This window comes from Marmota monax, unplaced genomic scaffold (genome assembly GCF_021218885.2).
Source record: "Marmota monax isolate L192 unplaced genomic scaffold, Marmota_monax_Labrador192_F-V1.1 WCK01_AAM20220418_F8-fsc00067, whole genome shotgun sequence".
NCBI classification, from domain to species: Eukaryota; Metazoa; Chordata; class Mammalia; order Rodentia; family Sciuridae; genus Marmota; species Marmota monax.
The window spans coordinates 506,988-651,166 of record NW_026695065.1 but is presented as its reverse complement, the minus strand read 5'-3'; the positions used below and the strand labels follow the sequence as shown (position 1 = coordinate 651,166).

General features: G+C 34.9%; 1 pseudogene; it reads right to left on the bottom strand.

Moving 5' to 3' along the window:
• Positions 1 to 37,972: 37,972 nt before the first annotated feature.
• LOC124081592 (RB1-inducible coiled-coil protein 1-like) lies at positions 37,973 to 114,854 on the bottom strand (annotated as a pseudogene).
• Positions 114,855 to 144,179: the final 29,325 nt, after the last annotated feature.

Here is a 144,179-nt window from a genome sequence, read left to right as displayed (position 1 = left end):
TGAGATCAATATTCTATATAGAATGATCAGATAAATCTGGTTTGGCAGCATATTTTTCCATTAAAACTTGCTCACAGAAGTGAAATTGCTTTCCATCTATTTCAGGTAAGAAAGAGGTTTTATTGAGGTTAAAACAAGACTATAAGGTAATTTCAGGTCCTCACAACAAAAGGGCCTAATATTTGAGTGTGCGGCTATCTGTTAGTCAAAGACTACCTTTAGAATTTTGAATTCCTTCTATGTCACAGAAGGTAAGTACAGTTAAGTGCCTTTTCAGAGTAGGTATATTTGCCGTAGGGACCAATGGTCCCACTGCAGCTATAGCTCTAAGACATTCAGGCCATTCCTTGACCACCTTGTCTAACTCATTACTTAGGTATTCCACAGGCTGGGGAGTTGTCCCTAATGATTGAGTAATAATTCCTAGTGCCACTTTATTCCTTTCTGTAACATATGTTAGTTTACTGAATGGGCAAGCACAGAGAAGGGGCCTGTTAAGAGCTCTTTTTAGTGAGCTAAAGGCTTTCCTTACCTTTGAAGTCTGACCAATAATTGCTTATTAATGTCCCTGTGCTTCCTTTAGGCAATCATAGAGATATCTTGCCTTCTCAGCATATCCAGGGATCCAAATTCTGTAATATCCAGTTGTTTTTAGAAAAGCTCTGTTTTTTACTATCTGAGGAAGAGTATATGCAAATATGGGTTGTATTCTTTCTGGGGCAAACTTTCGAGTTCTAACTTCCATTGTCATGCCCAAGTAAATAAGCTGGGATAGACACAACTGAGCCTTTCCCCTAGTAGCCAGGAAATTGAGAAGAGAGCCAGAGTCCTCAGAAATTATTTTTTCTGAAGGTCCATAAAAAAAGAAGGTCATCTACATATTCAAGTACTACTATATCAGAGTATGACAAGTCCATGAAGTCTTAGTGCTTGTCCAAACAGATGGAGACTGTCTCTAAATCTCTGGGCAAGAACTGTCCAAGTAACTTCTTAGCCTTATGAGTAGAATCCTCCCCAAGCAAATAGAAGTTGGCTTTTTGAATGTAAAGGAATGCACAAAAAGTCACCCTTCATATCTAGGACAGTATAATATGTAGTTCCCTTGGTAATCTGGGTAAGGGGAGTATATGGAGTTGGAACCACTGTATGCAAAGCAACTACTGCTTTATTGGTTATACAAAGATCCTGAACTAATCTCCACTTATTAGAGCTGTTTGGGATTCCCAATATAGAAATATTATAAGGCCTATAGCACTCTACCAAAAGTCCCTTTTATTTCAAACTCAATATAATAGGTATCAGTCCAATTCCTTCCTAGCTTCAGGTTTTAAGGGATACTACTTTTGGGTGAGGAAGGTTGAAAGTATCCTTAATATTAATTTCAAGAGGGACTGTGTTCTGTGTCCTTCCCACCCTATTGTTATTTTACTATAATGGGGGGTCCAAATCTGCCTCTATTAAAGTTAGGCAGTTATATTCCCCATTTGGCAACAACAATTTTACTCTTAATTGAGATAATAGGTCTCTCTATAATAGGGGCTGTGGTTTCTGAAATAATTAAAAAAAAATGGGTGACAGAAGTGGAAATCATCCTAGGAACAAACAAGAGGCCCAATAAAATATCACTCAAGGGGCCACCCTGATATGCCCTAAATGGTTATTTTGTCTTAAAACTAAGGTCCAGGAGATAATGATAGGACTGAAAATTGAGCTCCCAAATTGAGAAGGAAGTTCATCTGGTTCCTGTTCCTGAATAATTTTACCCGGGGGTTCTCAAGTTTGATTTTAGTCATGAGAGCCATAAAAGAAGCCTCTGGGGCTTGGATTGTAGCTTTGTGGTATATTGCTTGCCTGCACATGTGAGGCACTGGGTTTGATCTTCAACACCACATATAAACACAGAAATAAAGATACTGTGTCCATCTACAACTAAAAAATATTTTTAAAAAAGAAGAAGAAGAAAAGAAGCCCCTGGGAACTATTATTGGGAACTGATAACTGATGGCCTTGATCCCCTCAGGTTCTGAGGACATCTCGCCTCCAATGGTTCTGCTGAGAAAGAGGACAGTGTCTTAGAGTCAGTCCAAAATGTGGTTGATGTCTCTGGGGACATTTTTTTTAATGGCCTTCTTTCCTGTAAGACTATTGTAGCAGTCTGGACTAATTGGTCCAAGGTTTTGTCCCATTCTGCTGCCAGTTTTTGGAGCTCCCTCTGTATGTCTGGTGGGGGGATATTTGGTCAATAACATATCTTTAAGAATGATTTTCTCTATCTGTGTCCCTGGCTCAATATGAATGTGTTTGGTAATTGCCTCCTGGAGCATCTGTAGAATGATTATTTGTGTCTCCTTTTCCCCTTGAATCAGTGGCCAGCTGAGCATCATTTAAAAGCTTAACATAACTTGGGACCCCCTCAATTCTTCTAACACTGAAATTATATATATATTGATCTGTCCCATTCACCTTTATCTCTGTTAAAATTCCAGTTTTGTTCAGTGATGGGAACTGACTGACTTCCCATGGGGATGTTCACACTCTTGTCATCTATGGGTACTTTCCCTCCCCCTGCTTTATAGTAGTTATCTCCTTCTATAAGACCCTATGTTTTTCCAAGGAAGTTAAAGTTTGACTCAAAAGAAACATAACATCCATCCATGTTAGTCATACAAACTTGATAACTGTAAGAAGATTTTAAAATATTGTTCTGCATACTCTATGTAGTTATCTAGGTCTTTCTTTATGTCCTTTAATTTAGTTAGTGAAAAAGGGACATATACCATCTCAGGTTCAAATCACACACACCCTGACATTGCCCTGAGAAGAAATATGCCCTGACCAGCAAATTTTCTAGCACCTTTGGGATCATAGGTGAAATTTGTCCCTGGATAAACAGGACTGTACTCCAATCCTTTTAAATTGGATATAATTGGGAAGCAGTCTTAGAACCTAATTTTCCTTCAGATAGGGCTGAGGAAATTTTCTGTTTAATTGCATAAGATGACCTTTCTTCGATCAATAAGTTTTTCTTTTCTGAGGATTTACTGCCTGACTTAAAACAGCAGACTGCTGCTAGAGTCTGAGTATCAAGCTTACAATCCTTTGTTAGTTCAGGATGATCTCTCAGACAAAAGATAAATTGTACATAAGGAATTTTACTCCATTTATGATCCTGTTTACAGAAAAAGTCTCATTGCTAAATGGTAATGTAATTCAGAATCTCCATCTCCTAATGGATACTGAGGACAGGCCTGAGAGCAAAAGAGGATCAAAGATTTTTTTTTTCTTTAATTGGAGGTCCAAATTATCCTAGTTTTTGAGCAGACAGGGGAGAAGTGAGCCTCATGACATTTTGGAAGAATCAGATCCCATATGGAGACAGAAAGAAGAAGTCTTGATGGTGGTTGTCCAATCCCCATTCCCCTCTTTTAAAATTCCAGAGAGGCAGCTCCAGCCTGCAAATTGGGTGGACTGACTTGCCCCAGAATCTATATGAGGGGGACCATGTTCATGTAGGGATTAGCCAAGCTTACTCATGCCTTTATAACCCAGATATCTCTGATGCTTTCATTCCCAGAGAGCATGTAAATTCTCACCTTATTATTGTTAAATCAAAAATTCTGGAGGGGAGGCAGCTGCCTGTGAAAAGATTTAGGCTGTGTCTTTGAACTAGTAACATGATCTCTCAGCTCACATTCATGGGTCATTTTCCTTTGCAAGGAGGTTCCCAACAGCTGCTATAAATCACCCCAAGGAGAGGGCCATAATAATATCCCCATTTTCTTTTTCCTTTCCTTTGGGGGGTTCTTAAATTCAGAGGGAGGGAGATAAGTGGTTTATAAAATATCTCAAAATGACAAAGAATTCCTCTATTATAGGGCCTTTTCATCAGGGGTAACTATCCTAACCAAAGGGGCAACACGTCTGCATAAGGGAAAGATGAATTAGGAGTGCCCTATTCTCAACTGACAAACTATGCTCGAATAAGGAAGAGACAAAGAGTTTTTGTCATAGTGTATGAGACCTCTTATTCATGTTGTTGCCCTAGAAGAGAGAAGGAGAAAATCACCAGTTGGTCTGGGAATTCAGCCATGCTAGTCATGACTGGGGGCTTACTCAGCCTCAGAGAGCCACAGAAGTGCTGAACAATCAACGGTCACTTGATTCAGGTCTCAGGAACTATTTAACATGACTGTTTATAACCTTTGAGTCAATGGTTTCTATCCCAGATGAGCCCCCAATTCTGTTACTTTCTAGAAGGCAGGGTCCATTTTCTCCTTTCAGCAAAATATTGAAGAACAGGACATAGAGATTGCAGGCAAGCAGCAGGTTTCTGCAAAAGGAGCAGAGATAGAATTCTCTGAAGAGAAGGGTCCTCAGAGTTGTGAGTCTGATGGGGGAGTTTTGGCTTGTTCTTTATATGGTCTCTGGAATTTCTTCCTTTCCTTATCTCCTTCCCTCTCCATTCTTTATTCATTGTTATTGATTAGTGTCCCCCCACCCCCGTCCACATTTTTGTTATACTTTTTCTATTGTATCTCCCACTTAGGAGCATACGTATACAAGTTTGTGATTTGATTCCTGCTTATGTCCATGAGCACTTTTTTCAAACAGAATTTGACTTCAACAGAAGACCCTCTCCATGCTCCTTTGTTCTGGCTGTACCCCCAATCTCCTCATTCACCATTTTGCCCTGGCTGCCTAAATCTTTCTATATCTCCCTCAGTATGACAAAACCAGTATTTCCAATAGTACTGAAATGAAAAAAAAAGAGAATCATATAAATCATGTAATTAATGAAATTTCAGTGGAATATAACAGTTGTCAACAACACACAGAGTAGCTTCACAATAATAATAGAACTCAAAAACCAATGGCAAATTTAAGAAAAAAAGAAAGTCTAAATAATAAATATAAGAAATAAAAAAGTAAACATGATTTCTAGTGTGGCAGATATCTTTCAAAAGTAAACATAATGTATAGCTTTTAATAAATATGAAAATGTTGACACAATTGGCAAATAACTAGAAAACAACAAATATCTGAATGACAAAAAAAGATGAAATATAAAGCATTAGTAAATCAGCAATTATTATAAAAATGTCTCCCAAATTAAAAAAAAAAAAATATGTGAGAAGTAACACCAGGCGTAATGGTTTTGCCCCAACCATTCTAGGCAGCATTTGTGAGGCAAATAATTTTAAAACATATACAAGTCATTTAGTAATAAGAAAGGAAGAAACATGGTGGATAAAATATCTCTCATTACAACTTTTGAGATTAATACACATGCAATAAAAAAACCTAAACACAGAGGTTGTGCGTACCCTAGAAATAATCTTATGTTTATATCCAAGTGAAAAGAATACATATTTCCAAACAAAAACTTGGACTCAAATATTCATAGCAATTTAATAGCTAACAACTGGAAATAATACAAACGTTTTCTAACTGATGAATAGATAAATGCAATGGTGCATATCTATAAAATGGAATATTTTTACAACAAAGGGAAATGAGGTACTAATACATGCCATCATATATAACAATCTTGAAAATATTAAATGAAAGAATACTGTCACAAAAGGTCACACATTGTATGATTTCATTTTTATGAAATCCAGAGACAGTAGATCAAATCCAGAGACAGTAGATCACTGGGTAACTGGAAAGGAACAGGAAACAGAAATGTCTAATGAGTTTTGATAATGGAAATTTTCTGACACTACTCATTGTAGTGGTCACACAACTCTGCATATACTAAGTATACACTTCAATTGGGTAGTTTTTAGTTATGTGAAATATATTCAAATTAAGGAGTTAAAGTGGCAAAAATTTACAAAGTTAATATAAAATGGCATACAAACTTAATCCTTAGTTATATAATATATTGTTTATATGTAGGAGAAAATAAGAATAAATATAGCAATGTTAATAAATATAGCAATAATAATAATAATAATAATAAATGTAGAAGTATGTTAACAATTATGATAGATAAGCCACACAAATCTATTAAAAGAGTGTCTACCACAGTAAGTTTCATGGTAGTAATATTAATTACATCATCAATATTAATATTGCCATTCCTTTGTTAACTGAAAAAACCCTGTAATCTTGGATGATGGATTATTAATAAAATAGATGAGTGACCAAAGAAAACTGAGAATTTGTAAATATTACATATACATATTTAAATGTTATATATACATACATAAACATATTTAAATGCATGTATCTATCTATCTATCTATCTATCTATCTATGTAAACATTTAAAATATATTTATTTCAAAATTGCCGCAGTCTGGCTGGGCACAATCAGGAGCCACTTGTCAAAAGAAGCTAACTTTATTTTTAGAACCACACACGCCAAACAAAACAGCCTCTCAGGAAAAACCCTCAGAGCCTCAACTGCCACCACCGGCTTTCCACAAGCCTCTCTCTCCCCCACAAGCTTCTCTCCACCTCCCACAATCCTCCTGCTCTTGAGGCTGATTGGCTGGGTCACGTGGGCGGAGCCAAAAAGTCCCCCAATGAGCAGCTCCGTGGTCTAAAAGGGCAGGGAAACAGCCCAATGAGCAACACCGCAGAGGAGCCAATCAGCTAGATGTTGCTGGGGCCGCTGTGAGCCAATCATCAGCTGGCAGCTGGAAGTTTGCTGGCAGCTGGAAGTTTGCTGGGGCCCCTTCGGCTGTGGCTCTCAACATCTCCCCCTCTCTGTTTAAACAACAAGCATGTGGCTTAGGGACCGTGCCTGCCTTAGGTTGTCCAATAGTACATATGGTCCTTAGGTTGGTACCATTGCAATTGGATCTTACCCGTCACTGACTACCGGTCCAGTATACAGCCACACCTGTGGAGAGGTCTTTGTACCAGCGGGGGGGTGAGGTTCTTTGCCTCACCTCTGTTGGCCCCCAAATTTTAGCTGGACGATCATGACAAGCAGAAGGGAGGAAGATACACCAAGCCAATTGACGGCTCCTTTTGGAAAAATTGTACCACCAATGACATCATCAGCAAAAATACCCCAACACTACCACAAGTCGCTGCACCAACAGATAGTTCACAATGCATACAGGTGAGCTCACAATGTGTCCAGGCAAGTTCTGCGAGCAGTTCAGTGATGGCTATTGTAGAAGCTGTAGATTGGTTTTATCTTTGACTTCACCAGCACTGGGATGAAGATAGGAATTCTGGCAATAATGGCTAAAGAAAAAATTATGTAACATTACAGAAGGCACTAAAAGAAAACAATTTTCTTAACAATTTACATTGTCTTCACCGGCACTGGGATGAAGATAGGAATTCTGGCAATAATGGCTAAAGAAAAAATTATGTAACATTACAGAAGGCACTAAAAGAAAACAATTTTCTTAACAATTTACATTATCTTTAAGAGAATTATTAAATATAATGAAAAGGAAAGGTGAAAGTAAACAAACAGATCTGTTAACCTTCTTTTTTGTGTACATATTAAAACAATCCTCAACAGTTGTTTACCCAATTTAAATTAAACCATATAAATCATGTGTAAAAAAATATTTGGATCCATTTTATCATGAGCGCTCATCATATATGATATATGGACATACATACATTCAAACATATAACACAAAACACAAGTGTGCACACATAATATAATACATACAACACATAACATTATAGTAAAGGCCTTATAACTTTTTACAGGTGAAATCTCCATTGCAATGTTTAAAAACTCTATAGTCAAAAAATAGAACTGATCAGCAAAACATTAACCTAGGTCTGTATGAGCTCAAAAAACAAAATAGAACTTCATGATATGGCAAAGGGCAATAATAAAATAGATATTGAAAAAAGCATCCTGGTTCTGTTGCAGATGTAAGAATAGCCAAACTGGAGTTTTGGATATCAGTTGTTATGGATTTGAGCCAAATCATCTTCTTTTTGGTCTGTAGAAATCGCTTTAGTTAATCTTTCTGGAATCCAAATCGGCTGCTGTTCTCCCTGTGGAAACACATAAACAGACCCCCAACTCCAGACAATCACTGGGTCAGGACCTTGGTTAATCTCTCTGGAATCCAAATCGGCTGCTGTTCTCCCTGTGGAAACACACAAACAGACCCCCGACTCCAGACAATTACTGGGTCAGGACCTTTCCATTGTCCTGTTAGAATATCCTTCCAAAGTACCTTGGGCTTATGTACATTTTTGGGACACATATGCCTTTCCGCAGCACTAAGTCCTGATGAATCCAAATTTAAAAAGTTTAGAGTAAAAAGGGTTATTTTAAGTTTATCTTTGGGGAATATATACCCCTTCCCAATTCCTTCTTTTTGCTTTAATAAGTACATTTTAATAGTTTGATGAGCTCTTTCAACTATGCCTTGTCCCTGTGGATTGTATGGGATTCCTGTTATATGAGTAATGCCAAATGTTGAGCAAAATTTTTCAAAAGAGGTAGAAGTATAACCAGGGGCATTATGTGTTTTTAACTTTTTTGGAACACCCACAGTGGCAAAATTTTGTAAGCAATGAGCATCACCGCAGAGGAGCCAATCAGCTAGATGTTGCTGGGGCCGCTGTGAGCCAACCATCAGCCGGCAGCTGGAAGTTTGCTGGCAGCTGGAAGTTTGCTGGGGCCCCTTCGGCTGTGGCTCTCAACAAAAAATAATGTCTTATTGTGTGAAAATATATGGATTTGAAAAAAATATTTATTTTGCCACCTAAGCATGCAAGAGTTTAAAAGAATAAGATAAGTTTACATAAATACACAAATATGTTGTTCAGGATAAAATCATAAGAGAAAAGACTAGAAAAATAAGATCAATATTACAGATTCACATTTATTTGTGTTTTCCAGCATACACACACTTAAGGCATGCCAGAAACAGAAAGTTATTTTCAATGACAACTTACAAACTTGTTTCATGAGCCTTGATTCTGTCAAACACTTTTTAAAAAACATAATTACTAAAATGTACAAAAGAAAACTTAGCCCTTACCCTAACTGCTCTCCAGGAGACCAGGCAATAAAGAATATTGATATTTGGGGGTCTCAGTTTTTCTTTGGTCATTTATCTATTTTTACTAATAATCCATCATCCAAGATCACAGGTTTCTTTCAGTTAACAAAGGAAGGGCAATATTAATATTGATGATATAATTAATATTACTACCATGACACTTAATATGTGCTAGACACTCTTCTAATATATTTGTAATATTACATTACTTAATGACAGCTTCATAACAATTTTCTAGATATTATAAGTTATACCATATGGAATAGTTTGTACAGATGTATGAAATTATTTGCACAAGATCTTATTTAATTACTTATTGGCAATGTGTTTATTTGGATCACTGCCACAGTCTGGCTGGGCACAAATGCCGCAGTCTGGCTGGGCACACAATCACGAGCCACCATACAGCTTGTAGATTCAAACAGCAACTCTTTATTCCCGAACTCACACCAGCCGTCTACAATCACGTTCTGGGGAAATCCACGTTCTCTGCCCAAATTCACTCCACTGGGCTTCTATCTCCCAAAATATATTGTCTGAATCCCGTGAGAACTCAAGGGGAACTCAGGCAGCAGGATACGCCCTATTCCCAGCAGGAATAATCTTAAACCTTAAACCTGGAACCTAAACCGGGAACACCCTAATCCGCCCTGGTCCTTGAGCAAGGTCACCTACATTCAATGTCACTGCAACACGGGGTACGCTGGCAAGGAAATTGCCATACCTACTTGGCTAATGGCTCCCAGGATCTCCCCCCTTCTGATTAATTAAACAACAAGCAATGTGGCTTAAGCACCATGCCTGGTAGGTTGTCCAATTCAACATATGGTTCTTACCCGTCATCGGAAAACTGACCTTTAGGCGTCAGCCTCCTGTCTTAGGTTGATACCACTGCAATTGGATCATACCCGTCACTGACTACCGGTCCAGCATATAGCCATTGGCCCCCAAATTTTAGACCATCACTAGCAGAAGGGAGGAGGATACAGAAATGCCACGACACCAAGCCAATTGATGGCTCCTTGGGAAAAAATTGCATCACTGGTGACACCATCAGCAAAGATATGTCAGCACTACCACAATTAACATGGGGTGCGCTGGCAAGGAAATTGTCATACCTACTTGGCTAATGGGTCCCAGCATCTAATGCCACAGTCTGGCTGGGCACAAATGCCGCAGTCTGGCTGGGCACACAATCACGAGCCACCACACAGCTTGTAGATTCAAACAGCAACTATTTATTCCCGAACTCACACCAGCCATCTACAATCACGTTCTGGGGAAATCCACGTTCTCTGCCCAAATCCACCTCCACTGGGCTTCTATCTCCAAAATATATTGTCTGAATCCCGTGAGAACTCAAGGGGAAGTCAGGCAGCAGTATACGCCCTATTCCCAGCAGGAATAATCTTAAACCTTAAACCTGGAACCTAAACTGGGAACACCCTAATCCGCCTTGGTCCTTGAACAAGGTCACCTACATTCAATGTCACTGCAACATGGGGTACGCTGGCAAGGAAATTGTCATACCTACTTGGCTAATGGCTCCCAGCATCTCCCCCCTTCTGATTAATTAAACAACAAGCAATGTGGCTTAAGGACCATGCCTGGTAGGTTGTCCAATTCAACATATGGTTCTTACCCGTCATCGGAAAACTGACCTTTAGGCGTCAGCCTCCTGTCTTAGGTTGATACCACTGCAATTGAATCATACCCGTCACTGACTACCGGTCCAGCATACAGCCATACTTGTGGATAGATCTATGCACCAGTGGGGGGGTAAGGTTCTTTGCCTCACCTCTGTTGGCCTCCAAATTTGGCCTTGGTGCCAGTGGGGGAGTGAGGTTAATGTGGCTTAAGGACCGTGCCTGGTAGGTGGTCCAATTCAATATATGGTTCTTACCCGTCATAGGAAAACTGACCTTTAGGCATCAGCCTCCTGTCTTAGGTTGATACCACTGCAATTGGATCATACCCGTCACTGACTACCGGTCCAACATATAGCCATTGGCCCCCAAATTTTAGACCATCACTAGCAGAAGGGAGGAGGATACAGAAATGCCACGACACCAAGCCAATTGACGGCTCCTTGGGAAAAAAATTGCATCACTGGTGACACCATAAGCAAAGATATGTCAGCACTACCACAATTAACATGGGGTGCGCTGGCAAGGAAATAAAAATTGCGTCACTGGTGACACCATCAGCAAAGATATGCCAGCATTACCACAATTCGCTGCACCAAACGATAGTTACATAGTCCAGGCAAGTTCTGCAAGCAGTTCAAAGTGGAGGAATCTATCAATATGTCCATTTCCTCCCAAAATCCGTTTCCTCCCAAAGTAAGTTGACTCCTTGATTGAGCATTACTTGTTGAGTTATATTCATTGATGCATCAGTTTATACAGTTTACTGTGATAGCTATCATAGAAGCTGTAGTTTGGTTTTATCTTTGTCTTCACCGGCACTGGGATGAAGATAGGAATTCTGGCAATGATGCTAAAAAGACATTATCCTGAAAAGAATTATTAAATATAATGAAAAGGAAAGGTGAAAGTAAACAAACAGAACTGTTAACCTACTTTAAAAACAATCCTTAACAGCTGTTTACCTAATTTAAATTAAACCATTTAAATCACGTGAATAAAAAATAATAATAATAATTCAGATCCATTTTTTCATTAGCGCTCCTCATATAAGAAATATGGACATACGCACAGACATACAACACAAAACACAAGAGTGTACACAAACGTACAACACATAAGAAAATAGTAAAGGCCTTGTAGCTTTACCTGGGTGAAATCTCCATTGCAATGTTTAAAAACTCCACAGTCAAAAAATAAAACTGATCAGAAAAACATTAACCTAGGTTTGTATGAGCTCAAAAAATAAAAATAGAACCTTATGATGTGGAGAAATGCAATAATAAAATAGCTATTGAAAAAAGCATCCTGGTTAATCACTGTCGCAGATGTAAGAATGGCCAAGCTGGAGTTCTGGATATCAGCTGTTATGGATTTGAGTCAAATCATCTTCTTTTCGATCTGTAGAAATTGTTTTAGTTAATCTCTCTGGAATCCAAATCGGCTGCTGTTCTCCCTGTGGAAAAACACAAACAGACCCCCGACTCCAGACAATCACTGGGTCAGGACCTTTCCATTGTCCTGTTAGAATATCTTTCCAAAGTACTTTAGGCTTATGTACATTTTTTGGATACATATGCCTTTCCACAGCACTAAGTCCTGATGAATCCAAATTTAAAAAGTTTAAAGTAAAAAGCATTATTTTAAGTTTATCTTTGGGGGATATATACCCCCTTCCAATTCCCTCTTTTTGTTTTAATAAGTATGTTTTAATAGTTTGATGAGCTCTTTCAACCATGCCTTGTCCCTGTGGATTGTATGGGATTCCTGTTATATGAGTAATACCAAATGATGAGCAAAATTGTTTAAAAGAGTTAGAGGTATAGCCAGGACCATTATCGGTTTTTAACTGTTTAGGAACACCCACAGTGGCAAAATTTTGTAAGCAATGAGCTATAACATCTTTAATTTTTTTCTCCGGCATGAAGGGAGCCCATCAAAAATCCAGAAGAAGTATCAACTGTAACGTGTAAATATTTTAATTTTCTAAATTCTGGCAAGTGTGTGGCGTCCATCTGCCAAATATGGTTAGGTATCAGTCTTCTAGGATTGACTCCAAGATTAACTTGTGGTAAAAATGTCACACAATTTTGACATTGTTTTATTATATGTCTGGCTTGTTCCTTAGTTATTTTAAAACGCTTTTGTAAAGTATTAGCATTAACATGAAACCTTTTATGAAAATTTGTAGCTTCTTCAAATGTAGAGAAAATATGTATGTCATGTGTAGTTTTATCTGCTAAATCATTGCCTAAACTAAGGGCTCCAGGCAATCCTGTATGTGCCCTAATGTGTCCTATGAAGAATGGATCTTTTCTGTCCCAGATTAGACTTTGTATAGTGGAAAACAAAGAGAAAACAGTAGAAGAAGGGGAAATCCTACCAGCATCTTCAAGAGATACTATAGCATTAACTACATACTGACTATCAGAAAGTAAATTAAATACAGAATCTTTAAACATCACAAAAGCTTGTAAAACTGCATTAAGCTCTACCTTTTGAGCTGATTGTTTGGGTACTAAAAATGTAAAAGTTTGATCAGGGGTAACTACTGCTGCTGTACCATTATTTGACCCATCAGTGAATAATTTGGAGCATTCATGATAGGTGTTTTTCTTGTCATTTTAGGAAAAACTACAGGATGCTTAGACCAAAAAGACAACAAAGGATTAGATGGTAAATGATTATCAAATGAAACATTAGATTTACACATGATTATTGCCCAAGTATTTAACTCATTAGCTAACTCATCAATTTGATCCATAGTATAGGGAGTAATAATTTTATTGGGAGAAATTCCAAATACTCCCTTCACTGCTTTTATTCCTTTGAGTATTAATTGTCCTACAGCCTCAGGATACCTAGTAAGAATAGTGTTAGGAGAATAAGATAAATGTATCCACAATAATGGACCTTCTTGCCAAAATACTCCTGTAGGAATATTTTTTGTTGGTAGTAAAATAAATAATAAAGGCAAACTTATATCAATTCTATCCAAATGTATGTTTTCCATATATGTTTCAATAATTTTTAATGCCTTTCTTGCTTTAGGAGTTAACATGCGGGGTGAATTTGGATCTGATGGACCTTTTAGAATATCAAATAAAGGTCCCAACTCTCCTGTTGGTATACCTAAATAAGGCCTTATCCAATTTATGTCTCCCAATAACTTTTGAAAGTCATTAAGTGATTTGAGTTGATCTACTCGTATTTGAATTTTTGGTGGACGGACCATGGTTGAGGATAATAGAACTCCTAAATAATTAATTGGAAAATTTAATTGTACTTTATCTATTGCTATCTCTAGATTATAATATTTTAATAAGTTTGTAAGTGTGGCATAACATTCCAGCAATATGTTTTTATCTTTATGTGCCAATAATACATCATCCATATAGTGAAATATTTGTAGTTCAGGATTTTGATTTCTAAGTGGCTGGATTGCTTTGTTAACATATATTTGACACATAGTTGGACTGTTAGCCATCCCTTGAGGGAGTACTTTCCATTCATATCTCTGATCAGGACCTTCATGATTTAATGCAGGGATAGTAAATGCAAAACGTGGACTATCCTCGGGATGAATTGTTATTGAAAAAAAAAAAACAATCTCTAATATCTATAGCTAAAACATGCCAAGTTTTTGGCAAAGCAGACAATTGAGGAATCCCTGATTGAGCAGGTCCCATAATAACCATCTCATTATTAATGGCTCTTAAATCTTGCAATAATTTCCATTTACCAGATTTCTTTTTGATGACAAAAATGGGAGTATTATGGGGAGATATGGAAGGTTGTATATGTCCTTCCGCTAATTGTTGTTTGACCAGATCATGGGCTACTTGTGTCTTTTCTTTAGTCAGGGGCCACTGAGGAACCCACACTGGTCTTTCTGATTTCCAAGTAATTTTGATTGTCTCAGTGGCCCTTTCTGAAAATCCAACCCATGTCTGTCTGTTCCTTGATCTATTTGTATTGGTGCTGCTATACCTTGCCCTTGTTTTCCTAATCTTTTTTCTTTCCTAAAGCCTTGTCTAGCCCTAGTAGTGGGCGCATTAGGATTGATGTTATTTGTTAACGTCAAACCTAATTGATTTAGGACATCTCGTCCCCATAAATTTATAGGAAGATGATCCAATACATATGGCTGTATAGTTCCTTCACATCATTCAGGATCCTTCCAATCTAATATCATAGAACTTCTATGGGGATTAGTCGCCACTCCTAGGCCTCGAAGCATTTGAGTGGCTTGTTGTAATGGCCAGTGTTTTGGCCATTCTTGAGGAGAGATGATGCTAAGGTCAGCTCCTGTGTCCAGTAGCCCGTTAAACTCATGACCTTGAATATTTAGTTTTAGCATTGGGTGAGAATCTAAATTTAAAGACAACATAGCCCAATCTACACCTGTGGAACCTAATCCCCTGGAACCTCTTTCTACACTATGACTAGGAAATTTATTATGTAGGCTGGGTATTATTAACAACTGTGCTATTCTATCTCCAGGTGAAATTACTGATATACCTCTTGGAGAACTAGCTATAATTTTTATTTCACCTACATAATCGGGATCAATTACCCCAGGACTTATCATAAGTCCTTTTAATGTAGATGAACTACGTCCCAGTAATAAACCTACTGTTCCTTGGGGAAGAGGTCCATTTACTCCTGTGGGAATGATTTGAACTCCCATCTCTGGAGTTAATACTGCTCTGGCAGAGGCACAGATGTCCAACCCTGCGCTCCCTCGGGTTTGTCTGATGAGGGATTTAATGGACAATGTGTCCTGGGCACTAGCCTGATGGTGTTGCTGGGTTCCTCCACTGCCCCGTATATTTGTGGTTGTGGGCCCCGGGGCATTGGGCCCCCCTGTCCATTTTTTGGCAATGGAGCCTGATGCTTTTCTCCATGATATCTTGGATAAATACCTGGTCTTTGTCCGTTTTTTGATAAGGGAGTACCTTCTATGGTGGTTTGAGAACGGCATTCATTATCCCAATGTCTCCCTCTACAGCATCGTGGGCAAATACCCGGTATTCTATTCCTTTGATACCTACTTTTGTTAAACCCTCCTCCTATGGGGCAATTCCTTTTAAAATGTCCTGTTTGTTCACAATCATAGCATGTTTTTGGCCTGGCATCTAAAGCCTGTTGTACTGCAGCTGCCAAGACTTGCCCTTGTTCATTAATATCTCTACATAATTTAATATATGTGTTTAAATCTTCATGTCTCCATGGTCTAACAACCTCTCTGCAGCAACGATTTGCTTGGTCATAAGCCAGTTGTTTTGTTAATGGCATTGCTTGTTCTGTATCCCCCCAAATTTTGGCAGCCGTTTGAATTAGCCTATCTACAAAGTCAGCGTAAGGTTCATTAGCTCTCTGTATTACGTTAGATAGCTGACCTTGTAAATCTCCATGTCCTTGTAAAGTCTTCCATGCCCTAACTGCGTCTGCAGCAATTTGTGCATATATAGCAGGATCATATTCAATTTGTTGCCGTTGACCCTCATAAGGTCCTTTTCCTAACAACATATCTAGATTTCTTTGAGGGTAACTGGCTGCTGCATTTCGCCTAGCTGTCTCCGTGCAAAATTCCTCATTGGCAACCTTCCATAACAAATATTGTCCTCCATTTAGTACAGATTTACACATGCTGGCCCAATCTGCTGGCGTCATGTCCAAGTTAGTAATGGACTCGACCATGCTTACCGTGAAGGGAGCTTGGGGGCCATAGGTTGTTACAGCCTCCTTTAACTGCTTCACTGTTTTAAAATCTAAAGCACGGTGAATTCGCTGCCCTCCTGCCTGTTCAAGTACAGGGCATGCTAATCTTTGAGGTCCTGTCTCAGGATCCCATTTATCAACTACGGGGTTTGAGGGCCACTCAGCTGTCTCCATCTGTGGGGCTGTTGGTTGAATTACGCCCTCTTGTGATAAAACGGAGTTAGTAACAGCCTCCTGTTGTGGCCTTTTTCCTAACAACCCCTTTTCCTTTAAATTTTCTTCCTCTGTCTGACTAGCTCGAGAGACCTTCTCTTTTGCTTGATCTAAAATGTCTTTCTCCATGGTCTGAACCTCTAACAATTTATTTAGCATCTTTCTGGTTTGTTTTTTACTAATTTCTAATCTACTATAAAGATAACGCAACCCAATAAGATAACACAAAACAAAACCGAAACTGAATGAAACAAAAACGGAATAAAAAATCGTTGTATCAATTTTCTCTTCCTCAGGGCCGACAAACTTCAAACCTTTAGGCAACCATTTTTTCCAGTTTGCCTGAAAAATTTCTAGGGATAGGCAGCTTGAAACAAAAACAAGATAAATCAAAACAATAACACATTGTTTTTTGAATTGGTCACCCATTCTTTGGCTCTTCCTCAGGGGCGAGCAATTTCACTTACCTCCAAGCTTCAGAAGTTCCCCGTACGAGCCGCCAAATGCCACAGTCTGGCTGGGCACACAATCACGAGCCACCACACAGCTTGTAGATTCAAACAGCAACTCTTTATTCCCGAATTCACACCAGCCGTCTACAATCACGTTCTGGGGAAATCCACGTTCTCTGCCCAAATCCACCTCCACTGGGCTTCTATCTCCCAAAATATATTGTCTGAATCCCGTGAGAACTCAAGGGGAACTCAGGCAGCAGTATACGCCCTATTCCCAGCAGGAATAATCTTAAACCTTAAACCTGGAACCTAAACTGGGAACGCCCTAAACCCGAATATCCTAAACCGGGAACACCCTAATCCGCCCTGGTCCTTGAGCAAGGTCACCTACATTCAATGTCACTGCAACACGGGGTACGCTGGCAAGGAAATTGTCATACCTACTTGGCTAATGGCTCCCAGCAGATCACGAGAGTGCACATTGGAAGTATCTCCAAGATTCCATTTTTATTTGAATCCTCCTATGTATTTTCTTAGTTGATAATGTAGGAAATTATCTTTCAGCTTATAAGATTGAGAAGTGAAAGGACAATACACAGAAGGAAAAATACAGTATTTCAAATTACAGTCTGGTAATGATAGGGGACAGATAGATGTGTGTGTTGGAAAGAAACTGAGGCAGATAATTTTAATTCAAATTATTGACAAGCTTTCAGCAATGAATTGACACAGAGCAAGTAATTGACCAAAGTGTCTTAGTATCTTTGGATTCATCTCACCAAAACATCTGTTAAGTTCAAAATTAATATTTTTATTGAATTCTGTGTGATAAAATGTTCACCCTTTTTAGATATCTACACAAAAACACATAATACACATAGTATAAAATAATATATGAAGAATGTTGAAACCATTTTAACAATGTTGAAACCATTTTATTACTATTGGAAAAAATAAAATTTAAGTAGAGAATCTTTAAATTTCAAAAAATTTCATAGATATAAGAAAATGTAACAGCTATATAACTTTGAAATATAAAACTTAAAGATAATATTAATACAGGACATTGAAAAAAATTTATCATGATAGAGAATATTATACTTTAAAATATTCCCAGGTCTGGAAGACTCAAACAAGTTCAAGAACACCCAATGAAGTTAATGAAAATCTGAAGAATATTCAGCAGTAAAGACAATCTGCACAAAATTCTAAATTTGAAATTTATTTAAGCCACATTGTAAATCACACTTAAAAAATTAAATATTTCAAAAGGGACATACCTCAGTGGTGGAATTATGCTTAGCATGTGTAAGGACCTGGGTTTGATCCCTAGTATAAAAAAATACTGAAAACTAGAAGAAGAAAATTAAAGTATCTAAATGAGAAGAGTAAATAATGATAACAAATATCCTTATGCTTGAAATTTCTTCAAAATTCTAACATATGTTTTTCTAATTGTCTTTTAAGTAATGTGTAACATTAGAATACATTTCTACATAGTTATAAAAATTTAATTTGCTCTTATTCAGACCCCAGGGCTTCCCCTTTCCTTCCCTTCCTCTCTCCTTTGGATCCCTTCTCTTTACTGATTTTTCTGCTATTTATTTAGTGTTTTTTTTTTTTTTTATATTAGTGTCTCATGGATATCCATGATAGTGAGATTCACTGTTGTGTATTCATATATGTATAAGGAAATTTAGGTCAGATTCATTCTACTATTCTTCCCTTATCCCATTCCTTCTCCCTCCTCCACATTCCCCTTACTCTACTCCACTGATCCTTATTCTATTTTGATGGAATCTCTCCCTATTTTCCTTCTTTATTTGTTCATTCTTTATTTTGGGCTAGCATATAAGACAAAACATTCAACCTTTAATTTTCTGGGTCTGGCTTATTTCCCTTTACCATGATAGTTTCCAGTCCCATCCATTTACCTAAAGCTTCTTTTAACGTTTCTTTCTCTTTGGTTTAAATGAGTGTAAAACAAGAGTTATAATATATTTAATAATAAACTACACTGAGAGCATTATATATTGTAATAGGGTTATCCTGAAAAATAGAAACAATAGTTGGTGAGTCTCTGTGTACATGTGTGAAGAGACAGGGAGAGAGAGGGGGGGAGAGAAAGAGAGAGAGAGAGAGAGAGAGAGAGAGAGAGAGAGAGAGAGAGAGAGAATAGTTAAATTAATTATAAGGAATTGGCTCCCATGATTATTGAGCCTGACAATTCCCAGATTTGCATGTTTAATCAGCATTGTGAAATCAGCATTGTGATTTAGGTCTCATACATAAGGTTAGGACAAAAGAGATCTGATGTTTCACTTTGTACAGAAAGACAGGAAAATAGGTGATGCCACTCATTTCAAAATATTCAGCCAAGAAGAATTCTCCTTTCTGTCATGTTATATTCTTATTGGTATACTTGCTATATTATTAGGTATTCCATTCAGTCCTTCAAATCATTGGATGAAAGTCATTCACAGTAGGGAGGTCAATCTACTTAACACGTTCTACTTATTTGAATGTTTATTTCATGCAGATTCTCTTAATAGAAACACACAGAATATTTAAACAATTATCTGTGTGGTTTATATCCTAGTCAAGATGACACAGAATGTTAACCATAATATAAATAAGTATATAGAGGGTATGAAAAAAAGCAACCAGAAAGTTGTGCATATCCTGTAATAAATTAAGTAGAGGATGAGGAATATTTAAAATAATTGAGCTAAATTTTAAACCCAGGAATCTATAAAAATAGGTTTGATAATGTTCACATTTTCATGGAGGGGAAGGAGAATTCAGAGAGAGTAAAAACAAAATTTATGAAAGCAAGACCTCTCTGAAAAAATGTGGTGAAAAATAAAGCTAAAAGCAATAAATCAAGGTATGCAATATATATATATACCTATACATACACACGTGCACATTTTATAGCTAACCTTTAATAAGTTTAATTATGATAAAATTAAAGAGGGTACTAATACACAATATTAGAATTTACAACTGAAGCTTAAGTACAAATTGTGAAAAAATTATGGAAATCTTAGGTGTACATTCATAATATTTAATTTTCAAATATGAAAGAAGTGGATCTTTGTTAGGAAATCACTACCAAAACGGGGTCCTAATATAAGTTGGTTCTGTTTTACCTTCTTTAAAAATAAGAATTTTTCTATGCTATTAATATAGGTAGTTAAGCATAAAAAGAGCCTGTAAGTCAGATTATAGACATTATAAAATATCAGATGTATATATTTCTATGCCATCTAATACAGAATAATTGAGGTATTCTAAAATTGAATTTGTACACAGATAAAACTTTCTAGCAGTTAAAAAGTCTGTAGTAAAATAAACAAACTCATTGTATATTGGAAATAGAAATATTCATACATGACAACCCTTAAAATAGATATTATTTGATTAGAAAGGGATCAGGATGCCTCATGACATTATAATTACCTCTTAATTTTAGATCCAATAATAAGGTTTAGAAATGTATACCATAAAAGTTTTTGTATAAAAGATACTCACCTGCTGTTTTCCTGCACATATACCTAGTGACAGATTTATTTAAAATCTCTGTCAATGTGCATAGTGAACAAAAATGAGAAGCAATTTTACAATTGAAGTGCAATTAAAATGTAAATAATATACTTGCTCTTCTGGACATTAGGAAAAATAATTTAAAGTTTGTCATCATAGAAAAGACTGAAATATCTGAATGTTAAATTTTCCTCATTGGCTTTCATAACTCTCTCTCAATATATTCATAATAAAAAAAGAAGGAAAAACAAAAACTAAACAAAATTTCCAGTTCATTCTGAAACAGTGGAATATTCTGTGCAAGATCAATGAAGTGTTAAAAAACATGTTTGCCCTCTAGTCTCACCTTTCCAATCCTTCTAAAGAAAGGAAATAACATTGTGTATGATTTTATTTACAATATTAAATTCTGCTTCAGCAACTTAGTAAAAACACAGACTTCCTGAAATTACAGAAACTGAAATGTATTTAGGAAGCTTAAATAATATATTTGTTGTTTTATGATGTTGCTGTTTTATTTTGAGTCAACCTGTTATTGAAAGTTTACTGGGACAATATAACACTTGGTTTTTAAAGGTATAAGGAGGAGTAACTTGCTGACATATTTGAACATTTAGGTACCACAATTTAATTCACAACAAAATAAATAAATTTTATCAATTCAAGGAAGAACTAAAAAGGTGTAGGGTAAGCAAATAATAAGTTGAATACAGGGAGGGAAAATTTGCATGCCATGATAAATGTTTATTTAAGGTTCAATATGTTTTACTTGACTTATCAGTTTAGAATCTTGGGATTATAATAATAAAAAGATAATGGAAAAGCTTAATAATATATAATATTTGATTTTCATTGTGGTGGTTGTTGTTATGGTGCTGGGGATTGAACCTAGGACTTCACACAAACTAGGAACTTGCTCTACTGCTGAGCTATATCCCCAGCCCTTATTAGTACACAATCTGAAAAAATAGCTGCCACATAATTAAGGGGATTAAGCTTGAAGGCAATAATTGAAAAAAAAATATTCCATGCCTTTGCCAATAGTATTTTATAAACAAACTGAAAGGAGCTAACTGGTTAATATTGAATCTGTAAATGGTAATGGAATATTCTTATCTTCTAAAGTAATGGAAACATTTAGTTCCTTCTCAATAAAAACACCTTTAGGCCTTCTAAAGCAAGTCATTAATGAGAAATCACTTTCTACTTCCATATCCACATCTTCTGCCTGAAATTCCACCATAACTGACTGGTGATCTCTGTGTCCTTTAATTCTGTTAATTCCAGTCACTGTAAAAGGCCACAGTTTCCCAGTCTCTGCACATCTTCCACACCTTAATCAAATGAGATTGTGTGTGACCCCTATTGTGTCATTTTTCATACATGTTCTTACTTCTAAAGTCACTTTCTTTGTGTGTTTTGAGTTCCAAATTACAATATCCCTAAATCCCTTTATTTATAATCTCTTTTTATATCCCTACTTTTCCATACTCTAAAAAATAAAATATAGAAATACAAGTCACATGAATATTCAAAGCATAATAAAAAGGTTCTATTAATTTTTTTTCTCCTCTGAGGACATTTAATCCCATGAAATTTTTCAAATATTTTGATATTTTTACGATTTTTAGGATTTTATTTCTCTAGAAATCATCATGTTATTGAGCTTAAAGACTTGATGTGTGTTCTCTTGCTTCTCATTGTAGTTCTCAATCTAGTTTTTTAACTTTCTTTTCTCATGTCAAAACTTTACATCACCCAATATTTTTTTATTTTATTCCTGTCATATACCTAGCCTCTGGTCAGTCATTTATAATTCTTTGTCATACACTTTAGCTCCAGAATCAATGTCACTTTCTTAAGACTATTTTAATCTTTTTCTACCCTGAATTTTAATCTAAAACCTTTTTTTTCTTGTTTGATAGTGGGGGTTGAACCCAGAGGTAATTAACCACTAAGGAATATCCCCCAGCATTTTTTAAAATATGTAATTTAGAGACAGGGTCTCACTAAGTTGCTAAGGCTGACTTTAAACTTGTGATCCTCCTGCCTCATGCTCTCAAGCCACTGAGATTACAGGTATGAGGGATCACACCCAGCCTAAAACTTTTTTTTTTAAGCAATAAATGAAATCTTCCCATAATCTCAGTTTCATGCTTAAAACATGCTAAAAATCATTTTCTTTTTTGACAACTATAAACAGGTATTTTTTTTAAAAATTATATCTCCAATCATCAGGAAAATGCAAACAGAATGAAATAATACTTCACTCCAGTAGACAAAAGATAACAATTGTTGGCAAATAGGTGAAGAAAAGGAAATTCTTAAAAAAAGGTTTTGGAGAGTGCAATTTACTATAACCATTATTGAAATTAGTATGGAGGATGTTTAAAAACTTAATAATAGGAAAACTATGTAATCCAGCAATCCAAATAAAGTGTTTATTTCTAAAGCAAATAAAATAAGTATGTAGAAGAGACATTTGCATTACCACGTTTATTGTGACACTATTCATAATAAATAATCAATCTATGTTTTAATAAAAGAATGAACATATCTATTAAAGCACTGTGTATAACATGTATTATAAAATAATACAAAACATTAAAGTTGACTACTATAGTTCGGTATGTATGCTTCTACTTTTAACTTTTTTTGTATTATTATTAAAGACAACATTAGTGCCCTAAATATAGATTTTTCAGACTCTGAGAGTTTCCCTCAAGTATGTGTTGAGTAAACTGGCAAGAAAGAAAATATAGAAGTTAATATTTCAATGAAGACTTAACTTTCCATAACATTAATATTAAATAATTTTCAGTCATCCTCTATATTTAATAATGTTCCCCATTTTAAAATAAATTTTTCCAGATTCATATGTTGCTTGAAAGCCACTGGTGTAATAAAACAATCCTACATTTACCATATCACAAAAAGACAAATGTGTACTAAACATTATTAAACACGTAACTGATGTGATTCTGCAATCTGTATACGGGGTAAAAATGGGAGATATAACCCACTTGAATCAAAGTGTGAAATATGATATATCAAGAACTATGTAATGTTTTGAACAAGCAACAATAAAAATTTTTAAAAAATAAATAAATAAATAAAATGAAAAAAATAATAAAAAATAAAAATCCAACTTAAAAAAAAGAATTTTAAACTATCCACGCTTCACAAAAAATTGTCCAATATTTATTTATTGATTTATATATTTATTTATTTTTATTTATTTATATTTATATATGACAGCAGAATGCATTACAATTCTTAGTACACACATAGAGCACAACTTTTCATATTTCTGGTTGTATGAAAGTATATTCACGGGGCCGGGGTTATGGCTCAGTTGTAAAGCGCTCGCCTCACATGTGCAAGGCCCTGGGTTCAATCCTCAGCAACACATAAAAATAAATAAATAAGGAGGTACAGGATGAAGATGGCTGCGAAGGGAGTGCATTACCCCCATGTACCGCGTCACTGTGTGGGAGAATGATGAGTTAGAAAGGCTAAAAGCTATCTTGTTAGGCATTTCCAGCAAAATTGGGCTGCTCCAAAACCTAGAGGAAGGATTTCCATCGCACGAGGATCAGCTAAGGGGGATCAGACGCGAGAGATTTGTCCACACGGTGGGTCACGCTGCTTATTTAGCAAATCGCCCCGTGGCTAGAGTCTGCGGCGCACGCTGGGAAACGACGAGATAGCAACGCAAAGATACAGCGCTGCGGATTCTGTGGGCTTCTGCCAGTTGTGCAATCACCGTGCTCAGTGCTGAATTCTGGGTTTGAGACGGGGGAAGGAAGCGGTCCAATTTGGTTCTCCACACCGGTCAGACCACAGAGGAAGCCAGCGGCCACCATCTTGGAGAACTGACGTCACCATCCCTGTTTTCGACTGATCGCAGCTCATTCAGCCATAGAACAGGTAATTTCAGGCTGCCATTCGCCTGCAGCTCGCAGACAAATTACTCAGGCTCAGTGCTAATTAACCCACGGAAACTGCTTCTTGGAGCCTGCTCCTATCAGAACATACACCGAGCACGGAGCGGCTGAATTCCGGCTCCTGGAACTGCTCTGGCCCAGGGCTAAAGAATCCGCGGAAACTGCTTCTCGGTCCGGGTCCTGCTGAATACTGTGGAGGTAAATACCAACCCAGCCTTCACAGGCAGTGGCAACAGGACTGAGACAGGGCTTGTGAGGGCCGGTCAGGACTCACCCTTTGCTTTGGTCACCCGGCAAAGGGAACGAAATGCTGCCATTCGCATGGGATACCAACATGGCAGATATCTGATGTCATCAGAAAGCGGCGGAGGAGAGAACTTCATCGATACCAGCGGCGACAGAAACAGTTGGTCTCCTGGTAAAGAAAGTGAGTCACAAACACCCGAGTCTCTCTCACTTTGTCATCAAGCCAGAGGGGCAGAGCAGAGCCACCGCCCACGCCCGGAACAGGCTCAGCATGCCCGCCGGCATGACCCCAATTGGAGTAGGGGCAGAGCAGAGCAGCCACCCACGCCCGCAAGGTAGGCAGACCTGCGACTGACCAGCAGAACAGGACCAGTGGTCCTGGGGCATGGTAGGAGGGGCGGGGCAGAGCCGCCGCCCGCACCTGGAAGGTAGGCAGACCTGCGACAGACAGGCGGATCAGGCCCAGCAGCCTGCCGGCGTGGTACACACTTCATCCCAATTGGAGTAGGGGCAGAGCAGAGCCGCCGCCCATGCCCGGAACAGGCCCAGCGACCTGCCGGCGTGGTAGTCATGACACCCCAATTGGAGTAGGGGCAGAGCAGAGCCGCCACCCGCCCCCGAAAGGTAGGCATACCTGCGACCGACCAGTGGAACAGGCCCAGTGGCCTGCCAGCGTGGTACACACTTCACCCCAATTGGAGTAGGGGCAGAGCAGAGCTGCCGCCAGCACCTGCAAGGTAGGCAGACCTGCGACCGACCGGCAGCACAGGCCCAGGGGTCCGTGGGCTTGCTAGACACGTCACACCAATTGGAGAAGGGGCAGAGCAGAACCGCCGCCCGTTCCCACAAGGTAGGCAGACCTGCGACCGACCGGTGGAACAGGCCCAGCGGCAGGCCAGTGTGGTAGGCATGTCACCCCAATTGGAGTAGGAGCAGAGCAGAGTCTTCGCCAGCGCCCGGAACAGGCCCAGCGGTCCGGGGTGTGGTAGACAAGTCAAACCAATTGCAGGAGGGGCAGAGCAGAGCCGCCACCCGCGCCTGCAAGGTAGGCAGACCTGCAACCGACCGGCGGATCAGGCCCGGTGGCCTGCCAACGTGGTACACACTTCACCCCAATTGGAGTAGGGGCAGAGCAGAGCTGCCGCCTGCACCTGCAAGGTAGGCAGACCTGCGACCGACCGGCAGCACAGGCCCAGGGGTCCGTGGGCTTGCTAGACACGTCACACCAATTGGAGGAGGGGCAGAGCAGAGCCGCCGCCCATGCCTGCAAGGTAGGCAGACCGCCGCCCAACCCTGCAAGGGAGACTTTTCAACTATACAAGAGCAATATAAATATATAGGGGGAAAAAATTTTCAAAAACACAACAGTTTCACCAAGCAGTAAGAAACGCAAGCAATATGAAAAGACAAGGAAAGAAAGGACCACAAGCAATGCAGGTCAACTAAACTTTAGAAGAGGTAACAGCTGCAGCAGATGGAATGTCAGATAAAGAATTCAGGATATACATGCTTCAGATGATCTGGAGTCTCAAGGAAGACATTAGACAGCAAAATCAGACAATGAAAGATCACTTCGACAATGAATTACACAAACAAATCCAGGCAGCAAAAGATCAAATATACAGGGAGATAGAGGATATGAAAAACAAACAAACAGAAATCCTAGAAATGCAGGAAGCAATAAACCAACTTAAAAACTCAATTGAGAATACTACCAGCAGAGTAGAACACTTAGAAGATAGAACATAAGACAATGAAGACAAAGTATTTCAACTTCAAAAGAACATAGACAGGTCAGCAAGACTGTTAAGAAACCATGAGCAGAACATCCAAGAAATATGGGATAACATAAAGAGACCAAACTTAAGAGTCATTGGGATACAGGACGGTATAGAGCTCCAAACCAAAGGAATGAGCAATCTATTCAATGAAATAATACGAGAAAACATCCCAGACTTGAAGAATGAGACAGAATCCCAAATCCTAGAAGCCTACAGGACGCCGAATGTGCAAAATCATAAGAGATCCACACCTAGACACATTATAATGAAGATGCCCAACAAACAGAATAAGGAGAGAATTTTAAAAGCTACAAGAGAAAGGAAGCAGATTACATTTAGGGGTAAGCCAATCAGGATAACAGCTGATCTTTCAACACAGACTCTGAAAGCTAGAAGATCCTGGAATAACATATTTCAAACACTGAAAGAAAATGGGTTCCAACCAAGAATTGTGTATCCAGTGAAATTAAGCTTCAGGATGGAAGATGAAATTAAAACCTTCCACGATAAACAAAAGTTTAAAGAATTTGCAGCTAGAAAACCATTTCTTCAAAATATCCTCGGCAAAACACTACAGGAAGAGGAAATGGAAAATAACAATGAAAACCAACAGTGGGAGATAGGACAGTAAAGGGGGGAAAAATAATCAAAGAGGAAAACAAACCATGTTTAGTAACATAAATAAACAAATATGGCTGGAAGAACAACCCATATCTCAATAATAACCCTAAATGTTAATGGCTTAAACTCACCAATTAAGAGACACAGGCTAGTAGAATGGATCACAAAACAAGACCCAACAATATGCTGCCTACAGGAGATGCATTTGATAGGAAAAGACATACATAGGCTGAAGGTGAAAGGTTGGGAAAAATCATATCACTCATATGGACTTCGGAAAAAAGCAGGAATGTCCATACTCATATCAAATAAAGTAGATTTCAAGCCAAAGTTAATCAAAAGGGATAAAGAGGGACACTATATACTGCTCAAGGGAACCATACACCAACAAGACATAACAATCCTAAATATATATGCCCCAAACAATGGTGCAGCTATGTTCATCAAACAAACTCTTCTCAAGTTCAAGAGTCTAATAGACCACCATACAATAATCATGGGAGACTTCAACACAACTCTCTCGCCACTGGACAGATCTTCCAAACAAAAGTTGAATAAGGAAACTATAGAACTCAATAACACAATTAATAACCTAGACTTAATTGACATATATAGAATATACCACCCAACATCAAGCAGTTACACTTTTTTCTCAGCAGCACATGGATCCTTCTCAAAAATAGATCACATATTATGTCACAGGGCAACTCTTAGACGATATAAAGGAGTAGAGATAATACCATGCATCTTATCTGATCATAATGTAATGAAACTGAAAATCAACGAAAAAAGAAGGAAGGAAAAAGCATGCATCACTTGGAGAATGAACAATAGGTTACTGAATGATCAATGGGTTATAGAAGACATCAAGGAGGAAATTAAAAAATTCTTAGAGATAAATGAAAACACAGACACAAAATATTGGAATCTATGGGACACATTGAAAGCAGTTCTAAGAGGAAAATTCATTGCTTGGAGTTCATTCCTTTAAAAAAGAAAAAAAACAACAAATAAATGATCTCATACTTCATCTCAAAATCCTAAAAAAAGAAGAGCAAAACAACAGCAAAAGAGGTAGAAGGCAAGAAATAATTAAAATCAGAGCTGCAATTAATGAAATCGAAACAAAAGAAACAATTGAAAAAATTGACAAAACTAAAAGTTGGTTCTTTGAAAAAATAAATAAAATCGACAGACCCTTAGCCATGCTAACGAAGAGAAGAAGAGAGAGAACTCAAATTACAAGCATACGGGATGAAAAAGGCAATATCACAACAGACACTTCACAAATACAGAAGATAATCAGAAATTATTTTGAATCCTTATACTCCAATAAATTAGAAGATAGTGAAGGCATCGATAAATTTCTTAAGCCATATGATCTGCCCAGATTGAGTCAGGAGGATATAGACAACCTAAACAGACCAATATCAATCGAGGAAATAGAAGAAACCATCAAAAGACTACCAACTAAGAAAAGCCCGGGACCAGACGGGTATACAGCAGAGTTCTACAAAACCTCTAAAGAGGAACTAATACCAATACTTTTTAAGCTACTTCAGGAAATAGAAAAAGAGGGAGAACTTCCAAATTCATTCTACGAGGCCAACATCACCCTGATACCTAAACCAGACAAAGACAATTCAAAGAAAGAAAACTACAGACCAATATCTCTAATGAACCTAGATGCAAAAATCCTCAATAAAATTCTGGCGAATCGGATACAAAAACATATTAAAAAAATTGTGCACCATGGTCAAGTAGGATTCATCCCTGGGATGCAAGGCTGGTTCAATATACGGAAATCAATAAATGTTATTCACCACATCAATAGACTTAAAAATAAGAACCATACGATCATCTCGATAGATGCGGAAAAAGCATTCGACAAAGTACAGCATCCCTTTATGTTCAAAACTCTAGAAAAACTAGGGATAACAGGAACATACCTCAATATTGTAAAAGCAATCTATGCTAAGCCTCAGGCTAGCATCATTCTGAATGGAGAAAAATTGAAGGCATTCCCTCTAAATTCTGGAACAAGACAGGGATGCCCTCTCTCACCACTTCTGTTCAACATAGTTCTCGAAACACTGGCAAGAGCAATTAGACAGACGAAAGAAATTAAAGGCATAAAAATAGGAAAAGAAGAACTTAAATTATCACTATTTGCAGTTGACATGATTCTATACCTAGCAGACCCAAAAAGGGTCTACAAAGAAACTATTAGAGCTAATAAATGAATTCAGCAAAGTGGTAGGATATAAAATCAATACGCATAAATCAAAGGCATTCCTGTATATCAGCGACAAATCCTCTGAAATGGAAATGAGGACAACCACTCCTTTCACAATATCCTCAAAAAAAAATAAAATACTTGGGAATCAACCTAACAAAAGAGGTGAAAGACTTATACAATGAAAACTACAGAACCCTAAAGAGAGAAATAGAAGAAGATCTTAGAAGATGGAAATATATACCCTGTTCATGGATAGGCAGATCTAACATTATCAAAATGGCGATACTACCAAAAGTTCTCTATAGGTTTAATGCAATGCCAATCAAAATCCCAACGGCATTTCTTGTAGAAATAGAGAAAGCAATCATGAAATTCATACGAAAAAATAAAAGACCCAGAATAGCAAAAACAATGCTAAGCAGGAAGTGTGAATCAGGCGGTATAGTGATACCAGACTTCAAACTATACTACAGAGCAATAGTAACAAAAACAGCATGGTACTGGTACCAAAACAGGCGGGTGGACCAATGGTATAGAATAGAGTACACAGAAACCAATCCACAAAACTACAACTATCTTATATTTGATAAAGGGGCTAAAAGCATGCAATGGAGGAAGGAGAGCATCTTCAATAAATGGTGCTGGGAAAACTGGAAATCCATATGCAACAAAATGAAACTGAATCCCTTTCTCTCACCATGCACAAAAGTTAATTCAAAATGGATCAAGGAGCTTGATATCAAATCAGAGACACGGCGTCTGATAGAAGAAAAAGTTGGCTACGATCTACATACTGTGGGGTTTGGCTCCAAATTCCTCAATAGGACACCCATAGCACAAAAGTTAATAACTAGAATCAACAAATGGGACTTACTTAAACTAAAAAGTTTTTTCTCAGCAAAAGAAACAATAAGAGAGGTAAATAGGGAGCCTACATCCTGGGAACAAATCTTACTCCTCACACTTCAGATAGAGCCCTAATATCCAGAGTATACAAAGAACTCAAAAATTAGACAATAAGATAACAAATAACCCAATCAACAAATGGGCCAAGGACCTGAACAGACACTTCTCAGAGGAGGACATACAATCAATCAACAAGTACATGAAAAAATGCTCACCATCTCTAGCAGTCAGAGAAATGCAAATCAAAACCACCCTAATATACCATCTCACTCCAATACGATTGGCAGCCATTATGAAGTCAAACAACAAGTGCTGGCGAGGATGTGGGGAAAAGGGTATACTTGTACATTCCTGGTGGGACTGCAAATTGGTGCAGCCAATTTGGAAAGCAGTATGGAGATTTCTTGGAAAGCTGGGAATGGCACCACCATTTGACCCAGCTATTCCCCTTCTCAGTCTATTCCCTAAAGACCTAAAAAGAGCATGCTACAGGGACACTGCTAGATTGATGTTCATAGCAGCACAATTCACAATAGCAAGACTGTGGAACCAACCTAGATGCCCTTCAATAGACAAATGGATAAAAAAAATGTGGCATTTATACACAATGGAGTATTACTCTGCATTAAAAAATGACAAAATCATAGAATTTGCAGGGAAATGGATGGCATTATAGCAGATTATGCTAAGTGAAGCTAGCCAATCCCTACAAAACAAATGCCAAATGTCTTCTTTGATATAAGGAGAGTAACTAAGAACAGAGTAGGGACGAAGAGCATGAGAAGAAGATTAACATTAAACAGGGATGAGAGGTGGGAGGGAAAGGGAGAGAGAAGGGAAATTGCATGGAAATGGAAGGAGACCCTCAGGGTTATACAAAATTATATACAAGAGGAAGTGAGGGGAAAGGGAAAAATAATACAATGGTGAGAAATGAATGACAGTAGAGGGGGTAGAGAGAGAAGAGGGGAGGGGAGGTGAGGGGAGGGGAGGGGAGGGGCGATAATAGAGGATAGGAAAGGCAGTAGAATACAACAGACACTAGTATGGCAACATGGAAATCAATGGATGTGTAACTGATATGATTCTGCAATCTGTATACGGGGTAAAAATGGGAGTTCATAACCCACTTGAATCAAAGTGTGAAATATGATATATCAAGAACTATGTAATGTTTTGAACAACCAACAATAAAAAATTTAAAAAAAATTGAGGTACAAGAAACCACATCAATATATCTCACTGAAGAATTAATTTTATTTCATTAGTTAACAGATATTTGTGCCAGGTATTGCTTCAGGTGCTGAGAGCACAAATTATGAAAATAGTCATAAATTCTTGCTTCTACTTAGAGTTTATTTTTCAGTCGTATGAGTTATAAAACTAGAAATCAGAAGTTAAATCTGGGCCCAGTGTTGCCTCTATTCCCAGGTATTTGGATGACCAAGGCAGGAGAATACCTTGAGCCAAATAATTGAATCTCCTATGAGAAACAGACAAATAAATAAACTATCACAAATGCCTATCTAAAGAAAAGTAACTGATTTATAGAAGTATTGGTTTGAATATGAAATATTTCTGAAAAGCTCATGTGGCAATTCAGAACTGTTCAGAAGTGAAATGAAGCAGTGGATTTGTCCCTTTGAAGAATAAATAATTTGAATGGAAAAAATAAATAAATAAGCAAATAAAATAAAGTTATTTTAAAAAAAGTATATTCACACTAATTTGTGTTTTCATACATGTACTTTGGATACTAACGACCACCGCATTCCACCATCTTTTCTAACACCATGCCACCTCCCTTCCCCTCTCACCCCTCTGACCTATCTAGAGTTTGTATATTCCTCCCATGCTCCCCATGCCTACCTCACTATGAATCATCCTCCTTATATCAGAGAAAACATCCGGCATTTGGTTTCTTGGGATTGACTAACTTCACTTAGCTTTATCTTCTCTAACTCCATCCATTTACCTGCAAATGCCATGATTTTATTGTCTTTTATTGCTGAGTAATATTTCATTGTGTATATATGCCACATTTTTTTATCCATTCATCTATTGAAGGACATCTAGGTTGGTTCCACAGTTCAGCTATTGTGAATTGTACTGCTATAAACATTGATGTGGCTGTGTCCCTGTAGTTTGCTGTTTTTAAGTCCTTTGGGTATAGGCCAAGGAGAGGAATAGCTCCGTCAAATGTTGGTTCCATTCCCATTTTCCAAGAAATCTCCATACCATTTCCATGTTGGCTGCAGCAATTTGCAGTCCCACCAGCAGTCTATGAGTGTACATTTTCCCCCACATCCTCACCAACACTTATTGTTTGTATTCAAAATAGCTGCTATTCTGAATGTAGTGAGATAAAATCTTAGAGTGGTTTTGATTTGCATTTCTCTAATTGCTAGCAAGGATGAACATTTTTTTTTATATATTTGTTGATTGCTTGTCTATTATCATCTGAGAAGTGTCTGTTCAGGTTCTTGGCCCATTTATTGATTGGGCTATTTTTTTTTGGTGTTTAATTTTTTGAATTCTTTTTGTACCATAGAGATTAGTGCTTTATCTAATGTGTGAGGGGTAAAGATTTATTTCCAAGAAGGAGGCTCTCTATTCACCCCACAGATTGTTTCTTTTGTTGAGAAGAAACTTTTTAGTTTGATTCCTTCCCGTTTATTGATTCTTGATTTGAATTCTTATGCCAAAGGAGTCTCATTAAGGAAGTTGGGGCCTAATTCCACATGATGGAGTTTAGGGCCTAATTTTTTTTCTATTAGACAGAGGATCTCTGGTTGTATTCCTAAGTCCTTGAACCATTTTGAGTTGAGTTTTGAACATAGTGAGAGATGGGGTTTTAATTTCATTTTGTTGCATATGGATTTCCAGTTTTCCCAGCACCATTTGTTGAAGAGGCTATCTTTTCTCCAATGCATGTTTTTGGCACCTTTGTCTAATATAAGATAATTGTAATTTTGTGGTAAGTCCCTGTGTCCTCTATTCTGTACCATTGGTCACCAGTCTGTTTTGGTGCCAATACCATGCTATTTTTGTTACTATTGCTCTGTAGTATAGTTTAAGATCTGGCATAGTGAAGCCTCCTGCTTCACTCTTCTTGCTAAGAATTACTTTAGCTATTCTGGGTCTCTTATTTTCCAGATGAATTTCATGACTACTTTTTTCTGTTTCTATGAGGAATGTCATTGGAATTTTGATTGAAATTGAATTAAATCTGTACATTGCTTTTGGAAGTATGGTCATTTTGACAATATGAATTATACCTACCCAAGAGCAAGGTACATCTTTCCATCTTCTAAGGTCTTCTTTGACTTCTTTCTTTAGGGTTCTGTAATTTACGTTATATAGACCTCTTACCTCTTTCATTAAGTTGATTCCCAAGTATTTTATCTTATTTATTTATTTTTTGAGGCTATTGTAAATGGAGTAGTTTTCCTCATTTCCATTTCTGAGGATTTATCACTGATGTACAGAAATGCCTTTGATTTATGGGTGTTGATTTTAGATTGTGCTAGTTTGCTGAATTCATTTACTAGTTCTAGAAGTTTTCTGGTGGAACTTTTTAGGATCTTCTAGGTGTAGAATCATATCAGCAAATAGTGCCAATTTGAGTTCTTCTTTTCCTATGTGTATCCCTTTATTTTTTTTTTCATCTGTCTGATTGCTCTGGCCAGTTTTTCAAGAACTTTGTTAAATAGAAGTGTTGAAAGAGTGCATCCCTGTCTTATTCCAATTTTTAGAGGAAATGCCTTCAATTTATCTCATTTAGAATGATGCTGGTGTAGGGCTTAGCATAGATGGCCTTTATGATGTTGAGTTATGTTCTTAATATCCCTATTTTTTCTATTGTTTTGATCATAAAGCGGTGCTATATTTTGTCAAATGCTTTTTATGCATGTATTGAGATGATCATATGATTCTTATCTTTAAGTCTATTGATGGGATGAATTACATTTATTGATTTCTGTATGTTGAAGCAAGCTTGCATCTCTGGGATAAATCCCACTTGATCATGGTGCACAATCTTTTTGATACATTTTTGTATTTGATTTCCCAGAATTTTATTGAGAATTTTTGCGTCTACATTCATTAGAGACATTGGTCTGAAGTTTTCTTTTCTTGATGTGTCTTGGACTAGTTTTGGAACCAGGGTGATACTAACTTTATAGAATGATCTTGGGAGTGCTGCCTCTTTTTGTATTTCCTGAAATAACTTGAAGAGTATTGGTATTAGTTCTTCTTTAAAGGTTGTTGTAGAACTCAGCTGTGTGTCCATCTAGTCCTGGGCTTTTCTTGGTTGGTAGACTTTTGATGGTGTCTGCTATTTCATCACTTGAAATTGATCTGTTTAAATTGTTTATATCATCTGATTCAGTTTGGGCAAATCATATGACTCTATAAATTTTCAAGGCCTTTTATATTTTCTATTTTATTGAAGTACAAGATTTCAAAATAATTTCTAATTATCTTCTGTATTTCTTCTGTTTTATATTTCATTTTTCATCCCATATGTTAGTAATTTGAGTTTTCTCTCATAATTTATATCTTCATTAGCATGGCTAAGGTCTTTCAATTTTATTTATTTTTTCAAAAAACCAACTTTTTGTACTGTCAATTTTTTCAATTGTTTCTTTTGTTTCAATTAATTGATTTCAGCTCTGTTTTTAATTATTTCCTGTCTTCTACTGCTTTTGGGTGTTGATTTGTTCTTCTTTTTCTATGGCTTTGATATGCAATGTTAAGTCATTTATTTTTTGACTTTTTCTTCTTTTAAGGAATGAACTCCATGCAATGAACTTTCCTCTTAGAACTGCTTTCATAGAGTCCCAGAGATTTTGATATGTTGTATATGTCTTCTCATTCATCTCTAAAAAAATATCAATTTCCTCCTAGGTGTCTTCTGCAACCCATTGTTCATTCTGTAGCATATTATTTAGTCTCCAAGTTTTGGAGTAGCTTTTATTTCTTATTTCATAATTGATTTCTAATTTCATTTGAGTATGATCTGATAGAATGCAGGGTAGTATCTCTACTTTTTTATATTTGCTAAGAGTTGCTTTGTGGCATAATATATGGTCTATTTACAAGGAGGATCCATGTGCTGCTGAGAAGAAACTATATTTGCTTGTTGAAGGATGGAATATTCCATATATGTCAGTTAAGTCTAAGTTATTGGTTGTATGATTGACTTCTATAGTTTCTTTCTTTAGCTTTTTTTTTTTGGAAAATCTATCTAGTGTTGAAAGAGGTGTGTATCAAAGTCACCCAAAATTATTGGCTGTCATATTGTATTCTTGAACTTGAGAAGAGTGTTTTGGTTTTTTTTATGAATGTAGATGCTCCATTATTTGGGGCATATATATTTATAATTGTTAAGTCTTATTGGTGTATGATTCCCTTGAGCAGTATGTAGTGACCTTATTTATCACTTTTGATTAACTTTATCTTGAAGTCTACTTTATTTGATATAAGGATGGAAACCCCTGCTTGCTTCTGCAGTACATATGAGTGGGATGATTTTTCCCACCCTTTCACCTTCAGTCTGTGGATGTCTTTGCCTATGCTATGAGTCTCTTGGAGGCAGCATACTGTTTGGTGTTTTTTTCTTGTTACTGTTTTTTTTATTTTTCTTTTTTTTTTGTTTGTTTGTTGATCCAATCTGCTAGTCTATTCCTTTTGATTGTTGAGTTTAGGCCATTAACATTCAGGGTTATTATTTATACATGATTTGTATTCCCAGCCATCTTTATTTATTTTTGGTATTTAACCTGTGTTGAGGGTCACAGCCAAGTCTGGATGATGCATGGCATTATGCCAGAAGGGAGTGGTTGAGAGGTGACACCAGCGAGCCATTGAGATGATGATGGTTATGTTAAGCTGTGGATTCAATTGTGTATTAGACATTTACTGTCCGGTAATAGGGCGGCTCTTGCTGCCTCAGACTCCCGCTACTTTGGAGTTCCCATTGAGTTCTCACAGGGTTCCGAGAGTGAGTGCGCGCACAGCCCGGTGGAGTGGGAGAGAGTTCCCGGGGAGTGTGTGTGGAGTGCTGGTGGAGTTCGGGCAATAAAATGTCCTGTTTGAACATACAAGTGCTTTGTGGCGGCTCGGTGATTTGTGCCCAGCCAGAATACGGCAAACCTGACTTGGTTTTTCCTCTGATTTGTTTTACCTTTAGGGTAATACCTCCCTCTGCTGATTTTCATCATTGTTTTTCATTTCCTCTTCACTTAATATTTTGCTGAGTATGTTCTGTAGTGCAGGATTTCTTCTTGTAAATTCTTTTAACTTTTGTTTTTTTGTGCAAGATTCTCATCATAATCCAATCCAAAGCATAATTTTGCTGGATACAAAATTCTTGCTTGGCATCCATTTTGTTTCCAAGCTGGGTATATGTTGTTCCGTGATCTCCTGGCTTTGAGGGTCTGGGTTGAAAAATCTGCTGAGATACAAGATGGTCTCTGCCTATATGTGATTTGATTCCTCTCTCTTGTGTTTTTTAAGATTCTATACTTATTCTGTATGCTAGGCATTTTCATGAAAATGTGCCTTGGTGTAGATACGTTGTAATTCTCCTCATTTAGTGTCCTTCCAGCCTCTTATATTTGGTTTTCCAATTTATTCTTCGTGCTTGGGAAGTTTTCTGTTATTTTCTAATTGAAGAGATTGTGCATTCCTTTGGTTTGAAACTCTGTGCCTTCTTCTACCCTGATAACTCATAGGTTTGGTCTTTTGATACTGTCCTATAATTCTTGGATGTTCAGTTCATGGTTTCTTACAATTTTTAGTGTGTGACCAACTCTATTTTCCAGATTTTATACTTTGTCTTCATTATCTGACATTCTTTCTTCCAAGTGATTTAGAATGTTGGTTGTGTTTCTATTGAGTTTTAATTTATTTTTCATTGTTAATTTTTTTTTCTGAATCTCTCTCTTGAAGGAATTTTGTGGGTGTGTGTGTGCTGGGGATTGAACCCAGGGCCTTGTGCATGTGAGGCAAGCACACTACCAACTGAGCTATATCCCTAGTCCTTGATGTAATCTTTTGCTTCTTTCTCTCTTTGTTGGAGTGATCAATTTTTGCCTGTATTTGCTCATTTAGGTCATTATTTAATTCAATGATCATTTTAATTATGAACCTTCTGAGCTACTTCTCTGACATTTTTTCAACTTTGCTGTCCATGTGTTCTGTTATTATAGTATCCTGGTTTGTTTGTGGCACTTCTATCCCTTGTTTTTTCATATTGTCTATGTGTCTTCCTTTCTTGCAGTGTGGATTTGAGATATTATAGCTTCTTCCCTATATTCTTGTAGTACCCATACAGATTGTCTGTACCTCACCTTGATGTTGGGCTTCTAGGTGCTGGTGTCCCTCAATGTATGTTGCTGCATCTAAATCTGGTGGTGGCAATAGCAGAAGTAACTTGAGATAGCAGTTAAGGTGCCCCAAGATGGAAGCAATGTCTCGCAGAGATGGGTTTGAAAGAGTGGGCCTCACACTCCTTTTGGGATGCCTGCTCTGAGACACAGCTGCTTCTAGGCCCTGTCTGTTTTTCAAAAAGTTAGGTGCTACTCTGTGGGGAAGGCTATGGCAATGACTGCGGTGTCCCAAGATGAAAGTAGGTTAAGCTTAGGTTCCCAAGTGTGTGTGGGCGGGCGCAAACTGGAGCCTAATCTTTACCTGCGTCCTGCGCAAGTCTATGTGGATGGATCTGGGCTGGGCCTGGACTCTGTGGTAGTCTAATGGTTGGAAGAGGTGGTCCTGTGCTGAAGGCTGGACTCCAGCGGGTGCCTGCACTGGTGGAGGGGTGGACCCATGCCTACTGTGAGCCTGGGCCCCCACACAGGCTGGTGTGGGTAGATCTGAGCCCTTAGGTTTCACCTCCCTTCTTAGTCGGCTTGTTGGAAGGGGAGGTCCTGTGCCAGAGGCAAGGCTCTGACTGGTGTCTGCTCCGCCAGTGGAGGGGTGGACGTAGGTCTATTGGGAGTCTGAGTCCCACTCGTGCTGGTGTGGTCCTGTTTTCACATAATTAAAGTTTGTAAACTCCTTAAGTATTTTTGAACTGAACAAACATATATTCAAAAATTATATTGAATAAAACGTATTGTAGTTTAATTATGAACATTGATATTGTTATTGTAAGAAATGTGTTTTGGAGATGGAAATGCCAAATTAAAAGTAGTTACTTTAGGAAATAAAAATTAAAAATTAAAGATGCATCCCGTCAGCTGTCATTAGTAAAAATTTTAAGTTGATTGAGGGTTAACTATATAGTATCATAGATGACACATGTTACAGTTTATTTTGAGAGGGAATAAGCAGGTAAAATTAGGCAACCTTTCTTTCTTTGCCACTATTTTACATTCTTCTATATGTTATGTTCCCAAAATTTTAATGTAATTATGCCTTTCATACCTCTTTTATAAATATTTGCATAATTTTCAACAGACTTGTTTGGACAACAAATTTAGTATCAATATATTCTACTTTATGCTTATCTTCTATCCTCATTTAATTAAATTATAAATTTGTAAATAATATTAATTTATAGGTAAAACAACCACATTTTATGTAAAACATCTCAAGAAAAAAAAATATTGGTTTATTTACATTAAAATCCAAATGACCATCCTCTACCATCATTTTGCTTCCTTGTCCCCAATCTTTAAAAAAAGCATGATAATTGATTACATATTTACTTTGATGACTTCTGCATAATAGTCTATCTCCTCTTTACTTGAGAATTTGTCTTTGATATTTTTGTCTTTATGTAGAAGCGTCTCTAATATTTAACCTCTAATTAAATTCTGTTGAGGTAACAAAATTTTTGTCCTTGCCTATTTACTGATGGATTCATAGATTGATTTATTGATCTTTTATTATTTGTCTTCTCTTGTTTTAATTGAACATTTTATGGGATTCCATTTTCTCTCCTGCAGTAGCATATCAGTTACACTTCTTATTTATTTAAAAGAGCTGCCTTTTTTAGACTTCTATTTCTTTACTGAGAATTTTAGGCATCCAAAAATACTTTTGTTTCACGTAACTGAAAATATTTTAACAGTTTAAAATTATTTGCTGTTAGTTTTAGTATCTGGTTCAACTATAAATTAGGAGTTATTTATTGGCCTTAAGTGTGTGTGACACTGACCCTAATAAATATATAGAGGTATTTCAAGGCCTAACCCAAACTTTTGACTTAACCTGAAAAGATATGATGTTGTTACTAAACCAAATGCTCACTAGCACTGAAAAACAGACTGCTTTACAGGCAACTGAAACCTGTGTGGATGAACTATATGTAGTGCAAGTTCCTTCCAAATTAATTGAAACCAGAGAAGGTCAAAGAAATTGAGAAAAGACAATAGAAATTCAGCTGCCTTTGTGGCAGCTCTGCAGATGCTAATTCCAGAGGAAAAGGTTCCTGACGTTGTAATGTTTCCATCATACTCTACTAGAACTGTGGCCAAGACTGACTTACAAGAAAGACTGCCCACAAAAACAACAGAATCCACCAAGACCCTGTCCTATTTGTGAAGGGTACCATTGGCTATTGGATTGTCCTCAGAGTTGAAGGCTCCAGAGGACAAATTTCTCACTTTAAATTGTCCAACAACAAACTAATGAATTCCCAGTCATCCTTCTTTGGCTCCAACTATTCAAACTGTCATTACAGTGCAGGAGCCACAGGCGATATTGACTGTGGAGAAATTAATTTCTTCCTTGATACTGGAAACTTATTTTCATAAAACTTTTGAACAGAGGCCTACTCTCCCCTCACAGTATGACCATAAAGGTATTTCAGGAAAGACTTTGACTATATTCTTGGGATGATCTCCGCTTCTTGTGTGCTTTTTTCATAATCCCTGAAAGTCCCACTCCCCTTATGGGAATATATATTTTAACCCACTTAGGCACCACAATTCTTACAACACCAGAAGAGGTAATTTGCCCTTAGTAGAAACTGAGATTAACCCAAAAGTCTGGGATACACATAGAAAAGTAGGATGTTCAATAGGAGCTGCTTCCATCCAGATCCATCTTTCACTGTTCTTTCCCCACCAAAACCAGTATTCCCTGAAACCAGAAAAAGATTACAAGCTATAATAGATAAAGTTACACAGTCTCTTAAGATCCTTTAATAGCCCATGTGATACCCCAATTCTGGGAGTACCAAAGCCCAATGAGGAATGGAAACTAGTACAGGACCTCAGATTGATAAATGAGTTTGTAATTCCCATATATCTAGTGGTCCCCAATCCTTATACCTTGTTATCCCAGATTACTAAAAACAGTAATTGGTTTACAGTTTAGGCTTAAAAGATATGTTTTCCTGTATACCCCTGCACCCAGATTCTCAATATTTGCTTTTGAAGAGTCCTCTGACACTCCACTCAATTAAACTGGACTGTTCTGCTCCAGGAGTTCAGCGACAGCCTCCATTTATTTGGCTAGACATTGGCCCAAGACTTATTTCAATTTAGTCTTTCACAAGTTAAGGTCATACAAAATGTAGATGGCATCCTTCTTTGTACCCAAATAGCAGAAACTTCACAGAAGTTGTACCCATACTTAATTTCCTGGAAAAGTAGGACATATATTTTCACAATCCAAAACCCAACTTTGCCAAACTTCTGTAAGATATATGGTCTTAATATTGGTCAAGGAAAACCAGATGTTAGGAGAAGATGAAATTAAACTTAATTCTTCCTATCCAGTAGCCAAAATGTTCAATTAAGGGGGTTCCTTAGAATAACATAATATTGTACAGTTTGGATCTTAGGATATGGGAAGATATCTCATCCCCTATGTCAACTAGAAAAGGAAGCTCAAATGGCAGGAACTTGCCTCCTGGAATGGAAACCTGAGACCCAGTTAGCATTTTACCAACTTAAGGAAGTTGTCTTTTATGCTTCAGCCTTAAGCCTCCCAGTAGAATAGAATTTTAATTTGTATGTATCTGAAAGAAAATAAATGACATTAAGAGTTTTAACCCAGGCTGGAGTTCCTGCTCAACAACCTGTGGGATACTTAAGTAAAGAATTAGACATAGTAGCAAAAGGATGGCCAGCCTATCAGCTGTGGTAGCAGTAGCACTCTTGATTCCTGAGGCTACTACACTAACTTTGGGAAGAGATCTGACAGTATTGACCCCATACAATGTGGCAGGTCTGCTGTCCTTTAAAGGAAGTTTATAGCTCTCAGACAGTCATGTCCTCAAATATCAAGGCAATATTACTAGAAGGAACAGCAGTCCTACTCAAGACTTGCCCATATTTAAATCCTGCAACCTTTCTTCCTAAAGAAGGAAAGATAATAGAACATGATTGTGAAAAGGTAGGGCTTCAGACATATGCTGCTAGGGAATATTTAAAGGACACCCATTTAAACAACCTTGACATGACCCCCTTCACTGATGGAATTTCCCTTATGAACTTGGGATATGCAACACTGGGTATGCTATGGTTACCTGAGAGGAAACCATTGAAAGCTCACCCCTCACACTGGGCACCAGTGCTCATTTTAGAGAACTCATTGCTCTCACTTGGGCATTGGAGCTCAGCAAAGCCAAAAAAGTTAACATACATACAGACTCTAAATATGTTTTCATGGTTCCCCATGCTGCCATATGGAGAGAAAGACATTTTTTAACAGTGAATGTGTCCCCTGTCAGACACTGTAAAGTGAGTAATCAACTTTTGTCTTCAGTCTCTCTTTTTTCTTAAGTAGCCAATACATTGTAAAGGACACCAAAGAGGAACATATGACATTTCTGAAGGTAATAGGTTAGCTGACTTCACTACCAGACTGAAAGCCGAGGAGAGAATAGAAGCACCACTAATCTGAGATGAGTTTCTTAAAAAGACATGACTTCAATATACTCAGGTAGGGTATATTCTTAACCCTCAGGTTTCAAATAGAGGAAGGAAAATTACTCATACCAGCAGCCAGCCAATAGAAGGTTGTCAAGATCCTCCTCATAATGAGAAAATGCAAAACTGTTTTTTTTTCCTAAGCTCTGATACTCATTATCTAAAAAACAAAACACAAGAAAAATCCCTGTAACAGGATAATGACTTAGCTTAAATATAAGAATGTTTTTCTTTACTAAAAAGAATTTTTTATCAAAAAAGCAAATATCCAGAAAACTTGCCATTTGCCAAAAATATTTTTGTTTATATTTTATAGTCATAAAAAGTGGCCAAATGACAAGGAATCTCTCCTTGACTAAAGATTAGTCAAGCTCCTCTGAGTCCATTTTTGGATAAGACCCCATTTTTGAGCCAAATATATGGCTTGCTTAGTCAAATTATCCAGCTATGTTACTTTAGAGAGAATTCTTCCACCTTTGATATATGGTCATGCTAGACTGCCTTCAGCACGAATGATGTTAAGTCAGTTTAGTTAAAATTTCTCTACCTTGGAAGTCTCCTCTTTGTAATTTTCTATCAACTGACCCCACACTCTGCTCATAATTCTAAATCCTAATTTGTTTTTGCTCTATTAAGGATTGAATACAATCTCTCTCTCCTATGGTGATAGACTTGACACATTTCAATTGTCTTAAATAAAGACTTTCTTACTCTTTTAACAAGTGTGAGATTAAATTCTCATTTAATATCAATTAATTTTAGGGTGAGATATTGCTATGATTAATATTAGTAATTTTTGGCCTTTAGAACTAATTTCTATACTATAATTATATATATATGCTATCACAGTGAATCATAAAAACAACTAAAAGTAAACTGACAACATTTTATAATAATATTTGTATTAAAGGTCACATATAGCCAGATGCTATGGGGAACACCTGTAAATATAGCAGCTGGGGAAGATGAAGCAGGAGGACCACAATTTCAAAGCCAGCCTCAGCAAAAGTGAGGTGCTAAGACCATGTCTCTAAGTAAAATACAAAAATAAGGCTGGGGATGAAACTCAGTAGTCGAGTGTCCTTGAGTTCAATCCCAGGCACCAAAAAAAAGTCACATACAAAGTTTAGTATAAATATTTGAGATATATGATGCTTTATGTCTAAGTATATGTCAATGGGGGCATTTGTGCAAAATTGCTAAAGTAGTTCTTTGATTTTAAACAAATAAGCAAGCAAAAAATATCATCCAAATTTATTCATGTCTCTCTCTTTTATAAATATTTTTTTAGTTGTTGATGGACTTTATTGTCTTCATTTTTATGTGGTGCTGAGGATCAAACCCAGTGCCTCACATATGCTAGGTGAGCATGCTACCATTGAGCCACAAGCCCAGCCTGTCATGCCTCTCTTAACTTGACTATATCTTGAATGTTTTTCAGTCTTGAGAAGGAAGACTTATGAATCTTGCTGGGCCAAACCAGCTGAACCCTGGACACAGATAATGAATGAAGCACAGACAAAGTTGTTCCAAAGTAGGTGAAGGGGACTTTACCCAAGATGAAGTAAAGTATCAGGCTGCCTGGCTCCTTCTTTTATTATGAGGAATGGACAATGGTGTGGCATTCTTAGGAAAAGGGAACAAGAGATAAAATGAGCAAGGGTGTGTATTCTCAGGAAGACAAAACCAGAAATATGATTAAAAGTAACCATGAGTAGTGAGCTGCTTGATTTTGACTTTATTATTTCAGCAAGTAGTTCTATGTGCCAGCAAGCAGGAACTTTAGATGAAATTAAAATTTAACAAACACAAAATTTTTGTAAATAACTGAGGGGAGTGATTTGTGATTCTTTGTCTCTTTATGAGGGATTCAGTCCATCTAAGATAGCACATCCTATTTTCAGTAAATTCTGATTCTGAAGGTCAGCTTCTCAGTCCAAGGTGACCCAATTGACTGATGAGAGGACCAAGGACCTCCATAGAATGTACTGATTGATTATTTTAAAATGTTTTATAGAGTTTGACTATAGAAACCACTTTTAATTTACAAAAGTTTAGAAATCCCTCTGTAGGATAGGTTTAAATTTTTGGAGGAAATAAGAGTGAGACATTCAGATGCATCTATATAACTTTGAGCCATTCCACACTCCCTCAATATTTTAGATATCAATAAAAACCACTATGCCAAGAAAGAGTTCAATGGTTATTCCAAAGAGATGTTTGGAATAACCAGCAGTTTATTTACAACACAGGTTTACATAGATTGTTCACTCAGTGAGGAATGAGGAACTAATTATCCCACAATTTTGAAGATTTCTGGCAAATTAGTCTCTTTCTCAATTACCTTAGTTCTTCATAATAACTATACACAGAGTTTTGAAATAATTTGATATAAAAACCTAATTTTAAGGAATCCTTTTTCACAAGATATATTTTGTGATAGTTTCAAGAATTATATCCATTGACTTCTCATTTAGGATAATTACGTACTTTGAAAAAGTAACGTTCAAATGAAAGTGGAAAAGTGCATCTTTTTGTTTATCAGAGTACCTTCTTATGCAAGTGTAAACTAATTCCTCAAAAATAAATTCTCCCACATAAATGGGAATCATAAGCTCTTAGTTTAATTGTCACTATCTATCAGAAATAATATTAAATGTCACTTTTAATCTGCCTTCACAACTCAAAAGGTCAAAAGGTCACTAACAGAGCAAGCCAGAAATGTAGGAGAAAAAGCCAATCATCATTCCTGGAAGAGATCCAGAGCTTCCTATCCTAATCAGATATTTATTAATCTTTCTTCTTAATATGGCTTGGAGAATTTATGGAGAAAGTTGGGCTTTTTAATTGTTATTATTAATTGATTGCTTTTTGCCTTGAGCAAGATAACTGTAATTTGGCTCATAACTTTTAATAGAGAAGAAAATTAAAAGTTTGGAAAAATATAAAAATCAGTGAATATACTTAAAATGTTTTATATAGTGCCTAAGAAATTAAAATTTTTGGTAGTTCATATTTTAAATGTATAATGGTTTTACTATTTTTTGTTGTTGGTTACCAGAAATTGAACTCAGGGTTGCTTAACCACGGAACAATAACCCCAAAATTTTTATGTTTTTATTTTTTGAGACAGGGTCTTCTTAAATTACTTAGGGCCTCACTAAGTTGCTGAGGCTGGCCTCAAACTTGTGATTCTCCTGCTTCAGCCTCTTGATCACTGGGATTAATGTTTCAACATCTTATAAACTGATTAATTTCACATATATTATTGTAAGAATGAAGACAAAGTTTTTCAGATTTTACCACAATTGAGGATTTAATACTATAAAATTTAAGTAAATCTTGTAATCTAAGGAAATCTTGTATTCTCTTATTTTTATAGGGACTGAAAAGGCACATTTACAAAGCGTATGTATACATACACAAACTGTACTTAGAAGGTCAGAATTATTAAAGTTTCCATAAAGATGAAATACAAAACTTTATGTGTGTTTATTATTTAAATGCATGCCTCATATTTAAAAAGTATGTAATGTTAAACCTATTCTACATTTAATTTCAACTAAAAGTCCCTTGGGAAGGCCTTATCCAAAGATATGTAGATTCTTAGCTCCAAAGTTTTCTGTTTCTTACATGTGAAAGGAGAATTAAAAAGTGGGCAGACTTTAATGGTTTATCCAAGAAATAAGACTATATAGCAAAATAGAGTTTATAGATTTTAAGCTGAGACTTTTCTTTCCTATGTATGTTTTCCCTTTTCCACATAGAAAACCAGTGACATTAATTATCCTTGAGGAGAATATGGGTAGAGTCAGAAGGAAAAAAGTCATTGCTTAGTAGTGATTTTATGACAGATTTTTTTTAAGTCAGTAATAGAAGAAATAGTATGAAGGCCAATGCACTTTTGGTTACCAAAGTAAAATTATTGATAAAAAATATCTATACTAGAATTTTAAAACTGTGATTTTCTGATCAGGATCTTCTATTTAATCTTGAATAATACTTGACTTTTCAAATATATTCTGCTTAGTCATAGTACATTTTCTGTTCTTTTTATATTCTGCTGGTCTCTAACTACTGTGTACTTTAGAAACTGTAATTGATATTGACAAGTCAAACTGTTGTACATTTTATTTATGTACTGTATCTATTTTTAGCATTAAAATTACTGTGACCACATAAGCTCAATTACAGAATTATTCAATATATTTTATAATCTCATATAATTCAATTAGCATTTGAAACATCTATTAATAAAATAAATATGCATGCATTATTTTCCAAAGAAAATAATTAATCAACTTTCTAATTTCTGCTCTAGTGATAACTTCATTTAAATTAAATTATTTTGAGTTAAATTTTGCCATTAGTATTTTTTCTAGAAAATATCATCTTTTTCTTGTAGATATTCAAATTTGTTTCCATATAATTGTTTATATCAAAATCTTAAAAGTTCTGAAAAAAATTGTGTTTATTGCCTTTGCTCATTCATATTTCTGATTACTTGCTGTCTTAACTTTCTCTTATAAAATATTTGTTTTAATGGTGTTTCAAAATGAGAAATTTTTCTACATGTTTAATCCACTATTTTAATTTACTCTTTCATTTTCTAAATGTTTGCTGTAATGTTAACCAAATCCTTCTCCCTATCCTTTTTGTTCATTTTTATATATTTTTTCCTAGTTCCTTAAGGAAGGCACTAAACTCCTGTTTTTGCTTTCCTTTCAAATGAAAAGATTTAGAGTCATTGATAGATTTGTTTATGAAATGATTTTATTAATTAATTTTTACATATTTCCATGTTCCATTTTCAATGTTATTTATATTCTTTTTTAAATTATTTTTTTAGTTGTCAGTAAACCTTTATTTTATTTATTTATTTGTATGCAGTGCTGAGGATTGAACCTAGGGCCTCACACATGTCAGGCAAGTGCTCTACCACTGAGCCAAAACCCCAGCCCTTGACTCAAATAGTTTAGGTTCATGTTTCTAATATCCATATTGTAATTGTTGCATATTTTTATTATGGCTTTCAATTATACTAGAATTTTAGAATATACAAGAATGTACTTTTAAAATGTTTTGAAATTTGAAATTTTATATATGGTTTCAAATGTTCCATGGATGGTAGAAAAATCATTGACAGACTTTAATTATATTGTAAGGTTTTAAATTTTGTATCTACATTATTATAAGTATATATGCATACATATGAATAATTTAAATTTTGTATACTGTTTACAAATATAATGCAGTAGTATTCTTTACCCCTATATTTTATTGTTTTACATTTTATTTTTTTTCAGAAGAGATAACATTTATTAAATTTTCATGCACGTATTTAAACATGTACTGAGCGTGGTTCCCCAGGGAGATGACAGAACTCAAAGGGTTACATAATTTAATAGGTGTTCTCCTTCCCTTTATATAAAAATGCAGCACACTGATAAATTCTGCCAGATAAATAAAAACACTTTGCTGCATAGACATCTCCCTTAGTCCTTGAAGAGAGGTTTACTAGTTGGTCTGAATTTTAAAGAAGGGTTAAGGAATTTTAAAAGAAAGTTTATTTTTTTTTTATTTTTTTTAAATTTTTTATTGTTGGTTGTTCAAAACATTACATAGTTCTTGATATATCATATTTCACACTTTGATTCAAGTGGGTTATGAGCTCCCATTTTTACCCCATGTACAGACTGCAGAATCACATCAGTTACACATCCATTGAATTACATATTGCCATACTAGTGTCTGTTGTGTTCTGCTGCCTTTCCTATCCTCTACTATCCCCCCTCCCCTCCCCTCCCCTCCCCTCGTCTCTCTCTGCCCCCTCTACTGACATTCATTTGTCCCCCTTGTATTATTTTTCCCTTTCCCCTCACTTCCTCTTGTATGTACTTTTGTATAACTCTGAGGGTCTCCTTCCATTTCCATGCAATTTCCCTTCTCTCTCCCTTTCCCTCCCACCTCTCATCCCTGTTTAATGTTAATCTTCTTCTCATGCTCTTCGTCCCTACTCTGTTCTTAGTTACTCTCCTTATATCAAAGAAGACATTTGGCATTTGTTTTTTAGGGATTGGCTAGCTTCACTTAGCATAATCTGCTCTAATGCCATCCATTTCCCCATAAATTCTATGATTTCGTCATTTTTTAACGCAGAGTAATACTCCATTGTGTATAAATGCCACATATTTTTTATCCATTCATCTATTGAAGGGCATCTAGGTTGGTTCCACAGTCTTGCTATTGTGAATTGTGCTGCTATGAACATCGATGTAGCAGTGTCCCTGTAGCATGCTCTTTTTAGGTCTTTAGGGAATAGACTGAGAAGGGGAATAGTTGGGTCAAATGGTGGCTCCATTCCCAGCTTTCCAAGAAATCTCCATACTGCTTTCCAAATTGGCTGCACCAATTTGCAGTCCCACCAGCAATGTACAAGTGTACCCTTATCCCCACATCCTCGCCAGCACTTGTTGTTGTTTGACTTCATAATGGCTGCCAATCTAACTGGAGTGAGATGGTATCTTAGGGTGGTTTTGATTTGCATTTCTCTGCCTGCTGGAGATGGTGAGCATTTTTTCATGTACTTGTTGATTGATTGTATGTCCTCCTCTGAGAAGTGTCTGTTCAGGTCCTTGGCCCATTTGTTGATTGGGTTGTTTGTTCTCTTATTGTCTAATTTTTTGAGTTCTTTGTATACTCTGGATATTAGGGCTCTATCTGAAGTGTGAGGAGTAAAGATTTGTTCCCAGGATGTAGGCTCTCTATTTACCTCTCTTATTGTTTCTTTTGCTGAGAAAAAACTTTTTAGTTTAAGTAAGTCCCATTTGTTGATTCTAGTTATTAACTTTTGTGCTATGGGTGTCCTATTGAGGAATTTGGAGCCCGACCCCACAGTATGTAGATCGTAGCCAACTTTTTCTTCTATCAGACGCCGTGTCTCTGATTTGATATCAAGCTCCTTGATCCATTTTGAATTAACTTTTGTGTATGGCGAGAGAAAGGGATTCAGTTTCATTTTGTTGCATATGGATTTCCAGTTTTCCCAGCACCATTTGTTGAAGATGCTCTCCTTCCTCCATTGCATGCTTTTAGCCCCTTTATCAAATATAAGATAGTTGTAGTTTTGTGGATTGGTTTCTGTGTCCTCTATTCTGTACCATTAGTCCACCCGCCTGTTTTGGTACCAGTACCATGCTGTTTTTGTTACTATTGCTCTGTAGTATAGTTTGACGTCTGGTATCGCTATACCGCCTGATTCACACTTCCTGCTTAGCATTGTTTTTGCTATTCTGGGTCGTTTATTTTTCCATATGAATTTCATGATTGCTTTCTCTATTTCTACAAGAAATGCCGTTGGGATTTTGATTGGCATTGCATTAAACCTATAGAGAACTTTTGGTAATATCGCCATTTTGATGATGTTAGTTCTGCCTATCCATGAACAGGGTATATATTTCCATCTTCTAAGATCTTCTTCTATTTCTCTCTTCAGGGTTCTGTAGTTTTAATTGTATAAGTCTTTCACCTCTTTTGTTAGGTTGATTCCCAAGTATTTTATTTTTTTTTTGAAGATATTGTGAATGGAGTGGTTGTCCTTATTTCCATTTCAAAGGATTTGTCACTGATATACAGGAATGCCTTTGATTTATGCCTGTTGATTTTATATCCTACCACTTTGCTGAATTCATTTATTAGCTCTAATAGTTTCTTGGTAGACCCTTTTGGGTCTGCTAGGTATAGAATCATGTCATCTGCAAATAGTGATAATTTAAGTTCTTCTTTTCCTATTTTTATGCCTTTAATTTCTTTCGTCTGTCTAATTGCTCTGGCCAGTGTTTCGAGAACTATGTTGAACAGAAGTGGTGAGAGAGGGCATCCCTGTCTTGTTCCAGATTTTAGAGGGAATGCCTTCATTTTTTCTCCATTCAGAATGATGCTAGCCTGAGGCTTAGCATAGATTGCTTTTACAATATTGAGGTATGTTCCTGTTATCCCTAGTTTTTCTAGAGTTTTGAACATAAAGGGATGCTGTACTTTGTCGAATGCTTTTTCCGCATCTATCGAGATGATTGTATGGTTCTTATTTTTAAGTCTATTGATGTGGTGAATAACATTTCTTGATTTCCGTATATTGAACCAGCCTTGCATCCCAGGGATGAATCCTACTTGATCATGGTGCACAATTTTTTTGATATGTTTTTGTATCCGATTCGCCAGAATTTTATTGAGTATTTTTGCATCTAGGTTCATTAGAGATATTGGTCTGTAGTTTTCTTTCTTTGAAGTGTCTTTGTTTGGTTTAGGTATCAGGGTGATGTTGGCCTCGTAGAATGAATTTGGAAGTTCTCCCTTTTTTTCTATTTCCTGAAGTAGCTTGAAAAGTATTGGTATTAGTTCCTCTTTAAAGGTTTTGTAAAACTCTGCTGTATACCCATATGGTCCTGGGCTTTTCTTAGTTGGTAGTCTTTTGATGGTTTCTTCTATTTCCTCAATTGAAATTGGTCTGTTTACTTTGTCTATATCCTCCTGACTCAATCTGAGCAGATCATATGACTTAAGAAATTTATCTATGCCTTCACTATCTTCTAATGTATTGGAGTATAAGGATTCAAAATAATTTTTGATTAACTTCTGTATTTCTGAAGTGTCTGTTGTGATATTGCCTTTTTCATCCCGTATGTTAGTAATTTGAGTTCTCTCTCTTCTTCTCTTTGCTAGCATGGCTAAGGGTCTGTCAATTTTGTTTATTTTTTCAAAGAACCAACTTTAGTTTTGTCAATTTTTTCAATTGTTTCTTTTGTTTCGATTTCATTAATTTCAGCTCTGGTTTTCATTATTTCTTGCCTTCTACTTCTTTTGCTGTTGTTTTGCTCTTCTTTTTCAAGGATTTTGAGATGAAGTATGAGATCATTTATTTGTTGGTTTTTTCTTTTTTTAAGGAATGAACTCCAAGCAATGAATTTTCCTCTTAGAACCGCTTTCAATGTGTCCCATAGATTCCGATATTTTGTGTCTGTGTTTTCATTTATCTCTAAGAATTTTTTAATTTCCTCCTTGATGTCTTTCATAACCCATTGATCATTCAGTAACCTATTGTTCATTCTCCAATTGATGTATGCTTTTTCATTCCTTCTTTTATTGTTGATTTTCAGTTTCATTCCATTATGATCAGATAAGATGCATGCTATTATCTCTACTCCTTTATATTGTCTAAGAGTTGTCCTGTGACATAATATGTGATCTATTTTTGAGAAGGATCCATGTGCTGCTGAGAAAAAAGTGTAACTGCTTGATGTTGGGTAGTATATTCTATATATGTCAATTAAGTCTAGGTTATTAATTGTGTTATTGAGTTCTATAGTTTCCTTATTCAACTTTTGTTTGGAAGATCTGACCATTGGTGAGAGAGGTGTGTTGAAGTCTCCCATGATTATTGTATGGTGGTCTATTAGACTCTTGAACTTGAGAAGAGTTTGTTTGATGAACATAGCTGCAACATTGTTAGGGGCATATATATTTATGATTGTTATGTCTTGTTGGTGTATGGTTCCCTTGAGCAGTATGTAGTGTCCCTCTTTATCCCTTTTGATTAACTTGGGCTTGAAATCTATTTTATTTGATATGAGTATGGACACACCTGCTTGTTTCCGAAGTCCATATGAGTGATATGATTTTTCCCAACCTTTCACCTTCAGCCTATGTATGCCTTTTCCTATCAAATGCATCTCCTGTAGGCAGCATATTGTTGGGTCTTGTTTTGTGATCCATTCTACTAGCCTGTGTCTCTTAATTGGTGAGTTTAAGCCATTAACATTTAGGGTTATTATTGAGATATGGGTTGTTCTTCCAGCCATATTTGTTTATTTATGTTACTAAACATGGTTTGTTTTCCTCTTTGATTATTTTTCCCTCCTTTACTGTCCTACCTCCCACTGTTGGTTTTCATTGTTATTTTCCATTTCCTCTTCCTGTAATGTTTTGCCAAGGATGTTTTGAAAAGATGGTTTTCTAGCTGCAAATTCTTTTAACTTTTGTTTATCGTGGAAGGTTTTAATTTCATCTTCTATCCTGAAGCTTAATTTCGCTGGAAACACAATTCTTGGTTGGAACCCATTTTCTTTCAGTGTTTGAAATATGTTATTCCAGGATCTTCTAGCTCTCAGAGTCTGTGTTGAAAGATCAGCTGTTATCCTGATTGGCTTACCCCTAAATGTAATCTGCTTCCTTTCTCTTGTAGCTTTTAAAATTCTCTCCTTATTCTGTATGTTGGGCATCTTCATTATAATGTGTCTAGGTGTGGGTCTCTTATGATTTTGCACATTCGGCGTCCTGTAGGCTTCGAGGATTTGGGATTCTGTCTCATTCTTCAAGTCTGGGAAGTTTTCTCGTATTATTTCATTGAATAGATTGCTCATTCCTTTGGTTTGAAACTCTGTCCTTTCCTGTATCCCAGTGACTCTTAAATTTGGTCTCTTGATGTTATCCCATATTTCTTGGATGTTCTGCTCATGGTTTCTTAACAGTCTTGCTGAGCTGTCTATGTTCTTTTCAAGTTGAAATACTTTATCTTCATTGTCTGATGTTCTATCTTCTAAGTGTTCTACTCTGCTGGTAGTATTCTCCATTGAGTTTTTAAGTTGGTTTATTGCTTCCTGCATTTCTAGGATTTCTGTTTGTTTGTTTTTTATAACCTCTATCTCCCTGTATAGTTGATCTTTTGCTTCTTGGATTTGTTTATGTAATTCATTGTTGAAGTGATCTTTCATTGTCTGATTTTGCTGTGTGATGTCTTCCTTGAGACTCCAGATCATCTGAAGCATGTATATCCTGAATTCTTTATCTGACATTCCATCTGCTGCATCTATTACCTCTTCTAACGTTGAGTTGAGCTGCATTGCTTGTGGTCCTTTCTTTCCTTGTCTCTTCATACTGTTCGCGTTCCTTTCTACTTGGTGAAACTGTTTTCCCCCTATATATTTATATTGGTCTTGTATAGTTGCAAAGTCTCCCTCGCAGGCGCGGGTGGCGGCTCTGCCCCTCCTCCAATTGGGGCAATGTGACTACCAAGCCGGAAGGCCGCTGGGCCTGCTCTGCCGGTCGGTAGCAGGTCCGCCTACCTTGCAGGCGCGGGCGGCGGCTGTGTCCCTCTGCGGGCCGCGAGGCTTGTTCTGTCAGTGGTCGCAGTTCTGCCTACTTTGCAGGCGCAGGCAGCGGCACTGCCCCTCTGCAGGCCTCTGGGGCTGTTCTGACGGTGGGTCGCAGGTCCGCCTACCTTGCAGGCGCGGGGGGGGGGCGGCTCTACCCTTCCTCAGGCCACTGGGCCTGTTCTGTCTGTCGGTTGCAGGTCTGGCCTGTTCTGTTGGTGGTCACAGTTCAGTCTACCTTGCAGGTGCGGGGGGAGGGGCGGCTCTGCCTCTCAGCAGGCCACTGCGCCTGTTCTGCCTGTGGGTCACAGGCCCGCCTACCTTGCAGGCGTGGTTGGCAGCTCTGCCCCTCCGAGGGCCACTGGGCCTTTTTTGTCGGTGGTCACAGTTCCACCTACCTGGCAGGCGCGGGGGGTGGGGGGCGGTTCTGCCCCTCAGCAGGCCGCTGGTCCTGTTCTGTGGGTGGTCACAGTTCCGTCTACCTTGCCGTCGCAGGGGAAGGGGGCGGCTCTGCCTCTCAGCAGGCTGCTGCTCCTGTTTTACATTTTAATAGGTTAGAATTTCTTTTAATTCTAAAATGATTAATTTTTCCTTATATATGTTTTGATAATAATATTTTTATTTGTTGTAGTGTTGTTTTATATATTCATTGTCTATGATGTTTGCAGTAATCAAAACCTGTTAAGGAATTAGAAAAACATATCCTCAATGGTTTATGTGACCCTGAAGGCATAGTTCTTGATGGCTGGATGGAGATGCATGGGAAAAAAAAAAGAAAGAAAACACCTCTTTCTCTAGTATTGGCTGAATTTCAATCCCAGTATGTGTTTACAGTCCAAAACTTACGCAGTGTACCATCTGTACCACTTCAAATGGCAGCCCCCATGATTTTATCATTTTTTATTGTTTGATAAAGTATTATTCCTCTTGCCACCCTATAATATCCCTTTTTCTTTTTTTTTTTAATTTTTTATTGTTGGCTGTTCAAAACATTACATAGTTCTTGAAGTATCCCTTTTTCAATGTAAATATTTTCTTCCTATATTCTTTCCCTCTGCATGATTGAGTAATACTTTCTGATCCTAATTTTTAACATTTGTTCATTACTTTGCTTTCAATATTTTTCTTGAGTTTTTGCCACTTAACTCAGTTCCTAAGGGTTTATATATAATTTAAAAAGGCAAATATTTCATGATTAGAAGTGTAACCATTAACCTTAATACTAATTAGTCTCATTCTCTATATATATATTGTTCATTTTACTAAATTCATACATGAGTTTGTTTTTTTTAATTTTCCCTTTTGTTCTTAAGTTTCTGTTTTCATCAATATACCTTTAATGCCATGATTTTTCTTCATGTATTTGGTCATACAATGTCTTTTTTTGCCCTGTATTTTGTTTATTTATTTATTTATTTTTATGTGGAGCTAGGATCATACCCAGTGCCTCATGTCTGCTAGGCAAATGCTCCACCACTGAGCCACAAAACCAGCCCACAAGTGTCTTTTTTCCATGTACTTAATGGTCATCTTACCTTTTACATCAATCACAAACACACATATATTTTTCTATCATTGTAAAATTTGGATATACATTGTTCCAACTGAGAAACTTATTCTAGTCATTTTATTAACAATTAAAATGGAATACTTAAAAATATTTAATTTTAATTCTGTTCTTTTAATTCTCTACTTCAATAGAAAATAATGTTTTTAACTTCCTAAAAGTGCTTTCCTACACTTTGTTTCATTATATTAAGGCATACTTCTAAAATATCATTACCATGTTCCCTGCAGGATTTCCTTTTATTTAAAATATTTTAGTATTTCTATTAAATAAGTTGTCTGCCATTAACTATATAGAATTAATTTTATATGTACCAATGTTCATTACTCATGATTTGTTTACTTTCAGCTTTATTTTTCTTGCACTGTGATATCAGTGCTGATTAATTTGTTGTTCTGTTACACTGCTTTTTATTTTACTATTGGCAGTAATATGGAGAAAAGGGATTGTGTTTTAAAGTTTTCATGGAAATATAAATTGTTATTGCCTTTTACAAAAAAAAAATCTGACAATATGGGAACCTTTATTTTAGTTTGAATGTTTATAACCCTTCACTTTAGTTATATAATTGGTGGGAATCTACTAATAAAACAAGAACATCAGTGTGTCAGAATATACACACAGTGATATTTACTATATCTTGGCTGATTTAGAATAAATTTTATATATATTATATGTATTTATATATGTATAATTATGATGTATATGATTTATATATGTAATATATGTATTAAAATATATATCATTTGGGTTTACATATGTATATCAATCAGTATATATTTGTGTACATACATCTATGTATGTTTATACATATATGTGTAAATATAATATATATGAATGTATATACATCCCACACATAAAATTAAAATATACATTATATATGTGTGTATATATTATATATATATATATATATATATATATATCCTACACATATGTATCTTATATATATATATATATATACACACATTCATATACTATATTAACCCATAACTTATATGTACAAAAATATATGTATATATTATATATAGGAAGTATATATAGGATGTATATGATATATAGATATAGGATACATATAGGAATATTTATATGTATATGAATTAATATATGTATGTGTATACATATATATCTTCTATATATCATAATTAAATTATATATATGATCATAAAGTCAAAATTAAAAAAAAACTACTTCAATTATTTGCTTCAGTTTTTTGTGTGGAGTAAAGGAATTATGTTGTTTAAGGAGCCTGGGTAATTATTTAAGTGGGGTAGCAAAAGCAGAAAAATGACTATTACAAAATAAAATATATATGTCCACTACAGAAAGAATTGCCAGCAAATTATGATCCATCTGGCACAAATTTTAAACAAAGGACCAAATATTACATAAAATATCACAGTGTCTTGGCCTTAAAAAGAAAGAGAGAAAAAGGTAGCAGTATGGAAAGGAAATTTAGTGGACCTGGATTTAGAACAGTAAGGTAGTGTATTACTAAGACGGCATAGAGCTTTTTGTGTGCAGTGGTGCATGCATATAATCCAGTGGCACAGGAGGCTGAGTCAGGAAGATAGGGAGTTCAAAGCCAGCTTCAGCAAATTACCAAAGTGCTAAGCAACTTAATGTGTCTCTGTCAAAAGAAAAGAAAAGAAAAGGACTGGGGATATGGCTCAGTACTTAAGTGTCCTAGGGTTCAATCCCTGGTACCATTAAAAAAAAAAAAAGCATAGTGTTAAACTTTAAAATGGGACATAGGAAAGTTAATATGAACATAAAATGGTTAATATGAACATAAAATGGTTGTAGTATATTTGTTATTACTAAAGGTTTCTCTCATAGTTTCCCTCGAAATTTTTTGTTTCAGCCATGTTCAACAGCAAAATTAAAGAATTTGCAACTAAACTCTTACCTTAATTTCTAAGTAGACCCCCAATCTCATGATAGTGAATATTTTATAATATTATTCATTTGGTTGTATGAACTTTTTGTTTGTATTGTTACAAAATGTAACCTGAGTCAAGGTAGTTTATTTAGAAGGTACTACAAACACACACTTGTGAGGAAATGAGGAAATAAAACACACAAAGAGAAATACCATTAGAGAATGGTATGTTTATATTCTATGTTTCATAATTGTGCCAGAAAACATACAGAAGACTATATGGATGTGTGTATATATATATATATATATATATATATATATATATATATATATAAAATGTGTATATATTGATGATTGATGATAGCCAACAGGGAAATGAATCGTTTCACACTTCTGGATTGCTCTGCTTTTATATAGTTTTAGTGTACCAAGGAAAGATCTAAGGTATAAAAAGATATGGCTGTTTTTTGGTACCTGCAATTAAACACAGACTCACTTAACTACTGAGTCATATCCCTAGTCATTTTCATTTTTTATTTTGAGACAAGGTCTCACTAGGTTGCTTAGGGCCTTGTTATATTGTTGTTTGAACTCGTGATCCTGTTTCTCAGTCTCCCCAGCTGCTAGAATTGCAGACATGTACCACAATACTTAGCTCAGGGTATGGTTTCTTGAGATACATCTCAAAATGCTCAACTCATTTAAGAACCGTTTTATTTACATGTTCCAGTGACGCATGAGGAAAATAAACTATTCAATTCTGTAGGGGAAAGGGTTGTGGCTCAGCTATAGACCACTCATCTAGCATGTGCAAGGTGGTGGGTTCAATCCTCAGCACCACATAAAAATAAATAAATAAATAAAATAAAGGTATTCTGTCTAACTACAACTAAAAGCAAAATACTTAAAAATTTAAAAAGATGATTCAAGTCTGTAATTTATTGGCAGTTGTCAGAGATTTTACAGACCATCCTTTACTATCAAAGTTTGCTCTAGGACCTTTGATTATTCTAAGTGTTATGACCAAGGAGCAAAGCATCTTTCATTACATATTAGACTTGCTACAGAATCTTCATATTCTCTAGCCTCATTTAAATTTTCAACTTTGCTTAATAAGTGTGATGGAGTTGTATCCAACAGTACACATAAATCAAACGAAGTAGGTGAAAAAACTGTACAATAAAAACCATAGAATACTGAAGAAATAAAAGAAGAACTTCGAAGATAGAAAGAACATCTGTGGTTTTGGAAAGGAACAATTAATATTGTAAAAGTGGCCCATCAAAATACCAATGACATTCTTAAAAAACTCAAAATACTAATTTATTGTAAAAGTGGCCCATCAAAATACCAATGACATTCTTAAAAAACTCAAAATACTAAGTCCTAAAATTCAAGTTTAATAATGAAAAAGCTAGAATAGTCAAAGCAATTCTGAGCCGTAAGAGCAATGCCGGGAAATCTCAATACCTTGATCTCAAAATATACTACAGTTATAATTTAAAAAATCAGCATAATATTGTCTTAAAAACAGACATGAAGACCATTGGGATATAATAGATGGGTGAGAAACAAACTCTCTCTCATATATATATATATATATATATATATATATATATATATATATAATCATCTGTTCTTTGAAAAAATGTGTTCGAGAAAAGACAAGCTTTTTAATAAATTATGCTGGGATTATTGGCTACCCTTATGTGCAAAACTAAAACTCAATAACTATCACTCACACTGCACAAAAATCAATGATTTGAATGAAAGACACTGTAACTGCTAGAAGAAAATTAAAGATCAACACTCCAAAAATAGGAGCTCATACATTGCCTTCTTTAATATGACTTTCAAAGATCAAGTAATAATACCAAAAATCAATAGATAGAATGACATGAAACGAAAAAGCTTCTTCTGCACATGAAAGAAAATAATTAAAAGTGAGAAAAGAATGTTCAATGCATGTTTTTGGCACCTTTGTCTAATATAAGATACTTGTAATTTTGTGGGTTAGTCTCTGTGTCCTCTATTCTGTACCATTGGTCTACCAGATGGTTTTGGTTCCAATACCATGATGTTTTTTTTACTATTGCTCTGTAGTATAACTTACAGTTTGGAATAGTGACGCCACCTGCTTCACTCTTCCTACTAAGGATTGCTTTAGCTATTCTAGGTCTCTTATATTTCCAGATAAATTTCATGATTCATTTTTTTATTTCTATGAGGAAGGCCATTGGGATTTTGATCAGAATTGCATTAAATCTGTATAGTGCTTCTGGTAGTGTGGTCATTTTGATAATATTAGTTGTAGCAATCCAAAATCAAGGTAGATCTTTCCATCTTTAAGGACTTCTTTGGTTTCTGTCTTTAGGGTACTGTAGTTTTCATTGTATAGATCTTTCACCTCTTTCATTAAGTTGATTCTCAAGTATTTTATTTTATTTTTATTTTTGAGGCTATTGTAAATAGGTTAGTTTTCCTCATTTCCCTCTCAGAGAATTTGTCACTAATATAGAGAAATGCCTTTGATTTATGGGTGTTGATGTTATAACCTGCTACTTTGCTGAATTCATTTACTAGGTCTACAAGTTTTCTGGTGGAACTTTTTGGTTCTTCTAGGTATAGAATCATATCGTAAGCAAATAGTGCTAATTTAAATACATATGCAACACAATGAAATTAAACCCCTATCTCTCACCATGCCCCAAACTCAACTCAAAGTGAAACAAGGACCTAGGAATTAAACCAGAGACTCTCCATCTAACAGAAATAAAAATAGACCCTAATCTTCTTCATGTGGGGATTAGGCCCCAACTTCCTTAATAATACTCCTATAGCACAAGAATTGAAACCAAGAATCAACAAATGAGATGGACTTAAACTAAAAAGTTTCTTCTCAGGAAAAGAAACAATCTATGAGGTGAATAGAGAGTCTATATCTTGGAAGCAAATTTTTACCCTCACACATCAGATAGAGCACTAATCTCTAGGGTTTATAAAGAACTCAAAAAGATAAGCACCTAAAAAACAAATAAGCCAATCAATTATTGGGCCAAGGACATGAACAGACACTTCTCAGAAGAGGATATTCAATCCATCAACAAATATATGAAAAAATTTTCATCATCTCTAGCAATTAGAGAAATGCAAATCAAAACTACTCTAACATACAATCTCACTCCTGTCAGAATGGCAGCTATTATGAAGACAAACAACAATAAGTGTTGTCGAGGATGTGAGGGAAAAGGTACACTAATACTTTGCTGGTGGGATTGCAAATTGGTGCAGCCAATATGGAAAACAATATGGAGATTCCTTGGGAAACTGAAACCACCATTTGACACAGCTATCCCTCTCCTTGGTCTATACCCAAAGGGTTTAAAAACAGCATACTACAGGGACAACTACATCAATGTTTATAGCAGCACAATTCACAATAGATGAACTGTGGAACCAACCTAGATGCCCTTCAGTAGATGAACGGATTAAAAATAATGCATATATACACAGTGGAATATTACTCAGCAATAAAAGAGAATAAAATCATGGCATTTGTAGTTGGAGAAGGTTATGCTAAATGAAGATAGCCAATCCCCTTAAAAACAAATGGTGAATATTTTCTCTGATATAAGGTTATTGACTCATAGTGGGGTAAGGAGAGGGAGCATGGAAGGAATAGAAAAACTCTAGAAAGGGCATAGGGGTGGGAGGGGAAGGGAGGCGGCAAGGGTTAGCAATGGACATGTAGGAAGACATGAATTGGTGTGAACATACTTTATATACAACCAGATATATGAAAATTTGTGTTCTATATTGTGTAATAAGAATTCTGAAGCATTCCACTGTCATATATTTACAAAATAAAAGCAATTTTAAGAAAATAATTTTATCAAATTCTCTTCCTCCTTTTAAAGAGAGAGAGAGAGAGAGAGAGAGAGAGAGAGAGAGAGAGAGAGATTGATTTAACAAAGGAATTGCAAAAATATAAAGAAGAAAAACAGAGTAGAAGAAGGGAATTAAGAGGTGGGGAAAAGGAGAAGTCATGGGGAGGAACTGGGGAATAAAATCTATTGAATTATTCTGTGCCCATGTGTGAATATACTATAATGAAGCTCAATTTTATATTGCATTCTATTCAAATATTTTAATTATATAAATTTTTATATAAAATTAAAATTAATCAATGAGAAGGAAAAAATCAATAGGATAATACAATATTAATGATCAGAGGAAAAAATAGAAAAAATAGAAGAATGAACACTTTTACTGTGGTAAAAGTAATGATACTAAAATCATTACTAGGCAATCTAAATGGAGATGCTTAAAATTATCACAATAAATAGTTGAATGTGTTTATACCAGATGAAATATATCACCCCAGACATTAAAGAAATTCCATTGAATCTCAAGAACATAAACACAAATAAAACCACACCTATGCATGTCATAGTAAAACTACTGGAAAAAAAGAAAATTTGGGGCTGAAGATGTAGCTCAGTGATAGAGCACTTGCCTACTACATGTGAGACACTGGGTTTGATCCTCAGCACCACATAAAATAAATAAAGGCATTGTGTCCATGTATAACTACAATTATTTTAAATTATAAGAATAAAATAAACAAGAAAATCTTTAAAACACTATAAAAAGTATATTTTAAAAATGAGCAATCATATCATCTGCACCAGACTACAAGACCCATTATTTCACAGAAATATTAGATGCCAGGATATATTAAAAAGAATCATAAAACATAGGGGGAAATCATCTATCTATTATTATATCTTTCAATAATATTTTTCAAAATTGAACTAAATGCTTTATTTGAGGCAAGGATTGGCCCCATTACCAGATTATGTATTAATGCTACAGTGCCATGTTTTTTATTTGTTTGCACTTTTTATTTGCAGACAAATTATCCTGAATAGAGCACTGAAAATGAATCCAAGTTAAAATTATCTACATCGCAAGCAAAACCTACCCTCATAGAAAAACCTGCTTCTCTGCAAAGAAATCCCCTAAATCATTGGTCTGCTAGTTTAACAAAGAACTAGTAAAAAACACAAATTAAAGAGTCCTCTTTGGGTAAGAACAAATATCAAAGATCATCCTAAAAAACTACCTCTGCAGGGCTGGGGATGTGGCTCAAGAGGTAGCGCGCTCGCCTGGCATGCGTGCGGCTCGGGTTCGATCCTCAGCACCACATACAAACAAAGATGTTGTGTCTGCCGAGAACTAAAAAATAAATAAATATTAAAAAATTCTCTCTCTCTCTCTCTCTCTCTCTCTCTCTCTCTCTTAAAAAAAAAAAAACTACCTCTGCAAATGACTACAAATATAATCAAGTCACACTATGGAGCCAATTATATTTCAACATACTGTCAAAAAGTACAGAGCAATCAGAGCTATAGGTGTATATCAATGGTAGAGCTTAGCATGCTTGAGGTCCTGGGTTAAATCAACAATACAACAAAAAATAAATTTAAAAATTCAGAATAATCAGCCATAAATTGCTGAACTCTAAGTATTATTTATGCTAGCAAAAATGGTAGACAGATTAACAGACAGATATAGGAAAGGGGTAGCAAAAAAAGGTGTTTTCAAAACCACTATGATTCCAGGGTAATTGTGCATACACCTATTTATGCACCTGTTGAATGGCAACAGTGAAGGCTTTACACTGAGGAGGAAATAGACTTTACTAAAATATTACAATCCAAATTCTAAACAAATAACAAACACACACACACATAAGACAGCAAGAAGAAGGTGGGACCATGATCTAAAGTTGTTACAATATACTACATAAAAATATATCCTCTTTAAAAAATGTAGATGATAGGCAAAGAAAAAGGAATTTGAACAATAAACAAGTTTAAAGTGACTTCCTATAAGAAGAGCTTGTGAGCATATTTGGCAAACTTCAAATAATACATTATAAATATTTTTAGAAAGTAAAGGAAGCCATGTTGATCAAAGAGAATATCAATTAAAAACATACTGAAAAAATGTAAATTTTGAGATTGAAAAGTAAAAGAGAAAAGAAAATATTAGAGAGCTTAATATTAAATATGAATTAGAACAAGAAAAGGTCTGTGAATGTGAAGATACAGCGATATTGATTATGTAATACAAAGAATATAGAGAAAAACAATGAATAGCAATACATAGAACCTCTGATAAATATGAATGAACTTATTAAACACTCCAAAATGTGCCTTATGGAGTATCAAAAGAATAGGAGAGATAGAAAAGAGCAAAAAAAGTTTGAAAAATTAATAACTTAAAACTCTACAAAACTGATGAAAAAATATTAATTTACACATCCAAGAAATTCAACATACATTAAGTAGGATAAAAGAAAAGAAATCCACACAGAAACACATCAAAGAAGATATGATCAAAGCCTCAGCCAAAGCCAAAATTTAAAAAGAATCATGTACTAGTTAATATTGATAAAATTAAAATTTGACATCTCGTCAGAAAAAATATTATATATACATATGTGTACACAGAGGAAAGAGGGAGGGGGAAAAGGCTATAATGCATTAGAATGGCAGAGTTGAAGTGCTGAAAGCAAAAATAATCAAATGGCAATGAAAAATTTTAAATACCAAAAAAATATTGTTCAAAAAAGAAAGTAAAAGAGACACTCTCAATTTAAAAACAAAATAAAATAAAGTAGATACACACATACACCCACATAATTTTTTGCTAGCAGACTTCCTCCAGAATTAATAAAAGTTTTCAGGTTGCAAGTAAGTCCTCTGAAGGAAGAATGTGGAAGAGAGAATGTATACAGCAAGCTGTCACTCCTTCACAGCCTGGAATTGAAGCAGTGAGAGAACAGCTCACCAGAGAGATGTGTGACAGAGATAATACTATAAAACACATGTCAGAAAGTCTGAGACTCAGAGGGATTCAGAAACTGAGTGTGGGAGATGAAAGCAGGAAAGAGTTACTTAACGCTGGATCCTAAACAGGTTGTGTCATGAGCAAAGTGTAACAAAGGGAGAAAGAGGGAGAGGTGAAGTTCCTAAGCTTACTTCCTTAATGTCAGTAAAAATTAAAATCAGACTGAGTTAAATTTGTACAGGAGTGGCAAAAATGTTTAGTGAAGGAGAAATACAGAGTTTATCTCAAATTGGTTGCAGAAAAATATTCTGGGAAGCCATCTTATAGAATTCACACATAAGCTAGTCTGTCTGTAAGACATTAAATCTATGCAGCTTCTTCACATCTGGTCAGTAAAAAATAATATCTTAGGAAATGCCTTTGGAATGTTCTCTCCCAGTAATTCTTGTAGAGGGTTCATTGGTAGCAGAAGGCTGACAAAACCCCTGCTTGAATGGGGTGAGATTGTTTTGAGATAAATTCATTCTCAGGGAGTACAGCGAAAGGAAAGCAGCAAGTTCCTCAGCAGTGAATAATAGTAGCAGGTTCACCAATTGCCACCAGATCCCCCTCTCAAATACAGGTTTGCTGATAATGATCTCAGATGCTAAGCGAAACCCACAAGTTCAATAGCCAGCAGAGGCCCCATGATTCAAAACCTACATCAAACAAAAACACCCTACATCTACTGGCTGCTACCCATCCCTCCAGGAAACAAACTGAGCCAGGACTAGTGCTAAAAGAACCTATGGGGAACAACAGCAATGTTGCGGAGTGATCACTGCAACAGCACCATCAAATCCATGTCCACTATTTGATGAGCACTGATGGAGTTAAGTCAGCTGACACCCAGCGCCAACTGTGAACAAAATCAAAATCATAGTGATCTGCAACAGCAGTGGCCAGATCTCACAGAAGGCCTGTACACACAGGTCTTACAGTCACTGGCAGCCACTAAGATTTCAGACATGAGACACTAACAAAAAGATGCAGTGGTGAGCAGACACTCAAAAATCCATGCCAGTGACAAACCTATGTCCGGTATTCCTGCATCCAAAAGAAGTGGCCTGCAGATGCCCTGGTCACCAAGCATAGGCAGACATGAGTCTGTAGGCCCATTGACAAGGAACACCAGCAACTGGAAGAAACCACTGGAATTATACCAATCAAGAAAGAGGCTCTTGTGCTACAACAGTGCCCCACACCTCTCAGAGAACATTCTGATACATGTCATACATTCGATAACTGCCAAAAGCTACAGAGCATGTTCAGCTCTGGACTCATCTAAAACATTATCTGGACACAGCCCCAAACCATTGCAATCCCCAGAATCCAGCAGAGACCCTCATACATTGGTGGGTAGTTACCCACATACACACAGAGGTAGCCTACTGAGGAGTATCCCACAGACGCAAGGAAGGCACTGCCCAGGTTGTCCAGATGCAAGTAGAACAACTTTGTGCCACAGCATGGAACAGCAGCACTGCACCACTTGTGAGCTATTCAGTGTCAATTCATCTGGATCACCATACCTCTATCTGAAGCCCACACACTCTGAAATCTACATAGGTGAATACACTACATATTTGATAGCTCCTGGTATGTGAAGCACTGCTGCACGTCTGCATCCCCAGACAGGGAGATACATGGCTTTTAAGTCACACACAACAGGCTGACATCTCTCACCTACCAAAAAGCTATTACCAAAGATTGTAGAGGGCCCCATAGAACTGTAACAAAAGTGTGCTCTTTAGATCAGTGCTTCACATCCAGATACACTTAGAGGTAAAGCTAAATAGCTTTTAGAATTTGTTCAACCTTCCAGATCCCAATGAAATCCACATTAGGAAGGCATAATAAGAAATCTTCTGGACTGAGGTTGTAGCTCAGTGGTGGAGCACTTGCCTCACATGTGTGAGGCACTGAATTTGATCCCCAGCACCACATAAAAACAAATAAGTATAATAAAGTTTAAATTATTTTTTAAAAAGAAATCTTCCACCCCAAATAGCACAGAATGAGATAACATAAATCTAATGTCATTTTTTATCTTGTAGATATTATATTCTATATGGAATTAAATATTTCACCTCATTATTAGATATTTTGCTTTTCAGCTGAGCCAGATATATTCATTTTGAAATGATTTAAATCATTAAAATATTTTTTTTCTTTTTTCTTCTTCCTCATGTTTATATTCATTTCTCTTCTTTACTTTTCCCCTTGAATCACCTGCTCCTATCTTCATCCCCAACATTTTTATATTTCTCTTTTCTTCCTTTTTTTCTATTTTGTTTCTCTTTTCCCATTTTAAACTCTATGTAGTTTAATAGAAAAATTACTCTTTTTAATAATTAATTTCTCAACCTCTTCAACAATATCACTCCTCTTTTTTACCTGGATTAGAATCTTGCAGATAACATACTCAATAAGATTTCTTAAGGAGTGTTAGTATATATTTTGTTCTAAAGTGATTTCCATTATCTGGGATTAGTCTCTCCACTTAAATTGATGTTGGGTACTGGACGTAGGAGAGGGTTCCAGTTGAGTGATATTAATGACTCTTAGATATTTGCTCAGATTAGGGAATTTAGTAAGAGAAAGCATTTAATTAAATGTCCCTTGTATAACAATAGACAAGATAATCCACAACAATAAATGTGCAGCGATACAAACAATATGAAAGACCAAGGGAATCAAACATTTATAATAGTCAATAACATTTAAAAAACTGATGACATAGACTCCATCTTGGAGTAAATACCAGGTTACAAAATCTTAGAAAATTGATGTTAAAAGGATAAAGAAAAACAAATACATTATAAATGTCAGGGATAACTTGACTTTGGCAATGCTATTTTAAAACACATCCTCTACTTTAAAACAACTATTACCCCATGATCAGTCTGACCCAGAACAATGTTCAGCCTGACCTAAAACCCAGATAACACCCTGTAATGAGAATTGCTATCTGGGACTGAAATCTTGAGAAGCACCCTGTTTGATATGGAATAGTGACCATCACAAATAATGATGCTAAACATAATAACCTTTTTTGAAAATCCCCTAGCAATGAATAACCAAACTGCAAAATCCCCCCACCCCTCCATTACCCTATAACTTCCCTAGGCTTTAAGTGGGAAATAGGCTCCAGTTTCTGCTGGGACCCTTGACTGAAGGTTTATCCTCCATGAACTTATTTCTATCCCCTCCCTCCAGTGGCTCCAATAAGGACCATTCACATTGCTGGACGTTTTATCCTCCACCAGCCATCACATATTGGGTGACTGACACCCTACCACCAACTCCTCTAGCTTACTGGAATCCCTGTCCTGGTTTCTGTCTCCTTGGTTACTGTTCATCTAACAAATATCAGTGCTGAGTGAGAGGAAACCCCCACCACTCTGGGTGGCAATGACACACATTCTTTGGGGACACTCATCCATCAATTTTCATTCTATTGATTGTTCCTAGAATGATCTTAGAGAAATAAAAATCATTTTTGGATGAACCTTGATTTTGGCTTTTCTCTCTGTTGAAGTTCTTGGTGGCCTTCTTCAAACTTTTTGTTCAGCACAGGCCAGGCCCCTTCAAAACCAACATGAGACACACATTCAGACCTTGGGTCTCCAAGACCTAGTTAAATCTAAAAGACTTGTTTTCTTCTGTCACACTGCCTAAACAAATACAAGCTGGATAATTACAGTCATTGGTCCTAATGTGGCACATTTGATTATCAGATTCTCCAAGATCTTGAAAAGTTTCTCTAACATAATGGCAAATGACCCAAAGTTCCATATGTCCAGGCCTTCTAGTAATTGTGCCTCAGGCCTTCTCTTTGCCAAAATTTCTCAACATTTTACATTGTTTTTCCCAATGAAAAATCCAGTCAAGATATTGGCAAATCCCCATATTCTGCCCATTCAGCCTCTAATTTTGACTCCGTGGATGAACCTCCTCTCTCTCAGCTTTATAATCAACCTCTTCCTTATGCTCATCTTCAACCATCTTTACCCCTTCCTTCCTCACCCCACACTCTCACACCCTTTCTCCTACACAATCCTCTGCTTCCTGCAAGGTCCTTCTCCTGCACAAAGTGGCATGTGCTGAAGGCACTGTATGTGTCCATATCCCATTTTCCCTATGCTGCCTCTAACAGGAAAAAAAAATGTTTAGGCTCTTTTCCTCAGACTCACTACATTTCAAAAATAATTCCTATACATTCTGCAGTCCTATGACCTTACCTGGAATGACATTTATGTCATCCTTTCCTCCTATCTATTTCCTGAGGGTAGGAATTATATCTGATTGGCAGTTAAGGCTCATGTAGACACTCTCTACAGCCAAAGTCCTGCCTACAAGCTGATTGGTCTCATCAGTTCCTGTTACTAACCCAATCTGGAACTAACAGACCACTTCCACTAACAGGACCAAGGTAGGCCATATAATTACCTGCCTCCTGGAAGAAATGGAAAAGATTGCCTTAAAGACAGTCAATTATGAAAGATTAAAGAAATCACCCAAGGAAGTGATGAAAACCCTGCCATCTTTCTCAGAAGCTATCACTAAATATACCAAAGTTAACCCTGAGTCAGATGAGAGCAGACTTTATCTTCATTTACATTTCATCTCCAAATCTGTCTCAGATATCAGAATTAAAAAGACCTCCAAACTTTGGACCCTCCCTCTAAACTGAACTTGAAAGGTCTACAGCATAGAGAGGAAGAACTCAAGAGGAAGAACCACAAGAACTCAAACAAGATCAGGCTAAATTCAGGATGCTGGCAACTTTCCTTGGGCAAGGGTTCCATGCACCCCACAAACAGGAATTCTCTGTGTCATGGTCCACACCTCCAGGTGCCTGCTTCAAATGTGGCCAATAGGGACATTGGACAAATGCCTTCCCTAACCCTAACCCTCCACCCGGGTCATGTCCTCTCTGAAACCAAAGGGGAAACTGGAAATTAGATTGTGCTTACTGAGAATTTCCCTACAGTTTAATCTCTTCCAATTTACACAGGTCCATTGACACAAACATCAGCCTGGCAGACATTCTTGGCCTTACAATGGATAGCCTGTCTACAGAAGACTGATGGTCCCCTGGACTCTTCTCCCCCACTGCCATCACTCCATCCAAGCCCAGGGTAACATTGTCAGTATCTGGTATGCTTAACTTTTTCTTATGGGAAAGTTTTCTTGCTAACAAAATTTTCTGAACCCCTTCAAGCCTTTTCAATCCCTATTGTTGTTGTTGTTGACAGAAAACCTAATACCCCTACAAACAGGTCCTTTGCTCTGCAACCTATTTTTATACTCCATTCTCATACTCCTTCCTAGTCTTACTATAATGCTCAACTGGTATCCTTGGGGGATATTCTAACCAAATTCGGTGTTTTAATTCATTTTAATTCCCACCATAGCTCCCCACAGTCCTCTGCCTCCTTTATCCTCTTATGTGATCAGATGCCTTTCCTCCCCCTCTAACATCTCTGTCAATTCTCCTCCCTGAGGTCTCACCAACAGTGTGGGATACTCTCAAATCCACCATGGTCACCAACCACATTACCATTAAAATTTTCCTGAAAGACCCTGCCTCCTCCCTCTACAATCCCAATACCCCATCAGTTCCCAAGTCCTCAGAGACCTTAAACCCATCATTTCCCACCTTTTCAAGGCTAACATTCTTTGACCCACTGACTCCCCTTATAATACCACAATTCTGGCGCTCAGAAAACATGATGGTAATTTTTGCCTTGTACAGGACCTCTGCCTGACTAATCAGGCTGTTGTTTCAATTTACACTATATTCCTTAACTTTTATACCCTGCTCTCTCATATTGCCCCAATACAACTCACTTCTCAGTCTTTGACTTCAAAGATACTTTCTTCAGCATCCAATTTGACCACTTCTTATCAAAATCTATTTGCCTTCACATGGACAGACCCTTTCTTTCATCCAGCTAACCTAAATGTTTCTTCCTCTGGGCTTGAACAAAAGTCATCATTTGCTCAGTCAGGTCCTATCTCATAATTTAGCTAATCTCAATCTCTCCCTTAGCCTTCTTCTACAATTTATGGATAACCTGCTCCACTGCAGTCCCTCCTATGAGCTTTTTATCAAACATGCAACCCTTCTTTTAAATTTTCTGAATAAGTTAGTACATTGTGCCTCCCCTCAAAAAGCCCAAGTGGCTCAAACCCAAGCTATATATTCAGGACTCACTCATACTCTGCAATTCCAGGCCTTCTCACTATCCATAAACAATTCATTCAGAACCTCCCAGTCCCCACTATCAAAGATGATCTTCTCTCTTTTCTGAGAGTAGTGTGTAATTTCCTCATCTGGGTCGCTAACTTTGGTCCTCTTGCGAAGCCCCTTTACTCTGCTTCTCATGGTAACCATTCTAAACCCCTCTATTATTTTCTTCCTATTAATACTCTTAAAGATGCCTGCTTTAGGGATCCAAGATGCACAATGATCATTTTTTCTGTATGTTTCTGCTATTCAAAATACAACCTTCGGTGTCCTATGTCATATCTTTGGAGATTTCCCCTGTGTGGTTCCTTACTACCAAAACAATTAAACACTGTACTTCAGTGTTGGCCCCATGTCTGAAGGTACTTTGAGCTGTATCCTTTTTGTGGCTTTAGCCATAAATTGATTATATATCAACATATTACCATTTTTTCCTTCCACAACCAAATGCATGGAGCTAAATAGCTATCACTCTTTCCTGTCCTTTCTCCTCTCTAGATTCAGAAAAAAAATACATGCTGCTTTTAGAAACTCATCAGATATCTTTCTAACATTGCAAACCCTTTAATCCAGAGAACCTCTTACATTTTCTCCTAAACTCTACAGATTCTCTTTCCTCTCACTCATGCTTTGAACTTTTGGATAATATGTCCTTTCCTTTTTCCCATAACTTAGATACTCCTTTACCTGATGCCCCACATGGCCTCACCATAGGAGAGAAATGTCATAGTATGCAATGATCAGATTATACAATTGGAGGCCCTACATCCCCAAACTACCTCTCAACAACTTGAATTAACATTTCTTACCAATTCACTCACTCAAGTTCAAGTACAGAAAGTAAACATCTATACTGACTCCAAACATACCTTCATATTCTTTACTCTCATTCCCTGATCTGGAAAGAACAGGGATTTTTAACTACCTAAGGGACACCCATCATTAATGGATGCCTCCAATTAAAGCTAACTGTTTCTTCTATCACTTTTCTAGTTGCCTCGACAATAATCAGGATATCTTCTTTTTAACGCAGAAATAATATTTATATCTGTTTACCCACTAACTGGACAGGAATTTGCACTCTGGCCTTTCTTACACCACCCATTCTATATTCCACTGAGGATGGACCCATCCTTATTCTAGTATACATCCCACTCAGAACAAAATGGGCTATCTCTCTTATCCCTCTCCTGGTGGAGCAGGAATTTAGGAATTTCCACCCACCATTACATAGTACCTTCCAAAGAAAAGGTATAAAGCCTTAGAGAAATATTGACCAAATATTGACCAAACTCCTTATACTTCAGGACCAAAAAAGATTCACTGGTAGAAGTTGTTCTCCATAACAGAGGAGTACTAGATCTTCTGAGTGTAGAAAAGGAGGCATCTGTTCCTTCCTACAAGAGGAAGGTGCTGCCTTTACAAGAACAAGTGTGACCTGGTGAGGGATGGCACAAAAAAATTAAGTGACTAAGCTACACAATTTGATCAGTACTCCTCCTCATGGATCATGAGTTGTTTTCTTCCCCCAGTTATCTTTGGCTAGACCCTTATCCCTTCCCAATTCTGTATATAATTATTGGCCATGGCATTCAGCCCTCCCTGTTTCATCTATTCACCTAGATTTTACAGAAGACCATCAAACCGCTTCCAACCAGAATTCCAAAACATCCCCCCAGTTCACTGTGTTAGAGCTACTCAATACCAAGACCTATAATTGCCTACAACACATTAATACATGACAATTTCAATACATATCTCTCACTAATAGGTAGATCATCAAGACCTAAATTAAGTAAAGAATCTTTAGACCTGAAAAAATACTATTAATCAAATTGACCTGACAGATATCTATAGCATATTTCACAATCAACAAATAAATTTCTTTTCTGTTCTTCAAAGAACCTTCTCTATAACAGACAATATTTTAAGACAAAAATAAATATTCATGAATATAAAAAATGAAGATTAATTTCTTGCAACTTATCAGATCATTATGTATTGAAATTAGAAATTTAGAAAATTGTACACCATGAGCAAGCTGGTTTCATCCCAGAAATGCAAGATTGTTTTAGCATACACAAATCTAATTACAAATGTAGTTCACTATCTAAGCAGACTTAAAGAAAAAAAAATCACATGATTATCTCAATAGATGCAGGAAAAACCTGCAACAAAATCCATTACCAATCCATGTTAAAAACACTAAAGAATTTCAGGATAAAAAAAGTTGACCTTAATATCATAAATATTGATTATGGCAAATCCAAAGGCAGCATCATAATGTACTGTGAAAAACTGAGGTTATTCCCTTTAAAATCAGGAACATGACAAGGATGTTCATGCTCACAATTTCTATTCAATGTTATACTTCACAATCTAGCCACAATAATCAGGCAAGAAAAGAAAATTAAAGGAATTCAAATTGGAAAAGGAAAAGCCAAATTATCTCTGTTTGATGATGAAATGATGCTTTTATTAGAATATCCAAGAAACTCCACAAGAAATCTACTGTTGATAAACAAATTGAGAACACTACAAGAATAAAAGATCAACATACAAAAAATCAATTGCTTTTCTATAGTCCCAATAATGAAACTGTGAGAAAAAAATCAGGAAAACAACTTCTTCACCATAGTGTCAAATAAATAAATAAATAAATAAAAAGAAAAAAAGATAAAATAATCGAGAATAAATCTAAAGAGGTACATAAGAAATCTACAATGAAAATTACAGAATGCTAAAGAAACAAATTAAAGAAGTCTCCAGAGGAAGGAAACCTGTCCCATGTTCTTGGATGGGAACAATTTGCATTGTTAAAATGGCTGCATTAACAAAAGATTCAATGCAATTTTCATCAAAATGCCAATGACATTCTTCAAAGAACTAAGACAAAAAGAGTCCTAAAATTCATCTGAAAAGATAAAAGACTCAGAACAACCAAAGCAATCCTGAATAGAAAGAGCAAGTCTGGATGTATCTCAATATCTAACTTCAGATAATACTGCATAGTTAACAGAAACAACAAAGCATTAGAATCAATATCAAATGAATCTAAAGCTAGACTGTGAAAAATTCACACAGATATGATCATTATATCTTTGACAAAGGTGCTAAAAATATTAGGTAGGGAAAACAATTATTTTACCAAAATGTGCTTGGAAAACTAGATAGTGATTTTTAGAAAAAATACAATTAGATCCCTACAATTAACCTACAGAAAAGTCAACACAAAGTACAAAAACTGTGCAACTGCTAAAAGAAAACATATAGGCAAAGGTATCAATATACTTAAAGAGACCCCTAATGTTCAAGAATTAAATCAATAATCAATAAGTGGGATAACATCAATTTAAAAAGCTTCTATAAAGCAAGGGAAACAGGAATGTGAAGATAAATCCTACAGAATGGTAGAAAATTTTGGTCATTCACTTTTTTCAGAGGATTGTCACCCAGAATACATATATATAACTCAAAATACTTAACACCAGAAACACCCAAATAACCAAATTAATGAATGAACTATGAAATAAACAGACATTTATCAAAAAATTGGCCAACAAATATCTTAAATTTTTCCAACAAGATTAATCATCAGAGAAATGCAAATCAAAATTCACTGAGATTTTATCTCGCCCATTAAGAATGGCAAGCATCGAAAGTATACAGCTGGGTGCAGTGGCATACACCTGTAATCCCAGCAGCTCCATTAGCTGAGGTGGGGGACTGTGAGTTCAAAAAGAGCCTCAACAACTTAGCAAGGCCCTACACAAATCAGTGAGACCCCCATCTCTGAATAAAATATAAAAATGGGCTGGGGATATGTCTCAGTGGTAAAGTGCCCGTATTATTAAATAATAAAGGCCATCAATGTTTCAAAGAGAAAGGAATGTTTATATATTTTTCTTGGGACTAAACATTAGCGAAAACACTATGGAAATCACTATGCTGATTCCTCAAAAGACTGGAAATGGAAGTACTATGTGACTCACCTATTCCACCTCATAGTATTTACCAAAAAGAGTTAAAATCAGCATAATATTGTAAAATATGCATGTGAATATTTATAGAAGAGCAATTCACATTAGCCAAGTTTTGTAACTCATCTATCTGTGCATGAAGAAATGGAGAAAGAAGTTGTGAGATTATAAATATGTATATATATATTTATTTATATTATATACATATTCAAACATATATATGCATATAAATACATATATAATCTCAAAATTTCTCCATTCATTTTAAATATATATATTCACATACACATAAACACACACGCACACACACACATTTTTTTTTTTTTTAGAAAATTACAATAGAGTAAGTGGAATGGGGGAGGGAGTAGGGGAAAGATTGGGGAGTACAGGGAATGAACCAAAGCACATTATATTATATGAATATATGAATATTTCACAATGAATCCCACTATTATGTATAATTGCAATAATACACTAATAAAACTACTTAAAAACAGAAAGCAAGTAATCTAAGAAAATATTGGAATAATCATAAAAACAATGGGCAAAAATTAAGTCATAATGTAATCATAAAACCTATAAATACCCTTTTTCTCCTAACTTTTTGGAATTTATATTGGATTTATAACATACAGACTTACAAAATTTTACAATAACAACACAAATTAGATGTGTACAAATAAAATTGCATTGAAGTTAAGAAATGATTACAGATGGTAACTCAGATTGACAGGAAAAAATGAAGAGAGTCAGGTGTCAAATAATAAGTTCAATATAAAAGTTTTATAGATACTGCCATTATATGAATATATCCTCCAAAATTCATGTTGAAACTTAATCTCCAGTGCCATAATATTAACAGGTGGTGTCTTAACAAATGAGTAGGTGATGGAAAGAGCCTTCTTTAAATCTACAATGAAAATTACAGATTGCTAAAGAAACAAATTAAAGAAGTTAATGGAATTAAGACATTTATAAAATGAGGTTTCACAATGTTCAGTTGTTAGCCCTTCTGCCTCCTGCTACATGAGGGCAAAACATTTGTGCTCTCCAAAGCATACTCCTAAGACACTGCTCTCAGTTTGATTTAAGAGCTATGTAAAAGACTTTCTAATGACAATCAATTTACCTTATTGATAGAAAGCAGAATTATTATTGTCTTTAGGTGTCTCAGGTGGTACAAGAGAAATGTGGCTATATCTCGCTTTGTCTGCATTGCTGCAGCTTCAACACTGACCACTCATTACATGGACACAGGTGACCACCTCAAGCAAGCACACTAGAGTATATGTTCAATCACCTTCTGATGCTGAATGGGAATAATGATTGGCATCAGCATGCCATATTTTGATATACTTCTCATATTTTCACAGGGCTGTGTCCCATAAGGACCCCACTCTAATACGCCACTTGACCACATGAACTTTCATGATGAAAACACTCAACAAAGTGGGAATAGAAGATAACCTCCACTACTCGAGAAAGGGTATTTATGAAAAATACACAACTAATGTATCACTTCCTCATGAAAGAATGCATATTATTCCCCTAATTTAGAGATTATATCAGGAAAATTAAGCAAGAGAGAAATAAAGCATTCATATTGGAAAAGATATAAAATAATCTACATTTACAGATAAGAGATATTTTTGCATAGAAAATCTAAAGAAATCCACTAACAAAACTCTTCCAACTAATAGAACAATTCAGCAAATTTCCAGGATAAATTTAAATTTGCAAAGAATAAATTGTATTTCTTTATCTTTTCAATGAAAAAAATACAAAGAAAAAATTTAAGAAACTAATTTCAATGTTAATAGCATAAAATAATAAAATACTTAAAAACCAATTTAACAAAATGTGCAGAATTTTTAATCTGAAAACTGCAAAACAAAGCACTATTAAAAGACATTTTCAAAAAGTTCATTATTAAAATAAGCCAGAAGAAATATATATGCTGAAATTCATGGGCTAGTATATTTAGAGCGATAGTACTTAAGAGCCAAAAAAAAAAAAAAGGAAAGAAACAACTCAAGCATGTATCAAGATTACAAAGTGTAAAAAAAATGATGTTATAGTCACACTAATGGAAAACATAGACTAATGAGTGTAAAGCATTTATACTGACAAAAAAGGTGAAGCTCCCAAGTCTTGAAGTTAAGCAAATTATCCAGATAGAAAATAATATTATGTATGATTCTTTTTATAAAAAGACTAACAATAACAAGTGGACATTTATTTTCTTGGATAGAGAAGAACAGTTTTAATGAAATTCTCTTACTCCAAAGTCATTAAAATGTATGCATAAAGCATATAAGAAAGGAAAATCTCTAAGAACTGAAATCAGAAATAAAATAAGAGCTTGATTTCAGCAATTTAAGTGAACTCAAAGCCTTCTACCTCCTGTAGTTATTAGCGCCTGTAGGTATTAACTGGTATTAATTAACCTAGGGAGTTTTTAACCTACTATGTAATGTGAAAGACAAAGCACTGGGTCCACACAGAACAAACAATCATATTAGATATTGATGACAAATGACCTATATGAAGTATCAATTTCAGGAAAAGGGGGGACCATAAGAAGTTATGCCCCTCAAAATCGGATAAAAAGGGAATTTGTTTTAACTATGGACAGCTTTGGATGAGGATTACAGTATTCTTTCTAGGTAAACCATAGCTATGGCTTAAATACTGATTTATTATGAAGATGAATCAATATGATTTTACATGTCTAATAAGTTTTTTCAACTGAAGACAAATTTGTATCTCCTAGGCAGTGAAATGGCACATATTAAAAAGGCATTTTATAGAAGATAATATAATTAATAAAACATTTAAAGAATGCTCATTGTTAAAATTCCACTGAACATGAGTTCATAATAAAAAAATAATTACTCAAAATAAAAGGGATTTGAGTGAAATTCTTGATTACTCTTATCATACCTTTATAATGCCATCATGATTATATGGAAATGATAGCCTTGTCTAATGTACTTGCTCCACCAAACAACCTACCAAAACTTGGTGAAGAACAATTCAAATCCATTCTCAATAATGCTATACTTATTGAGATAATTTACATGACAAAATTTGTTTAGTGGCTACAAAAAATAGAGCTTTTTAGATTTAGTCATATATCTGTTGGTACAGAAGATAAACTTGTCTTTTTGAAGGCAAATTTCAGTGTCTATATTACCTATGTTTAATAAGTTTTCCTTCTTTTTTACTCATTTTGAAACAGGATTTTGCCAAATTGTTCTGATAACTCCACCCTTTGGGAAATTATGGTTCATGAATCGGCTACTATTTTCTGGCATCAGGACATATTGCCAGAGCTTGGGCTTGTCAACATAGAAGAATATAATTAATGAATAAGAATTCATCATTATGTTAGGATACTTCTTTAATTTATCCCATAAGGCTTTAGATCTTTATGCAAAAGTTACACTTTCTGCCTTAGAAACCATCAAACTGAAATCATCAATGATATTTGTGGGAATATCAGTTGAGAACATAAATTGGTAAAACTAGAAATCTGATTTGAAAAACATCACAAATCTTTGAAGCAGTTATTTTTTGATAATATTTTATTTAAAACATTTAAAATTAAAGTATGTTTTTAACATTTTATTATAGTAATGTGTATAAAAATAGAAAAATGTATCATATGACATCTGCATGTTAGAATGAACTGTAGCCACTAGAAAGCTGTATCTAAACAATACTCAATGATACAGGAAAAGTGACAATAAAATATTTTATGCCAAAACATTGGCTGCAAATCTGTGTAGAAAATATTCATTATTAATTAGTTAAATATGATTTGATCTTTTTGAAGATCCAAAAATACCACCAAAATTGTATAGCTAGTTAATTAATGCATGTCTATATTTCAAGGATTAATCAGCTGAAAGAGAAATTTAGAAAACAACCCAATTCACAATAGCCACATACACACAAAAAAAAAAAGAAAAAGAAAAAAGAGGTGAAAGACCTCTATGATGAAAACTACATAACACTAAAGAAAGAAATTGAAGAAGACCTTAAAAGATGGAAAGATCACCCATGTTCATGGATAGGCAGAATTAATATTGTCAAAATGGTCATACTAACAAAACTGTTATACAGCTTTTAATGCAATTCCTTTTAAAATTTCAAGGACATTCTTCATAGAACTCGAAAAAACAATCATGAAATTCACTTGGATAGATAAGAGACAAAGAATAGCCAAAGCAATCCTTAGGGAGAAGAGTAAAGCAAGAAGCATCACAATACCACACTTTAAACTATACGACAGAGGAATAGTAACAAAAATGGCATGGTACTGTCACTAACAGACATGTAGACCAATGATACAGAATAGAAGACATAGAGACTACCCACATAAATATGGTTATCTCATACTAGACAAAGGTGCAAAAAAATATACATTGGGGAAAAGATAACATCTCCAACAAATGATGCTGGGAAAACTGGAAGTCCATATGCAGCAAAATGAAATTAAACCACTATCTCTCACCCTGTACAAAAATCAACTCAATGTAGATCAAAGACTTAGGCTCTAGAACACAGACACTGCACCTAATAGAAGAAAGAGTAGGCTCACATCTTCACCAAGTTGGCTTAGGAATTGACTTCCTTAACCAGATTCCTAAAGTGCAAGAAATAAAATTAAGAATCAACAAATGGGATGTATCTAAACTAAAAAGCTACTTTTCAGCAATGAAACAATCAATAACATGAAGAAAGAGCCTACAGAATGAGAGAAAATCTTTACCCCACACACCTCAGATAGAGCACTAATCCCCAGCATATATAAAGAACTCAAAAACCTTAATACCCCAAAACAAATAAACCATTCAATAAATGGGCTAAAGAACTTAACAGACACTTCACAGAAGAAGAAATACAATCAATCAACACAAATCAAAACTAATCTAAGATTTCATCTCACTTCATTCAGAATGGCAATTTTCAAGAACTCTAACCTAGGTGTTCTTCAACAGAAGAATGGATAAAGAAAATATGATTTATATACATAATTGAATATTACCCAGCCTTAAAGAAGAATGAAAATATGGCATTTTTAGGTAAATGGATGGAACTATAGAATATCATTCTAAGAGAAGTAAGCCAAACTGAACAAGTAAAGGACTAATGTTTTCTCTCATAAACATATGTTAATCTATAATGGGGAATGGGTGGGGGAAAATGAAAAAAACTTTGATTTGTGCAAAAGGGAGTTATTATTATTTGGATATAATATATACATGCATGATTAAACTACCAGTGTGACTCTACATCATGTTCAGTGAGAGGAAGAAGTTGCAATCCATTTGTGTACGATATGTCAAAATGCATTCTACTCTCATGTATAACTAATTAGAACAAATTAAGAAACAAAGTAAATAAAGAAAAAAGAGGAATGCAAATATTTTTGAGAAATATTGATTATTAAATTAATTAATTAATTAGGTCTTATTTTGACTTAATAATTTGTTTTTATTTTAAATCTTTATAATGATAATGCAATATATTTGAACATATCAAATTGATTTTAAAGTATTACCTCTTTTTGAAAATAGGGTTAGAATTCATATGCATTTCATAGTTTTAATTATACTACAACGGAATTTCTTTGAATTATTGTAAGTATGTACACATGCTTGATAAAAATAAAAAGGGATCCATTATTATACCCTCATCACAAAACAAAGAAAATCACAGATTGTGTTGTAACATTTTAAAAAATGGTTATTTTAATTGTATTTTTGAAGTTTCTAAGATATATTTTGTTATGGCATATAGGATAAAATGATAGTCATGACATTAGGATATATGATGATCATACCAATTTGTCAAACTGCAAGCAAAGAGTTTACCATACATAATTACTATTAATAATCCTTAAGAATTTTCTACAGAATGACAGTAGTTTCAATTTGTGTGAAATAATGATTCTCTTTCTAGCTGCCAAATTGAGTCATCATAGAGACGATTTTACAAAATACCTAGATCCCACCTCCAGGAAGTCTGTTTTAATCTGGACATGAGAATCTAGTTTCATATACTGAGTGGGCTCTCTCTCATCTAGCGAGGGGTTCCACTAAACAGGGTAGAGAAGAGTGTGGCTGCAGAGTCGCTAATCAAGACCTCCAGAGAACAAGCAGGAAACAGGTCTGGTTTTATTGCACTTACCATGTACATATACTCAGTCAGTAGCTAAGCAGTTTCTTGCTAACTGCCCTTGCAGCAACAAATCAAGGAGCAGGCTTGGGACTGCAACCACAAGGCCTAATGCCCAGGGCTGTGCCTACAGGGTAAGTGGCCGGCTACTCAGGCGCCTATCAAGAGGGGAGTGGCCTGCCACTCAGAAGCCCTTAACATATGGCATGTATGCAGTACTCTATGCACATGTCCCCACAATATACTTTAAAATCCATTTCCCCACCAGACTCATTCCAATGTGTAAACGGAACTTAGGACAACTACTCTGAACTTCTTACTCTTCTCAGTTGACTCGTGTTTCTATTTGCCTGAAAGAAAATGTTGCCAAAATTTGAAGCCACAAGGAACAAAACAACTGAGGTTTACTTAGATTAATCAATACTTTTGATATTTTTTTCAATACTGTAATTTTCTATCAAGCTCATGAACTCATTATTTGAATGTAGTTAAAATCTTTCAATATGAATCCCAAGGAAAAAATAAGACCTTTGTATCTATCTCATTATATCCTATATAAATAAAGTACTTATAAATCTGAGATCTGTCAACTTTGTATGAACACCATGATTTGACAAAATGGAACTGAGCGTCAATAATGAAGGATATTAGCAAAATAGTTCATTTCTTTAATTCTGCTTCCAAAGATTCTAATTTAGTACAGATAAGAAACTGGTGTTTGTAATATATTCATCAGGTGAGTATGCTGAAATATAGCAAGATTTAGAGAATACTTGAACTCTCTAAGTTTTATCTATGAATTATGTGCTGATTTTTTTTTGTACCAGGGATTGAACTCAGGGCACTTAACCACTGAGCCACATCCCCAGCCCATTTTAGTTTTTATTTTAAGATAGGATCTCGCTAAGTTGCTTAGGTCCTTGCTAAGTTGCTGAGGTTGGGTTTAAACCTGTGGACCTCCTGTCTCAGCCTCCTGAGCCAATGGGATTTTAGGCATGCACCACTGCATCCAGCTACTTTGAAAACTGCACTCCTTAATGAAAATAAGAAAGTAAAAACTGAATTGTCATACATGATGTAAACTGACAATATTAGTGAGTATGATAGGCAGACGTGTCTGAAGTTATTTTTTCCACTGAATTTAAGATGAAATTATTCTCTCTTAAAATTGGCATATTTACTATATGTTGACTTTGGTCTCACAATCTAGTACACATGGCACCTTGAAATCATATTTTTCTGGCTTGTGAGTTTATAGTGCTTACAATATGCATATAGAGACAGACACAGGAACTGAGGCAGAGAAGGTATCTTTTTTGTTTTGTTTTATTTCTGATTGTTGACATCTAGAATTTACCTTAAAGTTCTAAGTAGCATGCTGGGGCAATGGCACAGCGGTAGTGCACTTGCCTGGCATGTGTGAGGCACTGGGTTCTATTCTCAGCACCACATAAACATAAATAAAGTTCTATCAACAACTAAAAAAATTAAAAAGTTCTAAGCAGTAATTTCCAATTTGCCAAACCAATCCCAAATTGCCAAACCAGCCCCAAATTTTATTTTTCTTAAGGATTTATATTTTTTAAATTATTTTTACATTAGAGGTAATTATGAGAGAAAATAGGTATAGTTAAGTCAATCATCAAAAATAACATACCATTAAATATTTTAATTCTGAAAATGTGCACCCACTATTAACAAACAATGAAAATACAGTTCATTTAATAGGCCATAAAATTCCAGTCATTGATTGCATTCTGTTATTTTATCACTTTATTTTATGGTGATAATTGTAAAAATTGATTTTGTATGCTTATGGATATAGTAAGTCAAACTTTGCTAATTTCATGGAGAAAATTCTCTTGATTTCACATCACAAGACAAATATGATGCTATGTCCTTGTCACATGAAAGAATATAATGTTTCTTTACTAAAATGACTTCTACTAGCCACTTTAATACTTTTTCTGCATTCTGTAGAATACAGTTATTATTTTAGTTTCTTACTAAATAATTTCTCTGAATGTTCTCCAGAATGAAGTTGAAATGTGTAAGAGAACATATAATGTGAAATGATTGTGTCTGTTACTCATGTCTTGCTCAATCTGAACAAAATTTTTGATCTGAACAACTCCTTTCCCCATTGAAATGGCCATATGTATTGTGGATGAAAGAAGGCTGCTTATTTATTGACAATATGTTTTTTACCAATATTTCTTTTATTTATTTTTATGTAGTGCTGAGGATTAAACCCAGTGCCTCACACATGCTAGGCAAGCATTCTACCACTAGGCTACAAACCCAGTCATTGATAATACATGTTTAATGTAGCAAATATTCACATTTGGCAAAATATATGTTATTCAAAATTTTGGTAAAATAATACAAACAAAGGACTCCAAGCAAATTCTCTGTTGGTTTCTACAAAGTATTATTTCTACCTGAAAAAAAAAAATCTTCAAAATTAGTAGGAATTGCCTGCTTAGAATTATAATAAAAATGAATAACTATAGAAAGATACAAAATATATTACATTTATGTAATGGAAACTGTTCCTATATTTTATATTTTATTTCATGACAGTGCTATTTTTTTCTTATTCCACTCGGGCTTTTCATCTGGAAAAATGTATTTCTTAGGAAAAAAAAAAGATACATTAATTTCTTGTGAGAAGTTATTTAGAAATACATATTAATGTCCTCATACTTACCAAAGACTGTATATTGTTTGACTAAAGGACAAAAATCATATGATTATGTTTCCAATGAACTTAAAGAGGACGGAAGATACATGTTTTACAAATATTTAATTGAAATGGTGATGAAAAAAATCTATAAATCCCCCAACAGATTATCTCTCACATATCATACTTAACAGAGTCTTTTCTTAAGCCTATTCTAGCTTTCATAAAGGAAACTGTGATTGACAATTTTATGCACCACTTTGACTAGGCCATGGTACCTGGATATTTGTCCAAACAGCTCTGGATGTTCCTGTGAATAGTTTTAAATGAGATAAATATCTAAGTCAGTAAATACCATATAAAGCAGATAAAATTCCATAATGTGGAGGGTTTCATCATAATAGATAGATAGATAGATAGACATATAGATATAGTAGATATTTATGTGCAAGTATATATAAATATTAATATATAATTATGTGTGTGTACAAATATATATGTGTGTGTGTGTATATATAGTTTAAACTTTCATGAGGAAAAGGGAATTCTTCCAGAAAACTTTCTTTCAGACTCCATCCACAAAATCAACTCTTCTCCATCCTATCAAACTATCTTTCAGACTTGCCAACCTCCACAGTCAAATAATGTGATGCCGCAGTCTGGCTGGGCACAATCAGGAGCCACTTGTCAAAAGAAACTAACTTTATTTTTAGAACCACACACGACAAACAAAATAGTCTCTCAGGAAAAACCCTCAGAGCCTCAACTGCCACCACCGGCTTTCCACAAGCCTCTCTCTCCCCCACAAGCTTCTCCCCACCTCCCACAATCCTCCTGCTCTTGAGGCCGATTGGCTGGGTCACGTGGGCGGAGCCAAAAAAGTCCCCCAATGAGCAGCTCCGTGGTCTGAAAGGGCAGGGAAACAGTCCAATGAGCATCACCGCAGAGGAGCCAATCAGCTAGATGTTGCTGGGGCCGAGGAGCCAATCAGCTAGATGTTGCTGGGGCTGCTGTGAGCCAATCATCAGCCGGCAGCTGGAAGTTTGCTGGCAGCTGGAAGTTTGCTGGGGCCCCTCAGGCTGTGGCTCTCAACATCTCCCCCTCTCTGTTTAAACAACAAGCATGTGGCTTAGGGACCGTGCCTGTTAGGCAGTCCAATTCAACATATGGTCCTTACCCGTCATCGGATCAACTGACCTCTAGGCGTCAGCCTCCTGTCTTAGGTTGGTACCACTGCAATTGGATCATACCCGTCACTGACTACCGGTCCAGCATACAGCCATACTTGTGGATAGGCCTTTGCACCTGTGGGGGGGTGAGGTTCTTTGCCTCACCTCTGTTGGCCCCCAAATTTTAGACCATCACTAGTAGAGGAGGATGCAAAATGCCATGACATTAAGCCAATTGAGGGCTCCTAAATTGTACCACCGGTGACACCATCAGCAAAAATACTCCAGCACTACCACAATTCGCTGTACCAACAGATAGTTCACAATGCATACAGGTGAGCTCACAATGTGTCCAGGCAAGTTCTGCAAGCAGTTCAGTGATGGCTATTGTAGAAGCTGTAGATTGGTTTTATCTTTCACTTCACCAGCACTGGGATGAAGATAGGAATTCTGGCAATAATGGCTAAAGAAAAAATTATGTAACATTCCAGAAGGCACTAAAAGAAAACAATTTTCTTAACAATTTACATTGTCTTCACCGGCACTGGGATGAAGATAGGAATTCTGGCAATAATGGCTAAAGAAAAAATTATGTAACACTACAGAAGGCACTAAAAGAAAACAATTTTCTTAACAATTTACATTATCTTTAAGAGAATTATTAAATATAATGAAAAGGAAAGGTGAAAGTAAACAAACAGATCTGTTAACCTTCTTTTTTGTTTACATATTAAAACAATCCTCAACAGTTGTTTACCCAATTTAAATTAAACCATATAAATCACGTGAAAAAAAAATATTTGGATCCATTTTATCATGAGCGCTCATCATATATGATATATGGACATACGTACATTCAAACATATAACACAAAACACAAGTGTGCACACATAATATAATACATACAACACATAACATTATAGTAAAGGCCTTATAACTTTTTACAGGTGAAATCTCCATTGCAATGCTTAAAAACTCTATAGTCAAAAAATAGAACTGATCAGCAAAACATTAACCTAGGTCTGTATGAGCTCAAAAAACAAAATAGAACTTCATGATATGGCAAAAGGCAATAATAAAATAGATATTGAAAAAAGCATCCTGGTTCTGTTGCAGATGTAAGAATAGCCAAACTGGAGTTTTGGATATCAGTTGTTATGGATTTGAGCCAAATCATCTTCTTTTTGGTCTGTAGAAATCGCTTTAGTTAATCTTTCTGGAATCCAAATCGGCTGCTGTTCTCCCTGTGGAAACACACAAACAGACCCCCGACTCCAGACAATCACTGGGTCAGGACCTTGGTTAATCTCTCTGGAATCCAAATCGGCTGCTGTTCTCCCTGTGGAAACACACAAACAGACCCTCGACTCCAGACAATTACTGGGTCAGGACCTTTCCATTGTCCTGTTAGAATATCCTTCCAAAGTACCTTGGGCTTATGTACGTTTTTTGGACACATATGCCTTTCCGCAGCACTAAGTCCTGATGAATCCAAATTTAAAAAGTTTAGAGTAAAAAGGGTTATTTTAAGTTTATCTTTGGGGAATATATACCCCTTCCCAATTCCTTCTTTTTGCTTTAATAAGTACATTTTAATAGTTTGATGAGCTCTTTCAACTATGCCTTGTCCCTGTGGATTGTATGGGATTCCTGTTATATGAGTAATGCCAAATGTTGAGCAAAATTGTTTAAAAGAGGTAGAAGTATAACCAGGGGCATTATCTGTTTTTAACTGTTTTGGAACACCCACAGTGGCAAAATTTTGTAAGCAATGAGCTATAACATCTTTAGTTTTTTCTCCGGCATGAAGGGAGCCCATCAAAAATCCAGAAGAAGTATCAACTGTAACATGCAAATATTTTAATTTTCCAAATTCTGGCAAGTGTGTGACGTCCATCTGCCAAATATGGTTAGGTATCAATCCTTTAGGATTGACTCCAAGATTAACTTGTGGTAAAAAGGTCACACAATTTTGACATTGTTTTATTATTTGTCTAGCTTGTTCCTTAGTTATTTTAAAGTGCTTTTGTAAAGTATTAGCATTGACATGGAACTTTTTATGAAAATTTATAGCTTCTTCTAGTGTAGAGAAAATATGTATGTCATGTGTAGTTTTATCTGCTAAATCATTGCCCAAACTAAGGGCTCCAGGCAATCCTGTATGTGCCCTGATATGTCCTATAAAGAATGGATCTTTTCTGTCCCAGATTAGACTTTGTATAGTGGAAAGCAAAGAGAAAACAGTAGAAGAAGGGGAAATCCTACCAGCATCTTCAAGAGATACTATAGCATTAACTACATACTGACTATCAGAAAATAAATTAAATACAGAATCTTTAAACATCACAAAAGCTTGTAAAACTGCATTAAGCTCTACCTTTTGAGCTGATTGTTTGGGTACTAAAAATGTAAAAGTTTGATCAGGGGTAACTACTGCTGCTGTACCATTATTTGACCCATCAGTGAATATATTTGGAGCATTCATGATAGGTGTTTTTCTTGTCATTTTTGGAAAAATTACAGGATGCAATGACCAAAAAGACAATAAAGGATTAGATGGTAAGTGGTTATCAAATGAAACATTAGATTTGCACATGATTATTGCCCAAGTATTTAACTCATTAGCTAACTCATCAATTTGATTCATAGTATATGGAGTAATAATTTTATTGGGAGAAATTCCAAACACTCCCTTTGCTGCTTTTATTCCTTTGAGTATTAATTGTCCTACAGCCTCAGGATACCTAGTAAGAATAGTGTTAGGAGAATAAGATAAATGTATCCATAATAATGGACCTTCTTGCCAAAATACTCCTGTAGGAATATTTTTTGTTGGTAGTACAATAAATAATAAAGGCAAACTTATATCAATTCTATCCAAATGCATATTTTCCATATATGTTTCAATGATTTTTAATGCCTTTCTTGCTTCAGGCGTTAACATTCGGGGTGAATTTGGATCTGATGGACCTTTTAGGATATCAAATAAAGGTCCCAACTCTCCTGTTGGTATACCTAAATAAGGCCTTATCCAATTTATGTCTCCTAATAACTTTTGAAAGTCATTAAGTGATTTGAGTTGATCTACTCGTATTTGAATTTTTGGTGGACGGACCATGGTTGAGGATAATAGAACTCCTAAATAATTAATTGGAAAATTTAATTGTACTTTATCTATTGCTATCTCTAGATTATAATTTTTTAATAAGTTTGTAAGTGTGGCATAACATTCTAGCAATGTGTTTTTATCTTTGTGTGCTAATAATACATCATCCATATAGTGAAATATTTGTAGTTCAGGATTTTGATTTCTAAGTGGCTGGATTACTTTGTTAACATAAATTTGACACATAGTTGGGCTGTTAGCCATCCCTTGAGGGAGTACTTTCCATTCATATCTCTGATCAGGACCTTCATGATTCAGTGCAGGGATAGTAAATGCAAAACGTGGACTATCCTCAGGATGAATTGGAATGGAAAAAAAACAATCTTTAATATCTATAACTAAAACATACCAGGTTTTTGGCAAAGCAGACAACTGAGGAATCCCTGATTGAGCAGGTCCCATAATAACCATCTCATTATTAATGGCTCTTAAATCTTGCAATAATCTCCATTTACCAGATTTCTTTTTGATGACAAAAATGGGAGTATTATGGGGAGATACAGAAGGTTGTATATGTCCTTCTGCTAATTGTTGTTTGACCAGGTCATGGGCTGCTTGTATCTTTTCTTTAGTCAGGGGCCACTGAGGAACCCATACTGGTCTTTCTGATTTCCAAGTAATTTTTATTGTCTCAGTGGCCCTTTCTGAAAATCCAACCCATATCTGTCTCTCCCTTGATCTATTTGTATTGGTGCTGCTATACCTTGTTCTTGTTTTTCTAATCTTTTTCCTTTCCTAAAACCTTGTCTAGTCATAATAGTGGGTGCATTTTGGTTGATGTTATTTGTTAATGTCAAACCTAATTGATCTAGGACATCTCGTCCCCATAAATTTACGGGAAGATGATCCAATACATATGGCTGTATAGTTCCTTCACATCCTTCAGGATCCTTCCAATCTAATACCATTGCACTTCTATGGGGATTAGTTGCCACTCCTAGGCCTCGAAGCGTTTGAGTGGCTTGTTGTAATGGCCAATGTTTTGGCCATTCTTGACGAGAGATGATGCTAAGGTCTGCACCTGTATCCAGTAGCCCATTAAATTCATGTCCTTGAATATTTAGTTTTAGCATGGGGCGAGAATCTAAATTTAAAGAAAGCATAGCCCAATCTACACCTGTGGAGCCTAATCCCTTGGAACCTCTTTCTACAGTACGACTGGAAAATTTATCATGTAGGCTGGATATTATTAGTAACTGTGCTATTCTATCTCCTGGTGAAATTACTGATATACCCTTTGGAGAACTGGCTATAATTTTTATTTCACCTTCATAATCGGGATCAATTACCCCAGGACTTATCATAAGTCCTTTTAGAGTAGAAGAGCTGCGTCCCAATAATAAGCCTACTGTTCCTTTGGGAAGAGGTCCTTTCACCCCTGTGGGAATGATTTGAACTCCCATCTCTGGAGTTAGTACTGCTCTGGCGGAGGCGCAGATGTCCAACCCTGCGCTCCCTCTGGTTTGTCTGATGAGGGATCTGATGGACAATGTGTCCTGGGCACTACCCTGATGGGGTTGCTGGGTTCCTCCAGTGCTCCGTATATTTGTGGTTTTGGGCCCCGGAGCATTGGGCCCCCCTGTCCGTTTTTTGGCAATGGAGCCCGATGCCTTTCTCCACGATATTGTGGATAAACACCTGGTCCTTGTTCGTTTTTTGATAATGGAGTACCCTCTATGGTGGTTTGAGAACGGCATTCATTAGCCCAATGTCTCCCTCTACGGCATCGTGGGCAAATACCTGGTATTCTACTCCTTTGATACCTAGTTTTGTTAAACCCTCCTCCAATGGGGCAATTCCTTTTAAAATGTCCTGTTTGTTCACAATTGTAGCATGTTCTTGGCCTGGCATCTAAAGCCTGTTTTACTGCAGCTGCCACAATTTGCCCTTGTTCATTAATGTCTCTGGCATCTAAAGCCTGTTTTACTGCAGCTGCCACGACTTGCTCTTGTTCATTAATGTCTCTACATAATTTAATATATGTGTTTAAATCTTCATGTTTCCATGGTCTAATGATATCTCTGCACCAACGATTTGCTTGCTCATAAGCCAGGTGTTTTAGTAATGGCATTGCTTGTTCTGTATTCCCAAAAACTCTGGTAGCTGTTTGAATAAGCCTATCTACAAATTCAGCATAAGGTTCATTAGCTCCTTGTATTACCTTAGATAATTGACCTTGTAAACCTCCATGTCCTTGTAAAGTCTTCCATGCCTTAATTGCATCTGCAGCAATTTGTGCGTATACGCCAGGATCATATGCAATTTGTTGCTGCTGATCCTCATAAGGTCCCTTTCCTAACAACATATCTAGATTTCTCTGAGGATAACCAGCTGCTGCATTTCGCCTAGCCGTCTCCTTGCAAAATTCCTCATTGGCAACCTTCCATAACAGGTATTGTCCTCCATTTAGCACAGCTTTACACATATTAGCCCAATCTGCTGGCGTCATGTTCAAGTTGTTAATGGATTCGACCAAGCTTACAGTGAAGGGTGCTTGAGGACCATAGGTTGTTACAGCCTCTTTTAGCTGCTTCACTGTTTTGAAATTTAAAACTTGGTAAAATCGCTGCCCTCCTGCCTCAAATACAGGGCATGTTAATATTTGAGACCTTGTCTCAGGATCCCAACTATCAACTGTGGGGGTTGGGGGCCTCCCAGCATATGGAGGTGGCGCTGTTGGTTGGACACTTTCGCCCTCTGGTGATAGAAAGGTGTTAGTAGCAGTCTCCTGTAGAGGTGGTGCTGTTGGTTGGACACTTACACCCTCTGGTGATAGAAAGGTGTTAGTAGCAGTCTCCTGTTGTACCTTTCCCCCTGATGGCTTTTTCTGTTTTACACTTTCTTTCTCTGTCTGACTAACTTGAGAGACCTTCTCTTTTACTTGAATCATTATGTCTTCTCCTTCCTCTACCATTGTCTGAACTGAAGGCTTTGGACTAAGCAAACAAGATATGAACATCCACAATGGCAATGTGCCAACTGGCAGAGTCCCTGGGCTTTTCTTTTCTATTCTTTTTAAATCTTCACCATGATGGTTCCATTGTGATATATTTAACAACTCCTCCTTAAAAAGCCATGGGCTACATTTTTGTATTGTATCAACGTATGCCCTGACTGCTCTTGATTTTACTGGGATGCCTCCTTCCTCTAACAATTTACTTAACACTCTTTCAGTTTGTTTTTTACTAATTTCTGATCCCATATTTCTACTATAATACAACCCAACAAGATGACGCCAAACAAAACCGAGACAGAATGAAATAAAAAGGGAACAACAAAAAGTCATTATAGCCTTTCTATCCTCCTGACATGTGCATCCGTCCTTTCTCCCTATCTGTTCCTCAGACGTAAATAGTTTTTCCTCAGATGTGAGCGGTTTTTCTTCCGTCTCACTCATCTCCAGGGACAGGCAACTTAAAACAAAAGTGAAACAAAATAACAAAAGAAGAATCTTAAAATGGCTACCCATCCTCTCGCCCTGCCCTCAGGGGCGAGCAGTTTCACTTACCCTCAGTCGCTCCCCGTGCGAGCCACCAAATGCCGCAGTCTGGCTGGGCACAATCAGGAGCCACTTGTCAAAAGAAACTAACTTTATTTTTAGAACCACACACGACAAACAAAATAGTCTCTCAGGAAAAACCCTCAGAGCCTCAACTGCCACCACCGGCTTTCCACAAGCCTCTCTCTCCCCCACAAGCTTCTCCCCACCTCCCACAATCCTCCTGCTCTTGAGGCCGATTGGCTGGGTCACGTGGGCGGAGCCAAAAAAGTCCCCCAATGAGCAGCTCCGTGGTCTGAAAGGGCAGGGAAACAGTCCAATGAGCATCACCGCAGAGGAGCCAATCAGCTAGATGTTGCTGGGGCCGAGGAGCCAATCAGCTAGATGTTGCTGGGGCTGCTGTGAGCCAATCATCAGCCGGCAGCTGGAAGTTTGCTGGCAGCTGGAAGTTTGCTGGGGCCCCTCAGGCTGTGGCTCTCAACAATGTGAACCAATGCCTTTAAGATCTCTCTCTCCTTCTCTCTCTCTCTCTCTCTCTCTCTCTCTCTCTCTCTCTCTCTCTCTCCCTCCCTCTTCTCTCTCTCAACTTATTCCCCCAATAAAGTTAGGGATATTGAGCCCCTAAGTTTTGTTAATTGTTTTATTGTGTAAAGACACCCTCTAAAACCTCATTTGAGGAGATTAACACAACATTGCCTAAGGAAATTGTAATGGCCTCCCTTGTGGTAGCTGCCTTACAAGTTACACTTGATTTTCTGTCTTCAACGTAACTCTTTACTCATACACCTATTGCTATACTCATTTTCCAGATGACTCTGAAAGTCAAGGTACAAATTATGATCCATGAGATGTGCTACATTCCAAAAGAACTACATATTTCCCCCCAAACTATTGCAAATATGAAATAATGGTGGAAGTAACATAAAGTTGGATCAGGTATAATTTATTTATATCTGTCCATTAAGCAGTTGCCCTGGAATTACTTTGTAGTTCAAGGAGTTAGAAAAGGATCATTTAGTTTATTTTGTTGGTAGATGGAAACATAAAAAAAAATGTGACCTGAAGCAAATGAAGTCGAAATGCCAGACCTCATTATTTTTTACTTAGATGTGGATATAGGGATTAAAATGATAAGGGAGATTGCAATGTTGTAGGGGATTTGTCATTTAAGATGTCTTTTCCCATCCTCTGTGAGTCCAGAAGACAAAAATTCTACCATTACTTTGATAAAAAAGTATTGCAAGGGGACCTTCAAAACCATTACGAAGCTCTTTTATTTTAAACTTTTTAAAATTTTTGGTATTTTATTGTTTATTCTTAGCTATGTGTGATATTGAATTCCTTTTTTTGTAATTATACAAGCATAGCATATGTATTATTCTAATTAAGACAACATTCTTGTGGATGTAAATGATGGTGAGATTCACTGTGGTGTATTCATATATGTAGATAGGAAAATAATTTCAGCTTTATTAAACTGTCTTCTCTTTTCCTGTCCCCACTCCCTTCCCTTTATTACCCTTTGTCTAATCTACTGATTTTGTATTCTTCCCCTTCATACCCTTATTTTGGATTAGCTTCCACATTTTAGTGAAAACATTCAATCTTTGTCTTTTTAGGACAGACTTATTTCATTTATCATGATAGTTTCCAGGTCCATCTATTTATTTGCAATTGTGATAAATTCAGTCTTCTTAATGACTAATACTTCATTGTATTTATATACCAAAAATTCTTTATCCATTCATCTGTTGCAGGGCACCTAGGTTGGCTCCATATCTATCTTAATAAGTTCTTGATAAGAAAATTCTAAGTCAGAACTTAATGGGAACAGTTGAAACTGAATTAGAAAACCTACATGCAACATGTTAATTGGATTCCCAGTGGCAGGGGCCAAATGACCACACCTAATTTCCAAAATCAAAGTGGGTGGAGCTGTTTTAATGCACAGCAGAGTCAATACACTGATCAGAAAAGTTTGACTTGCAGAGACCTTTAGTGCTAGTTGGTCAATTATTGTGTTCAAAATAGATAGAAATCTACTTGATTTCTACAAATCTATCTATCTACAATAGATAGAAATCTACATTGATCTTCACAAAGATAAAATTTGTAGGTAAAATGAACAAAAACATTATAAAAAGATATAAAGTCATGATCATCTCATTTCTCAGAATCGCAGTCAATATACAGACTAAGGATTGAACAATGAATGTTCCATTTGAGGAAGGGCCTTACTATTGACAAAATGTATGCAGTTAACATTACTCCCAATCATCTCCAAAGGGACCAATGAACTTTCATCAGGATGACTGTGCATTGAAGAATAAAACAGTCAAACTGCTAACATGAAAATTGTAAGAGATACAGGGGTAGTGATAATTACCACATCTCCATACTTCTTGCATTCTTGGCCTCTACAGAATACAGATTCTGAATCCTTACAATAGATTGTTATAATCTTAACCTGGTGGTGTTTCCAATTTCAACTACTATACAAGATGTGGTTTCATTGCTTGTACCAATTCACATACATCCTGATACCCGAAATATAGCTAATGATATTATAAATGATTTATTCTCCAAACCTGTTAGCAATATATATATATATATATATATATATATATATATATTCATAAATATATATATGTTCATAAATATATATATATATGTTCATATATACTTATAACTGATATGGACAAAAATAAAATTTCATTGTTCTAGTTTAAGGATATATATATATATATATATATATATATATATATTTTTTTTTTTTTTTCAGTTCTATGGCAATTTATTTTACCAAGATCTTGATTGAATTTTTCTTCTACCTGATATCATATTGGTCCATTACACTGATGGCATTATGCTGATTAGACCCATAAAACAAGAAAAAACAATTACTCTAATTTGAATGTGAGAGAATGGAGAGTTATAAAAATCTCAGTCCTCTATCACTGAAATTTCTAGAGTCCAATGTTGTAGGACGTGCTAATATGTCCCTTCTAAGGTAAAGAATAAATTTCTACAACTTAATCTTTCCACAGACAACAATGTAGCACAATGTTTAGTACATCTTTGTGTTTTATAGTCAACTATTACTCATTTCTGTGCATTACTGTGTACTATTTACCAGGTGACCTGAAAAGATGTAGTTTTCAGTGGGGTTAAAAATAACAGTCTGAAATGGGTCCTGGCTGCTCTGAAAGCTATTCTGTCAGTTAAGCCTCAGGATTCAGCAGATGCAATGGTGCTTGAAATATCAGTGTCAGATAGAGATATTGTTCAGAGATCATAGTAGGTCTGTATAGGTAAATCATAGTGCATGATCTTTAGCTATTAGGGGGAAATCCTGCCATCCGTCACAAATAACTAATCTCTCCTTTGAAGGAACAACTGTTGCTATGCTATTGACACTCTGAATGATTAAACATGGGCCATCAATTTACCATGCAATCTGAGCTGCCCATTAATAGCTGACCCATGAAGCCATACAATTGGTGAGTCTTGTGACATCGTATCATCAAACAGAAGTGGTATACTTCAGAGAAGGATCTAGCAGACTCCAAATGCACAAGTTATATTAAGGAGTGATCCAAATGCTCATGGTTCCCTTATTTTGAACACTACTATCTCAAAATAGGCACTTATATCCTAATAGGTAGTTTCCTGTGATCAGTTGATGGAATAGAGAAAAGTTGGGCCTTGTTTCAAAAATTCTGCTGGATATGCATGCATCACCAGAAAATAGTGTTGTAGCACTAGAAACCCTTTCTGATACATCTCTAAAGAAAGAACAGTGATGATGGGAAACCTTCCCAGTGCAGGAATTCAGGAAATATAGTTTTTTTGTTTTTTTTTTTTCTTTTGTTTTCTTGGATAGAAACATGTCCACATCTGTGATTCTATATCAATTCATGACAATGATTTTGCTAGATGGACAGATAATTTAAGGAACATGATTAGAAAATTGGTGACAAGGAAGTCTGGAGAAGAGTTATATAGATAGTCATCTATAAATGGGTGGAAAAGGGAATATATTTGTGTCCCATATGAATATTTAAACAATGATTACCTCAGTGGAATATTTAAATAAGGTTATATATAATGACCTATTTTGTGTTTACCAATCAGCCTCTTTCACAGCCATTGATGGTGTCATCCAACAGGCTTATGAACAAAATAACCATGCTTATAATATTAGAAGTTCTATGAAGGACCAGCAACCTAGATATTCACTCACCAGGGTCAAACTGGCTACAGCCAATGCTGAGTGCCAAATTTAAAAGCATCAGGACCAAACCTGAGCCCACAATATGGCACCATTCACTGAAATGATAGACTTATTAACTGGTGGAAATTTGATTTCATTGGGCCACCTTAATCACGGAATGAGCAATGTTTTGTTCTTATTTAAATAGACACAATGGGTTCCTATTTTCCCACTGTGTATGAAATCTACTGCTAAAACTGTCATCTGTGCACTTATAGAATACTTTATCTACCTTCAAAGTCTTCCACAAGCATTACTTTCTGTAAAGATACTGACATCTCAACAAATGAAATATAGCAATGGGGAGGTCCAGTCTCATGGAATTAACTTATCTTACTATATGCCCCAGCACCCTGAAACAACTATCATGATAAAACAATGCAATGGCCATTTGAATACTACCTTATAGAATCAGCAAGGTAGAAATACCTTGCATAACCAGTGCAAAATTCTTTAATGTGCTGTTTGTGTTTAGAATTAGCATCCAATATATGGTAGTATTTTTCCCATAGCAAAGATTTATATGTCCGTCAATAAAAGTGTTAGCTTTATATTCCCATGACCTTATGTTCTTTTGGCTCAAAAGTCTTATTTCCAAAGGAAAAAAAAATTATTCCATCAGGAAACACAATAATGATTTAAAAAAAAAAAACTGGAATTCAATAATGTCAACCAGTTAATTGTGGCTCCTCAAACCACTGTACTACTTATTCTAAGTAGGACAACAGGTAAATAAGAGTGTCATCATGCTGGTTGGGATGACTAATTCTATTTATAAGGTGAAATTGGACATCTTTATGATAATGAAGGTAAAAAATACAAGAAATCCCTTGATTCATCTTGTAGAATTGACATGTTGTATGTTTAAAGTTAATGGAAAATTATAGCAACACAATGTAAGCAAATCTAATAATGATTATAACATTTCTAGAATGAAGTTTTGGTCACCCCATCAGGCAAAGAGTCCTGATCAACCAAGGTGCTTGTTGAGGGAAAAAAGAATATGGAGGTGCTGGAGATCTAGCTCAGTTGGTAGAGTGCTTGTCCCACATGCACAAGGCCCTGGGTTTAACCCCCAGCACCACCCACCCATACAAAAAGATTATGGAATGAACAATATAAGAAAGTAGACATAAATATGTGCTATGACTACATGAACAGTTACAGAAATGAGGGTTGTAATTGTCATGGATATTCATTCCTTATTTTGTTAAAAACATGTTTATATCTATACACACAAATAACTGATTAAACATCTTTTTTTCCATTATTCTTTTGTAGACTACGTCTGATTTTTTGTTGGTTGTTTTTAGTTATACATGACAGTAGAATTCATTCTGATATAATTACACAAGCGTGGGATTTATATTATTCTAAGTAGGACAATATTCTTGTGGATGCACACAATGATGAGATTCACTGTGGTGTATTTATATATTGTACATAGAAAAATTATGTTACATTAATTCCTCTATCTTCTTTACCTATACCCCTCCATTATTCTTTTATCATATAATGTAGGATATATATACCTTATAACATAATAATTAAGTCCTTATACATTTATATTATAGCAATTAAATTACACAATATCAAGAAAACAAGTATCAAACAAGGTATTTGCATGTTTTTCCGAAGTAAGTGTTAGTGAATTTGGGGAAACATCTAGAAAAAAAATTATCACGTTAGGTAGAATTTTAACTTCAACATTTTTATTATTTCATCATTTGTTAAGAGTTTAAGGAGATCCATATAGCTTTGTAGATCGAAAAAATAGACTTATGATGATTGATTTAATATGTCATCTTGGCTGGGATATATTTAGAAAAACATATATAGATGTGCTATAAAAGTAGTTTAAGATCATATTATCATTTAAATTAGTAGAATGAATAAAAAAATAACCTTTCATTATGTTGGTATATCTCATCTAATCATTATCTGGCTTTATAAAAAACAAAAACAAAAACAAAAAAAAAACTTCCCTTAGGAAAGAGTTGATCCTGCCAGCAATCTCTTAGAACTTTAGCTGCAGCATCAACTCTTTCCTAGGTCTCCAGTTAAACTGGCCTATTCTGTAGATTTTGGAATTGCCAGTCTTCCCAATATGACAAAACACTTTTTTAAATCAAAGTTCTCTTTCCACACATATAAATATGTACACACACAAACACAGACACAATCACAAGCATATCAAATTGATTCTTTTTTTCTGTGGAGCCCTTATGACTATAAAAATAAAATATCATGATTAGGCTACACTAATCACAGTTAATCCCTAGATTTGGAAAGAAGCCAATGTTTGTGAATCATATCATCATCTACCATTTGAGTATTTGGACATGTGTTAAGAAATTAAAATGTGTGGAATGTGTCCTGTGGCAACAGATAGTATCTGTTATAACTACAATTTGCATGCCTGCAAACTTGATTTTGAAAGTAATTATAACTTTATAATTTATATAACATATATTGTTGTATAATTTATATAACATATATTTATATAACATATATTGTTGAGTTAGAAAATCTAAGCATCTGGATTTCCTTCCTTCTTTTCTCCTTCCTTGGTTTCTCTAAAATTTCTAACTAAATTTTAATCTACTTTTTAAGAGGATGAAAACAGTTTCACAATGAAGAAAGGAAGCCTTGGATCCTATGGGACTTTGAATGATTAAATCATGAATAGAGCATTCGTAGCAATGATAACACATCTTTAGTGAGATCATGATATTGACAGGTATGGTGACATACAAATTAATAGGAAGAGAACACCATTCCTTCATTAAGGTTAAATGCTAGGGCCCAGAATTTTATATTAATATTTAATATGTCAAATTAGTATTTCTTTCAATGGAGCTTTTGAAGAATTGTTTTGCTGAGACATAGTTCACATACCATACAATTTACAGATTTACATTTTATACTTAAATGGTTTTTAGTATATTCAAAGATAAGTGGTGCAACAATCACCACAGTCAATTTTAGACCATTTTATCTTCCCCAAAAGAAACTAAACTATAAATGTGGATGTTACTGTTTCTCTATTCAGCTCCATCAGTTTTTATTTGATTTATTTTCAGGCTCTTTTATGATCATCATGTCTTCTTGACAGGTTGATCAATCTATAATTATGTAACATTCCCCTTTATCATTAGTAATTTTCACTGAATTGAAGTTCTTCTGTTATCACTGTGGCAATATCACTGTGGTAATACCACTGCTGCACACTGATGGGATGCATAATATGCATTGGCTCCTGGAACTCTTCTAAAGACAGCCACAGAAAGATTAGGCTGCTTATTACAGGAGGCATGGATATTACTTTTCTTTTTATTACCAGAGATAATCTTGTGGCATACTAAGTTCCAGGTCTATCCAGTTTTTAATTCTGGATATGTGGGAAACAAAAAGGAAAAAACAGGGGGATTCATCATCATCATGTTCAACTTCTGATATACCTAGCCATTCCACTTTGTCTTTCAATTCTTCAGAATTCTTTGATTTAAAAAATATTTCCAGGGCATTGTGTTTCATTATGAAGTAAAACACAGATTAAACAAGGCTAGCTTATCTCAGAAATGGAAATTTACAACCATTTTAAAAATATACATTTTTCCTGAGTGTTTAGAAGGACTTTACCAGGTCTAATAGAGAGTGCCTAGTTTCTTCTCATAAGAAGCATATAGTATAGCACAGCAATTTTGTTCTTGCAAATTAATTGGAATTTCCTGTTATAACATGTTAGAGAACCCAGGAAATACACCAGCGATGGAATCAGGAATTGACAACTGAAAGAATTCAACAGCAACAAAATCACAAGTCTTTGCTTAGGCTGGCATGGCCTTTCAGAATTGTCCCAATTGAAGAAAATTGTGGGGAATTTGTACCCATGCAATGACTCATCATTAGAAGTGAACTAACACCTGTTCAGAAATATAACATTGGAAGATGTAGGTCCTTTTGACAGAGGGTAATTTTTTGAGAGGCTCTCAGTTATGAACTACTCACCTGGAAGCTGAGGAGATGACTTTCTAGATCCCAAACAGGGATCTATCAAATACTTGTTAGCACCACTATACCTGAAGAACGTGAAGAAATTTCAGAGTCTCAAACTCCAAAGTAGAACATTCTGACACACTGAATTTATAGTAGTACACAAAACACTTGTAATTTTAAAAATCTCCAAAAAAATAAGGATTGTAAACTTCTTATCTATTTGGACATTGTAAATATGTTCCAAGAGACAGAAATATGTGAGAAAATTGCAAAGGAAGGGAAAGATTATAGAGAATTGTATTAAATTCATGGAAAAATTTTATAGAAGCCGAATCTTGTACTGAGTAATGAAGGAAATATAGAAATTTAATTAATGATAGTAAAATAATTTTCAGAGTGTATATTTTAGCAACATGAGTGAGAATACCACATGCAAAGAAAGTGCAGTAGGCCATTATAATGAAGTGATTTTAATTATATTATATATAGATAGATCTAAAATTAATTTCCTGATCTATTAATCCCTTGCTGTGTGATACTCTATGAGATACTTAACTTTTGATGTCTTATTTCTTTATACTAAAGTTCATTTATTTAATGATTACTTACTGAATGCCTACCATATTTGAATCACTTTTCTATGTACCAAAATACAGCAAATGGACAAGACAGATATGATCTTTATTAGCGTAGTTCTCATACAAACCTTCTAAAATTGTTGCCTTTTATGAACTGCTGTAAGTGCATATACTTAACTCACTGTCTATTATGTATGAGATCCATAAATATCACTTGATGTTTACATTATAGTTGTAGCAGCATGTCTGATGACAAAAATAAACCTGTAAATAGAAAGTGAAGATTAGGTGGAGAAAGGTAATGAATACCAAAGTTATGAACTTAGGCCAGGTGTGGCTGCACAAACATGTAATACCAGGGACTTGGGAGTCTGAGGCAGGAGGATCATGGGTTCAAAGCCAGCCTCAGCAAAAGCAAGGCACTAAGCAACTTAGGGAGACCCTGTCTCTATATAAAATAGAAAATAGGGCTTGGGATGTGGCTCAGTGGTCAGGTGCCCCTCAGTTCAATCCCAGTACCAAAAAGAAAAAAAGAATTTGGAGAATATGGGTTTGAATTCATAAATTACACAAAGAGTTATACCTATTTTTCCATAAGTTATATTTTAAACCAAAAAATACAACTATATAAATTTTGGGGATTGAATGTGATGTATTGTCACATGTATACTATTGTGGAATGATCAAACCCAGATGATTAACATATTTATCACTCAAAACATTTATCACATTTTTGTTGTGAGAATATTTAGAAATATATTTGTGGGGAGTGGTGGTATATGCATATAATCCAGACTTGGTAGGCTGAGGCAGAGGGACGGCAAGTTTGAGGCCAACCTTAGCAACATAGCAAGAACCTGTCTCAAAATAATAAAAATAAAAATAAAAAGGAGGTAGTCCACTGGAAGGCTACCCCTGGATTCAACTTCTAGCATTTAAAAGAATCCTTTCTTTTGACTATTTTAAATATACAGTACATTATTATTAACAACAAGTTAAGAAGGCATGGAATATATCTCAATAGAATAAAGGTTATATAAGACAACCTACAACTTACATCATACTCAATGGTGAGCAATTGAAGACTTTTCCTCTAAGATCAGGAATAAAACAATAATATGCCTTATTTTTAAAGTTTTTTTTAACATAGAAAATACTTTTAACAACGGGTTTTGACACTTACTGTCATGAAAACAGTCAGATAAAGACTTTTCCAAAAAATAGAGATGATTTATTGCATATTTATATAGCAAATGAATTCCAAAGTCTAGCATCATACTTGAAAAATAATTGAAGATAGATCACAAAATTAAAGCTAAAACCTCATAATACAAGGATAAAAGAAGACAAAATATCTTAATTAATTTGATGATAGCAAAGGTACTGTTATTTAATCAGTGCATTAAATATGTATTCATAAATATTACTATAAATTATAAATATTGATTAAAATAATAATAACAATAATAGAAGGGAGATCAGAAGAATGGAGCCAGCTGATCAGGTGAAGGGAGGAGGAAAAAGAAAGGAAGGTACTATGGAATGAGTTTGATCAAAGTATGTTATCTGCATGAATGAATAGGACATAATTAATCCCACTATTATGTATAATTACCATGCACCAATTAAATAAAACAAAAATATGCTTTTCCAAAATTTAAAACTTCATATTAGCAAAAAGCTATTAAGAAAATTCATAATAAAGCTATGCATAGGAGAAATTATTATGAAAGTATAAGCCTGATAATATACTGGGTTCATTCATATATTTTCAGATATGAATCTTTAAAATGACACACTAACTTGTTAAAATGGAAAAATATAGGAAGAGATACTTTACCCTTAACATATAAAAGTCTCCATCATCAGAAAAACCTTTTAAAATTAAATATAAATTGTGATTCATCCAATAAATGGCTAAAATTATGAAGGCTAACAACACTAAATGCTGTTTGAGTATGAAGCAAATGAAATTTAGTTGTTAGCCACAGTATAAAATGTCATGCTATGATTGGCTATGTTCAATAGACTCTTTAAAAAAATATTACTTTTCCTAACAGTCAAAACTAGAAACAACAGAGGTATCCACTGAAACCAGAATAGAGACACATGATAACAATAAATTCTACTCCTGACCCCAAATCCCTGTCAACCACTGAACTTTTCACCATTGTCCTTGTATACTGCAGCCTGACAGTATTCACTTATATTATTCAGATTTTTTGTTAGCTCTTTGGAATTTGAGGATTCTATAAGATGTCCAAGATGCAAAATGTGTCTCCTTGGGATCAAACACCATTTTAACACTTACATTTTACATTTCTAATCTTTAGAAATTTTATATACTTTTTAAAGTCTTGTTGCACAAACTACAACTTCTAATAAAATGCTAAGCAGGAATGATGAGAAAGTATATCCTTGACTTTTTTTTTCGGATCTTAGTAGGAACGTGTATTTTATTACTTTTAAGTATGATGTTACTTGTGTTTTGTGTAACTCTTCCTTATCAAATAGTTCCTGCTACTACTAATTTACTAAGAGGTTTTGTTACATCTATTAATATAATCATATGATTTTATTCTTATTCTGTTAATAGGGTTATATTAAATTGACATCAAAATATTGAATTATATTTGCATACTCAGTATATTGAATTTAGCCATAATGTATAATTGTTTTTACATATTAATTTTATTAGACAATAAAATTTTGAGTGTTGCACCTATGATCACAAAATATGTTGATCTCTGGTTTTACTCTTTGTAATTTCTTAATCTGATTATCATATTAGAACGAGGCTTTCACCATTAAAGGAATTAGACATGTTTCTTTTATTTCTCTTTCCTAGAAGACATTGTAGAAAAGTAGTAATATTGTATTCTTAAATATTTGATGGAATTCTCTAATGCAGCCATCTGAGCATTTTGATTTCATTTTTAGAAGAGTATTAATTATTGATTCAGGTTTTTGAGAATGTGTAGTATCTGTTCTCCTTTTTTGTTTTTTAATTCTTTGTTATTTATTATTTATTTTAGTTATATACAACATTAAGATTTATTTTGACATAGCTATAAAAGCATGCAATATAATTTGCTCTAATTCAATCTCCAGTACTTCCCCTTTCCCTCACATCCTCACTCCCCCTATACTTTATCTTTATTCTACTCATCTTTCTGCTATTTACTTTCAATTTTTTTGCTTATTTGGTTTTTAGTTAGCATATTGTGCATATCCATGATGGTGATATTTACTGTAGTATATTTGTATATATACATAGGAAAGTTAGGTCACATTCATTCTGCTCTTCTTCCCCTCTCCCATCCCTTCTCCATCCCCCTCAGTCCACTTAACTTTTTTTTTTATTTTGAATGGAATCTGCCCCCCCACCCTGCTTTCCCCTTATTTTGGACTAGCTTCTGCATATCAGAGAAAACATTCAAACCTTTGGCTTTCTGAGTCTGTCTTATTTCACTTAGCGTGATAGTACTCAGTTTCATTTCTTTACTAGAAAGTTCCATAGTTTCATTCTTCTTTAAGGCTGAGTAATACTCCATTGTGTATATACCACATTTTCTTTATCCATTCATCTGTTGAAGTGTACCTGTTTTGGTTCCATAGCTTGGTTTATGTGCTACTATAAATATTGATGTCATTGTATCTTTATAGTGTGCTGATTTTAAATCTTTTGGATATTTCACTTTGTAAAAGAGATGCAAAACTATTTCTCTAATCTACTCATTGTATGAATTTTGATACTATGTATTTGTCATAGAATTGGTCTATGATATCTAAGATCAAATTATTCACATTTTCAAAGAATAAAATTTTACTATTGATGAACTTATTATTTTATGGTTTCAATTTTCATAATCTGTTTGGGGTATAATCATTTCTTTAATTTTTCTTGCATTTAGCTTGGATTTATTTTCCTCATCTACTTTTTCTACAGTAAATCACAGATTATTAATTTTATATTTTTCTTCCTCTGTAATATATGAATTTAATATTATCAATTTTCTCTTAGCATAGTTTGCATTGCATTTCTCACCTTTAATGTTATATATAGTTTTAATTTAGAATATAATATTGTTGAATTTTTCATGAGACTTCTTTGTTGCATTGTTAGAAGTTCATTGTTTAATTTACAAATAAGTGGGGTGAATTTCCAAGATTATTGATTTTTGGATTTATTGTGCTCTGAAACATACCTTACATGATTCCCATTACATTCTTTTTGTTGTTGTTGTTGTTGTTACCATTATTATTATTATACCAAGTGTTGAACCCAGAGACACTTAGCCACTAAGCCACATCCCCAGCCTTATTTATTTATGTTTAGTTTAATTTGAGACACTTTCTTACTAAGTTGCTCACACTGCATTTGAACTTGTGATCCTACTGCCTCATCCTCCCAAGCTACTGGGATTACAGGTGTACACCACAGCACTGGGCCACTTTAAATTTTTGAAGGTATGATTGAAGTTACAGAGTGTTGTCTTCTTATTGATATTCCATGTGTTTTGAAAATGAATATGTGTTCTGCTGATGGATGATATTGTATTAGTCAGAATTATCTAGAGAACTGCTAACATCCTGCAAGTTAATATATGAATGAACAATAACAGATGGTGTATTCTTAAAATGTCAGTTTGATTGATGATGCTCTTTAGGTTGACTTATTGGTAATCCCATCAACTTTTTAATTTCCTGCTTATTTGATCTATCATTTATTCAAAAAAGATGTTGAAATTCCAAAGTATAATAGGGAGTTTATTTTTCATTTCAAGAGTATAACTTTTCCATTATTTATTTTGATAAACTGTTGTTAGTTAATTATACATTTAGAAATTTTTTTTTGAAAATTTGCCTATTCATCATGGTGGGGTTGCTGTTTTATTACTGAATAACTTTCTTGCTCTGAAATTGACTTTGTGTGACACTAATATAGATAGTCATTCTTTCTTTTTTTAATGTAATACTTTTATTGAAGTATAGGAAAGAGCAAGGGCACAATAAGAATAGATGATCTTGATGTAGTTTTGATTTGCATTTCCCTGATTGCTAAAGATGTTGAACACTTTTTTCATTTATATGTTGGCCATTTGTACATCTTCTTTTGAGCAATGTCTGTTTAGAGTTTTTGCCCGTTTAGTAATTTGGGGGGAGGAGTATGGCCCTTTTTGATCTTTTTTTACTTTTTTAAAAAAATTTTAATTTGTTATATGTGACAACAGAATGCATTCCAATTCATAATGCACATATGGAGCACAATTTTTCATATCTCTGGTTGTATACAAGGTAGAGTAATATACTTTGTGTCTTCTTATATGTACCAGGATAATGATGACAATCAAATTTCACAGTCTTTCCTATCCCTATAATCCTGCCTTCCCCTTGCTCACCTTTTACCCTTTGCCTTATCTAAAGTTCATTTAATCTGCCCATGGCCCGACTGTAGCATATTATGAATCAGCATCCTTAAAACAGAAAAATTATTCCACATTTTTTGGGTGGATTGTCTAATTTCATTTAGCATTATATTCTCCAGCTGCATCCATTTACCTGCAAAAGCCATGATTTTATTCTCTTTTATTTCTGGGTAATATTCCATTATGTATATATGCCACATTTTTTTTAATCCATGCATATACTGAAGAGCATCTAGGTTGGTTCCACAGTTTAGCTATTGTGAATTGTGCTGCTTTAAACATTGATGTGGCTGTGTCCCTGTAGTATGCTGTTTTTAAGTCCTTTGGATATAGACCGAGGAGAGGGATAGCTGTGTCAAATGGTGGTTCCATTCCCAGATTTCCAAGGAATCTCCATACTGCTTTCCATATTGGCTGCACCAATTTGCAGTTCCACCAGCAATGTATGAGTGTGACATTTCCCCCACATCCTCACCAACACTTATTGTTGTTTGTATTCCCAATAGCTGCCATTCTGACTGGAGTGAGATGAAATCTTAGAGTAGTTTTGACTTGCATTTCTCCATTTGCCAGAGATCTTCAACATTTTTTCCTATATTTGTTGATTGATTGTATATCTTCTGAGAAGTGTCTGTTGAATTTCCTTGGCCTATTTATTCATTGTTTTTTTTTTTTTTTGGTGTTAAGATTTTTGAGTTTTTTTATATGTATTCTAGAGATTAGTGCTCTGACATTCATGTGGTGAGAATTTGTTCCCAAACTGTAGGCTCTCTATTCACCTCACAGATTGTTTCTTTTGCTGAGAAGAAACTTTTTAGTTTGAATCCTTCCCATTTATTGATTTCTGATATTAATTCTTGTGCTATTGAAGTCTTTTCAAGGAAGTTGGGGCCTAAGATGACATGATAGAGATTTGGGCCTACTTTTTCTTCTAATAGGTACAGTGTCTCTGGGTTAATTCCTAGGTCCTTGATCCACTTTGAGTTGAGTTTTATTCCTGGTGAGAGATATGGGTTTAATTTCACTTCGTTGCATATGGATTTCCAATTTTATCAGGACCATTTTTTGGCAAGTCTAGCTTTTCTCAAATGTAGGTTTTTGGCACCTTTGTCAAATATAAGATAAGTGTAATTATGTGGGTTGAACTCTGTGACCTTTATTCTGTACCATTGGTCTATTTTGTTGCCAAAACCATGCTGTTTTTGTTACTATTGCTCTGTAGTATAGTTTAACTTCTGGTATTGTGATGCCACCTGCTTCACTCTTCTATTTAAGGATTGCTTTAGATATTCTGGGTCTCTTATTTTTCCAGGTGAATTTCATGACTGATTTTTCTATTTCTATGAGGAATGCCACTGAAATTTTTATTGAAATTACTTTAAATCTGCATAGTGCTTTTGGTAGTATGGTCATTTTGACAATATTTATTCTGCATATCCAAGAACAAGGTAGATCTATTCATCTTCTAAGTTTCCTTTAATTTCTTTCTTTAATGTTCTGTAAATTTCATCATAGAGGTATTCCACCTCTTTTATTAAGTTGATTCCCAAGTATGTTGTTGTTGTTGCTATTATTACTATTATTATTATTATTATTATTATTTGGTTTGCTATTGTAAATAGGGTAGTGGTGAAAAGACCATCCCTGTATTATTCCAGTTTTTAGAGGGAATGCTTTCAATTTTTCTCCATTTAGAATGATGTTGGCCTGGGGCTTAACATACATAGCTTTTACAATGTTAAGGTGTTTCTGTTATTCCTAATTTTTCTAGAGTTTTGAAAATGAAAGGGTACAGGATTTTGTCCAATGCTTTTTCTGCATCTATTGAGATAATCTTACGGTTCTTATATTTAAGTCTATTAATGTGATGAATTACATTTTTTGATTTCTGTATGTTGAGACAATTTTGCATCACTGGAAATAACCCTACTTGATTTTGGTGTCTTTTTGATATGTTTTTGTATTTGATTTGCCAGAATTTTATAGAGAATATTTGCATCTATGTTTATTAGAGATATTGGTGGGAAGTTTTCTTTTTTGATGTGTCTATGCCTGGTTTTGGAATCAGGGTGATTTTGATCTCATAGAATGAGTTAGGAAGTCTTCCCTTTTTTCTGTTTTGTGAAATAAATTGAAGAGTACTGATGTCAGTTCTTCTTAAAAGATCTTGTAGAAGTTGGCTGTGTATACATCTGCTCCTGGGCTTTTCTCGGTTATTAGGCTTCTGATGGCATCTTCTATTTCATTGCTTGAAATTTTTCTGTTTAAATTTTGTATATCATCCTGATTCAATTTAGTAAAAAATCATATGACTCTAGAAATTTGTTGCAGCCTTCGGTATTTTCTATTTCATTGGATTACAAGTTTTCAACATAATTTCTAATTACCTTCTATATTTCTGGAGTGTGTGTTGTGATTTTTTTTATTTTATCACAGATGTTAGTAATTTGAGTTTTCTCTCTCCTTGTCTTCGTTAGAATGACTAATGGTTAGTCAATTTTATTTATTTTTTTCAACAAACCAATTTTTGTTTTGTCAATTTTTTCAATTGTTTTTTTTTTGTTGTTGTTGTTCTAATTTCATTGATTTTAGCTCTGATTTTACTTATTTCTGCTCTTTCTACTGCTTTTGGTGTAGATTTGTTCTTCATTTCCAAAGGCTTTGAGATGTAATGTTAAGTCATTTATTTGTTGATTTTTTCTTCTTTTAAGGAATGAACTCCATGCAATGAAACTTCCTCTTATAACTGCTTTCATAGTGTCCCAGAGATTTCATTATGCTATATCTGTGTTCTCACTAACCTCTGATTTTTTTTAATCTCCTCTTTGATATCTTCTGCCACCCATTGCTCATTCAGTAGCATATTATTTAGTTTCCAGGTGTTGGAGTGGATTTTATTTCTTATTTTATCACTGAATTCTAATTTCATTCCATTATGTACTGATAGAATGAAGGGTAGTATCTCTACTTTGTTATATTTGCTAAGAGTTGCTTTGTGGCATAATATATGGTCTATTTGAGAGAAGGATTCATGTGCTTCTTTAAAGAAACTGTATTCACTCTTTGATGGATGGAATATACTATATATATATATATATATATATATATATATATATATATATATATATATATATATCAGTTAAGTCTAAGTTATTTAATGTATGATTGAGTTCTATAGTTTCTTTGTTCAGCATTTGTTTGGAAGATTTATCCAGTGGTGAAAGAGGTGTGTCAAAGTCACCCAAAATTATTGGTTTTCATCTGTTGTATTCTTGAACTTGAGATGAGTTTTTTGATAAATGTAGATGCTCATTTGTTTGGGGAATATATATACTTGTAATTGTAAAGTCTTGTTGGAGTAGGGTTCCCTTGATTAATTTTAGCTTGAAGTCTACTTTATTTGATACGAGATGGAAACCCCTGCTTGCTTCTGCAATACATGTGAGGGTATAATTTTCCCAAACTTTCACCTTCAGTCTGTGAATGTCTTTTTCTATGAGATGAGTCTCTTGAATGCAGCATATTGTTTAGTCTTCTTTTGTGTTGTTCCACTCTGCTAGTCTCTGTCTTTTGATTGGTAAGTTTAAGGCATTAACATTCAGGGTTGTTATTGAGAAATGATTTGTATTCCCAGCCATTTTTGCTTATTTTCAGTATTTGACTTGACTTGGTTTCTCCTCTTATTAGTTTTTCCTTTAGTGTGATACCACCCTCTGCTTATTTTCATCATTGTTTTTCATTTCTTCTTCATGGAATATTTTGCCAAGGATGTTTTGTAGTGCAGGCTTTCTAGTTGTAAATTCTTTTAACTTTTGTTTCTCATACAAGGTTTTTATTTTATCATCAAATCTAAAGTTTAATTTTACTGGACATAAGATTCTTTGTTGGCACCCATTTTCTTTCAGAGCTTGGTATATGTTGTTCCATGATCTCCTGGCTTTGAGGGTCTGGGTTGAAAAATCTGAGATACAAATTGGTCTCCCCCTATATGTGATTTGATTCCTGTCTCTTGTGGATTTTAAGATTCTATATTTATTCTGTATGCTAGGCATTTTCATTGTAATATGCCTTTGTGTAGATCTGTTGTAATTTTGTACACTTGGTGTCCTGTAAGCCACTTGTATTTGGTTTTACAATTTATTCTTCATACTTGGGAAATTTTCTGCTATTGTCTCATTGAAGAGATTGTGCATTCCTTTGTTTTGAAACTCTGTGTCTTCCTCTATCCCAATAACTCATAGGTTTGGTCTTCTGATGCTGTCCCATAATTCTTGGATGTTCTGTTCATGGTTTCTTATTATCTTCACTGTGTGGTGAACTTGATTTTCCAGTTTGTATACTTTGCCTTCATTATCTGATGTTCTTTCTTCCAAGTGATCTAGTCTCTTGGTTATGCTTTCTATTGAGTTTTTAAATTTGGTTTATTGTTTCCTTCATTTCAAGAATTCCTGACTTTTTTTCCAGAGTCTCTATCTCTTTCTTGAAGTAATCTTTAGATACCTGTATTTGTTCTCTTATCTCTTTGTTGGAATGATAAATTTTTGCATGTATTTGCTCATTTACATCATTCTTTAATTCAGAGATCATTTTAATTATGAACCTTCTTCTGAACTTCTTCTCTGACATTTTTTTTCAAGTTTGCTGATCATGGGTTCTTTTATCTTAGTAACCTGGTTTGTTTGGGGCACTTTCCTTTCTTGTTTTTTTCATGTTGTCTATGTATCTTCCTTTCTTTCATGTAATCTGTAATATCTTAGATATTACAGATCCTACTCTATATTTTTTAGTGCTGATACTGATTATCTGTACCTCACCTTGATCTTGGGCTTCCAGACCCTGGTGGTGTCCCTCAATGTATGCTATTACAACTAACGTTGGTGGTGGCAATAGCCAAGTTAACAAGAGATAATAGTGGAGGTGCCCCAAGATGGATGCAAGGTCTTAAAGAGATGGAGCTGAAAGGGTGGGACTTACATTGTCTTTGGGATGCCTGCTCTGACATGTAGCTGCTTCTAGGCCCTGTCTGTTTTCAAAAGGTAAGGGCTACTGCATGGAGAAGGCTATAGTGATGTCTGCCATGTTCCAAGATGGAAGTGGGCTAGGCTTGGGCTCTCAGGTGGGAGGGGGTGTGGCAGACTGTACACACCCTGGGTCTGGGTCCCATGTATATCGGTGTAAGCAGATCTGGGTTGGGCCTGGGCTTTGGTGGTCTGCCAGGGGTAGGATGGTCCCAGACCTTTTGTGCACCTGGGTCTGCAAAAGGCAGTGTGTGTGAATTTGGGCTGGGCCTTAGATCGTTGGAAAAAGCAGTCCTGTGCCAGAGCTTGAGCTCTGGAGGATGTCTTTCATTGGCGGGATGGACTAATTCTTCCTCCCAATGATATTGTTGTTAGCATTTTTATGTATTCATATACTATAATAATTAAAGAGAATTTTTATCATAATTACCTTAATAAATGGTTATTTTTAGAGCAACTGAGAATAAGCAAATTGAAAGTTTATTTGTCATGTATTGATAGCCTTTCCTGAAGTTCTTTCTTTTTTTATTTAGATCTGATTCTCTTACTAATATGATTTTCTTTCTGATTAAATGACTTCTTTTAAACCTTCTTGTAAGAAAAAAATGTTGGTAATGAATACTTAAGACTGTTTGTGTGAGACTTTCTATTCCTCCTTCACTTTGAAATATTAATTGCATTAAATATAGCTTTACATTGGTAGAATTTTTATTTCATAACTTTTAATGTTTTATTCCCTTTTCTTCTTGCTTGTATACTTTCTGATAAGAAATCACTGTAGTTCTTATATTTTATTTCTTTATGCTAAAGTTCTTATTGTTCTATGGTTGTTCTATGGTTTCTTTAAGATATTTGTCCATCTACTGATGTTGTATAACAAAGGTTCTTCTAGTAATTTCTCTCTCTCTTCCCACCCCTCTACACACACACACACACACACACACACACTCACTGTTGTTAGTCCTGCTGATGTGTTCTGATGATGGATAATATGATATTAGATGATGATATTAGTCAGGATTCTCTAAAGAAATGCTAACATCCAACAACTTAATATATGAAATGAACAATAGCACAGTTATATTCTTAAAATGCCAATTTGATTAATGATGTTCTTTTATTTCATAACTTTCATTGTTTTATTCCATTTTCTTCTTGCTTGTATACTTTCTGATAATTACACACACACACGGAGAAAAAATCTATTATCTAATTTTAAAATATAAATTAAGTATAAGTCACTGATTTGTCATTAAATTATAATCTAGAATATGTAGGTTCTCAAAATATGAGTTTTAAAAAGATGCTTACATATTAGAGTTAAAACATACTTGAGAAGAAAACATGTGTTATGTTATTAGAATTGGTTTAATTATGAATTTGCTATTATCTAAGATTATAACCAAGGCTTTTCATTCAAAAATTAGATTAAAATAACATTAAAATCTTGATATAGCATTAAGTGTTTTTTTATTTGAGAAAATATGTCATATGTCATCTTTTAACCAATCTGTGACTTATACAATGCAAAGATACATATCTCATAAGAACTTGTATAAACTACAAAAATATAATCAGGATTTTGTAATGATGTTTAAATCCAAATCCTTGCCCTTTTGTCAAAGGTGATTACTGATTATTGATAGCAATAAAGAAACAACAAAGTGAAGATGCTATTACTCATCACACATAACTGAAAATAGTAATTTTTTTTCATAAATAACTTTTATATCACTATATCCACAAAATATTGTGACATTGGTTTCTTTAAAATAATTTTCTTCATTGTTTTGATCCAAAGTGTTAAAAAAATTATTCCTATTAATTAAATATTTTCTATACAATTATATTCTCATAATCAGAACTGTAAGGTAGTGCCTATGCAGTGTCATCAACCCTCATAATAGCCTTTTTCTTTCTCTAGATTTAATTATTTCATATACTTAAGCACAGTGATATATATACACATAGCAAAATATATTTTTAAAATGTGCAAAATATATTGAGTAAAAGCAATAGAAAAAGAAAATAACCAAAGCAATTTTATTGTCTTGATTTTGTAAAACCTCCTCAAGGCATAATAGGTCTCCTTTAAATTTTTTTATTTTGTTTTTATTTTCTTCACTTTCCTTTATTAGTTCATCAAGTTCAACTTCATTTTCAATTTTAAAAAAATATAGTTCTTTTTAATATTTTTCTAGTGTTATATCCAGGGAGCATTTTACTTTTTCAATAATGTTTCTTATTTCCAATGCTGTACATTTTAAAGAATTTGAGAAGTCACTCTGTTATTTTTTTACAAATGTTCTCAAGTGGGAAAGGTTTTCCTTGGTGGTTTGTATACTGAAGTGAGAGTCTTAGGCAACAACTCTACATTTTTCCAGTTGAACATTCAGAGAAGCATGATCTCCAAAATCCTCTTTACCACATATATTTGTAACCTGCATACATCTACTATCAATTGCATTGATAATTGATGAATAAAGTGATTCCACAAACACCTCTGGAATTAGTGGATTACTTATAATATTAAGGGAGAATAAATTTTCTTCATTCACAAACTCATTCACAGCAGACATAGAATCTGATTCAGGGCTTTTTGCTAAAGAATCCTAGTCTAAAGAAACTTGTTGAGGGGCTGGAGATGTGGCTCAAGCGGTAGTGTGCTCGCCTGGCATGCGTGCGGCCCGGGGTTCGATCCTCAGCACCACATACAAACAAAGATGTTGTGTCCGCCAAATACTAAAAAATAAATATTAAAAAAATTCTCTCTCTCTCTTAAAAAAAAGAAACTTGTTGAATAGTTTGTTCTATATTTGGATGGGGGGATAGTTTCAAAATCATGTCTATGTGCATCAGTGCTTTCTCAAGATGATTCTTCCAAGGCACATATGGCACAACATAAGGGGTTCTGAACACTGAGTAGAGGAGTAGTTTTCAGTGAGGTTTAGTTACAATTCCTGTTGCACTTTCTATTCATGGGGAAGAAGTGGACTATGGGCATGCCTGACTCACCAATGCCTTTTGTTCATTCAATAGAACTGTAATGGTCTGGGACATTTCATTCAAACATTGTGCTGCCTTTACCAAATTATTTAGGACAAGTACATAGTGGTACAGAGATTCAATGTCAAAAAGTAAAGGGACCCTGAGGAATGTTTGAACTCCTGAGAGACAAAATGAGTGTAGAAACTGTAAATCTTTTAATGAAATATCTGGAATTTCATAGTCAAACTTTTCAGGCTTCTGAGTACAAAAGAAAAGGGACCAGGAGTCCAGGCTCCAAAACAGATGGTTCTTAAAAAAGACTTCCTAAGTAATTTCCCGAAGGATTCACTTTTAGATTTTTCTCCTTCATACAATCATTTCCCATCTTTGAATAAGGCACCAGTCCACTCCCTGTAGTGTTTAAAGATCATTTTTCTCCTTACAACCTCAACAACAGCTAAGCAGTACATCTGAGGAAATGTACTAAGGCCTTTAACATTTCTGACTCTTAACAGCTCTATTACAAGGCAGAGCAAAGCTTGTAATTTCTCTTCATCTTGCAAGCAGCATCACAAAGCGACACAACTTTAGTCTAACATGTAGATTATTTGCAATTTTTTGTTTGCAGTGGTACACTTCTGCTTAATAACCTACAGTTTTCTATGATTTTGCAACATAATCTTCAAATGTTTTGCATGATTCAGGCACAAATAAGGTAATAAAATGCATCTTTCAAGTTTTCGGCTCTCATCTGATTAGTGAAAATCCCTGAGTGAGGTCTTTCTGTTCATTCACCATCTAGGAATCATCTGTTCCAGAGCATACAAATGATCTTTAAGCTCTTAAATGGCTTTCATATTCTGATTATCATGTTTGGCAATAGTTTGATGGCATTATACTATAAATGTTCAAGTAATCTTTTATAAGTCCTGCTCACAGAATCAAAGCACTTCCTGACCAAGAATTCTACATTGTTAGGTCTGTCTTAAATATTTATCCAGTCTAACAAAGAAAATGTTAATGAAAAAAAGGCACTTCACCATCTTTAGCATCTACTGAAGTTTTGTCTTACTGGACAGTACTTTGACAAAATTCCCTAATTTCTTTGCCAGTTTCATCATTTGTGGTTCATCTGGAGCTACATGTTCCACTGACTCATGAAATGAAGTTAACAAAGATGTGTTAGTTGTGCTAGGCATATCAGGAGAAAGTTCCAGTTCAGTGGATCTTTTTCTGAGTCTTCATTTTCATTTAAAGAATCCGGTCTTCCCAAACGTTCTATGTCTGCTTTGAAATTCCAACAGTGGAATCTTGGCCAAGCCATTACTGAAACCACAGTTGCTAAATGAGTAAGTTTTACCTTGATGACTTTTATGGATTACAGTTTCTTTGAATAAATACTTTCAAACTTGAAAAATAGCTTTTGGTATGAATTTGAACAGTCTTCCCTATTGGTCATGATTGCAGCCCAGCCTTGGTGCTGAAGACTTTCAACATGGTTAAGACTCTCACACAAAAAGAAAGTTTATTGGCAAATTCATATATTCCCACTGCAAGTTGTGCCCTTGAAGCAACAGTGTGAAAAACTGCAGGTATCATAAGAGACTCTTCAACTTTTATTTCCATGTCATTTTTGTTGTTATTGTTGAAGAGGTTGTTTTAGGAATAGCAGGTGCATGATAACATAAAACTAGTTCTTTGTTAAAAAGAAAAAAAGGATTTTTGTCTGTCTCCAGTGGTGTAGGTACACACTCTTCAAACTGAAGCCATGTATTCTCTTCCATTGATTACAAGTACTGACACTTAACAGCAATCTTTATTTGCTTTGAATATCATGTTTAAGGTCTGCCACAGTTTGTACTGCATGTTTAGTGTCAAATGTTAGAGTAGTTCCAGTATTAACTATAAACACATATAACTTCATCATGATTTGACTCCGTGAGCTTGCACCTCACCCTCTGATATGATTCTAACAGTCACTGTGAAAAGCACTACCTCTCTCCCTAAACAGATTAAAAGCGGCTTATGTTTGCCTTGCTTGATATTGGCAACTGAACAACATTAATGGTTAAATTCAAAGAACCAGCAACACCTTCTGCTCCTTCTGTGGCATCAGCACAGCAAGCAGCCCCAGGCACTATCTTGGTGGCAGCTACTAACAGCCTATTCCACACTGCCAACTGACACAACTGCTGATGTCCTGTCAACCCCCTACTGTGGCCCTGAACTACCAGCAAAAGAAGGGGTCAGGACAGCAAAGGATATGGTCAGCTCCCTAAGCTCTGGCTAGAGGGCCTGGAGTGAGGCAGGCACAAGTCAGAGGGCAGCAGCCTAGGGGCCTGGTAGACTGAGGGAATCGGAAGGAGTTCTGAGGGTTTGGTAGGACAGCAGAAACAGCCCAAGCTGCGCTTGTTATTATCTACTCTTCCAACCTCTTACAAACTTTTCTTAAAGAAATGCATAATTTTCAATCAGTTGTTTGTCTCTTTGGGATGTATGTAAACTCTTTAAACTTCAATTGAGCCCCTTGATTGATTTGAATAGATGTAATGTCTTTCTTGGTAACATTGGAGACATCTCTTTAAAATGTGAATTTCAAGGAGGATGGCCCCCTCATTTTCCTGTGTTATGGGAATATAATCTAGATGTTTACTCCAAATTATAACTTAAAAGAAGTTTTATATTTTTTGCATAAAGACAACATATAACATATATGTAACATATGTGTATTGCATTGTATCAACCCGATTATGTTTAATTGTGAAATTTCCCTCTTATCCTCCCTTTAAGGAATTATTGACTGTGCACCATGTTTTGGCTTTATGCTTTTCCAGTAATACAACTGTTTTATTATTTCTACTTTTATGGAGAGTATTTATGGGTTGGCAGTATATTTAAAAAAAAATAAATTCCACTGAGCATAGAGACACATGTCTCTATTACTAGGTACTCAGGAAGCTGAGGCAAGATGACCTCAAGCTCTATGGCCAGCCTGGGCAACTAAGGGGGACTATGTCTGAAAATAAAATAAAAAGGGTTGGAGTGTATCTCAGTGGTAAAATATTTGCCTAGTATGTGCAAAGATTGTTTCAATCCCTCAAACTAAAAAAAAAATCTTTAATATAGGAAAACAATCTCTCCAAAATTTGAACAACATTAATGGTTAAACTCAAAGAACCAGCAGCACCTTCTGGTTAGATGATGGGATAGACTGGAGAGACATAGCCAACATCTGTATAATTAGAGAAATCCTATTGAAACCAAAATCTGGTAAGACCATTTACATAATAATTTTTTTAAAGAGAGAAAGAGAGAGAGAGAGAGTTTTAATATTTATTTTTTAGTCTTCAATGGACACAACATCTTTATTTTTATGTGGTACTGAGGATCGATTCCAGTGCTATGCACATGCCAGGCGAGCACACTACCGCTTGAGCCACATCCTCAGCCCCATAATAATTTTGTTAAGTTTCTGAAAGCTAAGTGTACTCTACTGTACGCATGAGATAATCTTGTAGCATATGGTTTGTGAGGTTCCTACACTTTTTTGGCTATAGTAGCAAGAACCTCAATATGTTCTAACAATGGAAAATGAAATAAAGGTATTGTCATCACTCTTTAACTGTGGTATAAAGAATATAGTTATGAAATATATCATATGCTTCTCAATATCACAGGTCTACTCTCCTTCTCTTGAAGGAAGGGGTTTTCCCCTAAAAAAAGAAGAAAAAAGAAATAAAAATCTAAAGAAATAAAAGACACTAATTGGTGAAAATCACAGCAAAAAAAAGAAAAGATATAGAAAGCATGAGAATGACAGCAAAAGTGGCACAAAAGCAAACTTTTGTTTCTTGAAAAATCAATAAGATTGATGAATCTGAAATCCTTTTATATAAAAGGGAGAGAGGGCAAAATCATTCTATATTCAGAATGAAACAAGGAACAATATCACTAAATACACAGATTTTGAAAAATTAGAAGCTTTGCGTGATCATAAACTGAATGCCTTCAAATTTGATAACTTCGATGAAAACGAAAAAATTTCTTCTAAGACACAAAATTATCAACTGTCATGCAAGTAGATGACCTGACTAGACTATCTATTCTAACATTGTATCATATTTTTAAAAATGCATAAATAATTAATAATCTTCCATATTTAAAAACAAGATCTATATGGTTACACTAGTGAGTCCTGGCAAACTTTTAAGGAAGAAATAATACCAACCACATTAATCTCTTCCAGAAAATCAAAATAGATGAAAGACTTCCTAACTCAACAAGGCTAGCATTACCAAAATACTAAAGCCAGATAAAGATTTCACAAGAATTGGAAATTACAGAATAAACTGTTTCATGACCACAAATTTTGCCATTTATTTCACTATTGTTTTCTACAGGGATTACACATTATTTTGTTCCTCAATACTGCTGTCTTCTTTGGGGATTAGTTGAATTTTGTTGTAAAATGTTTTGATATGCTTCTCATTTTCTTTCATATATCTTGTCTACATGTTTTATTTTTGTTACCAGGGGATCACTTTTAATATCTTAAAGTTTTAAAACCTAACTTGAATTTGTGCTAAATTCAACAGTGTATAAAAACTATGCTTCTATACACTTCTATTCTTCTTTTTACTTTTAGTGGTGGCAAGGAATGATTTCACTTCCTTTGGATATATACCTAGTAGAAGAATTGCTGGGCCACATTGTAGTTCATTTTTTTGTTGTCATTGTTGTTTTTTAAGGAAATTAGAAAAAAATATTTTTACTAATGACTCAACTAATTGACATCCATCCCAACACTGTAATAACAATCATATAATTTATATAGAACCAAAAAAGACCCAGAATAGCCAAAATAATACTGAACAAAACCAACAAATCTGGAGTCATCATCATACCTAATTTCAGATATACCACATACCATAGAGCTATAGTATCAACAGTAGCAGGCAAAAATATTCAAGAGAATATCTTGCATAGTAAAAAGTCACTTCTCTCTTACTGGAGTGAACATTCCATCTTTGTCTTTCAAGAATTTGAACAAAATATGTCTGTTGTGAATCTGAGTTTTTCAAATTTGGACATAACTTAGATTCGCAAATTCATAGAAATTTCCCTCTCATAAAACTTGGGAAAATGCCAGTCATTATTTCCTCAAATGTTTTTGTTCCTTTGTTTCTCTCAATATCTTTCTGGCAGTCTCATATATGTAAGACTGCTTGATGGTGCCTACATATCCTTTAGGTTCTGTTAATATATTTTCATTTTATTGTACTTTCATTGTACTTTCTCTCTGTACTCTATTTTCTTCAGATACGATGATTTTAATTGTTTGATTTTCATATTCACTGATTCATCTTATTGTTTATGTCTGCTTTTCAACACTTGTATGTTATTTTTTTCATTCTAGTTAGTATATTTTTCAGCTTGGGAATTTCTTTTTAGTTCCTTTTCCATAATTTCTCTTTATTGATATTCTCATTTTGTTTCTATAGAATATTCTTATATTTTTGCATCTTTTAAAATAATATTTTATTGTTTTTAATTGAAAAATAATGATATTATATACTTATGTGGTACAGCGTGATGGGTTAATACATGCATATTGCATAATAATTAAGTCACATTATTAGTGTATCTTTCATCTTCTATACATTTTTTGGAAAAATCTTCAAAATTCTGTTATCTATTTGGAAACATTCAATACAACATTATTAAGAATAATCTCTCTATTGTGAAATACTCTTCATAACTAACAACATTTTGTACCTATTAACCAATCTCTCCTTGTGGGTTCCTTCACATTTCCCTCCATAGTCTCTGGCAAATGCTCTTCTACTTACAACTTTTATGAGAACAACTTATTCAGATATCTTATATGAATAAGATAATGTATTTCATATGATGTTTATCTTTCTATTCCTGACTTATTTATTTTCTTCTTCAGGTTCATCTATATTGACATAAGTGACAGTGTTTCACCTTTTGAGTGTTAAATAGTATCCCATAGTGTACACCATACCTTGACTATTATGAAAAGTGATGGAAGAAGCACAGAGGCTCAGATATGTTTTTAACATGGTAATTTTATTTTCTTTGAATATATTGCCCATGTCCCATGTGGGCAAGGGATTTAGTTCTTCTCCAGTGGGATGGACTGTCTGAGAAATAAAAGTTAAGAAATGTAGTACTAGGAAATAACCTACTACTACTAGAACACAGAAAAGAAATTCAGAGCTGGGGCAGCAACAGGCCAAGCTGACCAGATGGGTCCAGCTTCTAAAAAGAAGGGAGCCTGCACTTGCTTTATTTTTATTGGAATACATCAAAGAGTTTCTATAGAAAGTTCTTCACTGAAACAGGATAAAGATGGGGGTAGGTACACTGCTCAGCTCCTAATGGATAACACCCATCTCCAGTGCTGTGAGGGACCCTTTGGCAGAGCTGAGGAGGAGTTCACTTGAAAAGGGAAATCTTGACTATCTGTCTAATGGTGAGAGCGGTGTGTTGAAGTCACCCATAATTATTGTGCTGTGGTCTATTTGACTCTTGAACTTGAGGAGAGTTTGTTTTATGAACGTTGCAGCACCATTGTTTGGTGCATACAAATTGATAATTGTTATGTCTTGTTGGTGGATGGTTCCTTTTAACAGTATATAGTGTCCTTCTTTATCCCTTTTGATTAACTTAGGTTTGAAGTTGATTTTATTCGATATGAGTATGGCCACTCCTGCTTGCTTCTGAGGGCCATGTGAGTGGTATGATTTTTCCCAACATTTTACCTTCAGCCTGTGTATGTTTTTTCCTATCATATGAGTCTCCTGAAGGCAGCATATTGTTGGATTTGTTTTTTTGATCCAGGTTACTAGCCTATGTCTCCTGATTGGTGAATTTAGGCCATTAACATTTAAGGTTACAATTGAAATATGGTTTGTACTTCCAGTCATGTTTATTTATTTATTTATTTAGTTTGGCTAGTTTTTACTTTTTGGTTATTTTCCTCCCCCTTTACTGAGATACCTCCCTCTGTTAGTTTTGGGCACTATTTTCCAATTCCTCTTCTTGTAGTATTTTGCTCAAAATGCTTTGTAGTGCTGGTTTTCTGGCTGCAAATTCTTTTAGCTTTTGTTTAACGTGAAAGGTTTTAATTTCATTGTCAAATCTGAAGCTTAATTTTGCTGGATATAGTATTCTTGGTTGGAATCCATTATTTTTCAGCATTTGAAATACATTGTTCCAGGATCTTCTCGCTTTCAAAGTCTGTGATGAAAAATTAGTCGTTAACCTAATTGGTTTACCCCTGAATGTAATCTGCCTCCTTTCTCTTGTAGCTTTAAATATTCTCTCCTTGTTCTGTATGTTGGCTATCTTCATAATTATATGTCTTGGAGTTGGTCTATTACAGTTTTGAATGTTTGGGGTCCTGTAGGCTTCCAGGATTTGGCAATCCATTCCATCTTTCATCTCTGGGAAGTGTTCTAGAATTATTTCATTTAATAGGTTGTCCATTCCTTTGGTTTGAATCTCTATGCCTTCTTCTATCCCGATGACTCTCAAATTTGTTTTTTTTATGACATCCCATATCTCTTGAATAGATTGCTCGTGAGATTTAAGCATCTTTTCTGTGTTGACTATATTCTTTTCAAGTTGATAAACTTTGTCTTCATTATCTGATGTTCTGACTTCTACTTGATCTAGTCTATTTGTAATATTCTCATTTGAGTTTTTAATTTGGTTTATAGTTTCCTGCATTTCTAGAATTACTGTTTGATTTTTTTTAAGATCTCTATCTCCTGGTAAAGCTCGTTCTTTGCCATTTGAATTTGTTTGTTTAATTCGTTTTCAAAATATACTTTCATTGCTTGGACTTGCAGTCTCATGTCTTCTCTAATATTCCTTTCCATCTGAGTTAGGTATGCCTTGAGTTCTTTCCCTATCCATGTTTCTGATGCTTCTAGGTCCTCCTGTAGATTTAAGTTGTCCTGCATTGTTTGTAATCCTTTTTTCCCTTGTTTTTTCATGTTGTTCACGTTACTTTCTAGCTCTATTTGATTGCTGTGTTTCTGCTCTCTCCTATAGATTTGTTTTGGTTTTGTATATCTCTGATGTCTCTCCTTTGTGTTGATAGACTATGCCTGTTAAAGTGGATTCCGCTGGGAAGGAATTCCGGTGGCCGAGCTCCAGTGACGTCACCTCTCTGCTATGGTGGGCCCCAGGCTCCTTGCTGGGGTGTCCGAAGAGGGGGGTGGGACTGGACTATCTCTGGTTGGTTTCAGCTCCCGGTTGGCTGCTTCATGAAGGCCTGGCTATAGAACTCTTCAAGAGTCTCTGTGCCGTATCTGCTGGGCCGCACCTCGGGGTCTAGCCGCGCGGTCGCCGGCAGGCGGGTGGTCTCCAGCGGTGCAATCGCGGGGGCTGCGGGCGGTCGCCTGCGGGCGGGCGGTCTCTAGCCACCCAGTCGCATGGTCGGTCACCGGCGGGTGGGCGGTCTCCAGCCGCCCAGTCGCGAGGGCCTGGCCTCTAGTCCCCTGGTTTATCCTGCTACCCCAGTCTTCCCCTTAGTGATGCCTGAATAAAGAAACTATAGAACTCAACAGCACAATCAATAACCTAGACTTAACGGACATATATAGAATATATAAACCATCATCAAGTGGATACACATTCTTCTCAGCAGCACATAGATCCTACTCAAAGATAGACCATATATTATGCCATAGGGCAACTCTTAGTAAATATAAACGTGTGGAGATAATACCATGCACCATATCTGATCATAATGGAATGAAACTGGAAATCAATGATAAAAAAAGGAAGGAAAAATCCTACATGACATGGAAAATGAACAACATGTTACTGAATGATCAATGGGATACAGAAGACATAAAGGAGGAGATAAAAAAATTCTTAGAGACAAATGACAATACAGACACAACATACCAGAATCTATGGGACACAATGAAAGTAGTTTTAAGAGGGAAATTCATTTCCTGGAGTTCTTTCCTCAAAAAAAGGAAAAAACAACAAATAAATGAACTCACACTACACCTCAAAAACCTAGAAAAGGAAGAGCAAAACAACAGCAAATGTAGTAGAAGACAAGAAATAATTAAAATCAGAGCAGAAATCAACGAAATTGAAACAAAAAAAAATTGAAAAGATTGATAAAACTAAAAGTTGGTTCTTTGAAAAAATAAATAAGATCGACAGGCCCTTACCCATGCTAACGAAGAGAAAAAGAGAGGGAACTCAAATTACTAACATACAGGATGAAAAAGGCAATATAACAACAGACACTACAGAAATACAGAAGATAATTAGAAAATATTTTGAAACCCTATATTCCAATAAAATAGAAGATAGTGAAGATATCGATAAATTTCTTACGTCATACGATCTGCCCAGATTGAGTCAGGAAGACACACACAATTTAAACAGACCAATAACAAAGGAAGAAATAGAAGAAGCCATCAAAAGACTACCAACCAAGAAAAGCCCTGGACCGGATGGGTATACAGCTGAGTTTTACAAAACCTTCAAAGAATTAATACCAATACTTTTCAAGCTATTTCAAGAAATAGAAAAAGAAGGAGCTCTTCCAAATTCATTCTATGAGGCCAACATCACCCTGATCCTGAAACCAGACAAAGACACTTCAAAGAAAGAAAACTACAGACCAATATCTCTAATGAACTTGAATGCAAAAATTCTCAATAAAATCCTGGTGAATCGAATACAAAAGCATATCAAAAAAATTGTGCACTGTGATCAAGTAGGATTCATCCCTGGGATGCAAGGCTGGTTCAATATACAGAAATCAATAAATGCTATTCACCACATCAATAGACTTAAAGATAAGAACCATATGATCATCTCGATAGATGCAGAAAAAGCATTCGACAAAGTACAGCATTCCTTTATGTTCAAAACACTAGAAAAACTAGGGATAACAGGAACTTATCTCAACATTGTAAAAGCTATATATGCTAAACCTCAGGCTAGCATAATCCTAAATGGAGAAAAACTGAAGGCATTCCCTCTAAAATCTGGAACAAGACAGGGATGCCCTCTATCACCCCTTCTATTCAATTTAGTTCTTGAAATACTAGCCAGAGCAATTAGACAGACAAAAGAAATTAAAGGCATAAAAATAGGAAAAGTAGAACTTAAATTATCGCTATTTGTGGATGACATGATAATATATTTAACAGCCCCAAAAGGGTCTACAAAGAAACTGCTAGAGTTAATAAATGAATTCAGCAAAGTGACAGAATATACAATCAACACGCATAAATCAAAGGCATTCCTGTATATCAGCAGCAAAACTTCTGAAATGGAAATGAGGAAAATCACTCCACTCACAATATCCTCAAAAAAAAAAAAAAAGATAGTTGGGAATCAACCTAACAAAAGAGGTGAAAGATATATACAATGAAAACTACAGAACCCTAAAGAGAGAGATAGAAGAAGATCTTAGAAGAAGGAAAAATGTACCCTGTTCATGGATAGGCAGAACCAACATCATCAAAATGGCGATATTACCCAAAGTTCTCTACAGGTTTAATGTGATGCCAATCAAAATTCCAATGGCATATCTTGTAGAAATAGAGAAAGCAATCATGAAATTCATATGGAAAAACAAAAACCCAGAATAGCAAAAGCAATTCTAAGCAGGAAGTGTGAATCTGGAGGTATAGCGATACCAGATCTCAAACTGTACTACAGAGCAATAGTAACAAAAACAGCATGGTACTGGTACCAAAACAGGCAGGTGGACCAATGGTACAGAATAGAAGACACAGAGACCAATCCACAAAATTACAACTTTCTTATATTTGATAAAGGGGATAAAAGCATGCAATGGAGGAAGGATAGCATCTTCAACAAATGGTGCCGGGAAAATTGGAAATCCATATGCAACAAAATGAAACTGAATCCCTTTCTCTTGCCATGCACAAAAGTTAACTCAAAATGGATCAAGGAGCTAGATATCAAATCAGAGACACTGCGTCTGATAGAAGAAAAAGTTGGCTACGATCTACATACTATAGGGTCGGGCTCCAAATTCCTTAATAGGACGCCCATAGCCCAAGAGTTAATAACTATAATCAACAAATGGGACTTACTCAAACTAAAAAGTTTTTTCTCAGCAAGAGAAACAATAAGAGAAGTAAATAGAGAGCCTACATCCTGGTAACAAATTTTTACCCCTCACACTTCAGATAGAGCCCTAATATCCAGCATATACAAAGAACTTAAAAAATTAAACAAGATAACAAATAACCCAATCAACAAATGGGCCAAGGACCTGAACAGACACTTCAGAGGAGGACATACAATCAATCAACAAGTACATGAAAAAATGCTCACCATCTCTAGCAGTCAGAGAAATGCAAATCAAAACCACCCTAAGATACCATCTCACTCCAGTAAGATTGGCAGACATTATGAAGTCAAACAACAACAAGTGTTGGCGAGGATGTGGGGAAAAGGGTACACTTGTACATTTCTGGTGGGACTGCAAATTGGTGAGGCCAATTTGGAAAGCAGTATGGAGATTCCTAGGAAATCTGGGAATGGAACCACCATTTGACCCAGCTATCGCCCTTCTCGGACTATTCCCTGAGGATCTTAAAAGAGTGTACTATATGGATACTGCCACATCAATGATCATAGCAGCACAATTCACAATAGCTAGACTGTGGAACCAACCTAGATGCCCTTCAATAGATGAATGGATAAAAAAAAAATGTGGCATTTATACACAATGGAGTATTACGCAGCACTAAAAATGACAAAATCATGGAATTTGTAGGGAAATGGATGGCATTAGAGCAGATTATGCTAATCGAAGCCAGCCAATCCTTAAAAAATAAATGCCAAATGTCTTCTTTGATATAAAGAGAGCAACTAAGAACAGAACAGGGAGGAACAGCATGAGGAAAAGATTAACATTAAACAGAGACGAGTGTGGGGAGAGAAAGGGAGAGAGAAGGGAAATCATATGGAAATGGTAGGAGACCCTCAATGTTACACAAAATTACATATAAGAGGTTGTGAGGGGAAAAGGGGGGGGGAAAGGGAGAGAATTGAACAATGGCAGATGAGGTAGAGAGGGAAGATGGGAGGGGAGGGGAGGGGGGATAGTAGGGGATAGGAAAGGTAGCAGAATACAACAGTCACTAATATGCCATTATGTAAAAATGTGAGTGTGTAACCGATGTGATTCTGCAATTTGTATTTGGGGTAAAAATGGGAGTTCATAACCCACTTGAGTCAAATGTATGAAAGATGATATATCATGAGCTTTGTAATGTTTTGAACAACCAATAAAAAATAAAGAAAAAAAAAAGAAAAGGGAAATCTTAATAGCAGGTATTGCCACTATAAATTCCCAGTCACCAGATCTACCCCCTCACTAGCTTCAGTGATGAAATATCCTCACATATTTCATGGGTGGCTTCCAATACATATAAACAGTAGTTGGATTTCTGGGTCACAAAGAAGTTATATTACCAATATTTTGATGAACTTCCATTCTGTTTTACTTAGTGATTATACTAATTTATATTTCTACTAGCAATGTATGAGTTCCTTTTTCTCTACAGCATTATTTCCTAACTTTTTCCTAGTTGACAATAGTCATTCTAACTGAGATAAGGTCATATCTTATTGTGGCTTTGATTTAAATTCCCCTGATATTAATGATGTGAAGCATTTGTTCATATACCTGATGGTCATGTATGCGTCTTCTTTTGAGAAATTTTTTCAGATCATTTTCCCACTTCTATTTGGGTTAGTGAAAATTTTATTTTACATTCAGTTGTTCGAGTTTCATATATATTTTCTTTATTAATTATTTACTGGATATATCTTGCAAATACTTTTCATCTCATGTTGTTTGTCTCTTGACTTTGTTGACTGTTTTGTTTTGTTTTTCTGCATGGAAATTTTTTAAATTGATACAATCTTATCTGTATATATTTCAGTCCCCTGTGTTTTGGGGGAATCTTAGTCAAAAATACTTTGCCCAAACAAATTTTATGAAGCATGGAAGTATTACAAACGCTTTTTTCTGCATATGCAAAAATGTGCTATTTGTTCAGTTAATTTGCCCATGTTTTTCTTTAGTGACCTGATTATCTGCAGCAGTTTTAAGAAGTATCTTTGAAATAATTTAATATCTGGGCTTTTATCAGGTATATTTTAAATTTTATTGTCTTCCTGTGAATGGGATATTTTGGTTTTGGTGTTGAAAATTTTAATTTGAATATAAAAATGTGGTAATTCTAGAAATAAGGAAAAATCCCTATCTCAGAATTTTCAGAATTCTGGGGTCATAACGTGTATCTATGCTGGGAATCAGCCTGAGGCTTTTGGACATTTTTTTCTCAGCCTGTGTCTTTCCTTGATTCCTTTATAAATTTCCTCCCAAAAAAAAATATACATGGTTGTTTATGAATGTACAGAAAGCAGGTGTGACTTCAATATATCTTAAAGTTTAATTGTCAGTAGGCTTGATGCAATGGCAGTCTATCTTCATGTTCACACTTTTGCCATCAGAAACACGAAACTATAAACAAAACATAGAAAGCCAATTTCTGGAAGAAAAGGAACTTATTGCCCACCCTGACTTTAACAAGTTGTGCAAGAAACATACGTAAATGCACCATATGCTTGGGTGTTAGGGGATGGGCAATTGTCACCAAAATAACAAATAAAGTAGAGAAATCTTAGGTGCAATTTACTAGTTAAGCTGTTCAAAAAAGACTGTAGGCATTCTAATACCATCAAAATTCCAAAATAAATATTCTTAGTAGGAAACACTTGTAATTTTTTTATAGGTGGAGAGGTAGTGTTCCTGTGTTTTCTACTTTGTCATTTTTCCTGATGTCACTATAAATCTAACATGAAGGAATTTTAGGGATGTGAAAAAATTTTGTGTGATACTTTATGTTCAATTACCAGTATAATTATATATTTGGCAAAATACACAGAATATATCACATCTAGAATGAAAATTGATGTGAAACATGGACTTTAGTTAAAAATAATATATAATAAATTCTAAATTATAATAAATTTACTATGCTAATGCAATATATTAATTACAAGGGAAATCAGAGGCAGAAGGAAGATATAGTTTTCCATGAATCTGAACAAAGATGTTAATGGTGACTTTGTTTATTAATGGTAAAAATTGAAAACATCTGAGATGTTCTTCAGCAGGTTAAGAAAAAAAAATTCTATTATATATTAATAAAATGGAATACTATACCTCAGTAAAAAGAAATGAGTTACAAGCCACATTAAGATGTGGATGAACACTTAAAATTCATACTGCTATGTGAAAGAACCCAACCTCCAAACACCACATATGATGTGATGATATTAAAATATTCTCAATATAGTAAAAATGTCATGATGGTAAATACATCAGTTTATTCCAGATGCTTGGAATGGATTGTCCTGTATGAGCAATTAAACAGAGTGTTTTTAACACAGTGAAACTACTACCTAATATAATTATGATTACATGCTACTATTTAGATATCAAATTCCATAAAACTGTAAAGAATGACCTTAAACTTTAAGTATGCACATTATACCTATTTAAAAGGGAAGAAGATCATAGAAATTTGTCAGAATGTACAATGCTCTGAACTGCTTTGCTCCATCACATTCTTGTGTCATGATGTTCTTCCTTGCTTGGGGTTCTGAGGAATGGAGTTGGCCATCTCTGGACTGAGACCTCCGAACCCATGAGCCCCCATATAATGTTTTCTTCCTTTAATTGTTCTTGTTAGGTCTTTGGTCAAAGTGGCAAAAAAAAAGAACTGACTAGAATAGTTTGAGATAAACGAGGAGAGTAAATTCAATGAACTATGTAGTAGTGGATGAAAGTTGCAGTAATTAGTATGAACTCTTATCTAACTTAATATAGAGATACATAAGTATTTCTAGATATACACAAGTATATGCAGACTAGGATATATCCATGTATTACCCAGCTCTGTCCCCTGAGGAAAACTGAAAGCAATTACCCCTTCTTTAGCAAGGAGGATATCTAACCCAGTTTAATATTTCAACCATTCTCCAGTATAAAGGAATATGACTTCATAGAAAAACTGGTGCTTACCACACAAAAGCAAAAATTTTAGAAGATAAGCCTGCAGCCTTTTCAGTACCAAAATGACTGCCAGAAAAAAAATTAAACTAAAATACTAAAAATATATTGAAGGGTCACAGAAGCCGACTGAATGAGCCCCTTTTTTAAAGTTTGAACAATTTGACCAACAAAAAAATGGATTTTGAGTACTATGCAAATAATAAATAAATATTTGTGGTTTGTGTCATATGAACAAACAGAATCATTAAATGAGGAGAATGCATAAATGTCCCATACAGGAAAACTTTAAATAATTTATTTAATTTTTCCATACTTCTAAAGGTAAACACAATTCTCTACTTTTTAAGTGTTGGCTGTACCTAGTGAATTTCTTGCAAATCATACAGTATAAAATGCAGAAATAAGAATAAATTAATAGTAGAGTAATCTGGCAAACAGTACTTTAAACCAAGTGATCAAGATTAAGATCAAGGACCATTCTACAAAATGCCTGCAAGTAGTGCTCAAAGTCTGGGTCATTATCTTAGTACATTTGTACTATTATAACATAATAACACACAGTTCTTATTTTTTACAGAACAGAAATTTGTTTTTTTCAGTGTTCAGAAGAATGGAAAGTTCAAGATAAATACACTGCTGGCAGTTTTGGTGATCTGGTGGGAATATTCTAAACTTCCAAGGTTTAACCTTATTTGGGGAAGGGGAGAGTGATATGTCCTCACATTGTGGCCCAAAATAGAAGGATATATATATATCCTTCACACACACACACACACACACACACATACAGGCAAGTATACATACTCACATAAAAAACCTAATGTATTTATAAATGTTATAAGTAATTATTATGCTATATGAAATAAACCAAACTCAGAAAGTCAAAGACAGAATGATTTTTCTCATATGTGGAAGCTAAAGAGAGGGGGGGAAATAACTTAAAAAGGAGATCTCACAAAAATAGAAGGGAAACTAATAGAGAAATGGGCTGAAGGAGGTATGCATGGAAAAATAGTGGGTTCTGAAATCTACCAAATTATGCGTTAATGAATGAACATACTACAATGAATTCCACATCTAATATGTATGTATTATATATATAAAATTATAATGCAATAAAGTAATGATAATAATAATAACAGTAATAATAGAAGTGAGATCAGAAGGATAGGGCAAGTGGATCAGCAGGCATAAGGAGGGATGGAGTAGGAGTGGTACTGAGAAATTAGATCAAATTTTGTCATGTGAATATATGCATATGGCCAAGAAGATCCCACATATCTGTGTAATTATGATGTGTCAATAAAAATATTTTAAAAAGGGAAGCAAAGTACTTTGCAGAGAGACAATAGGAAAGATCCCTTAAGGGTAACTCAGGAATCAGAAAGACTATACCCATGGCAGATTCACAGATGCAAAAGTGAAACTCCTTTATGATGAGACTCTGGGCACCTTCCTCACATAGGATGGTCAAAGGAAGTTGCTTCCCAGGACTCCTTTCACCATCCTCTAACACCCAGGCACTCAGAGGTCACTGAAGCTATGGTCCAAAGGGGTCCAGTTACTGCTTAAACTGAGAAAAGACTTGGTATTTTCCACCTGGTGAATTTTTCAGGAATTCTGGATACTGAACTCAAGGGGTCATAGAGGCTAAAAGTGAGATTTCAAAGGAAGGCATCAGAGTCTCTGCAATGTGTAAAAGGTTTGAAATCCTTGTGGGCAGCCCCTAAAGATAAATGCATATAACTGTGAGAAGGAAGCTGAAGATGAAGTGGAGACCCCTTGGGATTAAGAGATGTGGAATACCTGTCCTGGAAAGATACTTGATATGGATAGAGCCAGCCTAAGAAAGAGGCCATGTGGGCTATTGCTTGCTGTTCCAAAGTGGTGGTATTGCCTGAGTTCTTTGGAGCTCATGTTTGCTCCAAAGATCATATGTGGAGCTACAGGGCTTATTGGTCCAGCTGGGCATCTGTTTTTCTTTGGTTATATCCCTCCATTCTATGACCTTATTTCCCCCCTTCACAATGACAATGTTTATTCTATGTCATTATATATTAGAAGAATACAACTCATTCTTTGAGTTTTCACAGGGGCTCACAGCCAGTTGTTTGCCTCGATTCTTGGATGAGACTTTGGACTTGGACTTTTGAAAAGTGTTGTAACTATGAAGACTATGGGTTCTCTTGGAGATGGACTGAATGCATTTCAATTTGTGAGATATACATGAACTTTTGCAGACTATAAGTGGAATATGGAATATTATGGTTTGGATGTGAAGTGTTCCTTCAAAAAAGTCTTGTAAGATAGTGTAAGACTTTTCAGAGGTAACACAATTAGATTATCAATGCTGTGATCAAGTCAGTGGATTAATCCATTTCATTAATTATTTGAAAGGTCTTCTGTGATGACTGTAGCAGATACATTGTGACTAGAAGAAGTAGGTCACTAGGGATATGCCTTTGAAATTTTTATTTTTTTTCCCTACTCCCTTGCTTTCTTTCTGCTTCCTGGCAGCCCTGAGCTAAGCTGTTCTCTCTGCTGTGTCCTTCTGCCTTGATGTTTTCTGCCTCACCTCTTTCCAGAAAAATAGAAGTGGTTGACGATGGTGTTAAAGTCTTAAACTGCGATCTCAAAGTAGAATTTTCCTTCCTCCTCTATGTTGTTCTTTACAGGTATTTTGGTCACAACAAAACAAATCTGACTGACACACCTATTAATTATGACAAGTGTATCATGAAAATATACGATGTTAAAAATAGATACCCAGGCTAAGAAATAAAAACCTAAGTTTTAATTTTTCTCTTTGTTCTTTGATTATTACATGTATTTTATTCTGCCTCTAACAGATGTAAGAAAAATCTTAAATTTATTTCATTTACCATTTCCTTGATTACATGTAGAATTTTATGGCATAGTTTTAGTCAACTTTTTCATTGATGTGACTAAGGACCAGGCCAGAACAATTGTAGAGGAGCAACAATTTATTTGCGGGCTCATGGTGTCAGAGGTCTTAGTTCACAGATTTGGCTCAAGGTAAGACAGAATATCATGGCAGAAGAGTCTGGCAGAGGGGAGCAGCTCACATGGTGATCAAGAAGCAGAGAGAGATACTCCACTTTCTAGATATAAATATATACCCCAAAGTCATGCTCCCAATTCCCTCCTCTTCCAGCTATGCCCTACCACTTTGGTTACCACTCAGTTAATCCCTATCAGGGAATTAATTAACTGATTGTGTTAAAACTCTCATAACCCAATCATTTCTCCTCTGAACCTTCTTGCTTTTTCTCACATGTGAGTTTTTTGGGGACACATCACATCCAAACCATTACAGGCATATTTCTAAATATCATACGTTTTTGCATATTTTAAATTTTCCATATGTTTTAAAGACACTAATTTACAACATGTACTCTTGTCTTAAAATTGGTACACTTTGAAAGATATGTCTTTTGAAGTTTATAGTAGGGATACCAGTACCACTTATAAAATGCATTTAAATAAAACTTCTATAATATAGAAGTCGGATTTATCAAATATTTCTTGTTCCATGCCACATGCAGATCATTGTTAAATTAGTTATGAAAGATTGCTGCATTTCAAGTTCTTGTGAGTGCAGTAAAAATTAAAATGAAATTAAATAATTGTATTATCCAATAGAACAATTGTGTATCATTTATTATTCATTATCTTGAATAAAATACAGTAAAAATATCATCCCTCAGGTACATTATTTAAATAAACCATAAATAATCAATTATGATTATAAAACATTACTTGAGATTAAGCCTTATGAAGTATTTTGAAATGCTGTAACTTATGTATTCTAATGACATATTAGCTTAATATCTGAAAATGGTTACATTTTTAAGGAGGAGTGAAAGATTTTGTAATCATTGATAAGAAATGTGCCATATTTTAGTGAAACTTTTTATAAAATACATTATTTTTATAATATTAATAAAAGGAAATAATTTTGAAACAGAAGCTTCACCATTTTTATTATATGCAAATATCATTTTACCATGTAGCACAATGACTTTTTTTGTAATATAGACTATATCTTCTTTTTGTATTACCAACAGGACATGTTCTTTGCAATTCTTAGCAAAATGTATTATATCATGCAAGTATTATGTGAACACATCAATATCAAAATCAAATTTTGTTCTTAAACTTGATTAAAAAATCCATTTTAATACCATATAGTACACTACACTTAGCTTTCATGGTTTTATTTTCATATATTTCTTTTGGCGGGCATCTCATCAATTCTTTACTCAAATTACAAACAGATATGAAACTTTTTGGATTATATTCAGGTTTAAGTTATTTCATGAATGAAGGTGAACACTTCACAGCCAGGAGTACCTTAAACTATCAATTTCTTAATGCTTTCTAATTCTTTAATTTAGATACATCCCTCACTTTGATATTTCTAAGTCTACCTATTAATGCCATAGATATTTCCACAACAAACTTCTGAGTACTTACTAGATCAGTAAATAATAATCTTCTGTAGTATAATGCGGAGAATTACATTTTCCTAATGATAATTTTTAAAGTTTGAGAATTACTTGTCAGATTTTGGTAATTTTGAGTTTATACCCTATTCTTTTATATGACACCAATAGGAAACATCAGTATTTATAAATCATAGTGCTTGATAGGTATACTTAATAATTTCTTAAGCCCATAAACCAATTGCATTGAATTGTCTACTTTAAATATAGTAATTATTTTGTCTTAGTATACAAATTAGTATCTTACATAAATGTGAGATTTTTATTCTTATACCTGATTTTTATTTATTTTTCAGAATTTCCATAGATTATATCATTTTACAAAAGTGATTATGTATGCTAATAAATTTATATTACCAGATTACATTGAGAGGGAATTTTAGTTAATTATGTAAATCTCATCTTTTATGAATACTGAAAAATGATTACTTGATATCTGGGTATGGTGATGCATGTTGGTAAGCTCAGCTACATGGGAAACTGAGGCAGGAGGATTAAAATTTCAAGACTAGTTGGAGGGGGGATAGTAGAGGATAGGAAAGGCAGCAGAACACAACAGACACTAGTATGGCAATATGTAAATCAATGGATGTGTAACTGATGTGATTCTGCAATCTGTATATGGGGTAAAAATGGGAGCTCATAACCCACTTGAATCAAAGGTTGAAATATGATATATCAAGAACTATGTAATGTTTTGAATAACCAACAATAAAAAATTAAAAAAAAAGACTAGTTGGAGCAAATTAATGAAAACTAGTCTCAAAATAAAAATTAAAAAATGACTGGGTATTTATCTCAGTAGCATCTCATCAGTAGCAGAGTGCTTATTTAGCAAAAGTGATGTCCTAGGTTCAATTCCTAATACAACAAGGACAACAAAAACAATGAATTGATCAAATTAAATAATAAAACATGATATTGATATTTTTGTGGTTATTTTCTAACAAAAATGTTGATTTTTTTATATTTGTTCACTTTGCAAATTAATTGTGTACCATTTGCTAAATGCACTTAATGCTAGTTATAGTAGTAAAAACTTGAATTACATCATTGCCTTTGATGTTTTGAGAAATGTTGAAATATTATCATTTACTTTACCTGAGTAAAATAAGAATCAAAGAGACTAATTTTCCCAAGGCCACTTAGTATATACTTGGGGGAACCAAGAATTCAAGGCATATCATTAGTCTAAAATCCTAAGTTTTCAACAATGCTAAACTACTTATATTATCATGCAAAATTTAGAAAAGTCCATGCAGACAGGGATTTTATACTACTACACTGTACTATGATAACAAACACACAATTTTAAGATTGTACATTGTTTATTTATTTAAAACTTGAAAATGTCAAACATAATAAGATTATTTGAGATATTTTTATGTGGTAATAAATTGTGACTCCCTTTTCATAGTGATTTCAATGTTGATCAGCATTTATAATAAATGCTGATTTAATTACCTAATAAGGGAAATAACCAATGCCGAAAAGAAATACCACCATATTTTCCTCTACCAATGCATTTTTCATTGGAATGTAACTTTGAATATAAGTGTAAGACATGTATTTTATTATGGAAAAATAATAAATTAAATAATAAATGAAATCTTGGTTAAAAATATATCTCTAAAGAAAAAAGTCTATCATTTTTTTCTCTTCATTTTTTTCCCATCTAACTATGACCCTGCCTTAGTCTTCCTCCATGAATCCTTGCTTATTCTTTCTTTCCTTTTGTACTTACAGCTTGTGAATTTTGGTGATTCTAGGATAAATTTATAATTAAAATCAAATTGCTTGTTCAAAAATATATGCATTTAAGGTGTATTTACTTTTTATTCAGAATAACCCTAATGATATTAGTATGAAAATGTCATTATTATTCTATCAAATGCTAGTAGCATATATTTATCATTACTCTTCATATTAACATAATGACACTGCTTATAATATGGACATTTCATATCCTATATGATGTATAAAATATTTCTTACAAGACAATTAAAGGGTTATTCATGAATAAATACAATTTAAAAATGTACCTTGAACTAACAACTATAGCTTTTTAAATGACAACAAATTTGTGTAAAATCAATTTATTCTTAAGAAAAATGCTATTTTAGGCACTTTATCCCTATGTACCTAAGTATTTGAGAGTTAATAGGCTTATATTTCTATATTCTATTCTTTTTATGAACTTATTATCATCTCTTCTTTTCTTGAGCTATTTCTCTTTTTTACTTCCATGTCTTAAAGTCACAAATTTTCTAATGAAGGTAGAATGGCAGTAATTCCTTATTAATGAAGCTACTGGAGAAAAAAATTTAATTGTGCAGTGATAATTCTACTTACTACCTCATTGCCCTATAGGGATTTTCTGAAGCATTACTAATTCTTAAATCTAAACCCTTCAATATGCATGATTTCCCAATACACTATAAAATAAAATTGATCCAAAAACAAAAGACAGCTCTAATTTATAAGTGAAATTAATTGACATACTTTATAAGACATCAAACTCATTTTCCCCAAAAGCCTTGTATGTATGAAAACCCAAATAAATGACTATCCAAAAATCCCTTTTACCCACTTGTTGGGACACATGAGAAAAAAATAGAATACTTCATTTTAGTGCTATTTCCTGGTGTAAACCATCCACAAGCTGGCCATAGGCCCTTCTGAATGAGCCCCTTTTTTTCAGTATTCTATATTTTTATATGCCAGGTCCACAGTACAAAGAGTTGAAACTCCTACAGGAAGAACTTATTAAAAACTGCCTTACAGACATTTAGAAAACCAGGGAATTGTATTTGTGAACTTTCAAACAGCTTTCTAGAAGTGAGTTTCCTTTCATATACATCACATTATGAGAAATAATGAAACTGGTAAATACCCTGTTTACAAAGTATTTGTGCCTTGTTTACGAGCTACAAATCAGTTCAAATATAGCTTACTTATGAGAAATATTTTCTGCTTAACTATTCAATTGTTGTGGATATTAAAAAGATATTCTGTTTTTTGCTTAATCTGTCTTCATTAGATACCAGTTATAAAAATCATGCTATCAATATATAATCCAACAGTGCATATCTATAATTTTGATATTAGTGAAAACAGTCTATGAAAAAAAAATGTTTTTAGTTTACTAAGCCACAACTTCTGTGATCAAATTGCCTCAAATTTTATCCAAGATCTTCTACTGCTAACTTTGTGATTAAAGTTATTTTATCTCTCTGCCTCAGTTTTCTCTTGGGAGAATGGGGATAGTAATATTAACCTACTTCATGAGGTTATTATCTATATAAATAAAACACAAGACTGTGGTGCAAATAGTAGGTGATTCCTGTGTTTCTATTATTACTTATAAAAATAACATAAGTGATAAATAATAAGGGAAATTGATATAGTCCAGGACATCAGGCAACACTGCTTGATGCATAGTTAGTGATTTATAAGAGTTTGTTAAATAGAAAACACTTTAAAAATATTAAACAAATGCTACCATTGAAGTAAAAAATAACAGAAAGAAATCAAATGAAACAAAATGTTAGCATATCAGTAGAAAATAACAAATTTGGTAGAAATTAAATATGAGATGTTTTATTTTTAAAGAAGAGTAAATGTTCCTGATCATACCACCCTTTGTTGTTGTTGTTGTTGTTGTTTGTTTGGTTTTGGTACTGGGAATTAAATCAAGGGGGGCTTAACCATTGAGCCACATCCCCAGCCCTTTTTTATATTGGATTAGAGACAGAATCCCATTGAATTGCTTAGGGCCTCACTAAGTGGCTGAGGCTGTCTTGGAACTTGTTATCCTCTTGCCTCAGCTTCTCAAGTCACTGAGATTACAGTAGTGTGCCCCTGTGTCTTGCTTGATGTTATATATCTTGATAGAAAAAAGTCTCAGTCATAAGAAAAGTATGAAAAAATATATATGTAAGTATATGTGCATACATATACATTTAAACATATACACACACACACACACACACACACACTGATAGAGTGACGATTATTATGGTGATATGAATCAGGCTAGAGAAAAGGCAAAGAATGAAGGGAAGAAGGCAGAACTGTTTACCTAGCTAGTGTACTATGCTGCTTCTGGAAACTTCTGGTTACAAATTGTGTTATTGTAGATGCAATGCCATTCTAAAGTTGATCAAAGGACCAAAATCTATACTAGAATTCTTGGATAAATATACAATGATCCTATGTCCAATTGGTTCATGGCCAATCTAGGTGAAAAATATAATTAGTAACCTTGTTCAGAAATCATTTTATCTATAGAATGTGATATGCAAAAGAACCCAAACAACATTCTTCAGAAGAATGATAACTCATTTGAAGAGCAATTTTTAACTTCAGAAATGATTTTGCTACAATGCAGCATTCCATGCAAACATGAATTGCTGGCTGTTTGCCTTTTAATTGCTTGATATTAAATTATAATTTGTTAATTTTACATGGATTAAACATGTAATATACTATATGAGCTAACAGATTAGAGCAAAACAGAAATATGTCTATGCTACCAAAACAGGTTAGGAATAATATATGTTTCTTTGTAAAATTATATATATATATATATATATATATATATATATATATATACAGTGCAATATCTATAATATCTTATTAATAACATCAATGTACTAATTTTTTTTCCAGGTCAATTATAGATATAAAATAAATTTGTCATAAAAATATTTTAATAAATATTAACTTGTATCTATGCAATTTACATTGATATATGGTAAGTTTTGCAAGAAATTGATTAGAAAATCAATACTGTAATTTAGTGATCATCTGTTAATCTTGTTGTGCCTGCATTGCTAAATCTTGTTGAAATCTATCTTGTGATTCAGGGAAAGAAGTGTTCTGAAAGGACTATGTGGGCCGGAAGATGGAGGACTATATGTAAGTAGTGTTGAAATCTTAATGTTCTTGATGTGTAATTTATGCTTTTTGAAGTTTTATCTTATTATGATTTAATTGTTTCCTATTCCCCAAAAGGTCATGGGTGAGACAATGCATGAAAGTTTAGAGGTGAAATGATTGTGTTATTAGAGTTTTAACCTAATCAGTATGTTAATCCACTAATAGGGATTAACTGGATGGTAATTGTAGGAGGTGGATTCCTAAGAGCATGCCTTGGGATATATGTTTTGAACTTTTTGAGTGGAGTCAAACACTAGCCCCCTCTCTCCTCTCCCCTCTCCCCTCTCCCCTCTCCCCTTTCTCCCCTTCTCCCCTCTCCCCTCTCCCCTCTCCCCTCCCCCCTCTTATTGGTGACAATACTCTGACCTGCTTTCCTCTGCCATATTATTCCACCGTGATTTTTTGCCTCACTCAAGACCTAAGGAACAGAGCTGACTATCTATGGACTGAGAACTCTGAATCCATGAACCTACCCCGCCCATGAACTTTTCCTCCTCTAATTGTTCTTGTCAGATATTTGGGGCAAGGTGGCAAAAACAAAAACAAAAAAAAAAAAACCTGACTATAACATGTCTTATTGGGGAAAAAAAATCTTAATTTCATCCTCAATATTTTGAATTTATTAATCTTTCTGATTGTAATTGAAAGATGAAAATTCAAGAATAGCAGATCATACAACAAAAATGGCTCATGTTTATGTAAACAATGATTTTTCAATTACCTCTCTCAGCTAGGACCAAAAGTCTTCAAATTGGCTGTGATCAGATTCAAAAATTAATCATTTTGGAAATGTTGCTTATTTTCATCAAATCATTAGTTTGTTAGATCTGCCATGAAGTAAAAAAAAATCATATTTCATACAAATATTCTTGTTTTTCACCTGTCAGAATAACTGCAATGCAAGTCATACCACAAAGGACACCATTTTAAATATTTTTTAATTCAAAATATTAATTTCCAAAATAGTACTTTAATATGATCAGATTATCTCAGTACTATATGGGTCCTGGTAGGACAGATCTGTAACTCAACTCTCACAAGAATATATTGGAGAACTAAGCATCTGAACTCTCTCTAGATAAAGTTCCAGTAGTACAGATACTACTGTCTCATAAAACAATCTGTACAAGGTTTCTCATTTTCTTCATTTCATTTTAGTTATACATAACATTAGGATTCCTTTTGACATAATTATAAATGCATGTTATGTAATTTTCTTTAATTCAGGTCCTAGCACTTTTCCTTTTCCTCCTCTTTTCCTTTCCCTTGTTCCCTTCCCTCTGTTCTACTGATATTTTTGCTATTTTTTATATATTTTTTTAATTAGTACCTTGTGGATATACATTAAGATGAGATTCACTGTGGTGTATTCATATATAATGTATATAGGAAAATTGGGTCAAATTCATTCTGCTAATCTCCCTTCATCTCATCTCTCCTCCCTCCCCCTCAACCCCCTTCCTCTGCTCCACTGACATTTTTTCTACTTTGACTGAATTCCTCCATTTTCTTTTTTTCCCTATTTTTTGGTATAGCTTTCACACATTAGAGAAATCACTTGAAAATTCACTTTCTAGGTTTGGCTTATTTCAATTAGCATTATGATCTCCAGTCAATATTTATCTCAAATACATGTGAAAAAGCATTTGACAAAGTCCAGCACCCATTCATATTCAAAGTAATACAAAAACTAAGGTTAAACTTAACATTGTAAAGACTATCTACGACAAACCCAAGGCCAATATCACAAAAATAGCAAAAAGTTGAAAGCTTTTATTCTAAAATCAGGAACAAGCCAAGGATGTCAACTTTCACCATCCCATTACATACAGTTGGTAAGCAGCTTTAAATAATAATAACAATAATAAAAATTATTATTATTATTATTTCTTTCTATTTAAGAACTTCTTTAAAATGAGAACAACCACCACATCCTATTCCCATGTTTTTTACCTCACAATATCATATTCAACATCTTTTTTAAATATTTATTTTTTAGTTGAAGTTTAACATAATATCTTTATTTTATTTATTTATATGTGCTGAGAATCACACCCAGGGCCTCACATAAACTAGGTGAGCATTATACTGCTGAGCCACAACCCCAGCCCATCTTCAACATTTTGAACCACAATATTCTGTTTTTCCTTAGGAATGGCTTCCAGAGGCACACATTCAAATAATTATCACTTCCTTGTATTTTTTTGAAGGTGAAAACAATATAACTATTCCAATATTGATTGAAATAAATAATAAATATACCAATGTGGTTGTAGAAATTACATCAATTCTGTAATCCAAGAACATGTATACAATGAAAAACAATTAGTCAGAGTCTGCAAAAATCACTGCATTTAAGACCATATTTTTAAAATTTATCAAAGATTCATATAATATCTACCATACTAGAAAACACCATAGTTTTACAGAAAGAAAGCTATTCAATTTCATTATTAGCCATCATTTTTGCATTGATCATATATGTCAAATTCTTTTCATTAAAAAAATTTTTGTTTTGTTTAAGTATTTTGAAGATTCTCTTTATTATTTAGTGTTATTTATATTGTTGAGATTGGTTTTTGGCTTGGCAAGATGGCATTGATTCTCCTTCCCAATTTCTCCCAATTTAGTAGAACTAAAAATTCTGGAAATGATACAACAAACAAAAGGAAATTCTTAAAGATGGTATTAGAAATGGAATTGAGAACTTCCCCAAAATTTATAATTTGAATCTTTAAAACTCAATGTGACTCTATCTGTAGACATGAACTTTAAGGAGATAATTAAGATTATGATAAATTGAGGTATAAAGGTGTATTAAGAATTGTAATGTAATAATAATAATAATAATAATAATAATAATAATAAGAGAGCTCATGTATGATGGCATAATTTGGAGTGAACATACTTTATATACAGAGTTATGAAAAATGGTGTTGTGAATGGATAATTATGATTGTAATGAATTCCACTATTGTCATGTATGTAAGAAATTTAAAAAAGTTAACAAAATGAAATCTAACAGTCAAGACTTATAATAAATTACCTGATAAGTATTAAAGAGAGGCTAAAAGAAAGATTAAATGCAGTCATAAGGATAGAACTCTAATCCAGTTGAACTGTTGTCCTTATAAGAAGAGGAAAGGACACCAGAAATCTCATTGTCTATCTGTGTAGATATAAAGGAATTCTCACATGAGGACACAGTTAAAAAGTGGCTGTTTGAAAATGAGAAAGAAAGACCAGACCAGAAACCACCCATGATAGCATTTAGATCTTAAATTTTTAGACTCTAGAAAAACAAAACAACAACAACAACAGCAACAACAAAATTATATATATATATATATATATATATATATATATATATATATATATACACACACACATATACATGTATCTGTTGCTTATGTCACCTGGTTTTTGTTACTTTTTCTATGGTGGCCTTAGAAGACTAAAATAGGTGATAGTATTCTTGGTTGACATCCATTTTCTTTAAGAGCTTGGTATATGCTATTCCAAAACCTCCTAGATTTAAGTGTCTGGGTTGAAAAATCAGCTGAGATCCAAATTGGATTCCTTCTATATGTGACTGGATATTTTTCTCTGGCAGACTATAAAATTCTTTCCTTACTCTGCCTGTTGTGCATATTCATAATAATGTGCCTTGGTGTGGGTCTGTTGTAATTTTGCAATATTCCTATGAATGCTAAAACAAATTTTACTCCATGTATTAGTTTACTAACCCTACTTTTGCCATATATATGCCAACATCTTTAACATCTAGATAGAATAGATGTGAATTATGACTCCTTTGTCTTTTATATATAGCATTCACACAGCATCATGAAACAAAACCATAGGCGTAAGAGGTAATGATAATTCTTTCTTCAGATAAAATACACTGGTTTAAAACACTTCAAACTTTCTTTTCCTTCTTCCTTCCTGAATCTTAACAAATGTAATATACACTACTCAGAGAAGTTTTTTGATCATTCCATTTCCAAAATACTGTTATTTTTATTGCGAATATTAACAAAATAATGTATACAAAATGTTTTATTTACTACCTCTACTTTTAACATAATTTGAGCACTTCTAAACATCTAGGAATATTAGATGCTTCAAATATGTACTTAAGTTTATCCACTATGTACACAGTAGTGTTTGATAAATGACACACATGCAGCAATGGTTATATTTGAAAGTGTTTTCTCAGTAGAATAATTCTGGCCTAAAATCTTTCATTTCTTCCTCTCTTTTTTCCTATGTCACATGTGATATAAACACTTGTATCACTCAGAAGTGATGTTATAATTTCACTTCCAAAAAATGTTTTCAAAAGACTACCTTTTTTATGAATTTTAACATAAAGTATAAAAGATGGTTTTGTTTACTACTTTTGTCATACATTGGCAATCTCTTTAATATCTACAGAATAGATCTTACAAAATTACGACTCCTTTGTCCTGTACACATACAATACAGCAAAGATAAATGGAGTATACATTATAGGGCAATTGGTAAGCTGAAAGTTTCCAGTGCATTATAACAAAATACCTTTTGAACTTCTTCCCTCCCACCTCTCTCAACCAAACAAAAAAGTACAGACAGTGTTATGTTTAAAGGTGGTTTAATAATCCCAAACATAGTATTTCCCATCAGATTTTAAAAGCTATTTACAAAAAGTTTTATTCTACTCCTTCTATTTTAAAATATATCAAACACTTCTAAATATATACAAGTACTAGATATTACATATAAGAATTTGTCCACTATGCACAGAGCACTGGTAAATAAGATTGCACATGTACCAATGGTTATAATCTGATGTATCTTCTAATATGACCATTTTTTCCTTGAATCTTTCCCTCTTCACTTCCTTCTCTTTACTTTCAGTCCAGTAGGGAAGTATAGGCATATATAATGGTTAGAGATAGTTCAACAAATTTATTTCTGAAAAGTCATTTATAAAGGACAAGCTTTTCTATGAATTTCAACACAAAATGTACAATATGTGCTAATTTTACTCCTACTTTATCATAAGTTGGCAAACATTTTCTCAATAATTTTATAAATTTTTAACAAGAGAATAGATAATACAAAAATTGGACTCAATTTTCCTTATATATACTATATACAACAAAACAAAATGCACAAAAATAAAGGAAACTGGTGTCTGAAAATGTCTAATTATGAACAAACTAAAATATTACCTTTTGATTTGCTTCTCTCATCCTCCTCCACCTCACTGATCAGTACAGATTGTATTATTTTGCTCACTTAGGTGACTTAACAGTTTCATTCCTGAAAGACAATATGTCATATAAATTTTAGCAAAAATATATTTAAAAATTAATATTCTACTACCTCTACATTTAACATATCTTGGGCACTTCTAAACATCTAGACAGACTAGATGTTTCAAGTAAGGATTCAATTTTTCTACTATGTACATGACAGTCTTGAATAAACTGCACATATGTAACAATAGTTCTAATTTGAAAATCTCTTCAAAACATGAGTATTCTGTTCTTTCATCAACCTAGTAGGTAATAATGCTCAAATTTTCAGAAGACAATCCTTTCTAGCAATTTTATTACAAAATTGGTTTATTAATTCTACTTTTGTCATATACTGGCAATCTCCTTAACATATAGAAAGACTAGATGTAGATAAGAACTCATTTGTATTTTATATACACTATTAATACAGCAAAGTAAAACAATACCTAAAAGCATAAGGAACAATGGTTACTCTTGCCTCATTGTATGCACACCATGCACACAATATGTACTACCCAAAGGGGGGGGTGGCTATTTCCTCAAAAATTTTTCATAAGAAATTTTACAATAAAAAATTTACAAAATGTTATATTTTACCACTTCCACTTTTTAAAAAAAATATTTATTTTTTAGATTTTTAGGTGGACACAATATCTTTATTTTATTTTTATGTGGTGCTGAGAATCAAACCCAGGGCCTCACGTATGCTAGGTAAGCGCGCTACCACTTGAGCCACATTCCCAGCCCCCACTTCCACTTTTAATATATAACATGTACTTTAGAACATATAGAAAGCCTAGATGTTTCAACAAAAATTACTTAGCATTGTCAACTATATATACAGTAATGAGGACTAAAATGTACACACTAAACTATAGTTATAATACAAAAATGTCTTTTACATATAACCAGTCTGACACAGGACCTCCTTCTTCTCACACTGTCAATGTCTTCTCTATGTCCTCCAATCCACTGAACAATCATAGCCAAAAGGTTTCTCCAAGAGGTGGTCTAACAACTTCACTTCAAAGTCACTTCCAGAAGACATTTCTGATTTTTTAAAACAAATGGGCATTTGTGTTATTTTCTTATTCTTTCATACGTCATCAACCTCTTTATATATAAAATGTCCAGATTAAGCAAACAGTTTTAAAAAGTTGGGAGGAAGTTGAGAGCAGCTTTTTCATAGTATATGCATAGACCTTCTGCAAATGGCCAGTAAATCTTCCCAAAGGGTAGTGGGCATTTCCAATTGGTCAAATATAGTATGTTCATCTACCAGTTCTCTTGGACCTTAAAAATACATATTAGATGATATCTACTGAGCGTGTACTGAGTGTAGCCAAAACATAGTGTACACA